The 142,003-nt window shown below is 41.3% G+C and overlaps 4 protein-coding genes across 8 annotated transcripts in view; 2 read left to right on the top strand and 2 right to left on the bottom strand.

Moving 5' to 3' along the window:
* The first annotated feature begins 33,460 nt into the window (after positions 1-33,460).
* Positions 33,461-68,329, top strand: OPTN (optineurin). Of its 3 annotated transcripts, none has more exons than XM_072147340.1 (14): positions 33,461-33,620; positions 39,055-39,212; positions 39,792-39,991; positions 41,804-41,971; positions 42,778-42,848; positions 44,824-44,958; positions 46,884-46,983; positions 49,723-49,838; positions 51,010-51,159; positions 51,494-51,566; positions 57,699-57,857; positions 61,184-61,317; positions 61,755-61,837; positions 67,552-68,329. In XM_072147340.1, exons 2-14 carry the CDS (start codon positions 39,062-39,064, stop codon positions 67,662-67,664), a joined length of 1,653 nt encoding a protein of 550 aa, XP_072003441.1. In that variant the 5' UTR covers positions 33,461-33,620; positions 39,055-39,061; the 3' UTR covers positions 67,665-68,329. The 3 variants fall into 3 exon arrangements, with proteins under 3 accessions (XP_072003441.1, XP_072003439.1, XP_072003440.1); XM_072147338.1 differs by lacking the exon at positions 33,461-33,620 and adding an exon at positions 33,666-33,841; XM_072147339.1 differs by lacking the exon at positions 33,461-33,620 and adding an exon at positions 33,832-33,853.
* Positions 68,330-71,849: 3,520 nt separating this feature from the next.
* THAP9 (THAP domain containing 9) lies at positions 71,850-90,438 on the bottom strand. Of its 2 annotated transcripts, none has more exons than XM_072147335.1 (10): positions 90,352-90,438; positions 86,903-86,994; positions 83,296-83,503; positions 81,685-81,837; positions 77,594-77,801; positions 75,641-75,794; positions 74,073-74,847; positions 73,733-73,905; positions 73,449-73,594; positions 71,850-73,004 (listed from the first exon to the last, which is right to left on the bottom strand). In XM_072147335.1, exons 2-10 carry the CDS (start codon positions 86,980-86,982, stop codon positions 72,247-72,249), a joined length of 2,655 nt encoding a protein of 884 aa, XP_072003436.1. In that variant the 5' UTR covers positions 86,983-86,994; positions 90,352-90,438; the 3' UTR covers positions 71,850-72,246. The 2 variants fall into 2 exon arrangements, with proteins under 2 accessions (XP_072003436.1, XP_072003435.1); XM_072147334.1 differs by lacking the exon at positions 90,352-90,438 and adding an exon at positions 89,962-90,092.
* Positions 90,123-118,061, top strand: MCM10 (minichromosome maintenance 10 replication initiation factor). 2 transcript variants are annotated; one of them, XM_072147336.1, is made up of 20 exons: positions 90,123-90,310; positions 95,694-95,737; positions 96,037-96,333; positions 98,766-98,882; positions 102,071-102,211; positions 102,882-103,038; positions 103,528-103,693; positions 103,821-103,988; positions 104,398-104,514; positions 105,603-105,799; positions 106,145-106,245; positions 106,322-106,435; positions 106,516-106,630; positions 107,318-107,540; positions 108,721-108,862; positions 110,018-110,136; positions 110,515-110,628; positions 113,588-113,733; positions 117,104-117,146; positions 117,513-118,061. In XM_072147336.1, exons 2-20 carry the CDS (start codon positions 95,731-95,733, stop codon positions 117,594-117,596), a joined length of 2,568 nt encoding a protein of 855 aa, XP_072003437.1. In that variant the 5' UTR covers positions 90,123-90,310; positions 95,694-95,730; the 3' UTR covers positions 117,597-118,061. The 2 variants fall into 2 exon arrangements, with proteins under 2 accessions (XP_072003437.1, XP_072003438.1); XM_072147337.1 differs by lacking the exon at positions 90,123-90,310 and adding an exon at positions 90,589-90,712.
* An 11,443-nt stretch (positions 118,062-129,504) lies between these two features.
* UCMA (upper zone of growth plate and cartilage matrix associated) overlaps positions 129,505-142,003 on the bottom strand; it is a 12,602-nt gene continuing 103 nt past the window's right edge. The window contains exons 1-5 of the mRNA XM_072147333.1: positions 141,941-142,003; positions 140,543-140,608; positions 140,260-140,352; positions 133,481-133,579; positions 129,505-129,920 (exon numbers count right to left, since the gene is read on the bottom strand). The exon at positions 141,941-142,003 is cut by the window's right edge and continues 103 nt beyond it. Coding sequence (XP_072003434.1) covers positions 129,823-129,920; positions 133,481-133,579; positions 140,260-140,352; positions 140,543-140,608; positions 141,941-141,998 — 414 coding nt within the window. The 5' untranslated portion in view covers positions 141,999-142,003 and the 3' untranslated portion in view covers positions 129,505-129,822. The remainder of the gene's footprint in view (positions 129,921-133,480; positions 133,580-140,259; positions 140,353-140,542; positions 140,609-141,940) is intronic.

Raw genomic sequence — 142,003 nt, 5'->3', positions numbered from 1 at the left:
CTATTCCTTCCACCACGCCTGGCCTGTATGTCAGCTACACAGGTCGCGCTAGTGACGTCACTGCGCGACCTGTGTAGCGTGGAGGAGTGTCGGCACTTATTATGTGCTGCGCTCCGATGCGCGGGCCCGGCTGCAGGCTGAATGGCAGAACCCAGGACCCCAGGAAGATTTACAGCGTGGAAAAGGCCAGAGGTGGGAGCAGCTTTCAAAGTAGCAGGGTAATGTCCTAAATAACCTCTGCTGCCCTATTGTTTATGTTATCTTTCTCTGTGAGACTTGAAGTGAATGTGGGGGAGGGGGCACTGCTGGGGCAGGTGAGGGACTCACTATTTACAATTAAAACTACATTAGATTATTATTAGGAGGGCTGGACACTAATTATTCAAATACTAATTATAGTGAGCACTTTATTGTTATTGTGGGATAGGATTAGGTTGTCACTAGATCTATTGTTATTAACTCCTTAACGCTGAGGCCCTGCATTATTTTTTTTTTTTTTTCCATTTTTCACTCCCCAACTTAAAAATCTATAACTTTTTTATTTTTCCATGTACAGAGCTGTGTGATGGCTTGATTTCTGCGTAACAAATTGCACTTCATAGTGACAGTATTTAATATTCCATGCTGTGTACTGGGGAGCGGTAAGAAATTCCAAATGCAGTGAAATTGGTGAAAAAAACACATTTGTCTCGCTACGATCACGGGGATACCAATATTTATTGTGGTTTGATACATTTTAAAAAATTACAACCTTCTGTATAAAAAGAAAATTCTCTGTTTCACCATATTTTGGCGCAAATATATTTTTCATACTTTGGTATGTGGAGATGTGTGAAATATTGTGGGATGAGCTGATGTTTTCTTTGGTACCATTTCTGATCACTTGTTATTACATTTTTTATGTTGCAAAATGGCAAAAAAGTGGCTTTCGAACAGTTGGGCGCTATTTTGCGTTACTGGGTTCAATGCCGAGAATAACCATTATCATATTTTGATAGATCAGACATTTTGAGATTCGGGGATGCCTAATATGTTTATGATTTTTACTGTTTTTTAATTTTTATATCAGTTCTAGAGGATTTGTGATTTCAATTTTTAGTTGTATTTTTTTTTTATAACATTTGTTTTACTATTTTTCACACCCCTGGTTTGTCTGATTGATCCTACAATACACTGCAATACTACAGTAAGGCAGCACATGAGCTGAATGTATTATAGTAAATTAAAAGGGGCAATGTAAGTATCATTATTAATTTAGTACACACATCCTAGGGCACAGTGTGGTCAGTTGTGGTGTGAGGGGTATATACTATATAATTTAGGAGCACGGTGTTATTCAGGTGACACTATAGTGTAAGTGACTGTAATGTCTTTAGGATCACAGAGGTGATGCAAGGAGCCGACCACAGCCGAGCATGAATTCTTCATCGACAAGTGTTGGCCTGGAGAATCTTTATGAATTTCTATACCTGATGCAGCAGATCATCACCTGTGAGTTGCTAAATGTCACTTTCTTCTTCACACAAGGTAGCAGCATAAGTCCTGTGGAAGGAAAGATGTTAGGCCTGCGGCAGCATTCCTGCATGTAATATGGTGACACGGGGTGCAGCAGCCATGTGGATAAATTACACAGGTAAAATGCACCCCATAGGTCCATATTTTACATTGGTCTGCTGCAGCCTGACCTCCTATGTTTTCTTGGAAAGGAGTGCTGCCATTCCCTCTATGTGAAGAGCTCAGGTGTAACATTGTTGTATTCTAATACACATGGCAGAACTTTGTAATGTACGGGGCTACAGGTTGCAGCAGTCCTTTGTGTAATGCCATATCTTACACACTACTCCTGCAGTGGGGGTGCAGATGCATTAGTTATGCATATTGTATTCCTATAGTAGTTATATTATTGTACATAGGGGCAGTATTATAGTAGTTATATTCTTGTACATAGGGGGGCAGTATAATAGTAGTTATATTCTTGTACATAGGGAGCAGTATTATAGTAGTTATATTCTTGTACATAGGGGGCAGTATAGTAGTTATATTGTTGTACATAGAGGGCAGTATTATAGTAGTTCTATTCTTGTACATAGAGGGCAGTATTATAGTAGTTCTATTCTTGTACATAGAGGGCAGTATTATAGTAGTTCTATTCTTGTACATAGGGGCAGTATTATAGTAGTTATATTCTTGTACATAGGGGGCAGTATTATAGTAGTTATAATCTTGTACATAGGGGGCAGTATTATAGTAGTTATATTCCTGTACATAGGGGGCAGTATTATAGTAGTTATATTCCTGTACATAGGGGGGCAGTATTATAGTAGTTATATTCTTGTACATAGAGGGCAGTATTATAGTAGTTATATTCTTGTACTGTACATAGGGAGCAGTATTATAGTAGTTATATTCCTGTACATAGGGGGGCAGTATTATAGTAGTTATATTCTTGTACATAGAGGGCAGTATTATAGTAGTTATATTCCTGTACATAGGGGGCAGTATTATAGTAGTTATATTCCTGTACATAGGGGCAGTATTATAGTAGTTATATTCCTGTACATAGGGGGCAGTATTATAGTAGTTATATTCTTGTACATAGGGGGGCAGTATTATATAAGTTATATTCCTGTACATAGGGGGTAGTATTACAGTAGTTATATTCCTGTTGGACCCCTTTCACATGAACGTTATGGGGATGTGTATCCGGCCATACAGACCAAATATCCGTCCTCATAGACGCCTTTGGCGTCCGGCAATGGTATGATGAACACAACGTATGTCACTGTACCGTACTGTCCACAGGAAAAAGTGCTTGCTCTCTTATTTTCCTGCAAGTACAGGGCGTAAACACATTCTAAGAAGCCTTAAACTGTGTCTGCGAGTTGCATTTTTGGATGCGTTTGTAAACGAATCCCAGAAATGCACATCTATGTCTAATAAAAATTAAAATGATTGTCTAAGTCGGGGGCCTCCACCAGATTTTGCGCCCAGGGGCCCCCACCAACCTTAATCTGGCCCTGCATCTATATGACATATAAACTACGTATAAAAGTGGCTGCTTCATTTTGAATTCCATGACTACTTCATTCTCACGCAGTGCTGGCACTGACTGGCAATTTTGTGGAACCCCCCTTCCACACTCACATTATTATACTATTATACTACGAAGCCTCTCACTAAATCAGCTAAATCAATTTCCTACACTATACTGAAGGGACACAGCCACGTCAAAACTGTTCTGTCTGCTGTTGGGAATCTTATCTGTGGGAATCTGGAATAGATATACTGATTTGGCTTTAGTCCCACATCATGTCATTAGGCTTCCTGAAAGTCATTCTTGATGGAAAGAGGGCCACCTTGAAAGGTAAAAATTTGCATACTACAAACAAATTTGGAATCCGTTCAGGGGATAACAAATTTGCATACTACACTACATCACATTCATAAGCTTAAGACTAAAACTAACAAAGGCTATCAGGATATTTGGGTTTTCCCAACGGTCTAGAGGTTTTTTTTTAAATCTAAAGGGGTTTTTTTCTGAATAAAAAGAAACACAACAAAACATGTAACATATAAACTAAAACATAATTAATCATATTACATAGTAATTTTTTAGGGTGTGTGGCGGCACTTTGAATAATTGTTGGTGCTGTCAGATTAGGGTTTCAGACCTCAGTTACAGTAACTAAAATTGTAATCCAAACACTCTTTTTAGATACAGAAATTTTTTTATTATTAAAATAAAGATAGCACAATTCATGAAAATAATTTTAGCCACAGGAGGGCCTTTGTCAAACACAAGCTGTATTGTGGAAGCAGGTTTCAGGTAGATAAGGAGCACCAGGTATGGACATTACTGTATCAGAAGCATATGTGCTGACATTTAAGACCTTAATGTCCACTGTATCAACTTTTTACAGAGGTCAGTAAGGGTACTTCTTCTGATGAAACCCCTTTCAGAAGTCCTGCTTGTTCTGGCGCCGATGTGTGTTATCAGCACAGCCCAGGCAGTGATACCTGGAATGGAAAAGGCATGATCCCATGTTTAACTCCTTAGACACTGTTGTAAAACATGGACTGTTGTGTCTAAGCAGGTTGAGAGGGAGCTGGCTAGCCATGGATGAGCAGCCTCACATTCCCGAGTCCATCCTAACTATCATGAAGAATCTACAGCTGCACACACATCTCTGTATTTGAAGCCTCATAGAGAATCACTGGGAGCGGGAGGGAGGGTTAGTGAAGGCAGCAGCACCTCAGAGCTGCCTGCAATGTGTCAAACTACAAGGGTTCTACCCAACACCTCACTAACACAGCTCTGCTGCAGCAATAGAGACACTGTACTGCCATCCAAAGGATTAATGTGAAAAATTATACAGCCGGTGTCTTAAGAGACCATGTCAGTATGAGATATACCATATCCGAGGCTGCTGCACTTTTACCATCCGCACTTCCGCCCAGATCTGCCTTCTGCTTATCCTCTGTTTTTAGAACCGTCCACTATGGTGTCCTTAATAACGGGCTGGATCCCACATCTAGGAATACTGAGACTCCCCCATGCCCCCTCTCCCGGCTATCCCCTGAACGGATTCCCTCTAAACCCCCCTAATGGCAGCCCTGTTTGCATCCGATCAGAATATAACATAATCTGCAAATCATATTCATGATTTTGCTGCTAAATCTTATAGAGCTCAAGCATCTCAGGTGCTGGGTAATGCTTAGGAAATGTACAGTATATTTTGTAAAAATCAATTTTTGATATGGTTATTCATGGGAGTAAAAAAGTGAATTAAATAGTTCCTTGAGTTTAATCTAATCCTAAAATTAAGCAAATCACTAAAATTGCAAATATTTTAGCAATTTTCTGTATTTTTGTAAAAACTTTAGACATACACCGCTTTGCGGCGGGCCAGGTGCCACTTAGACACCGGTCCCAGGTCGGCTAGTAACATCTCCCACGGTGGTCCAGAGGGTCCACAGACTCCCAGCCCTGACAAGAAACAAGTAGTTTTGGCATATAAAATTGCTGGGAGTTAATGCCCTGTGGTAATGAACACTGAATCTGGGTGGTAAAGGAGGCCTCAGTAGTGCAAACGAGGCCACCTCTGCCAGAGCAGTCATAACCAGACAAGGACGGACACCATATTTCTAAGGGAAAACATGGCTACATTTTTGGGAAATTATCTTCACAAAAATACATTTTTGTGATTTTGTAAATGAAGAAATGTATATATATAGAAGATGAATTTAATTAAATGTGAATGTTCAGATAGAAATACCACTTTAATACTGATGGAGCTGTATCTTTTTGCCTAAGCGATGTACAACAATGTGTCAAGTAAACAGAATTGTATAGAAAGAATTACAATCTCAGTTCCCATTGGCACACAGCTACACATTTAAATCTACATTATTTGATCACTGAAATCTCTAATGCCCTTGAGCATTGATTAGAGTTGGACAGTTCAACAAAGGTTCATTATTCAGCCTGACATCACAAATACTGCTTTTGTAATGAATGCCAAGTTGGTATGGCAATTTGGCTGCCAAGACAATGGGCGTAAAAGTCTTTAAACTTCTCACAAACAAATCTTCTTTAAACAAATCAATATAGCCCAGAAAGAAAATTGGAGCCTAGCATGTATCCTATTTTATGTTCTACTTTACATAAATGCTGAGTGAAACCCAAAACTACTAAAGAATCCTCTTTACTTTGCTAGGAGAAAAAGTGGCACAAAAAATTGGACAGTATGTGATTTGCATTAAAGCACATCTACCACCACATTTAGGGGTGGTAGACTTTCCCCAAATGTTTGCATGTTACCTTAGGGGTGACGAAGGACTGCTACTGGCATGCTCTGGGCCGTGTTGTATGCAGAAATATTTACTTATAAACTTTATGTAAATGAGCCGGAGGCGCTCCCTCGGCTACGCAAACGGCTCCTGGTTCCTTCGAAACCTAATATATGCATGCCTTATTTGTGTTACATGGAAGCCAGCTGTGCCACAAAAGGGCCCTGTGTGACAAAATAGAAGCGCAGAGACTTCTTAAATATCTGTGCAAGCCGTTTAAGCCTAGAAGAACATGCACAGTCTGACAAAACTGTGGCGCAAAGCCCTTAGTAAATGTGCCCCTATGTGCTTAATGTATGTTTTTTTGACTACATAGTTTTGCACTCCCCTGGGATTTATATAAAATGAAATATGATTGCATACAATCCCTTTAAGTGAATAATGTAATTTGTTTATGTTCTTGTTTATCTGAGGTTGTATCTTTCTAAATTTCAGACTGTCTAAGGCCTCATTCACACAGCCGTTATGGGGGCAGTGATCTGATCGCATGAGTTGCAGCCAGATCATGGCCCCCATAGACCTCTATGGCTCCCAATCACAATACGGTGAGCACACAATGCATTGTCACTCGTCTTCCTATGGAGCGAGGAGAGGGGAAGAGTGCTCACCCTCTCTCCCCCCTCCTTTTCCTGTGCTCGCCTGGGATCCAGTCCAGACGAGCACAAGGACGTCTGAATGACCCCTAAGGCGGTGAATCTTTTACCGTGCGAGTTTCCAAACTGAAAACCAAAACCCACTTATTTATGGTAAAGTGCCAAAACAGCAATTTAAGCATAGAAATTTTTGGTCCCTGCTCTGCCACAGTTTTGTATTGTATTCTGAGGTCACCAATATCAATAAAATAAGCAATGAAAATTTGAATTATCTTTGCAGGGTTCCCTCCAGGAGGGATTTAGGCAGAGCAGGAGTCCCAATAGGTCAGACGATAATCTAATCCTATCCTCACCTTTTCATTCCTATTGCAGTCCAATGCAGCCCAGGATGTGTTGCTTTAAAATGGTAGCAAGCATGTCCTGGGCTCAAGCCCGGCGCCAGCACCCGGCCAACCCGGGCAAGTGCCGGGGCCCCGGGGTACTGGAGGGGCCCACTCGGGCCCCCGGATCAATTTTACCAGTGTCGCTATAAGACACTGGTATAATTGATCACAATCCGGATCGATCACTTTTCTGCCTCTATGCTGCGCTGGTCGGGAGCACAGCATAGAGGCAGAATCTAAAACTCACCTGTCCCGGTTCCCACGATGTGGCACTCTGCAGGGTATGCGACGGCTCTGAAGCCGGCGCACATGATGACGTCATCGGATCACGTGTGCCGGCTTCAGAGCCGACGCGTACGGGAGGCCCAGGCCGAAGACAGCTGCAGGCGCTGCTCCGGGGGAACCAGGAAAGGTGAATTCTTTTTTTCTTTTCCCGGAGGGAGGTCAGTGTGTCCGCAGGGGGTGGGGGGAGATGGAGGGAGGGGGTCATCGTGTCCGCAGGGGGAGGGAGGAGGTCAGTGTGTATACAGGGGGAGGAGGGGGGTTAGTGTGTCAGCAGGGGGAGGGGGGGTGTTAGTGTGTCTGCAGGGAGAGGGGGTCAGTGTGTCCGCAGGGGAGGTTCAGTGTGTCCGCAGGGGAGGGGGGGAGGTCATTGTGTCAGCAGGGGGAGTTAAGTGTGTCCGCAGGGGAGGGGGGGTCAGTGTGTCTGCAGGGGGGGGGGGGTTCAGTGTGTCCGCAGGGGGAGGGGGGGTGGTCAGTGTGTCCGCAGGTGGAAGGGGGGTAGTCAGTGTGTCCGCAGGTGGAAGGGGGGTACTCAGTGTGTCCGCAGTTGGAAGGGGGGTACTCAGTGTGTCCGCAGGTGGAGGGGGGCAGTGTGGCCACTGGAGGGCAGCCCACGGAGGGCCCACTAAGGCTCTGTGTGTCCGCAGGGGAGGTTCAGTGTGTCCGCAGGGGAGGGGGGGAGGTTATTGTGTCAGCAGGGGGAGTTAAGTGTGTCCGCAGGGGAGGGGGGGTCAGTGTGTCCGCAGGGGTAGGAGGATGAGTGTGTCCGCAGGGGGAGGGGGGGTGGTCAGTGTCTCTGCAGGTGGAAGGGGTGTACTCAGTGTGTCCGCAGGTGGATCCACATCTCGAATCACAGGAGCACCCGTGCCTCACTTACCACTCCATGTTTCTGCTCCCGTCCCAGCTGCCCAGCTACACGTTCCTAGTCCCTAGGGCGCCAGCACTCGCAGATTTGAAGGGCCAGCGTGCCGCTGATTGGCGCTGGCCACTTCAAGAGTTTACAAAAAGGCCGGCTTCTCCCAGCATTCCCTGCTGGATCTTTGAGCTATATGCCATCAAGAAAGCTTCCCTACGTGATTGTTTCCTGTGTGTTGACCTCCTGTTGTGACCCCGGACCTGTTCTTGACTCTGCTCCTTTGCTGCCAGCCCTGAACTCTTGCTCTGTCCCTGACCTAAAACCGTTGTCGCCTGCACTGACCTACTGCCTGTCCTCGACCACGAGATTGCCTGCCGTTTGTGTACTTCGACCTTCTCTGCCACCGCGGACATGTCGAGCCTGTGGTGCGACCTGGTGGCACCACGCCACAACAAGATCAACACGCTTTACAGCAGGCTCTGGTGTAAACTGGGTGCCACTTGGATTCCGGTCCCAGGTGTCGGCTTGTGTCATCTTCCGCAGTGGTCCAGGGGGTTCACTACCCCAGATTCCTGACACGGATATTACTAAGCCTTTAATGGTGTTTAGCATTGTTTACATGCAAAACACTGGGTGTTTGCTACTGATCATATGCGTTTCAGTGGAAGTGCATAATAGATCTGGACAAGCTTTCTCCTGGAACGTAAAGGGGTTGTCCGGTAATATTTAAAAATTGTGTAAATGCATAATTTTTACTATAAGGGACATCTACCAGATTTACTGATGGTAGACTGTCCAAACTTACATTGTTCGTTGTTTAGCAAGAGGGTGGGCGCATTTCAATTTTTGCCAGCACACAGCTGATTGGCACTGGCACTTCCAGGCTTCCCATAAAGACCAGCGGCTCCCATCACTCCCCGGCAGGATCTTTGAGCTATTCTGCGATAAGAGAAAGCTTCCCTGCTTTTGTCCTTGTCATGTTCTGCCTCGATCTCCCATTGCTGACTCCGGACCCGGACTCTGACCTTTGCATCTCTGCCGCCTGCCCTGACAACCTGCCTGTACCTGACTACGAGCCTGTACTGTTACCTTAGCTATCACCGCAGGCTGGTTGCACCTGTGGATAGACCTGGTTGCATCCTGCCACAGCAAGTCCATCCCGCTTTGCAGTGGGCTCTGGTGAAGGTTCCAGTCCCAGGTGTCAGCTAGTACCATCTACCGGAGTGGTCCAGAGGGTCCACTGACCACAAACCCTGACAGTAAGATCCGGCCATGGACCGCGCCAAGGTGCCACTTCAGATACTGGTGATATTTCCACAGTTGTTGCCCAGCAGATTGATTCACATGGTGAGCTGCTTGGTCAAGTTACCACCACGCTGCAACAGCTGCTTGCCTCTGAGCACCAGCATCCGACTCCAGCGACTACTCCTGCGGCTGTTGCTGTGGACCCTCCAGTCACTCTGGTTTGTCTACCTGCAGCAGAACCAAGGATCAGACTAGACTCTCCAAGACGGACAGATGCGATCCAGTCACGGCTACCCATACTGCATTCCTGGCTGAATTCCAGTCCGTGTTCGAGGAACCCGCACAAGCCTCCTCAGCTGAAACTGCGCTGCTGAACTTACGCCATAGGTGAGTAAGCTGTCAAGTTCCGTATCCTGGCTTCCGAGCTCTCCTGGAGTGACGCGGCTCTGTCCACAGGTCAAAGACGGATTGGCCACTCATGACCTGCTGGCTACTCTGAGTGGTCTCATCACCCTGGCCACCCGGATAGACGTGCGGTTTATGGAGCATGCTGAAGAGTTGCGTCAAGAGCAACCACAGGCCCGGCTTCCATGTCTACCTCGCGTGCCTCCAGTTTCCCAAAAGCGGCTCTAGCCTCTGGACGCACAGTCTGCAGTGGAGTCTATACTAATCGAGCTCAACGTCAAGGAACGTTCCAGACGTTGTCAGGAGAACCTCTGCTTGTACTGTGCCAGTCCCAAGCACTTCATTGGGGCTTGTCCTGTCTGTCCCCCAAGGTACGGGAGACGCCAGCACCTAGGGCTCCTGGAAGAAGCATCCCTAGGTGTGAATACAATTTCTACAAATTCCACCTTCCTCTATGTCTCCTCCTCTATGTCTCCCTCCTGAAGCCTGTTATCCTGAACTGCTTCTCTCAACCTCTTCCTCCTGAGGCTGACTCTACTTGGAGGTGTTGGACATTAAGACCGTGAGGGGTAAAAGGTTTTTCCGTGTAAACTGACGGGTTCATATCCTGAGGAAAGATCCTGGGAACCTGAAGAGAATATCTTGGATTGAAGCCTCCTCCAGAGGTTTCTTGGGACCAAGAAGAGGGGGAGGGGTGCCCCTCTCTGTGGCCCTGCGCTCCCCGGCATGAACTCACCTCTCCATGCTACTGCTCCAGGCCCGGCTAGGCCATGCGCGCGTCCCCAATCCCTAGGGCCCGCGTGCACCAGCACTTGAAGATTTAAAGGGCCAGCGCTCTAAGTATACCTGCAAAATAAGTCCCCTAACATAAGGGAGATGTAGTGTTCTGTAACTTTGGCCTGAGAAAGTGACTCTGCTGAAGGTACCTGTATTACTCTAAAGAGGGTAACCCAAAGCGAGTTTGGATGTGCCTCTGCCCGCTGTTACACACAAAAAGAAGAAAGAAGAGGATCCGCGGGGAGTCAGAAGCTGAGTATTTAAGTTTATTTTATATGTTTTTTTATACACTCGTGTATATCCAGTTGAGGTTTTGCAGCAATTTTTTTTGTCCTGCAAAACTCAGCTTATACATGTGTATATACAGTATATAAATTAACTGCAGAGACTATTGGGGCGTGTACTAGCTCGTCCAGGCAAATAGTAGAACACACTAATTAATATATTTTTTTGTGACTCTTACATTCATAATGGCATCTCCATAGCAGTGGTCCACCTATCTCCTAGTTCAGTGATGGCAAACTTTTTAGACACCGAGTGCCCAAACTACAACCAAAACCCAGGGCCAGATTAAGGGTCTCAGTGGTATGGAGCACCTCATTTAGGATGGGGCCCCCCAGCTATGCAGCCGACGTGGGGCCCCCTACCACAACAATATAAGTAAAAAGATACCACATAGTTATACTGTTTCAAAGCTCTAGAGATATTAGAAACCAAAAAATACTATTATAAAATAATAATACCACAATACTGTTACCAATTAAAACTACCATAAGACCAGTATTCCAAACAATAGCGCTACAATTTATAAATGATTCCTCCAAAATGCAGCACACAGCATCACCACAACATGAAGAAAATACCAACATCCTGATAATGACCACAAGACTCTATACATAGAGCAGTATTACCAACAATTTACCACATAGAAACTCCATTTACTGATGATCTTTACCCCCATATTATTATTATACAAACACCAACCAGCACAGGACAATATCACTAATAGCACCTCTTACCAGGCCCAAATAATAACATTACATCAGGATTATTACCACTACATAATAACTGGATAATACCGCAATACTATGTAATAACCTACACACACAGACCAGTATATACCACCATATAGTGACCCTATAGTAGTATATACCAGTCCTGCATAGAGGCTGCAGTGTCATCCAATCACTTACAGGTGACGTCCCTCATGTTGTCTCTTCCCTTCTTTCTGATCTTCCATGAGGCTTCTTCCAGCCATGACTCATCTCTGCAGGTTTATAAAACAGACATGGTTGGCATCATCCCCTCACACCACAACTGGCCACACTGTGCCCCCACATATATCATATATACAGTATATAGTATACAGCCAGCCCCCATGTAGTATACAGCCAGCCCCCATGTAGTATACATCCAGCCAACTACCTGTATTATACAGCTAGCCAGCCCCCAGTAGTATACAGCCAGTCCCCATGTAGTATACATCCAGCCAACTACCTGTAGTATACAGCCAGCCCCCTGTAGTATACAGCCAGCCCCATGTAGTATCGCAGCCAGTCCCCATGTAGTATACATCCAGCCAACCCCCTGTAGTATAGAGCCAGCCCCCTGTAGTATACAACCAGCCCCATGTAGTATACAGCCTGCGCCATGTAGTATACAGCCAGCCCCATGTAGTATGCAGCCAGCAAGCCCCATATAGTATACAGCCAGTCCCCTGTATGCCAAGCACATTAAAAGAAAAACTTAATTCTCACCGTCCGGCGATACTCACTCACTCCCAATCCTTGGCGCGGCTCCTCTTTTTTCTTCTATTTGCTGTAACAGCCGTCAGAGTCGTGTCCATGCGATCTGCTGGCCGGTGCACACTATGATGCGGCGACACTGCCGCATCATAGTTTGCGCCAGCCGGCAGGTCGCATGGTCACGACTCTTATGGATAGAGAAGAAAGAAGAGGAGCCGCGCTGAGGATCAGGAGCTGCGCCAGGGATCTGGGCGCTGGAAGGTGAGTATTACGTTTATTTCTTTGAATTGACTTGTGTATAAGCCGAGGTGAGGTTTTTCAGCACATTTTTTTGTGCTGGAAAAACTCGGCTTATACACGAGTATATGCGGTATATATGTTGCCCCCCCAATTAATGACTTAATTTTTATTGCCCCCTTTAATTAATTAATTTACCTATTTATAGCCCTCTCTATGATACGGTGGTGCCCCATGAATTTTAGATGCTGGTCACCTCAAGTAATTATTTAAAATACATTTACTTAATGTATTGCCCCCATCAATGAATTATCTAATATAGTGCCCCCCCTCGCCTTGTGAACTATTTGTGATCCCTCTTGATAAATGCTTAACCACTCCACTAAGAATCTAATATACTAGAATGAATACTGGAATACTAATACTAAATTATTTGATATGTCCCCCCACAATGAATATTTGATATGCTGCCCCCCCCCAATGAATTATATGATATGCTGCCCCCCCCACACAATAAATTATATGATATGCTGCCCCCCCCACGATGAATTATATGATATGCTGCCCCCCCAAGATGAATTATATGATATGCTGCCCCCCAACACACAATGAATTATATGATATGCTGCCCCCCAACAATGAATTATATGATATGCTGCCCCCCCACAATGAATTATATGATATGCTGCCCCCCACAATGAATTATATGATATGCTGCCCCCCCCACACAATAAATTATATGATATGCTGCCCCCCCCACGATGAATTATATGATATGCTGCCCCCCCAAGATGAATTATATGATATGCTGCCCCCCAACACACAATGAATTATATGATATGCTGCCCCCCCACAATGAATTATATGATATGCTGCCCCCCCACAATGAATTATATGATATGCTGCCCCCCAACACACAATTAATTATATGATATGCTGCCCCCCCACAATGAATTATATGATATGCTGCCCCCCACAATGAATTATATGATATGCTGCCCCCCCCACACAATAAATTATATGATATGCTGCCCCCCCCCCACGATGAATTATATGATATGCTGCCCCCCTCCACAATGAATTATATGATATGCTGCCCCCCACACAATGAATTATATGCTATGCTGCCCCCCACACAATGAATTATATGCTATGCTGCCCCCCACACAATGAATTATATGATATGCTGCCCCCCACACAATGAATTATATGCTATGCTGCCCCCCACACAATGAATTATATGCTATGCTGCCCCCCACACAATGAATTATATGCTATGCTGCCCCCCACACAATGAATTATATGCTATGCTGCCCCCCCCACACAATGAATTATATGATATGCTGCCCCCCCACACAATGAATTATATGATATGCTGCCCCCCACACAATGAATTATATGATATGCTGCCCCCCACACAATGAATTATATGATATGCTGCCCCCCACACAATGAATTATATGATATGCTGCCCCCCACACAATGAATTATATGATATGCTGCCCCCCACACAATGAATTATATGATATGCTGCCCCCCACACAATGAATTATATGATATGCTGCCCCCCACACAATGAATTATATGATATGCTGCCCCCCACACAATGAATTATATGATATGCTGCCCCCCACACAATGAATTATATGCTATGCTGCCCCCCACACAATGAATTATATGATATACTGCCCCCCCACACAATGAATTATATGATATGCTGCCCCCCACACAATGAATTATATGATATGCTGCCCCCCCACACAATGAATTATATGATATGCTGCCCCCCACACAATGAATTATATGATATGCTGCCCCCCACACAATGAATTATATGATATGCTGCCCCCCCACACAGTGAATTATATGATATGCTGCCCCCCACACAATGAATTATATGCTATGCTGCCCCCCACACAATGAATTATATGATATGCTGCCCCCCCCACACAATGAATTATATGATATGCTGCCCCCCCACACAATGAATTATATGATATGCTGCCCCCCACACAATGAATTATATGATATGTTGCCCCCCCACACAATGAATTATATATTATATGATATGCTGCCCCCCACACAATGAATTATATGATATGCTGCCCCCCCACACAATGAATTATATGATATGCTGCCCCCCACACAATGAATTATATGCTATGCTGCCCCCCACACAATGAATTATATGATATGCTGCCCCCCCACACAATGAATTATATGATATGCTGTCCCCCACACAATGAATTATATGCTATGCTGCCCCCCACACAATGAATTATATGCTATGCTGCCCCCCACACAATGAATTATATGATATGCTGCCCCCCACACAATGAATTATATGCTATGCTGCCCCCCCCCACACAATGAATTATATGATATGCTGCCCCCCACACAATGAATTATATATTATATGATATGCTGCCCCCCCACACAATGAATTATATGCTATGCTGCCCCCCCCCCACACAATGAATTATATGATATGCTGCCCCCCACACAATGAATTATATATTATATGATATGCTGCCCCCCACACAATGAATTATATGATATGCTGCCCCCCCACACAATGAATTATATGCTATGCTGCCCCCCACACAATGAATTATATGATATGCTGCCCCCCCACACAATGAATTATATGATATGCTGTCCCCCAGACAATGAATTATATGCTATGCTGCCCCCCACACAATGAATTATATGCTATGCTGCCCCCCACACAATGAATTATATGATATGCTGCCCCCCCACACAATGAATTATATGATATGCTGCCCCCCCCCCACACAATGAATTATATGATATGCTGCCCCCCACACAATGAATTATATGATATGTTGCCCCCCCACACAATGAATTATATGATATGCTGCCCCCCCACAATGAATTATATGATATGCTGCCCCCCACACAATGAATTATATGCTATGCTGCCCCCCACACAATGAATTATATGCTATGCTGCCCCCCACACAATGAATTATATGATATGTTGCCCCCCCACACAATGAATTATATATTATATGATATGCTGCCCACCACAATAAATGATTTAATGTTCTTCCCGCCGACCACCAAACCCCAAATGAATGCTTTTATACAACAAGCCCCCACCATGTTTTTACTGCTGTTTGATTTAAAAAAAAAACAAAAACTTATACTCACCTCTGGCTCCGCAGCTTCTATCTTCTTGCCGCGTCCGGGCAGGAAGGGGTGCGCGGCCGCGTGATGACGTCATCACGCGGCCGCGCAGCCTAGTTCCTGGAGCGATGTGCGCCGGGGTTGTCTTCCGGCCTCATCGCTCCAGTAATAGTGCTCGAGCGGCCGGAAACGGCCGCATCGAGCACTATACAGGGATGGGCAGGAGCTTCCTGTCCGGACGGACGGAGGCCCCTGCCCGACTGCCGAATACAGGGTCGGGGCCCAGCAGGAGACTGAGCATTGGCGCTATTGGAGCGCCAGGCCGGGGGCCCCCAAACAACAGATCCGGATCCGGGGGCCCGGCGCTAGCGCTCCAATAGCGCCAATGATGATCCGGCTCTGCCAAAACCCACATATTTTTCGCAAAGTGCCGATGCAACAATTTAAGCAGTAACTTATTACTCCCTGCACTGTCACATGTTTAAATTGTAAAGGCACCTGAAGACACCAATACAGGAGAAAGAAGGAGTAGAAGTTTGGATTATCATTGTAGCTTCCTTCTGGTGTCCTGTGCTGCCCGGGACTGCAAGAGGCCTTGAGTCCTGTCTGGCGAACTCTGCGTTGGGGTGATGGTGCCGGTGCCCATAGAGAGGGCTCTGAGTGCCACCTCGGGCACCCGTGCCATAGGTTCACCACCACTGTCCTAGTTAATCAATGTGATTAGCTAATATATATAATGCGCCTATTTTTAGAACAAAAAGCCAATTTAACAAGCTTGTAAAATAAGATAATAGCTTTGTTAACCCCTTAATACGCAAGACGAAGGGTTTTGTCGCTCATTTCTCGCTCTCTACCTTCAAAAATCCATAACTTTTTTATTTATATGTGTACAGAGCTGTATGAGGGCTTATTTTGTGCGTAACAAATTTTACTTTCCTGTGATTTTATTTATAATTCCATGTCGTGTACTGGGAAGCAGGAAAAAAATTCCAAATTTGGAAAAATTTAAAAAAACCTGCATGTGTCATGTTCTTGTGGGCTCAGTTTTAACGACTTTCACTCTGCGCTCCAAATAACACCTCTACTTTATTACATTTTTAATACATTTTCAAAAAATTAAACAAATGTGTAAGAAAAAGAAAAAAAATGTGCTTCTGGCTTTTTCATACTTTGGTTTACGGAGCTGTGTGATGTGTCAATTTTTGCAAAATGAGCGGGGGTTTTCATTGCTACCATTTTTAGGACTGTGCAACATTTTGATCACTTTTTATTACATTTTTTATGTCATGTAAAAAGGTGTAAAAGTCTCGTTTCGGACATTTGGGCACCATTTCCCGCTATGAAGCAATAACCGTTTTTATATTTGGATAAAGCTGGCATTTTGAGATGTGGCGATACCTAATGTGTTTGTGATTTTTACTGTTTATTATGTTTTATATCAGTTCTGGGAAATAGGGGGTGATTTGAATTATTAATATTTTATTCATTTTTTTTCATTTTTTCCACTATTTTTAAGACCCTCTAGGGTACATTAATCCTAGATGGTCAGATTGTTCCTACCATATACTGCAATACTGCTGTATTGCAGTATATGGCGTTTTTGCATATGATTCATTACAATGAGCCACTGGCAAATTTACTTACCTGGTCCTGGTCCAGCGCGATTCACAAAGCTCGTGTGCCCAAGTTCCTGCATCCGTCGCTTCCCCGCCGAGGTCAGCCGAAGTTCACCTACTTCTTCCCGGTGCTTGTAAGTGCGTGTCTTGTGACACAATTCGAAATATTAAATCTTGCACATAGTCCGAATCCGTCGGGTTGTCTTGCGTTCAAGTTGGTGCCGATGCGGCAAAATCCGATCATGTGCGACACAATCCCCAGGGCGATGCGGCGTAAAACGGAAATCGTTGGGGAACCCGAAGAAAATGCGCTCCGTGGACCCTTAGTAAATGAGCCCCATTGTAACAAATCTTCTGACACCATGCAGCCTTGGGTCTGAAGAAGACCAGAGGCTGTACAGGCAGTCCCCGGGTTACATACAAGATAGGGACTGTAGGTTTGTTCTTAAGTTGAATTTGTATGTAAGTCGAAACTGTATATTTTATCATTGTAGTTCCCGACAATTTTTTTTTTTGCCCCAGTGACAATTGGAGTTTCAAATTTTTTTGCTGTAATAGGACCAAGAATTATCAATAAAGCTTCATTGCAGACAATTTTAAGCTGATTATTGCAATCTGGGACTATTTTAAAGCATCCAGAGAGCTTCGCCAGAGGTCACAGTGGGCAGAGGGGTTCGTCTGTAACTATGGGTTGTCTGTAAGTCGGGTGTCCTTAAGTAGGGGACCGCCTGTAATGGCAACTGATCGCCTCCCCCTTGATGTTTGGGGAGTGACAATCTGAAGAAACATGCGCCGTCACGGTTTAGGTGGCACCGGCGACTTTGCCGGCGGCAGAGAAGAGGTTAACACCCGCGATCGGTGCAAGCATCGACCGCGGGTGATAGCGATGGGTCTTTGCTGCAATATGCAGCAAATCCCATCTCTGTATGAAGAGGGCTCAGCTCGTGAGCCCTCTTCATACACACTTTATAGCTCTGCGGCGGATATTAGTGGCTTATTCTATGCAGTCCATAACATATCTGTAGGTCCCTGGGTATTCCAGATCTAGAGGGAACAAAAAAGACAGGAAAGGGGTGGGGACCATAAGATAGTGTCCAATCAGGCCAGGACTATAGCTAAAGCTTTTGAGGCAAGAAAAAGAGAAAGGGGTCCTGCTAGGAGTAAAGTTGGGCCGACTGGGCTAGCTACTTATGGATGTTAGGGATAATAGGAACCCCAAAGCCAGCATGTAGTCTATGGCAATATAGTTTGGATCTAAATACTCTGGAAAAGGAAAACTGACAAACTGTAGGGACACTGTTTTCAGCATATGACCAAGGACCAGGATGGGGAGAGTTCTAAATAGGTATAATACCGTGGGAAGAATCCTCTAGCATCAGTTGCAACATGCAAAGTAATAGTGGAAAGTTACTGGTTTACAGAGACTCATAGACAGCAGTGAGACGAATTTTGCTCAAACTTGAACAAAATTTAGCCAAGCGGCTGACCTTTTGCTATAAGGAAAAATATGAAAAATAATTAGGTTACTGTACACGTGAAAGTTGATTTTAAAATTACATCTCAATACGTTGCACATACCATTAGTCAGTAATCATGTAAATTAAGTCTTTATACATAAATATGAGTGTATACAGTAGATGTAAGGAACTTCCGGAGGTTCCAAAACTTTGTTTATTTTATTGTTGGTGCCAAAATACAGTTTATCTGACTTGCAAATTTCTTTTGTCTTCAGTCTGTAACCCGCTGTGGTACTGCACATATGACTGCTATTTAGCATAGTTTCCCACAGAGCATATATCGTCTTAAACTGGATTCCAGCTTACTTATGGTTCATTATTCCACAAATATTGCTGCTTAATAAGTCTACTTTGCATCTGGATAAACAAATCTGGGCAAATTAAATTTTCTCTGTGGGAAGAAATAAATATAGAAATATAAGAATTCTGGGAGAATAGCCGACTTATTGGTAAACAACTAACTATTCTTTTTTTTTAAATATTCTGACATAGCTATAATATATTAATAAATGGTCCCAAGACTCTTTCAATTATAAATATATAACATTTTTGTAATTAATTTATGGTTGTAGATTGTTTTTCTTCTATCTTCAGCCCATAATTGATATGCTTTACAGCAACTTTATGGCCATAAGCAACAAAAGGCATTATTCATATACAGACAGTCCCCGGGTTACGTACAAGATAGGGTCCGGAGGTTTGTTCTTAAGTAGAGATGAGCGAGCACTAAAATGCTCAGGTGCTCGTTATTCGAGACAAACTTTTCCCGATGCTCGAGTGCTTCGAATAACGAACCCCATTGAAGTCAATGGGGGACTCGAGCATTTTTCAAGGGGACCAAGGGTCTGCACAGGGAAGCTTGGCCAAACACCTGGAAACCTCAGAAAATGATGGAAACACCACGGATATGGACAGGAAACAGCAGGGGCAGCATGCATGGATGCCTCTGAGGCTGCTAAATCGCACCATTATGCCAAAATTATTGGCAACAGCATGGCGATGACAGAGTGACCGAATGAGGCTAGATAGCATCTAAAACATCCAATAATTGACCCTGACACTATAGAAGACGGCATGCAGAGGCAGCGGCAGCAGCGGCAGGCTAGAGAGTGGCATGGCAACATACCCCAAATGGACTCAGGCTTCAAACCAATTTAAAAAATTCCTTTTGGCGAGGATAACGTGTAGCACTGTATGTATCAGTATTTTTCCTAGTTAAGGCGGCAGAGAGAAACCAAAGGAGGTGAGCAAGAAGCGCTGAAATTATTTCCTATTTGAACAAAAGGTTGACGGTATATTTAACCCCTTAAGGACGGAGGGTTTTCCGGCTCATTTCTCGCTCTCCAACTTCAAAAATCCATAACTTTTTCATTTTTACGTGTACAGACCTGTGTGAGGGCTTATTTTGTGCGTAACAAATTTTACTTTCCCGTAATGTTATTTATTTTAACATGCCGTGTACTGCGAAGCTGAAAAAAAATTCCAAATGTGGAAAAATTTAAAAAAAACCGCACGTGCGTCACGTTCTTGTGGGCTCAGTTTTTACGACTTTCACTCTTCGCTCCAAATAACACGCCTACTTTATTCTTTGGTTCGGTGCGATCGCGGTGATACCAAATTTATATAGGTTTTATTGTGTTTTAATACATTTTCAAAAATTAAACGAATGTGTACAAAAAAGAAAAAAAATTTTTTGCCATCTTCTGACGCTAATAACTTTTTCATACTTTGGCGCACGGAAATGTGTGAGGGGTCATTTTTTGCGAAATGAGGCGACGTTTTCATTGCTACCATTTTGAGGTCTGTGCGACATTTTGATCATTTTTTATGTTATGTAAAAAGGTGTAAAAGTCGCATTTCGGACATTTGGGCGCCATTTCCCGCCTCAGAGGTCACCGCCGGCCGTAACCGTTTTTATATTTTGATAGATCGGGCATTTTGGGACGCGGCGATACCTAATATGTCTGTGATTTTTACTGTTTGTTATGTTTTATATCCGTTCTAGGGAAAGGGGGGTGATTTGAACTTTTAATATTTTATTAATTTTTTTTATTTTTTAAACTTTTTTTTTCTTTTTTTTTTCACTATTTTTTAGACCATCTAGGGTACAATAACCCTAGATGATCAGATCGCTCCTACCATATACTGCAATACTACAGTATTGCAATATATGGCGTTTTTGCAGGTCTTACATTACAATGAGCCACTGGCTCATTGTAACGAACCTGCATAAACCATGTAGCCTCGTGTCAAGAGAAGACCCGAGGCTACCATGGTAACCGATCGCCGCCCCCCGATGACGTTCGGGGGCGTGGCGATCGAAAAAAAGATGGCGGCGCCCACGCGCCGCCGTCTTTTAAACGCCGCCCGCGACTTTGCGGGCGGCGTTTAGAGGGTTAATAGCCGCGATCGGTGCAAGCACCGACCGCGGTTATTAGCGGTGGGGGTTTTGTGCAAAATGCAAAAACCCCCACCTCTGTATGAAGAGGACTCAGCCCGTGAGCCCTCTTCATACATCCCTTATACCTCTGCGCCGTAGAGCTACGGCGCAGAGCGTTAAGGGGTTAATCGATAACACAGCATGGTGGCGACATAGTGACCAAGTTCCATAACGTATCTGGTGAAACACCCGAAAAATGAGCCTGACAGCTCGCTTGATAAGGGGATGACATGTGGAGGCAGCCATGGAGACGACTTCCATGATTAAGAGCGACAGTATGGGGCATCCATATTGCGCTTCTATGATTGAAACTTCAGGTCTCCAGCATGGAGGCGACAGATGTGCCGAGTTCCATTATGTATCTGGTGAAACACCTGAAAATTCTGCCTGACACAGCTCGTTTGATAAGGGGATGATGTGCTGTATTTCCTCTCGCGCTCCAGCGTCTGGGGTATAGACAGTTGAAAGTTGCGCATGGAGACATTGGTGGACGCTGTGGAGGATCGTGGAGGCGAAATGGACAGGAAACAGCAGGGGCAGTATGCATGGATGCCTCTGAGGCTGTCTAATGTTGGGATGGAGCTGGCGGTCCGCTGCCCCTGTCTCTCGGCTCTTCCCCACCCAAAATGGGCCTGGGGGCCAGAAGCGTTTACTTTGAAAAAATTATAATTTTCAAAGCAGGCAAGGGCTACAAACAGCACTTCTAAGAACCTTTTGTATAAGATCAAGTGTAGTACTGTTCTTATAAGTAATTGGCTTGGTTATGGCGGGTGAGGGGAATGTAAACAGATGCGCAAGAAGCGCTGAAATAATATCGGTAAATGATAAAAGTTTGGCAGTATATTTTGTGGATAACACAGCAGGGTGGCGGCAAGGTTAACAAGTTTGATGTGGAAGCCATGAAAACAACCCAAAATTCTGCCTGACACAGCTCGTTTGCTAAGGGGACGATGCATAGAGGCAGCTATATGGACGACTTTGGGAAGCAGCTATGGAGATGATGTGTGGAGATAGCAATGGAGACAACTTGTGGAGGCAGCTATAAAGACGACATTTGGTGGCTGCTATGGAGACAATTAAATTTGGATAGTGCCTGTATGTGGCAGTCCAAAAAAGTTTTCAAACCAGAGGACCGGGAGGGTGGCCCTCCAGAAAAATTAAATACATAGAGTGCCTGTATGTGGCACTCCCAAAAATTGTTTAAAACAGAGGACCGGGTAGGTGTCCCTCCAGAAAAATTAAATACATAGAGTACAATAGCTAGAGACAGTTGGCCTTGGCAAAAAATAGCCAGTTTCCTCTGCTTTAGTGTACAAAGAGGAAGAGGAGGAAAATGAGGAGTAGTGTATACATTATTCAGGTTGAGCTTATTTCATCTGGTGGAGAATGGAAATCCTGAGAAATCCAGGCTTTATTCATCTTGATAAGCATCAGCCTGTCAGTCGACAGGTGTGTACGCTTATAGGTGATGATGCCACCAGCTGCACTGAAAACCTGCTCAGATAACACGCTAGCGGCAGGGCAGGCAAGAACCTCCAAGGCGTACAGCGCCAGTTCGTGCCACATGTCCAGTTTTGAAACCCAGTAGTTGTAGGGAGCTATGTGTTCATTTAGGATGATGGTATGGTCAGCTACGTACTCCCTCACCATCTTTCTGTAAAGATCAGCCCTACTCTGCCGAGACTGGGGACAGGTGACAGTGTCTTGCTGGGGTGACATAAGGCCTTGTAAAGCGTACCCCTGCCAGTGCTGGACAAGCTGGCTGCTCGCCTACTCTCCCTCGCTACTTGTCCCGCAGAAGTACGCCCTCTGCCGCTAGCGCTGTCAGAAGGGAAATACTGTTTCAGCTTGTGCACCAGGGCCTGCTGGTATTCATGCATTCTCACACTCCTTTCCTCTCCAGGGATGAGAGTGGAAAGATTTTGCTTGTACCGTGGGTCCAGGAGAGTGAATACCCAGTAATCGGTGCTGGAAAAAATTCTTTGAACGCGAGGGTCACAGGATAGGCAGCCTAGCATGAAATCTGCCATATGCGCCAGAGTCCCAACTCGCAAGAATTCACTCATCTCACTGGCCTGACTGTCCATGTCCTCCTCCTCCAACTCCTCTTCTTCTGCCCATACACGCTGAACAGTGAAGGACTGAGCAATGCTCCCCTCTCGCCAACATTCTCCTCCTCCGATATGCGCTGAGAAACAGACCTGAGGGTGCTTTGGCTATCAACAAGGGAATCTTCTTCCCCCGTCTCTTGTGACGGCCGTTGGCACACACATCCATGCCTGGCTTCAGGTTCAGCGGTGCCAGCCACAGATCAGTCTGTGCCGTGATGCCCTGTAATAGCTCTTGGGCGGTGTGCCTTTTATCGCCTAGGCTCAGCAGTTTGAGCACCGCCTGCTGTCGCTTAGCGACGGCACTGCTGCTGTGCCTAGAGCTACCGACTGATGGCGCCGTGCCCACGGATGGTAATTCGGAGGAGGTGGAGGAGGGGTGGGAGGAGAAGGAGGCATAGTAGGTCTGAGAGACCTGGACCAAGGTAGGCCCCGCAATCCTCGGCGTCGGCAGTATTTGACCAGCCCCAGGGTCAGACTCGGTCCCAGCCTCCACCTAGCTAACCCAATGTGCCGTCAGCGATTAATAGTGGCCCTGCCCGGCAGCACTCGTCCACGTGTCTGTGGTCAGGTGGCCCTTGTCAGAAACGGCGTTGGTCAGGGCACGGATCATGTTGTCTGACATGTGCTGGTGCAGGGCTGGGACGGCACATCTGGAAAAGTAGTGGCAGCTGGCGACCGGATACCGAGGGGCGGCCGCCGCCATGAGGTTGCGAAAGGCCTCGGTCTCTACCAGCCTATAGGGCAGCATCTCCAGGCTGAGTAATTTGGAGATGTGGACGTTGAGGGCTTGGGTGAGTTGCACTGTATTTCCTCTTGCGCTCCAGCGTCTGGGGTATAGAGAGCTGGACGCTGCGCATGGAGACATTGGTGGATGCTGTGGAGGATTGTGGAGATGAAGGTGTGGTTTTCGCACGGGGGGTGTTTGGGCCGGGGTCCTGGGCAGGGGGCTGACTAGCAGAGGCAGCAGATGACACAGGGGAAGGAGCAGTGGTGTGCCCAGCCGGAGGTGAACAGCCTTGGTTCCATTGAGTGGGGTGTTTAGCATTCATATGCCTGCGCATACTGGTGGTGGTTAAGCTGGTACTGGTGGAACCCCTGTTGATCCTGGTGTGGCACAGGTTGCACACCACAGTCCGTCGGTCATCCGGTGTTTCTTTAAAGAACCTTCAGACTTCCGAAAATCTAGCCCTCGCCATGGGAGCTTCACTATGTGAAACATTTGGCGCCGATACACCAGCTCTGGATCTGCCTATCTGTCTGGCCCCACCACTGCCTCTTCCAACCTGTTCTCGTCGAGGACACCCTAACGCTATCCCTGGAACAGCAGCAGCTCTCTCCCTAACGGCATCCAGACAGAGAATGATGCGAGCAGCGCGGGCAGGGGCTAGTCTATTCCAGGGTCACCTGATCAGGCCAGCCAACCACTGCTATCGACGTGTAAGTGTACCACGTCATGCTGGGTGGAGTGCAGAGTCTACTGGCTTGTGATTGGCTTCGTTTCTGGCCGCCAAAAAGTAAAACGGCGGGAGATACCATTTTCTCAAGCTGGACGAGTGTGTTCGCTCATCTCTATTCTTAAGTTGAATTTGTATGTAAGTCGAAACTGTATATTTTATAATTGTAGATTCAGACAAAAAAAAATAATTGGCCCCAGTGACAATGGAAGTTTAAACTTTTTTTGCTGTAATGGGACCAAGGATTATCAATAAAGCTGTATTACAGACACCTTACAGCTGATTATTGCAATCTGGGATTATAGTAAAGCATTTAGAGAGCTTCACCAGAGGTCAGAGGGGTCTGTCTGTAACTATGGGTTTGTCTGTAAGTCAGGTGTCCTTAACCCCTAGGCGCACCAGGACGTTATAGTACGTCCCCGGGGCTAGATGCTTAGCGCACGGGGACGTTCTATAACGTCCTGCTTCTGGCACCGGCTCACGAACGGAGCCGGTACCAGAAGCAGCGGCTGTCAGCTGTCTAGTACAGCTGACAGCCTGCGCTAACACCCGCGATCGGAGCCGGCTCCGATCGCGGGTGTTAACCCCTTACACGCCGCGGTCAAACATGACCGCGGCGTGTAAGGGTGTTTGCGCTGTGGATCGGATCCCTCGTGCCGCTTACCGGGGGATCCGATCCACTTCTGGGCAGCTCCGAGGACTGGCATGTGCCCCGGAGCTGCCCGGTCTCCATGGCAGCCAGACCCCTTCCGGGTCTGGCTGTAAACTGTCTGAGCATGCGCAAGCTTGCTCAGACAGTTTACACTGCTCTACAATAAAATAGTATTGTAGAGCAGTGTATTGAACTTAAACCAGTGATCAGAGCATCACTGGTTTAAGTTCAAGTATGTATAAGTGAAAATATGCAAAAACACTTAACACTACACATTATAATAAATAAAAAATAAATACATAAAAATATAAGCCCCTAAAATGTCACTTTCCCATAAAAAAACTTAATAAAGTATAAAAAACATAAAAACACAAAAAAACCCCGCATATTTGGTATTGCCGCGTCCGTAACAATCTGCATAATAAAACAGAATTGTTACTGGACCCGCACGGTAAACGCCGGAGGAAAAAAACGCAAAAAACATTCCGAAAAAAGATAATTTTTAATTAATACCCTATAAAAAATGCTCTAAAAAGTGATTTAAAAAATGTTATGTACTCCAAAATAAGCCCACTAAAAAGAACAACTGTTCTCGCAAAAAATAAGCCCCTAACAAGATTTATCTGCCAAAAAATAAAAAAGTTATGCATATAAAAAGATGGTGATGCTAAAATGAATAAGATTTTCTCCAAATTAGTTTTTATTCAGTACAATTGAATAAAATACACAAAACCCCCACATATTTGGTATCCCTGCGTCCGTAACAATCTGTATAATAAAACAGAATCGTTATTAGATCCGCAAAGTGAACCCCGTAAAAAACAACCTAAAAAAACTCTCTCTGATAAAGATGATTTTTTTGTTAATGCCCTTTAAAAATGCTCTAAAAAAGTGATTTTAAAAAGTTACGCAATCTAAAATAAGACCACTAAAAAGAGCTATCATTCTTGCAAAAAATAAGCCCTTAAACAGATTTGTGAGGTGAAAAATAAAAAAGTTATGCATATGAAAGACGGTGATGCTAAAATTAACAACAATTTTGCCAAATAAAAAAATATATATAAATGAAGTATTTTCATAAACGTGGCGACCCATAGAATAAAAATAATATACTATTTTCATGGTATGGTTAACGGCCAAAAAAAAAAAACACATAAAAATTTTCCTAAAAATTGATGATTTTCATTTCCTCCACCAACAAAGAGTTAATTAAATCTCACCAATTAGCTATAGATGCCCCAAAATTATGTATTAGAAAAGTGCATCTCATGTGGCAAAAGAAATAAGCCCCTATAGGTCCTCAATAAAAAAAAAGAAAAAAATTATAGCCTGTACAATGTGACATAGCAAATCGGATCTGCATGGTGCCTCCTTCCCTTCTCTGCCCGGCCGTGCGCCCATACAGCAGGTTACCACCACATATAGGGTATCGGTGTACTCGGGAGAAATTGCGTATCAAACTTTGTGGAGCCTTTTTTCATTTTATCCATTACAAATGTTTAATTTTCCACCCAAAATGAGTGTATTGTGAAAAAATATTACAATTTGCAGACTCCACCTCCATTTTGTTTTAAGGGGTGTAGTTTCCACAATGGGGTAATTTACGAGTCTCGCTATTATTTAGGCCTCTCAGTGTCAATTAGAAGTTGAGCAGGTCCATCTAAATACAGGTTTTGGCGATTTTACAAAAAATGTGAAAAATGGCACCCAAATTCTGAGCCTCATAACATTCTAGTAAAATATGTGGAATCTGAAAAAACCATGCCAACATAAAGCAGACATTTGGGAAATGTAAGTTATGAATTTATTTGGGTGCTATGACTTTCTGAATCAAAAGTAGAGAATTTAGAACGTTGAAAATAAAGAATTTTTCAAAATTTTTGCCAAATTTTGTTTTTTTTCATAACTAAACGCAAAAGATTTCATCCAAATTTTTAAACTAATTTGAAGTACAATGTGTCACGAGAAAACAATCTCAAAATCCCCTGGATATCTCACAGCGTTCCCACGCTATAACCACTTATAGTGACACAGGCCAGATTTGAAAAATGGGGCCGCGTCCTTTAGGCCAAAAGATGCTGTGTCCCGTAGGGGTTAAGTAGGGGACCGCCTGTATCTGTTTTTTTCTTAGTATGCTATTTTTTCTATGGGTTGCATAAAAAAACTAATGTGCATGATGATGAACCAGATGTTTTGCCTTCTAACAAAGGTTAAACCATTAGGTTTTCTTTTTGGCAGACGTAAAAGAAAAATCACAGAACAGACTTCTGATTCTGGTGCCGCCATGTTAGGAGATTTGGTAGTAAGCTCCCTCAAAAGAGTAACCTCAGACCTGCTAGTGCTACGTATTGCTCACAACAGCTAATTTGGGTATGAATACCCAGGGCCCCTCTGTTCTCTGGCTTCACAGGCTGTTACACTGTGCTGGAGTATATCTCACCTTCCCCTGCTTTTCACATAAATAACGTGTACCAAAATCTTATCAAACTATACAAAAAATTAAAAATTATGTTATGTTAATTAATCACTGTCTAATAAGAAAAATATGCTGGTCTGGCTCAATAAACACATTGGTCCATGTTATTGTGGTCTGTATAAATTTCTTTCCCACGTGTTATTACCAAGGCAAAAACAAGACTATTTTTTTCTACAAAGCAGTCTGTACAACAGTGCCATTGTGTCTACCGATTTTGAGTTTTCACAATAGGAGCTTAAAACAAAGCCCTGCTATCTATGAAATAATCAACCTTCTATTATTAAAATTTTGCATAAAGTGCAAGTATTATGTATATGAAGCCTTTATACATTATAAAGTAAAATTGTATGAAATGTATATAGCTGAGCACACAACTGTACTGAAGTGGTAAAACATAGGATATTTTATTCAACTGTGCTTTTCACAAACTAAAAATAATAAGAGAATCAAATAGACAATGTGGCACATGTATCATAGTTTTTCGTCTGCCACTTTTTCAAGTTTCCTGAAGTTGGCCTACTTAATCATTGCAATGTATCTTAAGTTTTTTCCCTTTGAGATACATGTGATGAGTTGCCTGTTTAGTCACACTTTTGAGACTTTTTGCTGTGTTCAACTTTTTAATCCCAAATAATAGTTAACCAAAAGTAAGTCTAGGTCTTGCATGCTCTGTTTTGTGACTTATTAGGCGCAAGAATGGGGTAATTTCAAGCCCAAACGTCTCACAAGTTGAACAAACATCTAGGCTACAAAGATAAATACGACAAACTGCACTAAATCCTTGAGGCTGCTTAATTCTGCACCTAAAAAATCACTAACTGTAAAAAGTTGCACAAAAAAAAGAAAGCAATGGAAGCAATAGGAGTGATACATGTCCCCCATTGGGGCACAATTACTAACGACTTTGCAAGTTCTTTTAGGTGTAAACGGCTTGCACAGGTATTTATAATGTGTTTTTGCACCACAAATGTGTCACACGTGACTGTTTTGTGTCACAGTTGCACTAGCCGCTATGCAACACAAATTAGGGGGCATTCAGGGGCTCAGTCGGCCCATGCGCCTGATTTAACATGCATTTAACTTTTTTTGTGCTGAAAAACTCAGCTAATACTCGGGTATATACAGTATATAAATTAACTGCAGAGACTATGAGGGCATGTACTAGCCTGGACAGGCACTGGGTGCTAAGGCTTGTAGACGCCCCAGTAGCCTCTGCAGTTAATTTACATATTACTAAAATAAAGTTTTTTAACAAGATAGGTTAGGTTCCAGGATTATTAAATTACAGATTAGGGCATAGTTACCAGCAGATCTACTTCCTCTCCTCTTTCATTCTGTATTTTATTTACAAATGTACGGTTCATAAGAGTAACCAGAAAAGCTAGGAGAGGACCTACTGCGAGAGCCAGGCTACACTGAGTAGAATACCGTATTTTCCGGACTATAAGGCGCACTTAAAAGCATTGGATTTCCGTGGAAATCCAAAGTGCGCCTTATAGTCCGGTGCGCCCTATGTATGGCGCTGGGCACAGGGCAGCGGACCATACTTACATAGGTCCCCGCTACCGGAGACCGGAGACAGCAGATCTCCAGCGGGACCTGGAGCGGGGACCTATGTAAGTATGATCCGCTGCCCTCCTCCACCTCCCCCTCACCTTCCCCGCTCACCTTTCCCGCGTTCCCCATCGCGTCTCGGCGTCGCGTCCCGTCGCTGCGTCCCGTCGCCGCGTCACGTCATGTCGGCTCTCCGCCACGCCCCCGGGCCCCGCGCCTTATAGTCCGATGCGCCTTATATATGTAATTATTACATATATAAGGCGCATCGGACTAATGCGCCTTATAGTCCGGTGCGCCCTATAGGGCAAAAAATACGGTAGTAAAGGCACTGCTGGACATAGGTAACCAAGATAAAAGACTAAGCAAGCTGCGTTTTTTCATCCTGTAGCCTCCGGGTGAGCGACGTATGTGCTCAGCAGAGGCAATGGATGGCTGTGGGGAGCGGATGCAGTGTATTGCTTCTCTCCCCACAGCCCCGTCAAGCACATGTTGCTCGGCAGGAGGGTGGACCCAGTGAGGTCACTGTCCATATTAGGACAGTGACAACAATGGGGGAACACCCCTTTCATTGGTAGCAGACAATTGCCGGCTGCTGCTTTTGTACACTCCTCTCCCCACATTTAAAGGGAAGGGATCTCCCCAAGTGATATATCCCACTGTATAGGCATTCAGTGGGATACGTCTGTGCCATACGTTGTAGAGATACAACGGAATCCTCCTGACGTGTCTTCAACCTATACACAAAAAAAAGGTATGAATCCAGCCTAAGTTTGTGTTATTTTTCTCCCTTTTTGTGCTGTCTTAAGACACGCGTGCAAACAGTTTCCTTTCCTCATCTTTCTTTCCCATCTTTTATTTGGCAAAGGTTGCACTTAGTTATGACAACCACCTTCAAGAAGCAGAGCACTAGTTCACCTCTGTGAGCACAGAGGTATTGACTTAGCTGACAAACCCAGAGAGCTGCTGGTTTGTGCTCTGATGGAGCAATATCATAGTATACAAGGCTGGAAAAAGATGCAAGTCCATCATGTCCAACCTGTAAGAATACCCCAATAGCCCTTTTACACTACAGGCCTCTCTTTAACATGTACATGTCTGCCTGTCAGGCAGCAGGGGTAGTGGACCCACTGGACCGTGGAATCTGACGTTAAGTCTAAGTGGTATTCGGTTTTCAACAGTGCCGTCGCAAAGCAGGTTGGACTTGTTGCGGTGTGGTACCTACAGGTCGTTCCACAGGCGCGACTTTGCTTGTGGGGGCCCCCAAGGCGCGGTACAGAGATGTTGAGCAGAATCGTAGTTAGGGACAGGCAGCAAAGGATCGGAGGCTGGGTCGTAGCAGAAGGTCTGGACCGGCAGCAAGAGATCGAAGTCAATAATGGAACCGAGGTCACAACAGGAAATTGCAATATCAGCACAGCGCATAGGAACAAATCCCGAGACAGGGCGATGTTAAAGATGCAGGATATGGAATACGATATACGGAACGCAGAGCGCCAACAGGCTAAGGAGCTGTAAAAATGTTAATACATGATTCAAACCAGCCAAACGCATGGTAAACAGCAGACTTGGAGACAAAAAACTTTTGAAATAATCCTGGAACACTTTTGACAAATTAATCAATGGGTGGTTCTTAAACCAGAACCAAATAGCAGCAGTATAAAATAATGTGACATACAGGAAGGCAGGGTTCACATGCTGGAGGCAGCTTTAGGGCTGTTTCACATTGCTCCGTGATCAGTCCATGATCACGGCCATGACGAAAGCAGTGTCACCAACTGATCACTGGGGATTGAACTCAATGGGGCTCATTTACTAAGGGTCCGTCGGACGCATTTCCTCCAGGTTTTCCGAATTTTTCTGATTTGCCCCAGGTTTTTGGCGCACACAATCAGATTTTGGTGCATCGGCACCGGCTTGCACGAGACAGAAATCGGGGGCGTGGCTGTCGGACAACCCGACGGATTCAGACAACGCTTAAGATTTAACATTTAGAATTGTGTCACAAGACACAAGCACCAGGAAGAAGACATTGAACTCCTACGGACCTTGGCAGGGAAGAAACGGATGCAGGAACTCGGGCGCACGATCTTAATGAATCGCGCCGGACTTTATACTCGGCGGACCGTCCGATCGCGATAGGATGCGACAGTAAATTTGCCCCATCGCACACTCAATGTGCATTATATTGACTATTTTATGCACAAAGTTCTTACTTCTCCCATATGCAGCAGAGCCAAAGACTTTTTTGGAATCGTAAAACTGTCTTTACAAGAGGAATGCTTAAAGGGAACCCGTCACCACTATTTTCACAAATACAGGTAGTGAAACACAGTAACTATCTGACACCCTGCTTGTAGCTAAAAGTAGTTTCCCTCAGTTCCACATAAAATCAGAGTTATAATCTTGCCTGGTATCTACGCAGCTTTGGAGCGAGTCCACGGGGGGGGGGGGGGGGGTCCTCAAAGGTCCTTGAGCTACTTAATATGAAAACTGTACCCCATATACATATCAGACCACATAAAACAATCACAGCAGCCTCCATGGACTTCTACTCCTCTCCATGCAGGCTGCTGTGATTTCATGTGATAAAATATGCTGTGATTTCATGACATATATGCTTTGTGTACAGTTCCTAATGCAACAAAAGCTATAGGACCGGTGATGATGTCACCGTGGTCACATGACATTATAGCAGCATACAGAGATAGGGATGGGGAGGAGCTGCTGGATTCAGCCTGAGGAGGCCACGCCCACCTGGACTCCATGTAGCCATGCTTAGTTACCAGATAAAACTATAAAGTTGAATATATGGGGATCTCAGGGGAAGATTTTTTAGCTACAAGCAGGGTGTCAGATAGTTACTAGAGGTCTATAGGAACCTGTCACTACCTGTATTTGTGAAAATAGTGGTGACGGGTTCCCTTTAAAGGGGCAATTTTACACTTTCAAAAAAGTTAATGCATCCTCATGTTACCCTCTTTATTTACCCCAATCCCCCCCATTTATTCTCACCTGTGTCTCTGTACTTCTCACACAGCCTGTCCCTTCATATCTCAATATTTCTCTTACTCCCATAACTTTTCAGTCTGTACCTTCATGGTCTCCTCTTTCTTACACAGCAAGCACCCCTATATCTTCTTCTTATACAGTCTGCACCTCTCATATCCACCCTTGTCATGGAACCCCCTCTATAGCTTCTCACACAGCCTGAACCCCCATGTCCCTCTGCTGTCAACACAGCATGAATCCGCAAGTCTTCTTCTCACATACCCTGCAACATTTTATCCACTTTTTACACATCTTCAATCTACATTACCCCCTTCTCAGTCTGTGCTCCATGCCCCCTCCATTTTACAGAGCTTTCTTCCCTAATCCCCCTTCTTCTTGCAAAAGCAGAACTCACACAGCATGCACCCTACTTCTATCTACCTCACACAGCCTGCTCCCTACTTCTATCTACCTCACATGGCACGCACCCTACTTCTCTCTACCTCACACAGCCTGCACCCTACTTTTTTCTACCTAACACAGACTGCACCATACTTCTCTCTACCTCACACGGCCTGCACCCTACTTCTCTTTACCTCACACGGCCTGCACACTATTTCTCTACCTCACACGGCCTGCACCCTACTTCTCTGTACCTCACACGGCCTGCACCCTACTTCTCTCTACCTCACACGGCCTGCACCCTACTTCTCTCTACCTCACACGGCCTGCACCCTACTTCTCTCTACCTCACACGGCCTGCACCCTACTTCTCTCTACCTCACACGGCCTGCACCCTACTTCTATCTACCTCACACGGCACGCACCATACTTCTCTCTACCGCACACGGCATCCACCCTACTTCTCTCTACCTCACACGGCCTGCACCCTACTTCTCTCTACCTCACACGGCCTGCACCCTACTTCTCTCTACCTCACACGGCCTGCACCCTACTTCTCTCTACCTCAGAGGGCATGCACACTATTTCTCTCTACCTCACACGGCCTGCACCCTACTTCTCTGTACCTCACACGGCCTGCACCATACTTCTCTCTACCTCACACTGCCTGCACCCTACTTCTCTCTATCTTCCTATAACACAATCTGCGCAGTTCCCTAATTGCAGTCGCAGCCGCCGCTGTGTAACAACATCGCACTTTGCTGTACACTCTGTGGCTCCTCCCACACAACAGTCTGGTCACATGATCATGAAGTCAGCGGAGGTCCTGTAGTGCAGCAGGAAATACAGCGCCAGGTGACAGTTCAGGGACGAGGAGGCTGCAGGTGAGAGCCGCGCACTGCCCCAGTGTAGCCACTAGTATTACACCTAATAACTGTCCTCACCCATAGCACATACCTACTACATATATACCACATAACCCTTCGTCATCCCTCTACCTGCCTACATGGGATCGGGTATTGATCTCAGTTATGTGCCCTCATCATACCGGTGTCGGCTTCCATAGCAGTGTGCCTGTAGCCCAGAGCGATGTAGAAGTACAAATGTAGGTTAAAATGTAGGTTTTCTTCTACAGCTTAATAATAGTAGAAATGAATGTGGACCAAGGAAGTTGTGGCTTCTTTTGTAACTTTTTCTATTTAAGACTATTTTGATTGTTGAAGGTATTGTGCGACATCACATGACAGCTGGCAAGGGGACACGTCATGGATGGTAGCATATATAGATGTCCTGCTATGCATGTCACATGTCATTATACACGTATACAAGTCATAGGAGTCACACATACAAAACATACATGTATGTAATCACACATCATACATGTATATTAGTCATAGGAGTCACATGTATATTAGTCATAGGAGTCACACATCATACTTATATAACAGTCATAGGAGTTTCACATAATGCATGTATTACAGTCATAGGAGTCACACATAATGCATGTATAACAGTCATAGGAGTCACACATAATGCATGTATAACAGTCATAGGAGTCACACATAATGCATGTATTACAGTCATAGGAGTCACACATAATGCATGTATAACAGTCATAGGAGTCACATGAGATGTTTATGAGTCATACAGAGCTGGGTGTGATAACACATCACATGGAAACTCCACTGTAATGTGCTTTATTTCCTTATTGGTGTAAAATACCTTCATCTATGATAAGGGTTTATGAGTTTACTGTTCCTGTTACTCTATGTAGTGTATGCAGGAGAAGCATTTATAGGTGAAATAATTATATAGGACTATTCAACAGAGCCATCATGGTTGCATCACTGCAGCCTGATCATTGTCCTGACAGCAAACTTTTCCCAAACTGTAAAGATTTTTTTTCTTTACAGAAAAAAATGAAGTCTAAATACAAAGCCTTCTATTTATATATATTTATATATAGATATTCTATTCTTCTATTAATATGGAAGACTATAAAGGTATCATGACAGACAGGCAGTGCAATGTGAACATAGCTTGACTGAATATTGGTATTCCCAATGAAATAACAATTGTGGAGCGTCTCTTTTATATAACTACGTCTTGTGTCTTTTCTTTGTTAGGCTTCCTAATAAATTGAGGTGTAACTTCTGTGACACCCCTAGTTGTCATTTATTTATAAATTTCCAGGAGGAATCACAGAGGAATGGTAAAGCGCAGAATGCAGCATGCTTCAGATATATATATATATATATATATATATATATATATATATATATATATATATAATATAGGGTCATTAAATAGATACTGTATGTCAGAAGAGCTGAGAGATCCTCTTTAGGACATATTCACACGATGCGTTGCGTCACCTTTTTTGATGCGTTTTTGACGCATTCCAAAGGCTTCAGCCTTGATCACAAGCTAAGGTTACCTCGGGGTGCATCCATAAATTTACATATGCAATGCAAACGCCTAGGGCTCGGCCCTTTCACATATGTATTCCCATGGAAAACGTATGTGATTGGTAACCAGCACCCTGGTTGAAGAGAGTCAGCTACCTCCCAATTCAACCACAGGTAAAAGCAGCAATGTGTAGGGCAGTTAATCAGATTTCCATATATATATATATAATCTTCAGTTTTCAACTTTATGCAAATTAGTACTTCGGCATTCCAAGAGAAGGGGCAGGTCTGATGGAGATCTAATTATTCTTGTCTATACACTTTCTTTCTGCTTGGGATGTCAATCATTGTGTAAAGGTACAGTCATTGGTAGTGGTGCTCCAAAAAGCTAATTTTTATAAAAATAAAACATTAATTTTATCTAAATTAGCAGATCACTTGGAAAAAGTAGCTGTGTTTGGAAAATTTCTAATGTACCCTGCACATTGCTAGTTTTATTTATAGGTTGATTTGGGAGCTGGCAGACCCCTTTTAACAGAATCCACAGACATTAATCCTCTGTCCACATTCAGGGGGACTTTGGCTCCTAATTCTTCCAAATGCTAGGATTGGTCAAACTACCTGCAATCTGACACTTATCTCTTATCCATTTTAACAGGGTTGGCTGTGACACACAATCAGTTTACTTTTGCCGTGCATTTATTTTGGTGAATTTTTTTTTTACCTATTGCATCCATTTTTCAAAACCTTTCCATAACTGAATTTGAACTTTGACTCTCATTGCCCCCTATGACAGTAGGGGTTAATCTCTAGTATGTCTGTGGTTATGTAATAGTTTGCTGTACGTGTCTATTACTTTTTAAATTTTGGTGGCCAGAAACTATATCTCAGTATGAGTATTGTAACTTGAGACCATAACTATTTGAAAAAGTTGTCAGTAAAGAGAGGCAACTGAAAAGCCAATCTGTGCACAATAATTAAAATGGTATTCCCAAGAAGACAAGTTTCTTAAATGTACTCAGGATAACAAAATAATACATTCTCTAATTCCCTGTTATTAACAAAAATTCAGCATTTTACAGATATAATTCCAACCTGTGTCAGGTATCAGGCAATACACCATTTCAGTAGCCCTTAGACACGACCATGTAACTTCTGACTTAGGATCGGGGAAGCCATCTTGAATTTCTGTGCGACTCTCTCTCTCTGCTCCCTGCAGTCTAGCCCCACCCCCCTGCAGTCCAGGACAGAGCTCACTCACTGATACACACTGATACACAGAATCTGAGTTCCTGCCGGCAGCAGTGTGAGGAAAACTACAAGCTACGGACTGATAAGTTATTATCTGGGGAGGCACAGCAGATCTAGTGTGTTGGGGAATAGCATAGATGTAGCAGTACCGACTGTGTCATTATGTGCAAAAGGAATCTCATGGATCTCATCATCTCTGATCTGTCTCCTCTCTCTTTCTATGTGTCAGATACTAGTACATATTCAGAAGGTAAATTAAAGTGTAGATAAACCTGTACACTGACCATCTAACCACATTTTCAGCTCACAGAACAAAATGAATCATAATGGGGCAGATTTATCAAGCAGTCTGAAAGTCAGAATATTTCCAGTTGCCCATGGCAACCAATCACAGCTCAGCTTTCATTTGACCAGTGCTCATGAATATTTTAAAGGGGAGCTGTGATTGGTTGCCATGGGCAATTGGAAATATTCTGACTTTCAGACACTTGATAAATCTGCCCTAATGTGTTTGCTTAGAGAGTCCCCACACACATACTGGAATTTTGCACTAACCACCACTGAGTGATAGGAGCTAAAACAGCTGTAACACTGAGTAAAATTGAGAATTAGGGCTGCAGTCCCACATTGCGTGTTGTTTGCGTTTGATGCATGTGTTTTCCAACAGCTGAAGAAGAGATTTGCCTAATTACATTGTTTTTAACAAAACACAAGCACTAATGCAATGTTAATGCATGTGTTAACAAAACATTAAAAATGTATATGTAAGCATCATGTTAACACTTGTGTTAACAAAGCATCAACACATGTGTTTTGTAAAAACATTGTTGACAACAATGTAATTAGGCAAATCTCCTTTTTAAAAACACATGCTTTAAACGCAAGGGTTAAAAATAATCTTTAATGTGTTAACATCACTGTTGAGAATTTTCTTTCAAGGGAAAACCCCTTTAATGTTACTTTACCGAGGCTTGTTGTTTTGTTTTTGTCCTAGGTTTTGCTGTGAACATTTCCTCAGTGAAATGTGGTTTCCCTTTAACCAGTCTCTAATATCTGTTGTCAAATTCTAAAAAGACTTCCGTGTTCTGCATGCTCAAAAAAGAGGGCCGAGTTTGCAATGTGACCCCTTTCAAATTTGAAGCCAGGATGCTGTTTCCATATTTAAGAGAGAGATTTTTTGTGAGCATGTGACACCAGACTGGTGACTATTCTTCTAAGTTTCATTATTCTAGAGATTTTAGAACTGAAACTTAACTTATTCCTGTCTCTGCACAGGTTCCATTTAAGCCAGAGGTTAGTGGTATGAAGCTTCGTAGCAAAAATTCACTGAAATATCCTTACAAAGAGTTATGACTTCATTAATTTTCAGCAATTCTAAGGCATCTGAGTAGATTTCATAACCTACTATATGTAGGATTCTGAAAGACTGTAATAACAGCATTAACCCCTTCCCGCCACGGCCCTTTTTCGATTTTGCGTTTTCATTTTTCACTCCCCACATTCAAATATCTGCAACTTTTTTATTTTTCCATGTACAGAGCTGTGTGATGGCTTATTTTCTGCGTAACAAATTACACTTCAAAATGGTGGTATTTAATATTCCATGCCGTGTACCGGGAAGCGGGAAAAAAATTCCAAATGCAGTAAAACTGGTAAAAAAAACGCATTTGTGCCGTATTCTTGTGGGCTTGGATTTTACGGATTTCACTGTGCACCCCAAATGACATGTCTACTTTATTCTTTGGGTTGGTACGATTACGGGGATACCAAATTTGTATAGGTATTATAATGTTTTCATACATTTAAAAAAATTAAAACCTCCTGTACAAATTTTTTTTGGGGGGATTTTGCCATCTTCTGGGGCTAATAACTTTTTCATACTTTGGTGTATGGAGCTGTGGGTGGTGTTGTTTTTTTGCGGATTTTGATGACGTTTACAATGTTATCATTTTTAGGACTATACGACCTTTTGATCACTTTTTATAGAGTTTTTAATTTTTTTTTAAGTGGCAAAAAGTGCCATTTTCGACTTTGGGCGCGATTTTCCGTTACGGGGTTAAACGCTGTGAAAAACCATTATCATATTTTGATAGGGTCCGCGAGCCCTCTCCATGTACCGGGACCCGACATGTGACGTACTATTAACCTCAACGTGTTTCCTTATCTTCAGATAGACGTTGTAGCACTAGAGGATTACCATAAGATCATATGTCACAGTGTTAGGCTGCATTCACACAAATGTGTGATTTACGGTAGTATATAAAGACATACTTACAGGTAGCATACGACTCTATTCAATGGGCAATATGGGCATCCATTTACATGGCCATATTGCCCACCATATCTTACCATACCGGAAGAGAGTTGTATAAAAATATAGAGCATTTCCTATTTTCTCATGTATTTCCGTTCCGCATGCCCCATAGAAATCTATGGAAACGTGCAAAATAGGGTTGTATACCATGTGCACCATATGTTGCCATATATACGTGCAGTATCCAGAATCAGTGGGAGGTGCATTCTGTCAGCCAGCCAATAGTCAGCCTTACATTATAACAAGGGATACATTGTACAAGTAGTATCATTTGTAAATAGAAGTGGGTTTTATGTTTATATAATAAATACATGGACTAAATATCATGTTTTCTGTTTTATTAAGGATTGTGATGGCCGAACAGTACTTTAACCAACCTGTAGGGATGGCGGTGGTGAATGGACATGTGGACCCTTCACAGAGTAGAAGCCTTTGTAATAAAAGTGACACTGATATGCTGGAGCAGATTAAGGAACTTCTTGTGGAAAACAATAAATTGAAGGGTAACTAAGAAATTGTCCACATGATTAGTAAAACTTGTTTATATATTTTCGGTATCAAATGTCCTTCTTTGTAAATCATTACATATTGTAAGACATGATATATATGTGTGTCTTGATTGAGGAAAAAGCAGCAACTCTCGAACTGTTTCATGTATTTCTGATGAATAAAGAGAACACCTGATTCACTGCATTACAACAGAGTGCTGCTGCTTTTTCCTCAATTGTATGTCCCAGAACCCATGCAACTGGGATCTTTCTGCTGTGGGACCTACCACAATGTAAGCAGCCCCAGATTGGGCAAATAGGTGCTATGTCATTTTTTTTTTTCTGGACGATATGTAAGTCTTAAACACATTTTTTTCACAATGAAAAATATTAATAATAACGAATGTTTTCACACATGTGCATTTTCTAGAGAGACCAAAACTCTTTCAAACCCCTTTTGGTAGTAATCGTATTAAGAATCTTAAACAATCTGTTTGTTACCTGACTGTCCTCTGATATCGTGTTTCAATTGGACAATACCTTTTAATTGTAATTTTTTAAAATAATTTTTATATACTTATTAATTGTATGTAGAAACTATGAAGCAGAAAAATCAAGAAATGAAGGAGCGCCTTGAAGAGCTTTTAAAGAGAGAAAAACTGCGGGAGGAACATGCACAGTCTGAACCTGGATACACAGAAGCAAATCAGCGCTTGTTGGAACTAAATAATGAAAATGAATTATTAAGGAAGGAGATACATCAGTTAAAAGAAAAAGAGAACCTGTCCACTGAGGTACCTGTCATTAAAATCTCTTGGCTCACCCTGTAACCTTGAAAAATAGTGCTTCATGTCAAGGCTTATAGGCAGGGCCGGATCATAGGAGGGGTCCTCCCGGGGCGAGAGCCCCAGGGCCCCCACCACTTTGCCCTTTAAGGGGCCCCCACCAAATGTGGGCGATTCGGATGATGCCTGCCTTTCGTCTATGGCAGAACGAGGTAACTATCTGCCATAGACGATAGCATGTAAACAAAAATGGCAGCGCCCGACGCAAGGCGCAGAGTGTGATGTCGTGCGTGTGACGTCACGGCGCCGCAACAGTCACGGAGCCACCTGTAGCAGGGCGCCGCCATCTTTGTTTACATCCGACACCGAGAAGGAAGATGGAGGGTGAGTACAATTGTATTATTTAATCTACGACTGTATGTAGTTATAAGGGGGTGAATATAGTTCTTATAGGGGAACTGTAAATAGTTATTATAGGGGAACTGTATATAGTTATTATAGGGGAACTGTGTATAGTTATTATAGGGGAACTGTGTATAGTTATTATAGGGGGGGTGTATATTTCTTATAGGGGGACTGTATATAGTTAGTATAGAGGGTGTATATAGTTATAGGGAATCTGTATATAGTTATTATAGGGGGCTGTATATAGTTACTATAGGGGGCTGTTTATAGTTAATGCTGTGGGACTGTATATAGGTAATCTTGGGGGCTCTATATAGTGATTACTGTGGGAGCTGTATATAGTGGTTGCCGGGGGAGCTTTATATAGTGATTACTGGCAGCTGTATACAGTGATTGCTGGGGGAGCTGTATGTAGCGGTTGCTGGGAGAGCTGCATATAGTGATTACTGAGGGAGCTGTATATAGTGGTTGCTGGGGGAGCTGTATATAGTGGTTGCTGGGGGAGCTGTATACAGTGAATGCTGGGGGAGCTGTATACAGTGAATGCTGGGGGAGCTGTATACAGTGAATGCTGGGGGAGCTGTATACAGTGAATGCTGGGGGAGCTGTATACAGTGAATGCTGGGGGAGCTGTATACAGTGAATGCTGGGGGAGCTGTATACAGTGAATGCTGGGGGAGCTGTATACAGTGAATGCTGGGGGAGCTGTATACAGTGAATGCTGGGGGAGCTGTATACAGTGAATGCTGGGGGAGCTGTATATAGTTATTGCTGGGGAATGGTATATAACGATTGCTGTTCCCTGTCTGGACTTCATTCAATGGGGGCCCCCACCATATTTTGTGCCCTTGGGCCCCCACCAACCTTAATCCGGCCCTGCTTATAGGTGCAAATGCTCAGTTACTTCTGGCTATATGTATTTCATTGTGCTATAGACAGCTCAGCTTGGTATTGGTGCTATGGCCATCAATTTTGTATTGTAGTATCCTGGTTAAAACATGGGTCTTCTTTTCTTTGAGCAATGCCCCCAAAAAATCCTTGTGTATGTGTTGCATTTCCCCAAATACACTTTTTGCACAAGAGGATTTGTTTTTCAGCAAATTTGGTGAAGTAATTTTTAATTTATAAATCCTTAAATTTGTGTTTGGTATTCTAAAAATTAGAATAATTCAATGTGTTAGGATACTAACAGACTATAAATACACCTCGAGGTCATTTGTGTTTTGCAAAGCTACCAAATGGACTTTATCAAGAAAATAAGGCATACAGACTACATTTGATTTGTAGTCCAGCATCATTATTTTCATAATTTACTGTTCTTTCTAGAGCATTATTATTTTAAGTCTGGTGCAGTGTATACATAATATTTTAATAGCCATAAACTGAACATTTCTTTTGTATTTTATTAATTTATAGACACCAACTTGCTCCTCTGTTGAGAATGAAGAAGAAATAAAACATTTGAAGACTCAAATTATACGTCTTCAGGCTGAGAAGGCTGATCTTCTTGGGATAATTTCAGAGCTACAAATAAAACTCAGCAGTTGCACATCAGAAGACTCATTTGTTGAAATCCGAATTGCAGTGAGTTGAACGCTGTATACAAGCTAATTTATATACAATACGGGTTGCCACAAACCAATGCAAAGTGTTACGTTTACTGTTTACACTCCAGTATAAACCAACCAGAATATAAGCTGAATATAAACTTGTTGACTCAAGCATAATCCTAGAGTGGGAAATGCAATGGTGGAAGTCCATGCCCCTCAGTATATAGCAAGCCAGTCCATGCCCCTCAATATATAGCTAGCCAGCCCCCTGCCCCCCAGTATATAGCTAGCCTGCCCCCAGTATATAGCCAGCCAGACAGCCCTCCTGCCCCCCAGTATATAGCTAGCCAGCCATCTGCCCCAGTATAGAGATAGCTACCCCTACCCCCCCCCCCCACTATATAGTCAGTCAGCCCCCAGGATATAGCCAGCTCCTGCCCCAGTATATAATAAGCCAGCCCCCAGTATATAGTCAGCCAGCCCCAAGTATGCCTATCACATAAAAAATGAAGTCAATATTCAGCTTTCCGACGCCCCCCAGCAGGTCCTCTTCTTGCCTCCAGCAGCAGCAGGTTAACAGCGGCTGATGTCATAGTGTGTGCGCGGCTAGCAGACTCGGAGTTGCTGCTGGCATAAGCAAGAAGAGGACCTGCCGGGACGTTGGAAAGGTGAGTATTGACTTTATTTGTTTTTTTGTGCTGAAAAACTTGTCCTAAATCCAACAGTCTTTTATAATCTGATGTATATTATTGAAGAGAAGCTAAGCAATCCTATGCTTGTTATGTGACCTCCTATGAGCAAAAATGATACCCCAATGAAAAATGTTTTTTGACTATATAGGGAAAGGATATTGCTGCAGAAGAGAATACACTAAGCGAAGCAGAAACTAAAAATGGTATAATTTCATACAGGTAAGACAAATCATATTATTTTGTTCATGTTTTTTTAAAATATTTTTAAATAAGCATTTAATTACTAAATTTTATATTGTATCTTTGTTTATTGATACACCTGAAGCAATAAAACATTTGTAATGGAACCCCTGTAAGGGCATATCACTATGTGGCATATCATATCTATGTTTTGTTATTATAACTAGATACGACTTGTGTTTATCCACCTTATTCCAGACCCACATTTAGATTTAGGTACATAAACCAAAGACATTTTCCATGTTTTTGTGTGCCTCCCCTCCCCCCATCTGTATCCGCTGTTCCTTTATTTTACCTTCGTTTTGTAGTAAAATTATTTTTAAGATTTTCAAATGAGCCAGAGGGGCTTAGGGGAGCGTCACCAGAATCTCTTTGGGCTATTAATTATTCACTTCACTTTTCAGGCTTCCGGCCTGCCTCCGCTCCTCGACCCAGCCTGAGAGTCGGTGACTTCAGCCGGCTCTTGGCAATTTGCTCACATGCACAGTAGGTCATCTATTTGTCTCTGCAGTGTGCATCCAGATGCTCCTTAGTGTGGCTCCTCATTGAGCAGACAACAGCGCATGCACGGGACTGAATTTTCGCAAACATAGCGGAGGAATGGTTCCAGAGAGAAGACAAAGAACAGAGGGGATAGTGGACACTATCGGAGTCTGCATGGCGACACAGGACGTCATTTAAGATGCCTGTCACCCACACAGCCAGGTTATCAGCGGATGGGTTTTCGGGTGGACCTTTTATGGATATATTATTACACCTGATGTGGTTTCGCTAGTCATCCAGCAGATGTGTCAAGTGTTCGATGCAGTCAGTTCGATGGCAGTAATACGTTCATCCAACTCTGCAGTCCCAGTTTCAACATTCAAAGTATGAGTAGCCACTTCCTCAATATCCTCTCTCCTTGTTATTCAAGGCTCTGAATAACAGAGTTAAGGTCATGTCTCATAGGAAGGGCCCTTAGGAGCTGGAATTCAGAATGCATGGGGTTAAACCCTGGTGGCTGTTGCTGTGGGTCAGAATAGACCCCTGGCAGTGGAGGAGTTGGGGATGTAGATCCCCCAGATGATAAGGCTATGTCCTGGTGTTGCGGGCCAGAGGAAATGCTGGGTGTTGGGGTTATGGTTTCCTTGGATGTTAAATGTGGGGGCGACTCCTGTAACTGTTGCAGCTGGGAATGTCCCAGCTGCTATCCTCGTCCGGCAGTTCCTGTGTCTTTGAAGAAGCGACATAGACATGTTAGTCCAGTTTTTTTAATGTAGTGTCAACTTTTATTTACCCTCCTTCACTTTCTGTTCATAACAAGTTATAATTGGATCAATGGTATAGGTCAGTGATGGCGAACCTTTTAGAGACCAGGTGCCCAAACTACAACCAAGACCCGTTAATTTATCACAAAGTGCCAACAAAGACATTTAGTTTGTGATTTATACTCCCTGCTCTGTCACTCCTTTCATTCATATCATCACCCTGAGGACACCAATTAAGCAGAAAATAGAAGAAATTTGGACGATCATTGTAACTTCCCTCCAGGATGCCATAAACAGGAAAAATTGTCAAGGCCGGAGCAGGAGATACAATGATAAATCCAGATCTGTTCACACTTTCCCACCCCTCCAGTAGTCCCAGGTAGCGCTGACACTTTAAAATAGCTCTGTGCACAGCAAGTCCTGGGCTGTCTGAGACTGCAGGAAGATACCTGGAGTCCTCTCTGGTGATTGCCTGGGTGCCCACAGAAAGGGCTCTGAGTGCCACCTCTGGCACCCGTGCCATAGGTTCGCCACCACTGGTATAGGTGCTGCCAGTTGCAGGTTTTATCTGTTAGTTTTATTTGAAGTTCTAAAACTTCACATTCATATATGATAACAATGCCATTACTACTTGTGTACCATTATTAGAATGTGACACCTATTCTTTTGCTAATAAAGAAATTAAGTGGTAAAATTTTATTTTTCAGAGCAGGGTGTTCTGATGATGAAAAACATGCCATGGAATCAGAAGAACTGGCAGTGAGCAAACTCCTTCACAGCTTGCGGGAAGAAACTGAAAAAGTAGAAGAATTGCAAAAGGAGTTAGCAAATGCAAATGAAAGGCAAGTGTAACGTGTAACAGGAAATTTGGAGTGCCATGCTTGACCTTCTGTCCAATAGATATTGAATGAAGTGGTAGCACTGTTGTTGAGTGACAAGATTCTCTACCTTTTGGCTAAGACCAAGAGCAGTATCTGCTTCTATCGTAGTTGAAAGGCTGTTGTATAGCATGAAAAAGTTACAATGCACTTGTATACAAAGTTCCAGAGTGCTAGATATACATTTTTTTAACCCCTTCCCAATGCACAGCGTAATAGTATGGCACATGTCGGGTGCGGGTACATGAAGAGGGCTCACAGGCTAAGCCCTCTCCATAGCCGGTAAGTCTTTGCTGCATATTGCAGCAAAGGCTTACCTGTAACACCCTCGATCGTGACAATAGTCATTCCCCGTGACGTCATCAGGGAGCGGCGATCGGTTGCCATTCTTCAGAAGACCCGTGGCGGTCTTATTTTAACCCATTCAGTAAAATGTGCTATTTGCTACTATAGTATGGTAGGATTGATCAGACAACCTAGGGTAAAGTACCCTAGGGGGTCTGAAAAATGGTGAAAGTAAAAATTAAAAAAAGTTATAATAAAAAACCCTAAAAATTCAAATCACCCCCCCCTTCCTTAGAACTGATATGAATATAAATAAACAGTAAAAATCATAAACACATTAGGTATAGACTTGTCCAAAAAGGCCCGATCTATCAAAATATAATAATGGTTTTTCACTGCGTTTAACCCTGTAAAAGAAAATAGCACCCAAAGTCGAAAATGTCACTTTTTTGCCATTTTGAAAAATATTAAAAATTCAATATCTATTGATCAGAAGGCCTTACAGTCCTAAAAATGGTAGCATTGAAAACACTATCAAAAGTTGCACAAAATAACATGACCCACAGCTCCATACACCGAAGTATGAAAAAGTTATTAGTGCCAGAATATGGCAAAATAATGAAGTAGACATGTCATTTGTGAAAGGCGCACAGTGAAAGCCGTAAAATCCAAACCCACAAGAATTTGGAATTTTTTTCCCGCTTCCCAGTACATGGCATGGAATGTTAAATACCATGAATATAAAGTGCAATTTGTTACGCAGAAAACAAGCCATCACACAGCTCTGTACATGGAAAAATAAAAAAGCTATAGATTTTTGAGGGTGGGGAATGAAAAATAAAAACACAAAAACTAAAAAGGGCCTCATCGTTAAGGGGTTAATACACTTATGCCCACACATTTAGAGCATATACACCCACGTACAATGCCATAAACAAAGGTGCAGCATATATGCACACATCTTACACTGCATACACATACAGTATATATACATCAAATATATGTTATATACTATAATATGCTGTACAATATGCAGCATAATATGTACTAGCAACAGTGCAAACTGGCCTAAATGCAGTTTGCCTGTGTGATTTGCAGGGTGCACCAAATTCAGGATTTCTAACGCCCATTCTTCATGAATCTGGCGCTCCCTGCATTGCCCCGATAGAGTGCACCAATTTTTTGGCACACCTTTTACATAGGGTGTGCAACACAATTCTGTCGGGCTTTGCATGTTAAATCTGGCGCACGGTCCAACTGAGAACTGGAACGCCCTCTAATTTGTGGTGCAGGCACTTCTTCAATACCTGTGCAAGCAGTAAATGAGCCCCAATATATAATAAGGTGCACATCCTCCACTCTTTAGTGTGTAAGGTCAGATAATGGGTCCCATAACAGCTGTGGGCCCCATAGAAACTGTACTGTGGGTACAAAAAGTTTTCAGACCCCTTTAAGTATTTCACTCTTTATAAACAGGGGCAAATACAAAAGTGCAAAAACAAATACAACTGGTGACAGATACCAGTACCTCTTTTGTGTGTTTGATGTTTACAAAGAACTAAATGGACACCTACTGTATATTAATTGGACATATTTTTATATAGATTATCACAGCTGGAAAGGAAATCACTCGAATTATCAGACAAAGAAACAGAGACTGAGCCAGTTGAGGATCAGGGTCATAAGAAAGAGTTTGCAGAGCGGGTGAGTAGATTTTCTAGTCACATGATCTCCCTTTTAGAACTTAGACTAGTGCAGCAATACAGCCAATTATATCAAGGTTCAAATTTGCAGTCTTAATGACAAAATTTTTAAAAATCATTTTTGGTGGTTGTGAGCTTCTTGTAATTTGGATTAATGTATTTTACAAAAGGTTCAATGTAATTCCTGTCTATTGTAAACTTGCTGGTATTTGTAAATTATCTACGGTATGTTCTTATCCTAAAAAATATATAAATATATATAAACTGTAAATATTACAGAAAAACCCCAAGAAAACACTACCTTTTTGAGAATAGCACTTCGTTATCATGAAATGATTTCTTGTGAAAGATTCACTTCCACCATAGATGTCATGCATACAGTCTATAATCTTTGAGAGGACCACCCACTTAGAAGACCAATTTAGTTTGGTCACTTTAGAGTGGTTTCAAACTCCTAAATAGCTTCTTAATCATCATAGTATCATAGTATATAAGGCTGGAAAAAGACGCAAGTCCATCAAGTCCAACCTTTAAGACTTAAATAAATGTTTTAAAGGCATCTAGGCCTCTCTTGAACATGTACATAGAGTCCGCCATAACAACCTCCTGCGGCAGAGAGTTCCATAGTCTCACTGCTCGTACAGTAAAGAACCTTTGTCTATGTTGATGGTAAAATCGCCTCTCCTGTAGGCGTAGAGGATGCCCCCTTGTCCTGGTCACAGACCTAGGTATAAAAAGATCTTTGGAGAGATCCTTGTACTGTCCGTTCAGGTATTTGTACATTGTAATGAGGTCTCCCCTCAGTCGTCTTTTTTCTAAACTGAATAATCCCAAATTTTGTAATCTGTCATTGTATTCTAGTCCCTGCATTCCCCTAATAATCCTGGTTGCTCTCCTCTGCACCCGTTCCAGCTCTACTATATCCTTTTTATACACTGGTGCCCAAAACTGTACAGAATATTCCATGTGTGGTCTGACCAGGGATTTGTATAAGGACAAAACTATGTCTTTATCATGAGAATCTATTCCTCTCTTGATACATCCCATAATTTTATTTGCTTTAGCAGCAGCTGCCTGGCTCTGGTCACTAAAATTAAGTTTACCATCCACCAATACCCCCAAGTCCTTTTCAGCTGCAGTTTTACTAAGTAATTGACCGTTTAGAACATAATTATAATTTTTGTTTCCATGGCCCAAGTGCATAACTTTACATATATCTACATTAAACCTCATCAACCATTTCTCTGCCCACTCCTCAAGCTTCCACAAATCCCTCTGTAATGCTAAACTATCGACCTCTGTATTTATTACTTTACACAGCTTAGTATCAACTGCAAATATTGAAACTTGACTGTGTAAACCCACTATAAGGTCATTAATAAAAATATTAAAAAGAAGTGGCCCCAATACTGACCCCTGTGGCACTCCACTGGTAACATCAACCCAATCTGAGAATGTGCCATTAATGAACACCCTCTGTTTTCTACCACTAAGCCAATTACTTACCCAAATACACAGATTTTCTCCTATTCCCAGCAGTCTCATTTTATATACCAACCTTTTATGTGGCACGGTGTCAAATGCCTTTGAAAAGTCCAGATATACAACATCCACAGCGTCCCCCAGATCCAGTCTTGAACTTACCTCCTCGTAGAAACCAATCAGATTAGTCTGACAGGACCGATCTCTCATAAACCCATGCTGACGCTGGGTTATAAGGTTATGCACAGTGAGATACTTCAGGATAGCATCTCTAACAAACCTCTCAAATATTTTCCCCACCACAGCAGTTCTTACAGAAGGTGCTACAAAAACCAATCTAGTACACAAACTACTAATTCTAAAATAGAAAAATGTATTTGTTCAATCATGCCATAAATACCAGTATACATTTAACAGAATTACAAAGATGAAACCTTTCAACACCAAGGTACTACTTTACATCCCCTAGCAGAATTAGTAAATATGAGCCCACTTTAATAAATCATTAATAACTATGTTGTACCGGTAGAATTAATACTGGATAGGTTACTGAGTGTATACAGTCCAAGGTATGGAGACCTTAAAGGGATGTTCCCGTTCCAGCAAATAAATGTTATTGTTTGTAAAATTAAAAGTTATACTACTTTCCAATATACTTTCTTTATCTATTTTTTTCTAGATTTTTTCTAGTTTTCTAGATCTCTGCCTGCTGTCATCAAACAGGAAGTTTCATTATTTACTTCCTGTGGATAAAAATCTGTTCATGGTCATTTGATGTCATACAGGTGCACGGCTTGTTATATCACAAAAAAGTTCTGATTACTCTCTAATTATAATGAGCTCTGCATCTGTGTACAATCACTTAATGATGGATAGATTTCATTTCAAAAAAGTAAACAATTAAGCTTCCTGTAGATTGACAGCAAGCAGAGATATTGAAAAGTGTGAGGAATTGATACAGAAAGTAAAATTGCATAACTTTTTGTTATACAAACAATAACATTTATTTGAAGGAAATTGAACAACCGCAGCCATCTTGTTTTTGAACGTTCCTCACTGTATTTATCACAAGAATACATAAGGCGCAAAAATGACCTTCTAAATGTCTCAATTATACACCAAAGAAAAAAAAACTATGATACATGTCCCCCAATGAGTTGCTACATTTTGTAATTTATTATACCAAATTGTAACCCAACTGTAAGTCAAGTTGTTGGTTTTGCATTTGCGATTATTGGAAACAAGTCTGTTTTCACAGCTTACTTTGGAAGTGGATAACCTAAAACAGAAGATTGAGGCACTTAACAAAGAACTGTATGAAACGGGCGAAAAGTTAAATGAAGCCCAACTCATAAAAAACAATCTACAGGACAGGTAATAAGTTGTTTGCACTATACTAATGCACTATACTAATGGTAGTGAAAATGCCTTTGTATAATATCTCTCTTAATCTATATTATCTATAATTTAAAGGATCCCAAATTGCGCTACAAGAAAAAAAAATTCGCATTTTGTAAACGGATCTGTCATCTCCTCCCCCTATCAGCTTTTATTTTATGCATATCAGCCTTTTTGCATCAGTGGTGAGAATCAGAATCCTTTCAGATCCACTGCTCACTGCAGGAGGAAGTGCAGACTGCTTTACTTATAGCGAAACTATAAAGTTATGATCTTATCAAATTTATTATATGTGATTCTCTCTTTAAAAACAAACAGAACGACAGCAAACAACTTTGATCTGCTCATCCTTTTCTTTGCAAACTTATGGCATTTTCTGTTCTGAAAGTGTTTGACAAAAATCTTTCTCAGCAAAGGGGAAATGGGCGGAGACTAATGTCTGTTTCCTACATTTAGTTTCCTACAAGTAACTCCACTGAACACTGCACAGTGCACATACAGGATGTATAAAGTGATCAGTGTAGCAGCTTACATCGCATGCAACGAGCAGGGATCAAGTCATAAGTGGAAGAAATCACAAGTAAATTAGTTACATGAAGTCTATAGCCTGTACTGAGTGAGCACCAAGACTGCCCGAGGACAAGGCGGGGAGGGGAGCAATATAAGGTGCAGAGAGAGACAGAGAAAGTTCAGTAGAATTGCAGACTGGGATGGAGGGACTGATAGGGAACAGGGGAGATCTCGTACCTCACTATTCTGTACAGAAGAAATCTTTATCGTCAGTTCTGAACACATCCAGCTCTGCTACATACACAGAGAGAGCTCTGTCATATGACCTCCTCCCCTGTACAGACTCACAGGGCTTATTAGCTTATTAGGACATGGATAGGGTGCAGTTATTGCAACTCTAAGGCAATCTGAGGGCTGTAGCAAAGAAACTGCTGCATATAGCTAACAAAGATAATAGGCAAAATTATTTTACATCACAAGAACTATTAATTTGTGGGAAAAAGACTTTAACAGTTACTCTTTAATGAAGTATATTACACAATTTACTATTAACACCTGCTGTATTAATTTCTAAAATAAAAAGGCATTTGGCTCCAAGGTTTAATTACTCTTTCATCTCTTTTGTTCTATGTTTTAGATGCTCATCTCTCGATAAAAAACTAGTGGAAAATCAGGTTGATCTGGAAGAGAGACAAGAACTTTTGTATTCTGTGCAGAAGTTAGAGCTTCAAGTGGAAAGCCTGCTGTCGGAGATGAAGATGGAGAGGAGCAAAGCAGAGGAACAGCAGTAAGTGGTCACAGACTAAAATCTAAGGATGCAAAGTGAGAGTCATCTACAATTGTCTGTATTCCTTATATTCTCTGTGCTATTGGAAGAGAAAGTACAGGCCAGTATCTTTAGATTCAACTTGTCATTTTATTTATTTACATTTATGTCAATTTTGTGTGCCCGATCAGCGACTCCACTCAGTATGTACAAAGGATGGCTGACAATCACAGATTGCCCACTTCTTAGGCCAGAATAAGTTGTTTTAATGAATGTAATACATACATAATAAAACGATAAGTGAGAATTTGCTGTTTTGCTTTATTGCTTTATCTTTCCTGTCATTCCTTCATAGGCAGTTAATGTTTATCCTGGAGGAAACTGTGAACAAGCAGAAGATTGACTATGAGTCATTAAAACAGGCTGATGTGCGTATGAGTAGTATTATTTTGTACCTTTTTTTTGGCGGGGGCGTTGTATTACAGTGAAGGCAGCTGCATAACCTCTGCGCAGCCACTACACAATGGTTGGCGTTGTCTGCACATTCCATTGTGTAGTTGTGGCACTGAAGGCTCCTTAGGGGTTTCAGACCCCAAAGATCTGATATTTATAACCTAAGTTTTTTTCATTGCACACACAACACAATTACAGGGTAATGTTCACATTCTAATCAAGCACAATTGATTGCAATAGTGGCACAACACAAAAATAAGGAATACAGAAAAAATCCAATCAGGAATGGATTTTATAGGGGTCCCGCACCACTCTGCACTTAAAGGGGCCCCCACCAAATGTTGGCGATTCTGGCTGTCACATAGCGGTCTATAGCACAACGAGGGAACAATCGGGCAGATTTATCAAGTTGTCTAAATGTAAGAATGTTCTTAGTTGCCCATGGCAACCAGTGGAAGCTCAGCTTTCATTTTACAAGTGCTTATGAATATGTTAAAGGAGAGCTGTATTTGGTTGCCATGGAAAACTAAGAACATTCTTACTTTTAGACAGCTTGATATATCTGCCCCAATAAGTTCTGCCATAGACTGTCGGCGCCCAAACAAGTGTATGCTGACACTTGAGGAGGGAATGGGGGATGGTGACTACAATTTTATTATTTTACCTAGGGCTGTATATAGTTGTTATAGGGGGGCTGTATATAGTTGTTATAGGGGGGCTGTATATAGTTGTTATAGGGGGGCTGTATATAGTTGTTATAGGGGGGCTGTATATAGTTGTTATAGGGGGGCTGTATATAGTTAATATAGGGGGGCTGTATATAATTATTACAGGGTGCTGTTTATAGTTATTATAGGGGGCTGTTTATAGTTATTATAGGCAGGCTTTAGATAGTTATTATAGGCGGGCTTTACATAGTTATAGTTATAAATAAGGAGGCTGTATGTATTTAATATAAGGGGGCTATACATAGCTATTATTGGAGGCTGGATATAGTAATTAAAGGTAGGCTGCATATATTTATTATAGGGGGCTGGATATAGTTATTTGGGCGTGCTGGATATATTTATTACTAGCAACATTTACTCTAATGAAAAAAACTGTGGGTAGGGCACCTGTCAGTTTTCGCCCAGGAGCCTCCACCACCCTTAATCCAGGCCTTATTGCAATACACAAATTCAGTTCACTAGACACAGTGCACTGAAACCTACCAACAGGTTTTTGGTATACTGTAAGAAACCAAATTAGTAGGCTGACATGATAGAATAACTTACGAATCACAGCTGTCTTAAAGGGAATCTATCACATTATTTACCTCTACAAAGCACCACCTACCATCAAATTTCCTCTTTATTAAACATTAAAGCAGATCCCAGCAGCATGGTTAGAACTTTGTTTTAAGATCTCTGCTCCTGTACAAAAGTATAAATGGCAATAAAATATATTGATAATAGAATATGATATCTCGTGATTGCACGCGGGCAGAGAGATAGGGTCAAGACAATGCAATACAATGAGTGGTATGAGGAGTAAAAGATCGGGTTTTAGAACATTACACCAAACTGACACCAGGGTATCAATAAGAACTATCATATATGGGAAGATATCAAACATCATTGCCATTTAAGCTGAACAAATTTATAGCAACAGCCATCACAACAACTTCAAAAGGGGTTGCCGGGGTGTGAACTCAGCAAAGGAATCTACTTAATACTCAATAATCTGGGCAGGATTCAGCAGGGGAAGGTTAGACTGAAGGAAAGCATAATGAGCTGAGTAATGGGGAGAGGAGTAGGGGGGGGGGGTTGCCCCCATGTGAGGAGATGTTTCTCACTGGTGTGATTCATACTGAAGGTGAGTTCCTCAATTCTTTGTAGAAAAAGGATCTCTGTAAACCAGTCTGACATTATGGGTACCTGTGTGGTTATCCACAGCCTGGTGATTTGGGATCTGGCTGCTATAAATAGGTAGGACAGGATGTGGGGAAGGTCCAGGGCTAAATCCAGAGTGGTTGGAGTATAGGGCACTCCCACCAGATGTGTAGCATAGTCCCAGGGGCCTGTCTACATCTCCAGCATTTTGCCAGATATGAAGCATATATTTTATGGAACCAGTCGGGGACCACCCGGACATAATTTTAGTTTTGCAGGAAAGTGAGAGTTTATGGCAAAATTCATAAGCTTTCAACCATTCCTCAAGAGAATAATTTGTCCCTATTTCAGATTCCCAGGCTCTCACAAAAGGGGGTTCTGTTGCCCACTTGTCTAGTAAAGGGTTATAAATGACTGAAATAGCATGGGGGACTGAGGCAGAAGAGCAGCACCATATTTCAAAAGTAGTAAGTGGTCTATGTAGGTTAAATGCAGTTTTGGTGGTGTTCAATAGCGTATAGTCCCATTTGGTCCTAGGAGGACACTATATGCCAGATGTCATGTCATTATAAGAAATGAGGCAATCCTGACTTAACAAGCATTTAGAAGTCAGAGATTCAGTTTACCTACAAGGCCTGAGGAAGTCAGTCGCACATCCCAGTGGGAAGTCAGGGTTATACATAATTTGGGTCATAGATCTGTTTCAAATAGTTTTATGCTAGGTTTTCCAGCACTGTAGAGGCTATAAAAGGGAGTCTGGGCATTTGATGCTCCAATGTAGTGTATGTCTGTAGCCAAGGTAGGTTAGTCGGGGTGAGAGTTGTTCTTCTAGGCGCATTTAAGCTTCCCTCGTCTATTGTGGAACTAATCAAGAACATGTGCCAGGACTCACTCCACTTAAAGGAAAGCTACCACCACGGATTTGCCTATTAAGGTAGATCTGGTGGTAGCTGCATCTAATGTATGTAAGGATAGCCCTTTTTAGGGCTAATCCTTTACTCCACTATATCTTTTATTATCTTAATCGGGGAATATGCAAATTTTCTAAAGAGGCTACTGGGCCATGGAGTAGCCGGAGCCGAGGCGCAGCTGCTCTATGCCCCAGTAGCCTCTTTGATCCTCCTACCAGATAGCTTCAGCGCACAGCTCCTCGTAGCTGTGCACACTTGTCCGTGAAACCGTAGCTCTGTGCACGCGCAGAATGCAGGCCGTCGGCTGCACAATCTCTGCTCCGAAACCTGAGCTACTGTGCATGTGCAGAACTCTGGTGCACTCGTCCACAAAACCAGAGTTCTGCGCTGAAGCTATCTGGTAGGAGGATCAAATAGGCTACTGGGGTGTGGAGTAGCCGTGCTGTGTAGCCTCAGCTCCGGCTATTCAACGCCCCTGTAGCCTTTTTAGAAAATTTGCATATTCCCAGATTAAAGATAATAAAAGATATAGTTGAGTAAAGGATTATCCCTAAAAAGGGCTTTCCTTACATACATTAGATGCACCTACCAGCGGATCTACCTTAATAGGTAGCTCCGTGGTGGTAGGTTTCTTTTAACCTCACTATGTACACTATAATATCCAACTGCTGATGTCTCTTGTAGAACTAGAGCCCTTACATTAGTGGGTGTATGATTGATACATTTGTTTACAAACTCAAAAAATGGGAAAGTGAGAGAGGGTACAGGAGGAATGACCTGGAAAGTGCAAGATGGAAAGAGTAGTACCCCTACCCCTCCCTGCTTCTTCTCAGGTCTGGAGCAGTGAGAAAATTGTAAGCAACCATAAGACAAAGCAACGAGAGAGGCACAGTCATCATGCTGGATCCATGTTTCATTGATGACCAGCATGGTCAAAGGACTTAAAAAGAGGTCATGAACAGATTCTAGTTCACTGCACACAGAGCGGTAATTTCATAGAACACATTTAAAAGGAGTTTTGGGTGGAGGAGAAACAGAAGAGGGGAATACACTTGATTAGATTAGCAGGGTATCTATGTGAAGTGTTAAAATTAGCTGAAGGTTGGCCTGGCTTAAGAGAGACATTCCCTGCAGAAAGCATTAAGATAAACAAGAGATTGTTTCAGAGATTTATAAGAAGTTTTTTCTTGCTTCACCACAGAACACTGTGATAAGACAGTATGGTTACATAACGTATATAGTGTGTGAGTGGTGTACAATTGGAATAGATGGACGGTAAACAAGTAAAATGACCATAGCAAACATTAATGAGAAAACAGAAAATACAAACATAATTGTTCGTTTTTCTCTGCCATCTTACCTGTCTCCTGTCCTGTCTAACAGCAATGTGTAACTGCAGCATACTTGTCAGAATAGTATACCGTATATACTCGAGTATAAGCCGACCCGAGTATAAGCCGAGACCCCTAATTTTACCACCAAAAACTGGGAAAACCTATTGACTCGAGTATAAGCCGAGGGTGTAGTAAACAGCCAGCTAGCCCCCTGTAGTATACAACCAGCCAGCCCCTGTAGTATACAGCCTGTCCCAAGTAGTATACAATCAGCCTGCCTCCATGAAGTATACAGCCTGCCCCCAAGAAGTATACAGCCTGCCCCCAAGAAGTATACAGCCTGCCCCCAAGAAGTATACAGCCTGCCCCCAAGAAGTATACAGCCTGCCCCCAAGAAGTATACAGCCTGCCCCAAGAAGTATACAGCATGCCCCAAGAAGTATACAGCCTGCCCTCATGTATTATACAGCCTGCCCCAAAAAGTATACAGCCTGCCCCAAAAAGTATACAGCCTGCCCTCAGTATGCCTAGCGAATAATAAAAAAATAAACTTAATACTCACCCTCCGACGATACTCTCCTTTGATGCTTAGTGGCGGCTCCCGGTCCTCGGCGGCGGCGGCTCCCGGTCCTCGGTGGCAGCTCCCGATCCTCTGCGGCGGCTTCTCTCTTCACTTGCCGGCAGTCGCGTCCATGCGACCTGCCGACGGGCGCACAGTGCGATGCGGCGGTGTCGCCGCTGATGACGTCATCAGCGGCGACACCGCTACATCATATTGTGCACCCGCCGGCAGATCGCATAGACGCGAAGTGAAGAGAGAAGCTGCCACCGAGGACCAGGAGCCGCCGCCGAGGACCGGGATCCCGCGCCGAGGTCCCGAGAACCGGAGGGTGAGTATTAATTTTTTTTTTTATTATTCCCAAAATATTCCCTAGTTTATAATACCAAACAGCCTTATGTGGGACCTCCAGCAGCTCTAGGACCTTGCCAGGTTATGCCCAGTGGTGGTGGCAGCCCTGCTTCAAAGTGTAAGTGCAGCATATTCTAATATTAAGAATATTATATCAATCAATTGTGCTATGTTTGTGCTGGTTTGTGCTGCTCAAAATTTGGTTTGTTCTGCTTTTGTTTTGAATATATTAACGAAAATTTAAAAGGTCAGCCAGCCCCCCTACATTAACCTTATCAAACAAAACTGATGTCAAACGTTTGTTCTGGTTTGTGTAGTAAACATTTTTGTTTGTGCTACTATCATTTCTAATATTTTTCATATTTTTTTCCAGAGGTCAGCAGAGTTTATTCCTTCTATAGTAGAATGTGTTTGCTAGTTCCCCCTGGTGATCAAACCAGAGAAGTGTCACCCAGGTTTATTTTTTTACCAGTTGATCGTTAACGCCTTAACTTATTTAAACACCTTAACATATCTTAAAAATGAAAACAAAACAAAAATTTTTGCTGCACAAACCAGCACAAAGGTTTCAAACCAGTTTTGTTTGATTCAGTTAAAGGGGGGAGGGGGCTGGCTGACCTTTTGACCTTTACAATTTTGTTAATGTCGTCAAAACAAAAGCATCACAAACAAAAATTTGAGCAGCACAAACATAACAAAATTGATTGTCACCAGTTTTGTTTGATTTGGGTAATGTGGTGGGGCTGGTTGGCCTCTGATGACCTCTGAAAATTTGTAATATCATAAAAACTATAGCAGCACAAATGAAAATTTCTGCTGCACAAACCAGCACAAACATTTGACACCAGTTTTGTTAGATTTCAACAAGGTGGGGGGGCCAACTTTACTCAGGTTTAACAGAATATTATTCTATGGAAACACTTTATTTGGGTTCCAGGAAAAGAACTAAGACGGTGCTTATATTTTAAAGGGAATGTCTCTCATAAGAGAAACTGTTTTCATATTGTGATAGTTGCCATGAACAATAAAAAGAATATCGTTTTGTATTTTTTCTTTTTAATTTTTACTATTTTGTCTGCAGTCTGAAAAGGTGCCCAAAGTGCAGTTACATGAGATGCAACAAAAACTGGAAGCCTGTGAGAAAGCATTAGCTAAAAAGCAGGTAGAAATTGATGGAATGAAAGAGACGGCTGTTAAAAACCAGGCAGATTCCGAGACAATTGATGTTCTTCGCGCACAGGTGAGGCCAGTACACTGTATTCTGTTTATAATAGTGATGGAATAGTATTTCTATACACAGTTTAGGCATTGTTTTCAAGAAAAGATTTTTAGGTTTAATTTTATACATAATGTTGAATTACAAAGGTTCATAGCATGAATTTTTTTTTCAGTGGCCTGACTGTTTCTCCTAGTAAATAAATGAACATGCATGCTTGGCTTTATATGAACATGCTTGGAAAAGCTAAGATTTCTTGGCTAAATAACATAAAATTTAAATTCTACCCATGGTGCCTAAGCAGGCGTTAATCTCAAATAGGCATTATTGCACACTCCATGAACAAATAGTTTACTCCCCCCCCATTACTTTACCCTTTTTGAAGAATACACAACAAGGGGTACCCCTTATTTGAAGGGGAAATGGACACAAACAAAGTTAGGAGTGTTGATATAAAATTTGGATCTTTATTAATACAAAAACATAAAAATACCAATAGAAATGGCCCTGGTGTGTATACATACAATATAATATACAGTATAAAACACAGTGGTTTGGCACAGATGAAAAGCGGATATGCCTAGGCAGAGGAGAGAAATTATGCTCAAGCAAGTAAATGTGGAGCTGGACACAGAGGCGTAATAGGTGTGTAGTATCTCCATAGAATGGGTATCTATGAGAGATGCGCAACAACTCCTGTAAGAGGAGAGTATTGGAGTTTGTGGCTGTCTATGGATATGTGCCAGCTCTTACCAGTGAGGGGTAGTGCAGAGCTCCGCTGCCAGGTTTCAACCGCGTCCCCTTTTTGAAGAATGCATATTCTACCTACAATCTAGCATTATTTATGCTGGATAAATGATTAGAGCTCCCAATAAACATGCACACTATCATAGTATTTGTGCATTCATACAGTCTATTTATTGTGCTTCAGCGATTCTAGGTACCTGATAACTTTCCTTTTAATAAGTCTGTGTAAAGAGGCCTCTGAGGTCCTATAAAACTTGCCTATGTAGGCTAACAACAAGCTTTGTCAAAGTTATCTATCAGTTTTACTTACAGCCTATAATATAAGCTACCTCTCAACACCAAAGGTATTTGGTCTTTAAAAAAACAATATGTATGTAGAATACACAGTATTTAAAGAGTATTCAATCTGTAAACATTTATCACCTATGTCTATAGGCAGTGTGGAGGATTTCCATTTCCATTAGAACTCTATAGGAGTTAAGAATAGAGAGGGTTCCTGAATGCTCTTTATTTATTCTTTGTTTTTAGTATTAATCTAATACAGGTAGTATTTTATTATTGTAACCCCAGTCAAAACTTTTTTGGTCTCTGTGACAATTGGATTTTAAAACTTTTGGGTTGTCATATGAACCAGGATTAACAATAAATCTTAATTGCAGACACCTTTGATAACTATTACGGCAGATCCTTGTAGCCTGGGACTAAAGTACAGTAAATTACAATTGAACCAAAGGGCCGTTTGTAACTAGGGGTCGCCTGTAAGTTGTGTGTTCTTTAAGGGAACCTGTCAGCAGAAATTGACGTAATAAGCCACTACCAGTATGTCATCAAGCAGCTGAACGCTTTCTAGATCATGCCTATTTCATTGTCCAGTGTGGTGGCATCCTCTAGAAAATCAACTTTGAAGTGACATGTACATGTACTTACCCGGCCGACGGAGTTCACCCGAAGTGCATTGTCCGACAGCAATGCACTGTGCCACGATTCACAAAAATTGCGCGCCCGATTTCCTGCATCTGTCGCTTCCCCGCTCAGATCTGCCGGAGTTCACCATCTTCTTCCCGGTGTTTGTAAGTGCATTGGTTGCAACACAATTTGAATGTTAACCGGTTAAGGACAGGGCCCGTTCCTGTTTTTTCATGTCCATTTTTCACTCCCCACCTTCAAAAATCTATAACTTTTTTATTTTTACACGTAAAGAGCTGTGTGACAGCTTGTTTTCTGCGTAACAAATTGCACTTCATAGTGATGGTATTAAATATTCCATGCCATGTTCTCGGAAGCGGGAAAAAAATTCCAAATGCAGCGAAAATGGTGAAAAAACGCATTTGCGCCATTTTCTTGTGGGCTTGGATATTACGTCTTTCACTGAGCACCCCAAATGACATGTCTACTTTATTCTTTGGGACGGTACGATTAAGGGGTTACCAAATTTGTATAGGTTTTATAATGTTTTCATACATTTAAAAAAATAAAAATTATTTTTTTGATTTTGCCAACTTCTGGCGCTTATAACTTTTTTATACTTTGGTGTACAGAGCTGTGGGTGTTGTCATTTTTTGCGAAATTTGATAATATTTTCAATGATATCATTTTTAGGACTGTACAACCTTTTGATCACTTTTTATAGATTTTTTTATATTTTTCAAAATGGCAAAAAAGTGCCATTTTCGACTTTGGGCGCTATTTCGCGTTACGGGGTTAAACGCATTGAAAAACTGTTATCATATTTTGATAGATCGGGCATTTTCGGACGCGCCGATACCTAATGTGTTTATGATTTTTACTGTTTATTTATATTTATGTCAGTTCTAGGGAAAGGGGGGTGATTTGAAATTTTTGGTTTTTTTATTATAATTTTTTTTTTAAACTTTTTTTTTTATTTTTACTATTTTTCAGACTCCCTAGGGTACTTTAACCCTAGGTTGTCTGATCGATCCTATCATATACTGCCATACTACAGTAAGGCAGTATATGGGGATTTTCCTCCTCATTCATTACAATGTGCTATCAGCACATTGTAATGAAGGGGTTAAAACGAAATAGCCGCGAGTCTTCGGAAGACCCGAGGCTACCATGGAGACGGATCGCCGCTCCCTGATGTCATCACAGGGAGCGGCGATCCCAAGTAAGATGGCGGCGCCCATGCGCAGCTATCTTTTTGAGGCTGCCGGCAGCCATCGCTGTGATAGCACCCGCAATATGCAGCAAAGACTTACCGGCTATGGAGAGGGCTCAGCCCGTGAGCCCTCTCCATGCAGCGCGACCCGACCGCCACCGTGAATACACGGCGGGCGGACGCGAACCGGTTAAATTCCGCGCTCAGTCCGAATCAGTCGGATCATCCAAAGGCCCGCCCCCCCCCCCCCAATTTGTGTCGCATGAAAGCTGGTGCCAAAATCTGATCGCGTGCGACACAATCCTCTTCTAAATAGCTGTCACAGCTGTGAAAATTTCCATAATCCGACAAAAGTGCGTTCCGCTGACCCTTAGTAAATAAGCCCTTATGTTTTCATGTTTTGCTTTTTCATATTTTTAGATGCTCTGTCGGAGCACTTTCTTATTGTTCTTATGTTCATAAAAAATTTTGTTATTATGCTCAGATTGAAATATACTGTGCTGATTTTCATGCTGAGAGAGAGGCCAGACAAAATATTCACCAAGAGAAGGAGCAGATAGCCGCACGATTGGCGTATATACTTCAAGAGAATGAAAAGCTGAAGGAGGAACGCGGAAGGTACTGAATGTGTTACTTGTGAATATAAATAATCCTTTTTATTGATTTGGGTTTTTCTCCTTCCTTTTTTGTACTTGCTTAGGCTACATTGATACATGTGGTGGAGGTTACGTAGAAGCCTTTGTCACATATGCCACCTCCCATCTGACAGTAAGGGTCTGAAAATATTGTCACTGATTACTCAGAAAGTGGGGGTTAAAGGAAAGCTACCTATGCTGGAATTAGTGGTATGGCACTAGTTGGATAGTTGTTGTTGGAGGCTCAGCTTATATCTTATGTACTTATTCATTTCCATTTAATGTTTCATTAAATGTCTGAGAATGGAGCTCCCTACTGATCTGTAAATCTCTTGGTGTAAAAATGTGTTGATTGATATGAACATGTTCTGAAAAAGGAAAGGTTACAAAGATTGGAATAAGTCATGTTTTTCCTTTTAGGGAATCCATAGAACAGTTTCAAAGGCGGCATAGTTCCATACGATCAGCAGATGGGAGTGAAAATTCTACCCTTGCATCCAGAGGTAAACTGTCAAATTTCACTGCTCTATTACGTTTAGTTACATGATTTTACGTAAACTTTTATTTTAGATTCACCATTAACAGTGCAGCACGGTGGCTTAGTGGTTAGCATTACAGCCTTGCAGCACTTGGGACCTGGGTTCAAGTCGCAGGGTCAACATCTGCAAAGAGTTTGTACGTTCTCTCCGTGTTTGTGTGTTTTTCCTCCCATTTCCTCACACACTGAAAAATATACTGATAGGATGATTAAATTCTAAGCCCCATTGGGGACAGGGACCGATTTGACAAGCTCCGTGCAGCGCTGCATAATCTGTGTGAGCTATATAAATAAAGGAATTATAATTATTATTAACATGCAATATTTATGATTGCATTCTACAGGTTGTATGGTAGTTCTTAAAAATACAAATGTAGAAACTAAGGTAGAAAAAATTATTTATTAAACCCGAAAAATAATACTTCTTTTTAACAAAATATATAGAATTCAGAGCCTGAAGCCCCTCAGACTTATTCGCATAATTTTAAAGCCTTTTTTTTTTCTAAAAACCAGGGCATAAGAAGCTAAAAGAAGAGCAGATCCTGCCAGAGGGGGCTCACACCAGTATTTGCTTGGTTTACCATCCTTAATCCTGGTGGTAGATGTTCTTTAACCCCTTAACAACGTGTGACATTTGACTGCTGAGGATGTTTGGAGAGAGTGTTTGCTGCATATTGCACCCACTAGTGACAACCGAAATTGGTACTAGCACCGATTGCGGTTGTTAACCCTCCGATTGCCTTTGACAAAGCTGCATTAAAAAGCAGCATTAAAAAGCCAGTTGGGTGTGGGCGTGCCATATTGGCTTAGATTGTCATCGGGGAGCGATCTATAACCATAACAGCCTTGGGTCATACAAAGTGCAATTTACATATTGTAATAGATGATGTGAAAAACCACCATATACTGCTTTGCTTTAGTATAGCAGTATACGGTAGGATCAATCAGAAAACCTAGGGTTAATGTACCATAGGGGTCTGAAAAAATAGTAAAAAAAATTAATTAAAATGCATAAAAATTCAAAATCCCCCTAGAACTGATAGAAATATAAATAAACAGTAAAAATCATAAACATGTTAGGTATCGCCACGTCCTAAAATGTTCGCTCTATCAAAATATAATAACAGTTATACCCCGTATAAAATATCGCCCAAATTCAAAAAGGCTGTACAGTCCTCAAAATGGTAGCATTGAAAACGTCATCAGAAGTGGAAAAAAGTGACACCACACACAGCTCCGTAAACCAAAGTATGAAAAAGTTATTAGCCTGTGAAGATGGCAAAAAGAACATTTTTTTTGTACAGGTTTTAATTTTTGTAAATGTATGAAAATATTATAAATTACATAAATGTAGTATCCCCTTGATCATACCGACCCAAAGAATAAAGAAGACATGTCATTTGGGGTGCACAGTGATAGCTGTAAAAACTAAGCCCACAAGAAAATTGTTTTTATCAAATTTTTTATCCGCTTTCCAGTACACGGCACAGAATATTAAATACTGTCACTGTTTTGTTTCACAGAAAACAAGCCCTCACACAGATATTTACATAGAAAAATAAAAAATGTTAAGGATTTTGAAAAATGAAAACGAAAAAGGGCCAGGTCATAAAGGGGCTAAAGGGAACATGTAACAGAATCTTTATATAAAGTTTGTTAAAACACACACGCAAAAAGAAGAATTTTTTTTTTTATTAAAAAATGGTTTGATTTGTAAAGCGCTACGGAATTTGATGGTGCTATATAAATAAAGATTATTATTATTATTTTGTACTAAAAATAGAAATAAACAAAAGCATGTTTGGTATTGCCAACCCCAAAAATAAAATGTCACAAAACCCACCCAAAGTAATAATACTATATAATAATAATAAAAGTACTTATATAGCGCCATCATGTTCCGTAGTGCTTTACAAATCACGGAGGACATATACAAATAAAATGTTTCCAACCGCTTGGTGAAGGGGTGACACAATTAAATAATTTAATAAATAAAGATGCTGCTGCCTGAACCAGTCATTAGCCACCGCCATCTTATTTGTCTAAGGTCACTGGGACTGCAGAGAAGTTTTTGAGCTTGGTATATCTGGTGTTTTTGCTAGATAACAGACCGGGGGTGGACACAGTGTGGGTTAGTAAAGAGAGTTAAAGTTTCATGCTGTTAGGGAGTGTGATAGACCTGCCTAAACAGATGGGTTTTAGGAGGATGTTTGAAGCTTTGGAGGTTGGGTATTAGGGAAGGGCATTCCAGACAATTGGTGCAGCTCTGTGGAAGAGAGTGATTATTTTAAAATGTATATGGAAGGGGACAGGCAGACTGGGGCCAACCGTGCAGTGTTTGGTCTGAAAGACAAGGCCGCATTAAGAATGGAATGGATAGGAGAGAGTTCGGTGAGTGGAAGACCGATTAATAGGGAGTTACACTAGTCTAGATGAGAGTGAATTGGAGTGACAATTATCATTTGAGGTTTAAATTGTAAGAAATGGGAAAATTTATTTTAAAATGCATGTGGCAAGTGTGAGCAAGTGATTGAATTAATACTGCTTAGTAGACGTCCGGGTTCAGCACAGCCCAAAAACGGCACTCTCCTACTATCCCTAGTAAATTCCAAAATATCCAAAAGCAGTACAAAGTAGTATAAATTAAAAAATCCATCTCATCAGAGCCATAAACATACTGCTCTATTGGTAGATTTACCAAATACCGTATTTTTCGGACTATAAGACGCTTCTTACTATAGGACGCACCCCAGATTTAGGCTTCCAAAAAAAGGAAAAATATATTTTACACCAATTAAAATATCCCTGTTGGTCGTACTAAAGCACAGCACACACAAACATACATTTACACACTCAGCTCTGCATCATCCATCCACATACACACTCAGCCCACCTATACACACACACACAGCTCACCTATACACACACACACACAGCCCACCTATACACACACTCTGCTCACCTATACACACACACACACTCTGCTCACCTATACACACACACACACACACACACAGAACCACACACACTCTGCTCACCTATACACACACACACACACACATATTTCCCCCATTCCCCTTCTTCTTACCCTGTCCCAGGGCAGCATGGCAGCACATGATTCGGACATCACCACAGGTCCTTTAGGACATCAGAGGCTCCTCTCTGGGAGATCGGCTGCAGCTCTGTATCAGAGCATCAGAGTATCACCCGAGCTCCCTTACAGCGGTCAGGAAGGTCTGGCAGTGCTGGATCCTCCTGACCTTCGGTCTATAAGACGCAGGGACTTTTTAGCAAGATTTTTTCTTGCTAAAAAGTGCGTCTTATAGTCCAGAAAATACCGTAATAAAAAAATTATGATCCTGAGGAGGTTGCAACACAAAATCATTTTTTTTCTTAAAAAGGAATAAATAAGGTTTAATTGTTTATGCCTGGTTATTCAAGGGATTCAGTCATCAGTTTTGACCTATGCAAACCATAAAACCAGTCACCATTTGGGTACTTGGTTTGAAGGTGGTAGACACATTTAAATATCTTGGCATATTTATCTCCCTCAATACCTAGGACTCAATAGGTTATTTAAGCTAAAAATCTAATGTTGGGGCTCCTTACAGCTCTCTTGTAGAGTTACCTTAATGTTTGTGCATCCTGCAACACATGGAAGCCGTAGTTCCGCAACACTTTTCTAAACAATTAAGTATCTTAATGATGTATTTCATTTGGGGAAACTCTAGAGCTAAGCTCAAGCTTACGACTCTTCAGCCCCCTAAACATTTGGCGGGGGCGGCTCTTCCAGATTTTCATATGTATTACTTGGCTGGCCAACTTAAATATATTTATGTTATGGTTACTCCCTGACCTGTTGCCTAAATTCTGAGCATCATCTGGCTCATAATTTAGGTGTTGAAGATCTCAGGCCAATCCTTGAAAATCATCATCTTTTTCAGGGTTGCCTACTCCATATTCATAAACTAGTAACTTCAGTATGGCACCAAGCTAAACAAGTGTCTAAGTTTACAGAGTTGATCGCTGAGACTATTTTATGGAATAATGAAGGTCAGCCATGTTTTACAGCCTACCAGATCTGTGGTCATGGGAAGAACTTGGGATCAGGGATCTATCTAACCTCTTTGAGAACTCCATACTGAGGTCCTTTGAACAATTGAAGTCCTCTTACGATATTCCCCAAACTCAATTTTAATAGATGTTTACAGTTTAGACACACCTTGGAGACACAGTTTCCAGACCCTCTCCTTCTTACCTCAAGTTACCCCCTTAATTAGAGTCCTTATGGTCTTATATCCACATTGTACTCTCATATGATTACTGACAAAGTAGCTAACACCCATTCTCCCTCTGCTTTGGAGAAATGGAAGGTTTTAATCCCTAGCTTTACTGAGGAATGTTATAGTGAGGTCCTGAAATCATCATTGTATGTATAGCCATCTGCTGATTTTGTTGTTTTATGCGCAATTACAATAAAAAAGAGTTTTTAAAATCATGCAGACCGTGCTAGGTATAGGCCCTGGAGATCTATATAACCACACCTTAGTGTGTGTAGTAAGTAGCCTGAGGACTGTGAAAAGTGAACGCTTAATCCACATTTTCCACTCCTGCAAGTGCTCTGGGCCCAGTTTTCAACGCTTAAAAAAAAGAACTGTTCCACAACCCAACCCCTATTTAGTGAGTGACTGCTGTATCTGAATATCCAACCAAAATGCTGATATAGCTCCTACTCATAGCAGAGTGGAGGGGCTATGGAGTAGCACATGGGAGAGAGCAGAGAGCTCTTCATACTGAAAGACTTGATCAGAGCCCTTCCAAGAGCTACAGAGCTGCTTCAGTTTTTATTGTGATGTCACTGCTAACAACACAAAGATGTGATATAACTCCAGGTAGGCTATCTAAGGCTGGTGCCACGCGCACTGCTTTGTCTGCGTTTGAAAACGCAAACGCAGACAAAGCCTTGCCTACCGGGGCGGGCCTACCGGGGAAATGCCTGCGATCGGGAACGAGCCGCCAGTGTTTTGCGTTAATTTAATGCAAAACACCGGCGGCTTGTTCCCGATTGCAGGTGTTTCCATACACAGACAAAACGGTGCGTGTGGCACCAGCCTAAGTCCTCATTCACACAGCCTTGTTCTCGCCTGAACCGGATTCCGGGCCAGGAGGAGGTGGGAGGGGTGAGCGCTTGTCACCCCTCTTGCCCGACACAATCACATTGCGGTGATGCACTTTGTGCTCACTGTGCCATGACCGGGAACCATTTAAATCTATGGGGGCCGTGATCTGGTAGCAAATCATGCGAATGTGAATGTGGCCTAACCCTGTCTGCAGTCTGCAGCATTGAGTGGTCAAAGCTGCAGAAATATTCCCTTTATGGTGAAAAATAGTCTCTTTCAAAGGGTTAAACAAATTAAATACAAGATATTGTTAATCTTTTTTTCTTCAATCTGCTCTGTTCTAGGACATTTCCTGAACATTGAAAAGGCAAAGTATGTATTTTCTACTGCACGTGGTCTACAGTAGACTACAACAAATAAAGGGTCTTTTTATATGACACATAAGGGGTAACATGTCCCAAAATGCTTTGCCCGGAAAACCCAAACTGTTCTCAATGTTTGATGACATTTTTAGAAATAACTTGATATAATATATATGTGTTTATGTTTTTCCTTTCAGGAACAGAAAATTTGGAGCAACCCAGCCTTACAGTACACACTTGTCCCAAGTGTCAGCTAATGGTCCCCGACATGGATACCCTCCAGATTCATGTGATGGACTGCATCACATAAAAGTGATGATTTGTATCTTTAAGATATATTCATACATTTTACATTTTTTGTCTTGAGATTACTTAAATGTACTTAAACTGTGCACTAGATGGGAGGTATTGCAAGGGCACTATATACTTCTTTTTGTAATGGGAGTTTGGATACTATATTGTGTATAGTACCTAAAATATTGAATAGCCATAATCCATTTATATAGGTGAAACTTATACTGGAACAACTGTCTATATATAATCTACCAATCAGCCAGGTCATAATGCAACATAAAATCTAATAAAATGTTTTGTTTTAGTTTTTGATATTGGGATATAAATTGATATACTGTAATAAAAGCTTAAAAGGGTTACCGGTGTATATATATATTTTTAATAGTGGCATAATTTGGCACTGGCACTTTACTCTCTCCTCATTTCTAGCATGACCCCCCCCCCCTCCTCTAAGACTGAAGCAGAGGAGAACAATTAGTTCTTTTGGTATTTTTTTTTACCCCCACCTGTACCAATAATGAAAAGAACTATTAAAACTGTCCCTTAAGGAACATATATTTGTTTTGTGGACTAGTTTCAATTATTTTCTAAAATTCCTTTATTTTCTGACCCTGTGGAAATGGAGAATAATTGTGGAGATCTAAAATTGTGACAATTAAATAGCATCTTACAATCTAATAATGTGTACTTCAGCTGGTAAATGTGTTTTTGTGCATCAATTAAAAAAAATGCATGCATCTGACTCGATAATGGAGTACCAGTCTACAAAAGCGGGTAACAAAGACATATAGAATAATGAACAAAGACACGTGCATGCTAGATTATGCATTCAAAAATTCCAATTGCATTAGCAAACATTAACCCCTTCCCGACATGTGACGTAATAGTACGTCACATGTCGGGTCCCGGTACATGGAGAGGGCTCGCGGGGCGAGACCTCTCCATAGCCGGTAAGTCTTTGCTGCATATTGCTTTAGTAAGCAGCTCCTAGTGCCGATAAATTGGGTGACAGGTCCTCTTTAAGGCTCAGCCCCATTTTTTGTATTCTGACTTGAGTCGCTTTATATGGTTGTAACTTTTAAACACTGTTACCTATTTGAGCGATTATGAGATTGTTCTTTCATCACATGTTGTACTTCACTTTAGTGGTAAATGTTGGCTGATAAGTTTTGCGTTTATTTACAAAGAAAAAAATGATAAAAATTTTTTAAAAAAATTTCCATCTACGAAATCATTGCGTTTTCAAGCAGATAGTTTTAACACCTAAATACCGTAAGTTGCTGAATAACATTTACCATATGTCATTGTTACATTTTCATAGTTTTGGAAATGTCTGGATAATTTATTTTCATGTCACGCGGCTTACAAATCAAATATCAGTTTTCTGTATTTTCAGAGTTTACTATTTTGCAGATCAATACTGTTTTGAATGAAATTATAACATAGTAACACAGGGCAGATTTGAAAAATGAGGCCGTATCCTAGTCTCGAAAATAGGCTGGTCCATATGAGACCATTTTCGTGCCAAGTTTGCCCAGGCAAATACCCGTACCATACATGTGGCCATAGACGAGCCCCTGGTACAATTTAAAGGGAGACTTTAATTCTGCCATTACCTTCCCAATAAGAGGTCAGTGTATGGCGTCAAGATGTATACGCTGTGCAAAAGTACATCAGGTATACCTACAATTTCAGGGTATATGAAAGGAACATCGGGGTGTGGTACAGCAGAAGATTGTAGAGTAGAGCAGCACTGTGTTGGAATCGATTCCGGTGTGGGTGCAAGCCTCTGCTAACCCGATTCTAAGGTAAGCAAGGATAATCCAAAAAACAGAAAGCAAGGCAGCACTCCTTGAAAATCAAGGTGTTTATTCACCCATTGTGGCAAGTGTGACGTTTCAGCTCAATGGAGCTATTTTCATGTCTGAAATGCTGCACCTGCCACAATGGTGAATAAAAATAAAAATAGCTACATCGAGGAGCTGAAATGTCGCACCTGCCACAATGGCTGAATTAACACCTTGATTTTCCAGGAGTGCTGCCTTGATTTTTGTTTTTTTGGGCTGTGGTACCGAATGTCTGTGCTCCAGTAGTCCCTGATTGATTGATTGTAGGGTTGGGCACAAAAGGAAGTGGGGTTTTGGGCAATATGCTGTGCGTCATATTGATTTTCTGGCCTACAATTAAATTCAACAGCTCCTCATAAAAAAAATACTTTAAAAAGTCCACAACTCTGAGCCCTACTGTGTCAAATTTAATTTGAGGTTGGCCCAAATAAATTGGGACCTGAGGAGTATAATTATCTGGGGCTACCCATTTGGGGTCAGTCAGACACTTCTCTCCTAGAAGTCCCAGGCAGTTCTCCCACAGAAGTCCCAGGCATTTCTCCAGCATAAACCCTATGGCGCCTTCTTGGGGGGTTTTGCAGGTCACTGGAAGATGAGGAAGAGGAAAGGTAGAAGGAGACATCATCCCTACTGGCTGACTCTGTGTCAGAGGCCGGCATGTTGTATGCCTAGAATACGGTGTACATCTTCTGAGACATTACACACAAAAAGAATGTGTGCACCAGAAAAATTGGATAATGTGCACCCAACTACACGGTCAAATCGCACAGCCGGCACATAGAAAAATTGGATAATGCGCACCGAACTATACGGACAAGTCGCAGTGCTGGCACACAGAAATGAGGTAAGTGCACCACACCACACCACAGGCACACCTATGGACCCTCTGGAAAAAATATTACCAGGAACAAAAAAAAAAAAAACCTATGTGCACCTAACTAGCGCTAAAGATGCTGTGCAGTACTATTCACACAGAGTGCTCAAAAGTGCGCCTAGTGCAGAACAGCGCTAACACAGCGCACTGAAAAGTGTGTTTGGGTTCAAAAGGGACAGACAGGAAATGAGAAAAACGGAGGACAAGTGTGATCACGCAAGGGAATATACAGGAGGCAGTAGGGGACAGATAGGGATCAGACAGTGTAATAGTAATTTTGGTGTAACAGTAACGCTCAGCTACTCTCTCCAGTGATACCAAACCAAAATGGTGCCACTGGAGAGTGGATGAAGGAGCTAAAGCCAAGTTTTTTGCCCTGAAACGCTGCAATTGCCCATTCAGACTTGACTGGCCACTCGCAGCATTCGGCAGGCGGGACCTATCAGATTGGCTGGGTGACGTCGGCAGGATAATGTGCCCCCTTCCCCCGAATTCCATCCCGATATTATGTCATGTGCAGACAGTTTACAGTCAGACCCGGAAGGGATCTGACTGCCCAGGACCTCGTGACTGCCCAGAAGAGGATTGGATTCCCCGAAAGGGGGCATGGGGGGATCTCGATCCATAGGGGTAGACCCTTACATGTAACATACAGATGAAACCTGCCGCTTCTGGTGCTGGCTACGTTCGTGCATCCCGCTGCGAAAAGTTAATTGAGCAACTGTTAGTCGTTGACTTGGTCTCAAAATTTCAACAGCATGAGGAGTACTATTTAAATACAAATTCTATTTGAACCCATTGAATTACTGGGCCATTCATGGAATAAACACCTGTTGTAAATTTTGCTGGGGAGCTCCTTATTAAAGAACAGTAAGTATTGAACAGTTAGACATTGGTCGTGTGCACGTATCAATTTTAAAGGGGTTGTACGCTTGAAGACATTGCCAAGCACCTTTTAGATAATCAAAAGTCACTCCCACTCACTGATTCAATGTTATTAGTGATTCTAGGGAGTTTTAGAGATAATGTAATATAAGATAAGGTCACTAGGTGTTTATAATCACCTATTTGCTGTCTCCAGCACTTGTCACGTATGCGTGGTAGGCTCTCTGCGATCCGCAGCCACTTGCAGTATTCATCTCCCTGTTTACGCACACATGTGCACATATCCTTGTATGTAGTGTCCGCCTCCTCTATGATACAAGCCTACAGCAAAGGCAGCCACTAGCTCTTGTGCTGTGCATTCTGTGCACCAGCACACTCTGATTGGTGTGAGGGAAGCATCATAGGAGGACTTGTAGTCCCAATGCACAGTGCTGCGGCCATCTTGCTTTCTCAGGTCCTGCTTGCAGAAATAGAGGTAATTTTTTTGTAAAAATAACAATTGCCATGACATTTAAGTGGAAGTTATTGTATTTTTAGCAATAGAGGTTGTATTAATCACACCCATTAGTTTATTTTGGAGGTTCAGGGGCCGTACAACCCCTTTAAGCCATGCTTTTTGATGGCTTTTATTGCAGATAAACCTCCCCGTCCACACTGGACCTTCGCCAATCAGATTGTTATCAGATATAAACTGCAATGTTTGTAGTATGCATGGTACTTGAGTAATTGGTGAAAACAAGAAGAAATCATATCTAAAAAAAGCAAATGATACATGCACACATTATCAATCAGTTTTCTCGGTTATGTAAAATAAACCAATCCATAGTACGTTTATTTTCTATTTACACATTTTAACATGTAGTGCCAACACCTGCAGTTAAAGTCGCTCTTATAAAAGGTCCATTGGGTGTCATGAAACTTTTCTAGGCATGTTCTATGAGTTAGGAATGTATTAGACAAATAAAAAATATGACTTAGACGGTAACTTTATTCTATGTTACTGGATGTTCTGTAGACAACAAATCTGAATGGATAAAAAGCTCCATTGGTCTTGATAAAGTCTGCTTCAGAAGTCGTCTCTGATGATATTCCTGCTGTATGCTATTAATATAGGGCTCCCTTAGTGCATAGTATACAGATACTATCAAACGCAAAAGCTGAAAGTGATGATTGTCTATGCCCAATCCAGTCTGCAATATGTGATCCTTCAGATCAAAAATATCTGTTGGTCCCAGTATGGTCAGTATGTGGTGCTCCAGCATCAGAGCAGAAATTCTGTGTTTCCATCTGCCATATTTCAACATATAATGCAATTCCTTTTCTGCTATTTGTACAGTCCGGTGTGTTCCATTTGATGGTACAAAATGAGCGATACCTCCATCCACTTGTAATAAGTGATAGGCACTAGTAAAATCCTGTGGGGGGTTGCTGCTCACCAGAGCCCATCTACACTTATTACAGGAGAGCTGTTTAAAAGTTTCTCTTACAACCCATCCTGAAATATACATCTGAGAATTATGAAGTGACACATCCAACACCGAAGACTGGTAGACATGATGGGAAAGTTTAATACAAGTATCTAGGAATGGATAATGATGGTGCAGTAGAGAACCAGTCATACTTTGTCTTACGCTTGTATGTATAAAGCTGATGTCATTGTCTAGATTTAAATCACCAACTCCACATTGTAACAATAGTTCTTCTATAGTATTATGTACATCAAGAGCCGTAGGCTTGACAGCTGAACCACCTGGAATAAGAAGGGAGAAAAGAATAAGAAATGCTAACAGTAAAGTGTAGGGCATTACACAGAACAGTGTTTACAATGTGCTAGAAAACCTCGGATTTAACCTTAGCAGGAGTTGCTTACTATTATTGGTAAGAAGACAAATTTATAATACACTTTATACTAAAATAATACCCGTTTAGTATCTGTGCACATGACCTTATGATAAGGCCATTTACCTTGGTTTCCGTAAAACTGAGATTTGTGTTTATAAGGTTCATTTTAACAACCAAGTGTATTTGTCATTTTCTGTCCTGGAATTGTGAGGTATGTAAAAATAAAACTATGACGTAAAAGAAAAATTTAAGAAGATTTAGATGAGGCACACCAGGCCATACCTAGTATCTTTGTGATCATAATTCAGGATGTGATACATTGCAATCACTTATTTAGGCTTTCTGTTTTTACCTTTCTTTCCAACACTGTTAAATAACTCTTTAAGGTGACAAGTCCCAAATCTGTAAGTAGTGATGCGGTCATGATCCATCAGTAAGCGTGGGAACAATTCCCCAAGTGAAGCAATGTTTACTAGAAGACCAACAATACACCAGGCCCTAAAATTAGAATTGTTTAGAACCATTTTAAAGGCAAGTGTAGAAATGTATTATCTCCAGTAAATAAATAAATCAAACATAATACATTTGATCAAATGTAAAAGGAAAAGCTTTTTAAATGTTAACTTTGTTTTTTACCTTGAGGATTGGAAAAGGAAGTCATTGTCAAATGTTGTAAGTGTCAATAAGTAGTCACGCGTCTCCTGTAGAACTTGTAATTTTTGTTCCAAGTTATTCTTATTTATGTGTCCTTTGTCTCCTTGTAGTTGTACACTACCGCTATTGCAGATATCAAAAAGTCTACCAATAGTCTACAAATAAAAACACAAAATGGCACAAATATTGGTAATCCTGAAGTATTATTAACACTGTATTAAAGCTTACGATAAGAAGGCTTGAGAGTAGATAAGCAGGTTCCTAAGACGGAAATGTTACAAAATATATATGTATATATAACTAATTAATTATTGACACATACCTGAATAAAGTTGATCATAGGCTGAAAACCATGAAAAGCCTCGTAATTTAATTCCTGGATTAATCGCAGTGCATTTGCAATACTATCACTTAACCTATTACACAGCAGTCTCATCTTCACTAGCATCGTATCCTCCACAAGAGGAATTATTCTAGGCAGATTCATCAAGTCAGTCATATACTGCCAGGAAATTACTCCTTCAGGACTGAGAATAGAACCAAGTTCTTCTATCGTGTTGGTGATTATCTGCAGTTCATTGCTCACATCAAACACAACATAGTGCCTGTAGTCTCTGTTGGGCAATGAGAAGTATGCCTGAAGTTCCCATGGATCTGTAAAAGCACAACCAAGCATAGTGCACATTTCTTCATTACGGAGATCTCTATCCATAGATATAGCAACCACCTCAAAACTGTTCTCAGATAGTTCATGCAAAACATGAACAAGAAGTTGCTTTTGTGCTTGTGAAGTTAATGACTTAACAAAAAAATATGCAATGGGGATGCTCCAATGGCCAACTGCTCCAACTATCATGAAAATTAGGACTTCATTAGCCACATCCTGACTTCCACTTCCAGCTCCTACTTTGCCCAAATTCACAAAACCCACAAGTTCATTTCTTTGTGAGTTATAGGAAACATTCTGCTCAATTGAAAATGTACCCAAAGCAAGAGACACTTGGGTATATAACTGTGGGTGAGTTTGCTTCTTCTGTATCAATGTTTTCAGGACTACAGAACTAATTCCTGGGCCGCCCTGATCTGACTTCAGCCACCTGAAATGATATACATATACAATGTGTTAATAATCAGACAGGGATCTAACAGCATAACAATGTTACCTAACAGAAATAATATTCCAAGAAGAGGTACAATTTGGCAGCTGGCTTTTTAAAATAATAAAAGAAGAGTAGGAAGTGCTACATTGGGTAGTACAGTATGAACTAGTTAGCTTTTCTATTATATACAGAATAAGGCTGAATTCACACAGCCGTTCAGGGTACGTATATAAGGCGATGTATATGCATCGCATATACGTCCCTCATAGGCTGGCAATGTGCGCCGGATGAAAGCAGCACTCACCTCCTCCTCCTCCTCTCCCCGCTGCTGCCATGTGTACGGTGGGCAACGGCAGTGTGAATGTGCCCTAATGCTGGGGTTGTGGTGACTTTTTGAAAACGTTTTAGGCGTGTAACAAAACAAATCAACTGGAACTTCAGCAACGCCTTTGGTCCATCAGGACGCGAGTGTCCTGCTGCTCTGTTCAATTCATCACTGTCATCAAAGCAATTTCTGTCACTCCCATACAACAGGATGCATTCTGTTCCTGCCACTCCACACATTAGTAATCGGCGGGGTCCCAGCAGTTGGACCTTCCGCTTGTTATCCCTCGTCCTGTGAGTGGAGTAGATGGGAATATCCCTTTAATGGACAGGGCATAGTACAATGTTTGAAGTCAATCTTAAAATCTTTTTTATTTCCCCCAGCATCTATCACAAAGTGGATTAGTAGAGAACTAATTCCATGGCACTAGTATGAGCACTGCTCCATTTTGTTCCTTGTACTTACTCTCGAAGTCTTCTTGGTCCTGGTAATGGCAGCTTGGTTTCCTTCCTCAAGTATTTGTATGCCAGAGGGTCATTCAGTTGTAAAATCAGGGAAAACATGCGCTGCTGAGCCGAATACTCCAATTCGGGCTTTTTGAAGAGTTCCAATGGAATGTCTAGAAAACCAAAATAAAAATTAAAACTTGTGTAAGTTGCTTAGCAATATAATGGATTGCACATTGTGGCTTAGGTGTAACCGTCATTCTGGGCAAAAAAAAAACAACATACACAATTCTGCTCAAGGATTCCCTGGGAATCATTCCTCAAAGTATTTTCCCTCTCGGTCCTCATTTAGTATCTTTTTTGGCCCATAGCAACCAGGGTTTCCAGCTTTCAAAAAACCTACAATCAGCAAGATGGAGGGGCGGAGCCTGCCTCCTGTCACCACATCACAAGCACATGCTGCTGACCAATGAGACCAGAGTTATCTATCAATGCATATCCTATCTATCTATCTATCTCTGTATCTATCAATCTGTCTATGTCTGTATCTATCTGTCTCTGTACCTACCTAAGTAAAACTTCAGCACAGCACAGAAGGGCACAGCTTGGAGTCTCTTCTCTCCTGCCATTTCCTGTGGAGTGCGAGGTGATGGGGGGAGGGGGGCTGCAGTTTCTGTCTGTGTGGATTATTTGTTTATACAGTATACAAGTGTAGGGAAAGCTGAGGGAAAGATAAGTGTAGGTGCTTGGTTATTACATTACTGCAGATAAGAGGTAATCAGCTGTAAGCATGGAGGGGGATGGGGGTGTGTCTACTGTTCCATAGTCTATCTTCCTTTATGAAGACGGAATGTCCATAGTAACAGACATATGTGAGATTGCTGACATCTAGGGGAAGTCTGCAGAATACAAGAGGAAGGAGCAAGATTCGGGTAACTAATCCAATTGCAAAAGGGCTTAAAATTACCTGCCCTACAACATATCAAAAGTTTTTTGAAATGATGGTTACACTTTAAACAGGATCTGCATATCTAACATGGTCTTTCCAGACATTGTACACTACAGCAGACAAGAGAATAATGCTCACTTCGAAAGGAAATGAGGGTGCACGATATGCAATAGGTGGCCTTGAATTGGAAACAAATAGGCTCAGTTCTCTTATTCCCCGTTCCCTCAGGAATTTCTGTTCAGCCAGTCACTGTGTGACTCAGCCAATGTCTCCCTCAGTTTCCTCATTCCCCCTTAATTCAGGAATTTTCTTTCAGCCAGTCACTGTCACTCAGCTCCCTCATTCCATTGAAGAAGATGTTGGAGGGGTCAGTTCCCCCACTCCCCCCTCCCTCAGGAATTTCTCTTCAACCAGTCACTGTGTGCGAGCCAACATCATTCTAAGATCTTCATTGAGTCACTGTGTGACTCAACCAACATCTCACCCGGCTCCATTAGTCCGTTGGAGAACATATTGGAGACGTCAGTTCCCTCACTCCCCCCTCCCTCAGGAATTCCACTTCTACCAATCACTGTGTGACTCTGCCAACTTCTCTCTCGGCTCCCTCATTCCTTAGAAAAGATGTTGGAGACTTCACTTTCTTCATTCCACCCTCCCTCAGGAATTTCTCTTCAGCCAGTCACTGTGTGTGAGACAACCTCATTCTGTCCCTCAAGACGTTAGAAAACATGCCCCTTGTGACTTGGTGAGTCTGTTGGCAAGGTGCCAGCTCCTTTTTAAAAATTGGGTAAATAAAGACATGAGCAATGGATATTTATAATAAAAACTGAATGGGTAACAGTAATAAGACTTGTGTGGGAACCTGTCGTTAGGTTTAATCGTGAAAACCTGATGTCAGGTTCAGTCTTATTTTCTAATATATATTATCTTCACAAAAAGGCATTAGCTGGTTAAAATTCTTCCAAAATGTAAATAATAACACTTTATTAATAAAGACTATTTTTTTTAATACACGTCTGTTACCTTCATAAGGTTGAAGGATGTCTAGAAGCTGGGAGCTCAGCAGGTTTCTCTTGATAAGTTCTTGATAAATACTAAGGCAAGTCTGTCGCAAACGCTTCTCTCTGTCTTTTGCATTTCTAAGCTCCTTTTCTTTTTGTGCTCTTGAATCTTCTGAAGCTTTTAGCTTCTTTTTCAGGGTATCAATATCTGGAATGAAATATGGATGATCCTGGAAAACAGCAGAAATGTTTAACTATAAAAAAAAAACCCATGTAAAAGACCAATTTTATGTATCTCGACATACCAAAAGACTCAGGAGCCCAGGGCAGTGGTTAAAAATAATAATACCCTCTCTTAATACAGATTCTATTTCTTCATAACTTGTGATGGAACGGAGTTCTGGGCTAGAAAACTTTATTTTACCACTGCCCTGGCCTCCCATGGATTTTCTAGTTAGCCCACAAACCACCTTTAATAGTCATCTATACAGCACAGATAAACCCACACAGGACTATTCTTCGCTCTCCCTCTATCAGGCCACGTACTGCAGTCTCTTCCTGTATCATTTCCGTAGTAATGTCTTCAATGCTTCAGCTCGCAGCCCAATACAAGGACATGTGACCAAAGCTCAATTATTCAGTATAAGCTGCTGATCTAAGGTCACATGACCTTCTGCAGTGGTCAGGTGTGAGCTCTGCAGACAGTGCCATCGACAATTGAGGAGGGTCTGGGGCGGTCTGCAGCATTAGCCATAGTCTCGCCGGAGGCTCTTGGGCGTCAGACCCTTAATGTGTTATCCAAACATTGAAAAACCATAGAACTGAGTTCTTTAGTTTTTGAAATAAACTACACTACCACTCAAAAGTTTTGACAATTTTGTGCTTTCCATGAAAACAAATACTTTTGTTTTTCAAATAAGTTGCAAAATGCATAGAAAATATAGCCCAGACATCGACAAGGATTAAAATATTGTTTTTTTCATTTGAAACAATAATTTTCTCCTTCAAACTTTGCTTTCATCAATGAATGCTCCATTTGCTGCCATTACAGCAATGAAGACCTTTGGCATTCTAGCAGTTAATTTCCTGAGGTAATCTGGGGGAATTTCACCCCATGTTTCCAGGAGCCCCACCCACAAGTTGGATTGGCTTGGTAGGTAGTTTTTGCGTACCATACGGTCAAACTGCTCCTACAACAGCTCAATGGGTTTGAGACCTAGTGACTGGGCTGGCCACTCCATTACATATAGAATACCAGCTGCCTGCCTCTTCCATAAATAGTTCTTCCTTATTTTGGAGGTGAGCTTTCGGATTGTCCTGTTGTAGGATGAAATTGGCACCAATCAAGCGTTGTCCACAAGAGATGACATGGCATTGCAAAATGGAGTGATACTGATAGCTTTCTTATTTGAAATACCTTTGACTTTGTACAAATCTCCCAATTTACCATAGCAGCATAGCAACCCCAGACCATCAAATCACCTCCACCATGCTTGACAAATGGTGTCAGGCATCTTCCTGCATATTTTCAGTTGTTCTGCGTCTCACAAATGTTCTTCTGCGTGATCCAAAAACTTCAAATTTAGATATGCCTGTCCATAACACTTTTTTACAATCTTCTGTCCAATGTCTGTGTTCTTTTGCCCATATTAATTTTTCTTTTGTTATCCAGTCTCAGATATGGCTTTTTTTCTTTGCCACTCTGCCCTGAAGACCAGCATCCTGGAGTCGCCTCTTCACTGTAGAGGTTGACACTGGCATTTTGGCGGGTACTATTTAATGAAGCTGCCAGTTGAGGACCAGTGAGGTGTCGGTTTCTCAAACTAGAAACTCTAATGTACTTGTCTTGTTGCTTAGTTGTGCAGTGGGGCCTCCCACTTCTCTCGCTACTCTGGTTTGTGCTGTCGTCTATAGGGAGTACTACACACAGTTGTAGGAAACCTTCAGTTTCTTGGCAATTTGTCGCATGGACAAACAAATGTGATGCTCCAAACCAGCTCAAAAGAAGGTCAGTTTTATAGCTTCTCTAATCAGCGAAACAGTTTTTAGCTGTTTTCTAAACATCCATTAACCTTCTAACAAAGTTAGCAAACACAATTTACCATTAAACCACTGGAGTGGTGGTTGTTGGAAATGGGCCTATATACACCTATGTAGCAATTGCATTAAAAAAAACAGAGGTTTGCGGCTAGAATAGTCATTTACCACATTAACAGTGTATGGAGTGTATTTATGATTCATTTAATGTTGGCTTCTTTGAAAGAAAATGTGCTTTTCTTTTAAAAATAAGGAAATTTCTAAGTGAACCCAAACTTTTGAGCGGTAGTTTATATTAAACTTCACCTGGCCTCTGCCAGCTCTCACATGTGTGTCCCTGGGGCGTATTGGCAAATGAGCTGAATTCCCTCCCACACCTCATCTCGCTGAAGCCGATTTGCATCAAGCAAATCTTGTACTTGAGTGGTCAGCTGCTACTAAGCAGAAATAGTGGAGATGGCAGTTTCACTGCGAGATGAGGCAGTGGAGAGCAGGCAAGGAAGGGAGGCTAAGACATACATGTGAAAGCTGGAAGCCATGTAAAGTTTAATATAGTGTATTTAAAAAACCATAGAAGCCAGAGCTTTTTAAAAACATGCATGCTGTGTCATTGGGAAGCTGCCCACTGTTAAAAAGGCCCTCTGGTGACAGGTTCCCTTTAAGCAGAGAAAACATGGGCTGAAATTATTTTCTTGTATAAATGGACATCTATTAACCCCTTACTGATCAAGCCCTACGTTTTTGCATTTTCATTTTTCACTCCCCAGCTTCAAAAATCCATAACATTTTAATTTTTCCATGTAAAGTATGAGGGCTTGTTTTCTGTGTAACAAAGTGCACTTCATAGTGACCGTAATGAATATTCCAATTGCAGGGAAATTGCCAAAAAAAAAAAAAAACACTTGCAATATTTTTTTGTGGTCTTGGATGTTATGCCTTTCACTGTGCGCCCAACTCATTTAAGTTTTATAATGTTTTCATACATTTACAAAAATTAAAACCTTCTGTACAAAAAAACAAATCTTCATTTTGCCATTTCTGGCGCTAATAACTTTTTAAAACTTTAATGTATGGAGCTGTGGGTTGTGTCATTTTTTGCAACTTTTGAGGAGGTTTTCAATGCTACCATTTTAATGACTGTACGACATTTTGATTACTTTTTATTTAATTTTAAAAAAATTTCAAAATGGCAAAAAGGGGCATTTTCGACTTCGGGTGCTAATCTCCGTATGGGGTTAAACGCCAGGTATAGCCGTTATAATAAGTCGATAAATTGGACATTTTGGGACGCCTTGATAACCAACATGTTTATGATTTTTATTGTTCACCCTAGGTTGTCTCATTGATCTTACCATATACTGCCATACTACAGTATGGCAGTACTGTATATGGGGATTTTTCACATCATCTATTACAATGTGCAAATCTGTGTATAACAAGACAGCCTCAGGCGTTTGTGTTACCCAAGGCTGTCATTGCAACAGATTGCCGCTCCCGATGACATCACGGGGAGTGACGATCTTAGCCAACATGGCGGCGCCCAAGCACTGCCGAGTGTTACCATTGGGTATTTGCTGCAATATGCAAGAAATGCTCACCGGCTAAGGAGAGGGCTCAGCACTGACGTAGTTATTTAATGCGCCCTCCGGTTGCTAGAGATTATATCATTAATCACCATACTTTAGTATTAAATAACAGGTAACAAACCAAATAATAAATTTTCACTAACTATTGTTGACAGTGACATACATCGAGGGCATGTGCTAATTTTCTAAGAATAAAGAAAATATCAAGGCTTCCACGAGGCATAGCTAACACTTAAAGGAGTTTTCTGATTTTGGTTATTAAAGGGGTTGTCCAAGAGTTTGAGTTTCTTTTACATACGGCTGGGGAAGGGGGGGCTTAGAAATTTAAAAAAATGAAGTTTTTACTCACCTCTCTCCCATTAAGTTGATGTAGTGCAAACTAACGCTCTGCCACGTTTGAACATATTTTTTGCATAAATTCCTTTCCATATTCTTTTTAGTAATAAGAAATTCCTATTCTTTTTTGGGGAGCCAATTTATATGAACATACCTGTAATTGTACATGGCAGTGTATAATATCATCAGTGTTAGAATATATATTAACCACTTCTGGTTCTCCATTTTCTGCTTCATGTATCAGAGGATCATCATTGGAAGGTGGTGAAGATGTTTCTAAAACTGTGCTTTCAGACTCTTCAGATTTCTGATAAAAACAATAGTCATACTAAAAATGGACATACGTTAAATAGAAAAGACTTTTCACCACCTCAATCAGTAAAAACTCTTAGCATCTTTTGATAGGTGCCATTCTACTGTCTTTGGTGTAGATGGAATTTTTCGTCTACCCTTCACTGTTCCATTGCAATCCTTATTATTTTTGGTGCTCCACTGTAAGATGGGTGGCGCTAGACTGTCTACTCCAGTCCATTTTATAAATTCACAGTCTTTCACAGCAAAACAGACTTTAAAAATTCACCTTGTAAAAATTGTAGGATTTCATCTCCTGCTATGCTACATTTCAGGATTGTAGGGTCACTTTTTATAATTTATAGAAACATAACAGGGCTCAGGAGTGAAAGTCACAATTGCATATGAGGCCTCGGATTGTTTTCTAAAAAGTTATCCGCAGTAGAAAGTGCACAGTGAAAATTGCAATTTCAAAAAGACTCCATATCAATACCCAAGATCTTTAGCCCAGATGGTGTACACCTAGACACTCAAAAATGGTTAAAAGGTGTTAAATACACGTTAAATAGTTTGTCCTGTTGAACAGTTTGGAGCCTGCATCTCTCGACATAAGTTGTGCATTAATTTCTGGAGAGTAGTTAAATATAACATTTGGGGGTCAAACTGCTCAACACAACTTTTTATAAATTCCTATAAAAGGTGTGGGGTCATTTTCTTGAGATTCCACTATATTGGCACATAAAAAAAACAAATGCTCTAAATCTGTAAATACCTTCCACACCTTGCTGTGTCCCCAGAGAACAATTTGTGTTCTCTGGGTTTTTCTAGGTACATTACATATATGGGGGTATGGGGGCATAAACACACAGAAACAGACTGAAGGGAATAAGAGCTTATGGAGCACAGATCTGGAAGTTTTGATTGACATTCAATACATTTCTGGGACTTCTGCGCTGGTAAAGTGGAATTCCAGGAATGTGATCCCATTTTGGGAACAACACACCCTCAACTAAGGGTTATGGTGACCCACAAATATTGAATTCATTTATTTCTCAAAAATGAGGATAAAAAAGAATATATAAGCTGCCTTTTCCCTTGTAAAACACTAAACCTGTTGCTGTATACAATGATATGTTCCATTTATCACTATGATCACTATGATATAGTAAAACCTGTTTGTTTTGCTTTTATTGAAAGAATGAAGACTTAATTGGAGAAAATTGTGTTGCTTTGCCATATTTTTGGTGTGATTTGTTTTTCAGAAAGAGGTGCACTTTTCAATGGGGGATATATATATATTTTGATAATAATAATTTTCATAATAATTCTTGTTAGGTAACATGATGAAGAATCAATTTGTAAGTGGATAAGATGAAGAATCTACTTTTTGCCTATTTTTACAATTTTTTTCCCTCTTACTATTGACTTAAACGAGCAATCTACTGATTAAAAAAAGCAAGAGAGACACATTTACCTGTGTGTCTTCTGGAAAATTGAAAATGCTGGGAATTACATCATCTCGTAAACGCTTTGTCTGTCCAGTAGTGTCAAAGCAGCTCTGCTGAAAGTGGAGGCTGCATAGTCGCTGGTATCTTGAAGGTGTCCATAACTCACCCGTGCTTGTTGCTCTTTTCATAGCACGACACCATTTGTCCAACAATGCAGGATTTGATCTTGGAAACCTTTAACAGATGACATAAAAAATCCGGATAAGTGCACACTTACGTTCAGCTGCTGCCGCTGTGCCCTTCCACTGTTTACAGTGTGACAAAATATTGTTAAAGGAAATCTACCACCAGGATTGTAAATAAAGCACACTTACATACTGGTGTGTTCCCCCTCTTGTAGGAACTGCTCTTCTTTTAGCTTCTTATGTCCTGTTTTTTTTAATTTTTTTAAGGCTTTTAAAATTATGCAAACGAGCCCGAGAGGCTCCAGGCTCCATGGGTAACAGTGCAACTGAAATCCTGATACAAGTGTGGATTAGCCTTAAAAGTTGTAAGAAAGAATATAAATACCCAAAAGGTTGGTTAACCCCTTAACGCTCTGCGCCGTAGCTCTACGGCAGAGAGGTATAAGGGATGTATGAAGAGGGTTCATGGGCTGAATCCTCTTCATACAGAGGTGGGGGTTGTTGCATATTGCAGCAAACCCCCACCACTAATAACCGCGGTCGGTGCTTGCACCGATCGCGGCTATTAACCCTTTCAACGCCGCCGGCAAAGTCGCGGGCGCCGCCATCTTTATTACGATCGCCGCGCCCCCGAACGTCATCGGGGGGGTGGGGATCGGTTGCCAAGGTAGCCTCGGGTCTTCGTTTGACCCGAGGCTATCTGGCATCTGCAGATTCGTTACAATGAGCCAGTAGCTCATTGTAATGAATGTGCTGCAAAAATGCCATATATTGCAATACTGTAGTATTGCAGTACATGGTAGGAGCGATCTGACTATCTAGGGTTAATGTACCCTAGATGGTCTAAAAAATAGTGAAAAAAAAAGGAAAAAAAAAGTTTTAAAAATAAAAAAAATTAATAAAATATTAAAAATTCAAATCACCCCCCTTTCCCTAGAACTGATATAAAACATAATAAACAGTAAAAAAATCACAAACATATTAGGTATCACCGCGTCCCAAAATGCCCGATCTATCAAAATATAAAAACGGTTACGGGCGGCGGTGACCTCCGAGGCGGGAAATGGCGCCCAAATGTCCGAAATGCGACTTTTACACCTTTTTACATAACATAAAAAATGAAATAAAAAATGATAAAAATGTCGCACAGACCTCAAAATGGTAGCAATGAAAACGTCGCCTCATTTTGCAAAAAATGACCCCTCACACATCTCCGTGCGCCAAAGTATGAAAAAGTTATTAGCGTCAGAAGATGGCAAAATTTTTTTTTTCTTTTTTGTACACATTCGTTTAATTTTTGAAAATGTATTAAAACACAATAAAACCTATATAAATTTGGTATCACCGCGATCGTACCGGACCAAAGAATAAAGTAGGCGTTTATTTGGAGCGAAGAGTGAAAGTCGTAAAAACTGAGCCTACAAGAATGTGACCTTTTTTTCAATTTTTTTTTCAGCACACGGCATGTTAAAATAAATAACATTACGGGAAAGTAAAATTTGTTATGCACAAAATAAGCCCTCACACAGGTCTGTACACGTAAAAATGAAAAAGTTATGGATTTTTGAAGTTGGAGAGCGAGAAATGAGCCGAAAAACCCTGCGTCCTTAAGGGGTTAACAAGACTACCAGGTCTTAGCTTCCCACCGAACAGGTCACAGCTGGTGTTTTGTGCTGAGTAATGGAAGGCAACTCCCAGAATCGGGATGATGTTACCACCATATGACCAGTCACAAGTCTGTAGAGAGCAAATAGCAAGTATGATGGCTGACATAATGGGAAGTACTGGAAATTGTAGTTCTATCCTCTTACAGACCTCCTTACAGACCTATCCTTTTAAAGGCCATAAATATATAGTTACACTGCTATACATCCCCTAATAAACCAGAGCATGGTCCAGTGAGTCCCGGCAGGCTCCATTCCTGAACCTCAGTCCGACCCAGTCAGCGAGCAGCAAAGTTCCTGACACTTTGCATTATACTCCACTTTCAATATAGTCTACTAATTTCTTTAAATACCAGCCTGGGCATGCTAGGACATCCTAGGCCACTACTCCTTTTGTGACACTATTAAGTATCAGTATTGTATCCTTAATTTTGGTGCTGTGAAAACAGTATACTACATAATGTAAAGCAGTTGTTTTAAGTTTTACATTTGTGAAGTATTGCTGTATAATTTATGAAAATGCTTTTATTTTTTTATGCTTGCTAGATGCTGAAACTAAGAGGACGCTTAACTGTGGATGAAGATTGATAACAGTGTGATAACAGACTGCTGTGCAGTCCAGCTTCCTGGACTGATTTACGATACTACCCACTCCAGGGAAAGAGACGTCTTTTGTTTCTGTGATGCCCATGTTATAATTTACTAATCAATGAACTATTGACATTACTTCTCATTTTTAACTAACCAAGCCCAGGTCCAGCCCCACTTAAGGTTTCTATATAATCTTTTTTGACGTGAATAAAGCATCTTGTATAGCATCAGGTGTGCACAGAGATTGAGATATTAATACTTTGTCTTGGTGTGATTTCTTTGAGCTAATTTTATTAGTCATTAGAGAACCTGAGGTTGTGTGAATAGGGGCAGAACTTGACACATTTACACCCTATTCACAGTATAGAGCAGGGGTTGGCAGTTCATTTTCACAAGGGCCCCATGAGAAATTAGAAAGGTTTTAGATGGCCGGACTAATATACTTAACTCAGCTCTACCCAATACCTATATACTTTATTCAGTATATAACCTATCCTTACATATAAAAAAAAACAGTAAATAAAACATTACAATGATTCAATGAAAATACGTTACATCATTATTTAATGATGGGAAGAGGAGCTCAAACTTTTCAAAATCTCATGCAGGCCAATTAGAGACAGTTAGAGAGCCAGATGTGGCCCGCAGACTGCACAATGCCGAGATCTGGCACAAATGATACATTTATTAATGGGCTGCTCACAATCCACAAAAAAGGATCCCTGCTCAATACCATCGGGACTCCAGAGTTTAAGATGACATTTAAGCTGTTCTGGAAAACAATGGTGCAGATGGACAGGTCTCAAAGCATGGAGTGGGTTGGGGAATTTGCAGCCTTGGACCCTCAGCAATTATTCATTTATCCCCTCTTGTGTGGACAGAGGATAATTTTAAAACTTGGGCTCTGGATATTCACCTAAACTGGTGATTATACAATCATTCACTGCATTTCCTATTGGCTCAAGTGGTCATCAGATTTCACTTTTTGCTTACAGAGATGCAATTTCTGATTAGTTTTAAAAATGGGAAGGAAGAATGAAAGAATGTGGAATGGAGAAAAGGCTGGAAATTCTTTTTAAAAATCATAGCGATTCAGGACCTAAACATACTTACTATTGGAATGGGATCAATTTCTTATTTGCTACAGGACCCTATTACCAAGTCCTTGCACAAAAAAGAAAAAAAAATGTTACCTGTGAAATGTTATTCCTTTTTCTCTGGCCTCCAGAGTATACCTTGATTTGCATCCTGAGGCAGCACATGACACGGGCATCTTCGTGGAGCTCTAAACAGGCAACAGTAAAAACCACAGCAATTAGCAGAAGCCAGCAAAAAAACTCAAGTGTCACGCTGTGTAAAATGCGACATTGTTTTTCAGCCTGAAAGCTGGGAATATAGCATATTACTGTATATACTCGAGCATAAACCGACCTGTGTATAAGCCAAGACCCCTAATTTTACCACCAAAAACTGGGAAAACCTATTGACCCTAGTGTAAGCCTAGGGTGGGAAATGCATTGGTCCCCCCAGTATATAACTAGCCCGCCCCGTGCACTATATAGCCCGCCCACCCCATGCACTATACAGCCAGCTGAGCACATTAATAAAAAAAACACAAAATAAAAACCTTACATACTCACCAGTCCCGATGCAGCTCCCCGATGTTCAAGTCCCTGCGGCTCCTCTTCTTTCTTCTCTTTGTAACAGCCGGCAGAGACGCGTGATCAGCCGTCCGGTGCGACTCTGCCAGCTAATTACAGCACAGAGAAGAAAGAAGAGGAGCCGAGCCGCGGTGATCAAATTTTTAAATTGAATCGCGTATAAGCAGAGGTAAGGATTTTCAGCACATTTTTTGTACTGAAAAACTTGGCTTACACAAAAGTGTATACGGTATATAAATGAGTGAGAGACTTGTATTTTTCCTGACTGTGCTAAAAGTGGTTACGTGAATGGCCAAAAAGAATTAAGCACTGATGATCCAGCACAACCAGTTGTGTCTCATCGGCCTAGTTATGTGTCTTTTGCACTTTTTTGTTCATGTAAGGTATGTAAACTCCTTTTCAAATATAGAGAATCATGGATTTAATGTTAAACGAAATCTACCATCAAAATGAAGTGTAGTAGCACTTACTCATAGATGCAGGCACTGTGACTGTGGTAATCTTCTTATATGCGTTATCCATGGCCTCCTTCCTTCTAAAATCAAATTATGCTAATGAGACTGAAACAATACCCTAGCCCAGTGATGGCTAACCTATGGCACTGGTGCCAGAGGTGGCACTCAGAGCCCTTTCTGTGGGCACTCAGAGAGGACTCCCGGTATCTTCCTGCAGTCCCAGACAGCCCAGGACTTGCTGTGCACAGAGTTATTTTAAAGTGACAGCTCTACCTGGGACTATTCTCTGCTTTATTGGTGTCCTCAGTGCTGGTATCAATGAAAACTGTGACAGAGAAGAGAGTATACATCATAAATTAAATTTCTGTGTTGGCACTTTGCGATAAATAAGCGGATCTTTGTTGTAGTTTGGGCACTCTGTCTCTAAAAGGTTCGCCATCACTGCCCTAGCCCCTCTGTGATCTGACTTTACAGGCTATTACACACTCACTTTTCCCCTACTCCCTCAGCACTGAGATAAAAGAAGGAAATCCCTTACTGCAGAAGTGCTGTAGAGTCAAGGGGAGGGCGAGACAGTGTAACAGCCTAATCGCAGAGTGGTCAGGGTAGCCCCTCAAGCTGATTAGCATCATTTTAACAGTTGATTTTAGAAGTAAGGAGGCTATGGACAGGGATGTATGTCATGGCCCTATGAAAATGGTGTGCCCACTTCTCCACAAGTCTAATTGTATTTATTGGTTTGACATTTATGCCTGTATGCAGTACCAGAACCAAGCTTCTTGCAAAAGGAGGAGGTCCCTTCTATTGGCTATCAGTTCTACAGTTTCAGGATCTTTGAGGGAATCATTAAAGGTTTTTAAAGTGCTTTTACATACATGTGTGTTGAGCTGGCACACATCTATGAGAATTGTTCAAATGCAAGACACTTGGTGCTTTTTACCGATTGCATGCATTTCCATAGAAACAGATATGCAATGGGGCCGAGGCACACCCTTAGGTGTGGTATGTGTGACCGCAACCTAAATCAAGTGGTGTGTCACGTCAAAAAACATCTATAATTTTGTGACATTTGTAGCTCTAATAACGAAAAGTTTTCTTCCCCCAGTATAGGCATATTGGAAGCAGGGGGAGATTTTGGAACATAATGGCCAGAGTGTAAAGGGTACATATGCCTGTGATGGCAATAATAATATTAATTCTTTATTTATACAGCACACACAGATTACACAGCGCGACACAGAACTTGCCAAATCAGTTCCTTTCCCCAACGGGGCTCACAATCTGATCAATCTACCAGTATGTTTTGGAGTGTGGGAGGAAACTGCAGGACCCGGAGAACATACAAACTCTTTGAAGATGTTGACCTGGATGGCACTTGACAGGCAGTTCCAGTGTTCCCATACATTTCGTGCAGGTGGAAGCTCTGACTTCACTGACTAACTAACGGAGGTATGATGGCCGCCATTTGCGCCATGCTCCGATTCTGGATGCTGTCAGGTAGTGAAGCTGAAGGTGGGAAACTCTCCTGCTGAAACAGCAGCTGTCTCACCTCAGTTAGTGCATGGCACTGCACCCCCCACCTCCGCATGCACCTTGCTGCATGTCAGCAAAAGCATCTTGGCATGTTTCCTGGGCGTGGGTGGCATGAGGTAGAACCGCACAATATCAGGCAGGTGGTTATATAAATATACATATACCGATACATATATTTTCTAGAGCTTTGGTACAGTGTATAATGTTTCCAGAACTTGTTACATTGTCATCTAAAGAAAATAACCTTCACGTTCATATTATAGACTGTAAGTTCTTCTGCTCCACCCCTACTGTTTCATATCACTATGCTATCACTTTGTCCCCATGATGTGTAAAATGGTGCGCTAAATATTTAGCATTAAACTTCTTACATGCCATCAGCTGTGTGTGCCCAGAGCAGTACATATATGTGCATATGGTGCTCTATGATGCCCGCTGTACATTATTCAGTCAGTGCGAGTATTAGTCACACATATAAGGGAAGCAGCTAATCTATGTGCTAAGAATTCCGGCAACCTTCACAATAAAATTGCATAACAGGAACCGCATTCTACAACGTATTCAGTACCTGTCAGCTATATAACGAAAGCAAACTTCACACACCTTATAAAAGAAGCTCCCTCGTTTACCAACCAAAAGATGGCCGCCGCACAACACATACAAGGAGGGCAACTGCCCACAAATATCGTCCTCTAAGCTTTTCCTTCCAGTATTAAATATGGCGCCCGTGACGTCTACAGCCTCAACCAGTGGGAAGTGACGGAATGAGAGCGCGCTTGGGGCCTTGGGACGCATGCGTGTAGTCAGAACTGGCGCGAAACGCAATGACGTTTACAGAGGAGGGTGGGGTTTTGGTTGAACACTTGGCGCGTCTTCTCTGTAGTCTGTACGGTTCGTGAGTGTCCTTCACCGTATACGTAGCGACAGCGGAGCCAGGGTCTCCCCTGTACAGGTACAGTGTATACAGCCATGTGCTGCGTGTATGATTATTACCTCCCACTATCAATCCCTAGACATGTATGACCGTGATCCATAGAAGGGCTGGACACTTCCCCGATGGCTCCTCACTGTCTCCGCGCTTCGTCCTTGTGTTGTTACCAATAAGCTTTCTGTTCCTTGGGGTCTTCGCTCTATATATAATCAGGCCTAGCCCATATGCTGCTGCCTGGGACACCCTGGCCCTCACCATGTTACTAATGCATAAACTCATACTGAGGCCTAATATGGCCCATAAATACAGAACCAGAACCGATGTCAGCGCCTCCACATGAGGGGCACACAGTTCGTGGACCCAGAAATACTCTCTATGATGTTATTTGTGATTCCAGCCTCCATTGAACCACTTCCCATCATGGTAGGCAGCTTTAGGGTGATGCCACAAGTGGCGTTTTTGAACCGCTTTAACCCTTTCAGGACCTTGCCCTTTTTTGTTTTTTCATTTTCATTTTTTACTCCCCATGATCAAAAATCCATAACTTTTTTATTTTTCCATGTCCAGAGCTGTGTGACGGCTTATTTTCTGCGTAACAAATTGCACTTCATAGAGATGGTATTCAATATTCCCTGCCGTGTACTAGGAAGCGGGAAAAAAAATCCAAATGCAGTGAAATTGGTAAAAAAACGCATTTGTGCCACCTTCTTGTGGGCTTGGATCTTACGGATTTCACTGTGTGCCCCAAATGACATGTCTACTTTATTCTGCGGGTCGGTACGATTACGGGGATACCAAATTTATATAGGTTTTATAATGTTTTCATACATTTAAAAAAATTAAAACCTCCTGTACAAAAATTTTTTTGGGGATTTTGCCATCTTCTGGCGCTAATAACTTTTTTATACTTTGGTGTACTGAGCTGTGGGAGGTGTCGTTTTTTGCGGATTTTGATGACGTTTACAATGTTATCAATTTTAGGACTGTACGACCTTGTGATCACTTTTTATAGAATTTTTTAATTTTTTTAAATGACAAAAAAAGTGCCATTTTCGAATTTGGGCGCGATTTTCCGTTACGGGATTAAACGCAGTGAAAAACCGTTATCATATTTTGATAGATCGGGCATTTTCGGACGCGGCGATACCTAATGTGTTTATGATTTTGACTGTTTATTTATATTTATATCAGTTCTAGGGAAAGGGGGGTGATTTGAGTTTTTAGGGTTTTTTATTATCATTTTTTTTTTTTTAACTTTTTTTTATTTTTACTTTTAGTACTTTTCAGACTCCCTAGGGTACTTTAACCCTAGGGGGTCTGCACGATCCTATCATATACTGCCATACTACAGTATGGCAGTATATGGGGATTTTACTCCTCATACATTACAATGTGCTGATAGCACATTGTAATGCATGGGTTAACCAAAAGTAGCCTCGGGTCTTCGCGAGACCCGAGGTTACCATAGCGACGGATCGCCGCTCCCCGATGACGTCACGGGGAGCGGCGATCCTCGAAAAGATGGCGGCGCCCACGCGCCGCCATGCTTTTGAAGCCGCCGGCAGCATTGCCGGCGGCGATCGAGGTGAAAACACCCGCGATCGGTGCTAGCACCGATCGCGGGTGTTACCGGTAAGCCTTTGCTGCAATATGCAGCAAAGACTTACCGGCTATGGAGAGGGCTCAGCGCGTGAGCCCTCTCCATGCACCCGCGGCCGACCCGTGACGTGCTATTACGTCACGGGTCGTGAAAGGGTTAAATGTATTTTCAGTCTGTTTAAAAAAAACCACATGCGTTTTGAATGTTTACCATTCGTTTGACAGCTTTGAATCGGGTTATCTTAATTTCTAGAAGTGTAGGCAGCTGTAAAACGGATTCAAACCAACCAAACACATGGTAAACATTCAAAAACGCATGTGTTTTTAACCCCTACGGGACGCAGCATCTTTTGGCCTAAAGGACGCAGCCCCATTTTTCAAATCTGGCCTGTGTCACTATAAGTGGTTATAGCGTGGGAACGCTGTGAGATATCCAGGGGATTTTGAGATTGTTTTCTCGTGACACATTGTACTTCAAATTAGTTTAAAAATTTGGATGAAATCTTTTGCGTTTAGTTATGAAAAAAAACAAAATTTGGCAAAAATTTTGAAAAATTCTTTATTTTCAACGTTCTAAATTCTCTACTTTTGATTCAGAAAGTCATAGCTCCCAAATAAATTCATAACTTACATTTCCCAAATGTCTGCTTTATGTTGGCATGGTTTTTTAAGATTCCACATATTTTACTAGAATGTTATGAGGCTCAGAATTTGGGTGCCATTTTTCACATTTTTTGTAAAATCGCCAAAACCTGTATTTAGATGGACCTGCTCAACTTCTAATTGACACTGAGAGGCCTAAATAATAGCGAGACTCGTAAATTACCCCATTGTGGAAACTACACCCCTCAACATATGAAAAACCACTTTTAAGAAGTTTGTTAACCCTTTACGTGTTTTATAGGGGTTAAAACAAAATGGAGGTGGAGTCTGCAAATTGTAATATTTTTTCACAATACACTCATTTTGGGTGGAAAATTTTACATTTCTAATGGATAAAATGAAAAAAGGCTCCACAAAGTTTGATACGCAATTTCTCCCGAGTACACCGATACCCTACATGTGGTGGTAACCTGCTGTATGGGCGCACGGCCGGGCATAGAAGGGAAGGAGGCGCCATTCAAATCAGATTTGCTATGTCACATTGTACAGGCTATAATTTTTTTCTTTTTTTTATTGTGCACCTATAGGGGCTTATTTCTTTTGCCACATGAGATGCACTTTTCTAATACATAATTTTGGGGCATCTATAGCTAATTGGTGAGATTTAATTAACTCTTTGTTGGTGGAGGAAATGAAAATCATCAATTTTTAGGAAAATTTTTATGTGTTTTTTTTTTTGGCCGTTAACCATACCATGAAAATAGTATATTATTTTTATTCTTTGGGTCGCCACGTTTATGAAAATACTTCATTTATATATATTTTTTTATTTTTTCCCATTTTTACTGTATAAAAAGTAATTTGGCAAAATTGTTGTTAATTTTAGCATCACCGTCTTTCATATGCATAACTTTTTTATTTTTCACCTCAAAAATCTGTTTAAGGGCTTATTTTTTGCAAGAATGATAGCTCTTTTTAGTGGTCTTATTTTAGATTGCGTAACTTTTTAAAATCACTTTTTTAGAGCATTTTTAAAGGGCATTAATAAAAAATCATCTTTAGCAGAGAGAGTTTTTTTAGGTTGTTTTTTACGGGGTTCACTTTGCGGATCTAATAACGATTCTGTTTTATTATACAGATTGTTACGGACGCAGGGATACCAAATATGTGGGGGTTTTGTGTATTTTATTCAATTGTACTGAATAAAAACTAATTTGGAGAAAATCTTATTCATTTTAGCATCACCATCTTTTTATATGCATAACTTTTTTATTTTTTGGCAGATAAATCTTGTTAGGGGCTTATTTTTTGCGAGAACAGTTGTTCTTTTTAGTGGGCTTATTTTGGAGTGCATAACATTTTTTAAATCACTTTTTAGAGCATTTTTTATAGGGTATTAATTAAAAATTATCTTTTTTCGGAATGTTTTTTGCGTTTTTTTCCTCCGGCGTTTACCGTGCGGGTCCAGTAACGATTCTGTTTTATTATGCAGATTGTTACGGACGCGGCAATACCAAATATGCGGGGTTTTTTTGTGTTTTTATGTTTTTTATACTTTATTAAGTTTTTTTTATGGGAAAGTGACATTTTAGGGGCTTATATTTTTATGTATTAATTTTTTATTTATTATAATGTGTAGTGTTAACTGTTTTTGCATATTTTTACTTATACATACTTGAACTTAAACCAGTGATGCTCTGATCACTGGTTTAAGTTCAATACACTGCTCTACAATACTATTTTATTGTAGAGCAGTGTAAACTGTCTGAGCAAGCTTGCGCATGCTCAGACAGTTTACAGCCAGACCCGGAAGGGGTCTGGCTGCCATGGAGACCGGGCAGCTCCGGGGCACATGCCAGTCCTCGGAGCTGCCCGGAAGAGGATCGGATCCCCCGGTAAGCGGCACGGGGGATCCGATCCACAGCGCTAACACCGTTACACGCCGCGGTCATGTTTGACCGCGGCGTGTAAGGGGTTAACACCCGCGATCGGAGCCGGCTCCGATCGCGGGTGTTAGCGCAGGCTGTCAGCTGTACTAGACAGCTGACAGCCGCTGCTTCTGGTACCGGCTCCGTTCGTGAGCCGGTGCCAGAAGCAGGACGTTATAGAACGTCCCCGTGCGCTAAGTATCTAGCCCCGGGGACGTACTATAACGTCCAGGTGCGCCTAGGGGTTAAACTGGCTAAAAACGCATGCTTTAAAAAGGTACAAAAACATTACGTCACACTTACGGCGCTGTCCCACGTTGCGTTTGCAGACGCAGACCAAACCACGCCCACTGGGGCGGTCCGATCGCATCGGCGATTTCCATAGAAACGCCGATGCGATCGGACCGCCCCGGTGGGCGCGGTTTGGTCTGCGTTTGCAAACGCAACGTGTGACAGCGCCCTTAGGGTGCGTCCACGCCTGTAGTTTTTCAGATGCAGTTTTTGAAGCCAAAAGCAGGTGTGGATGATAATGGGTTAGGACAAATAATTGTAAGGTGCTACGTCTCCTCCAACTTTTACACCGTTCCAGGTTTGTTCTTCAAAAACTGCATCCGAAAAACTGAACGTGTGGACGCACCCTTACTAGTTCTTTCATCCTCTGTAAAGTGATGGAAGGTGCAGTATGTCAGGAATAAAGTTAATAAGTGTGTCAGTTTAAAAGTATTACCTCATAAATGGTAAACTTTGACTGTATTGGAATACTTGAAAACTGTGCAAAATCTAAAACTGCGCCCCCACAGTCAGCACTTATTACCCAAAGACTGACTGCTTCATCAAGGCACTGTCTGTGGTAATCGTGTATATTTCTCTAACTTTCTTTTAATACAAAACTACTTTTAAAATTATTCTGATCCTAAAGTCCCCTGGGGGCTGTTAACAGAGCCCCTCTATGCTGAAGCACATGCTGTTACACTGCTTCCGCAATCCTCCTCCCTTTGCTCCTGTACAGTGTAATAGCCTGTGTAGCTACAGCATGTAGGAGGTCTGGTAATTCCCGGCACACACACTTCTGGCTCATTAGCATATTTTTTTTGTAGTAAGGAGGCTATGGAAAACAAATATAAGATAAGTCAGTGCATTTATCTATTAGTAAGTCTCCCTGGTTTATTATTCTGCATTTTAATGGTAGATTTCCTTTTAACATGTACCGCACAGCCTAAACCATTGCTAAACTATCTCAATTTTAATGTTTCCTATTACTTTCCTTTTTACAGAAATACGTGGTGTTTCACTTTATCTCTGCCACTCAGTATGGAAGGTAAATTGACGGATCAATTAAAGTAGATTCATCCATATGATATTCTTTATAGTATAAGATTTTAACAATGAATTGAATATATGGTCAACACTTTGAGTATGTCTGTATTTAGCAGATGGACACTTTTCTACATCACTAGTTTTCAGATTCTGAATTGTACTGAGTTTTCTCTCACTGCATGAAGACATTTGAAACATTTTGAGGGAAAAATACTATATAATTTGTAGTTTTTACTGTTTTTAGTAAATCTTGATGAGCCCCTCCTAAGCTGCCAGTAAAGTAGTTGTTTGTTTCTCCAGATGATGCTGACTTGGAGCTTCTGACCTCCCTGCTAGAAGAAAATGAAGGTGCTGAGAACGGTGTAGCGGATCCCGACTCCTCAAGTGAGCCTGATGCTTACTCTGAACTTTTTGATGGTGATGAAGCGGGGTCTTATCATGAAAGTGACAGTGCAGCTGAAGGGCAAGATGTTGAAGATGTGCAAGAAGACTTTACAACGTTGTTTGGAGATATTGATGACCTGGAAGAAAATCCACCTGGCACTCAGCCGCAGTTGCTGTCCTCTAACCAGGAAAAATCCAAAAAACAGCTAGAAGGTAATATGTATTACACATCTATGCACAACATGTCTTGAATATTGTTTATTACTCGATCACAGATCCGACAAGCCACAGATAAGGTTCGGAATAAGGACCGGGCCCTTTCCTGTTTTTTCATGTCCATTTTTTACTCCCCACCTTCAAAAAATCTATAACTTTATTTTTACACGTAAAGAGCTGTGTGATGGCTTGTTTTCTGCTTAACAAATTGCACTTCATAGTGATGGTATTTAAATATTCCATGCCATGTACTCGGAAGCGGGAAAAAAATTCCAAATGCGGTGAAAATGGTGAAAAACCGCATTTGCGCCATTTTCTTGTGGGCTTGGATATTACGTCTTTCACTGAGCGCCCCAAATGACATGTCTACTTTATTCTTTGGGTCAGTATGATTAACGGGATACCAAATTTGTATAGGTTTTATAATGTTTTCATACATTTACAAAAATTTAAACCTGTACAAAAATTATTTTTTTGATTTTGCCAACTTCTGGCACTAATTACTTTTTTATACTTTGGTGTATGGAGCTGTGGGTGGTGTAATTTTTTGCGAAATTTGATATTTTCAATGATATCATTTTTAGGACTGTACGACCTTTTGATCACTTTTTATAGATTTTTTATATTTTTCAAAATGGCAAAAAAGTGCCATTTTCGACTTTGGGCGCTATTTTCCGTTACGGGGTTAAACACATTGAAAAACCGTTATCATATTTTGATCGGGCATTTTCGGATGCGTCGATACCTAATGTGTTTATGATTTTTACAGTTTATTTATATTTATGTCAGTTCTAGGGAAAGGGGGTGATTTGAAATTTTAGGGGGTTTTTTAAAACTTTTTTTTATTTTTACTATTTTTCATACTCCCTAGGGTACTTTAACCCTAGGTTGCCTGATCGATCCTATCATATACTGCCATACTACAGTATGGCAGTAAATGGGGATTTTCCTCCTCATTCATTACAATGTGCTGACAGCACATTGTAATGAAGGGGTTAAAACGAAATAGCCTCGGGTCTTCGGAAGACCCGAGGCTACCATGGAGACGAATCGCCACTCCCCGGCGATCCCAGGTAAGATGGCGGCGCCCATGCGCCACTATCTTTTTGAGGCTGCCGGCAGCCATCGCTGTGATAACACCCGCGATCGGTGCTAGCACCGATCGCGGGTGTTACCGGTAAGCTTTTGCTGCAATATGCAGCACGACCCGACCGCCGCCGTGAATACACGGCGGGCGGTCGCGAACTGGTTAAAGCGGTATTCTGTAAATATGAACATCTTATACAAAAACCTGTAATGCTATAAATAAGTTAGTATAACAAAACTCAATGTAATTTAAAAAAAAAATCGGCTTAAATTATTTGATTTTTGAGTCAAAATTTATAGTCTTTCTAAAGAAGGTAGTTCTCTCCAAGATGGCTGCAATCTACAACTAAAGCTTATTCTCTGCACCCAGTGAGGATCTAAAGTGCTGAAAACCTCCAACTCGGCTTATACACGAGTATTAAAAAAAACATACTTTCTCACGTCCCAATTCTCTGTGTCTTCTCTTCACTGCAAGCAGAGCGCTCTGTAACCAGTAAGGAAGAGGAGCCGCATGGAGCATCAGAAGACCCTGGGGGTCTGCTGCCGGGCATTTCATTCTTTTTGTTTGCAAGGTGCCTTACATTACTTGGGGAAACATGGCCAATGCATTTCCCACCCTAGACTTACACTCAAGTCAATATGTTTTCCCAGTTATTTGTGGTAAAATTAGGAGCCTCAGCTTATATTTGAGTATATACAGTAACAACTAATTACATATTAACTTATATTTCAATGACCCATTTGAGTATGAATTATGCTTATTCCTGAAATACCGCTTTAATGTATGATATAGTTGGAGGGCTATGCTTGGTCACTTAAAGTATCACTAATTATTGCAATGTGGGATCCGACGGAGAAAACTCAGACCCCAGTTCTTGTGATCTGCAGGGCTCTCGTCACTGAGGCACCCACCGATTAGGAAGATGGGACCTTACTTGTTTTGTGGGAAAACCACTTTAACATCGATCACAGGATATCCATATTAGGAATATGACAAACTTTTGCAGCACAAATGTATACTTTTAACCTGACACTACTAGGATCATGTCATTTTCGATGCTAGCCATGCTTGTACTGAGTTACTATGCTGTTCCCAACACATCTGCAGAGGAGTTACAAGGACTGAGGTGGAGCCACCATCATAACCAAGAGTTCATCTCTCTAGCTCCTGTTAGCTGCTTGTTTATATTCAGAGGTAGTGGTCTGCATAGTAAGATCGGGCTCCTGGATATATAAATTTGGAGCTACAAAGTGAAATGGAAGCATAGAGAACAATGGGGAAGGAGGACTTTAAAGTGTGTATAGATGTACTGTGTCACTTAAACGCTTTAATTACTTGCTAGATGAACTGAGAAAAATGCAGAAACAAATGAAGAAGCTACAGGAAAAGCTTCAGCACACTGCAATCGCCCAGTCTCCAGGCTCTGTACCACAACGGAAATCTCCCAACAACATAACAGGTTAGATGTATTACTTGAATATACTTTTTTTTTTTTTTTCCGACAGCTGTAAATTTCCTATGCTACTGTTTCCTTAAAGGACCTATACCATCAGGTTTCATTTTCAAAGTATATGGCACCATTTTAGTTCTGTAGTTAAAGGGGTATTCCCATTTCGGCAAATTTGTTATTGTTTGTATGATAAAAAAATTATACAATTTTCCAATATACTTTCTGTATCGATTTCTCATGGTTTTCTAGATCTGTTTGCTGTACTTCTATAGGAAGCTTCTAGGTTTATTTCCATTGGACAGAAATCTGACCATGGTTACACAGATGCATGACTCATTATCTCACAGAGTAATCAGAGCTGTGTGATATAACGAGCTGTGCACCTGTGTTACCATGGTCAGATTTCTGTCCACCTGAAACAAACAAACAGATCTAGAAAACTGTGCGGAATTGATTCAGAAAGTATATTGGAAAATTGTATAACTTTTAATTATTCAAACAATAACATTTGCTGAAATGGGAATACCCCTTTAAACTGCGAATTTTTGTCAGACTTTGTAAAAACAAGGAAATTAACTGGAGGCTGTCCTACCTACATCCCCAACGCTCGTCTTGGTTCCGCCATACGATTATGTATACACACCCCCACTCTTTGTATTTTAGCCTGGTCCCATCAGCTGTCTGCATTTTAGCTTGGTCCTGCCTGCCGATCCAGTGTGGAATGCATGCATATATAATTTGGCGGAGCCTCAGTGATGTAGGCCACAGCACCTTCATTACATTTCCATGTTTTTACAAAGTATTTTTTTTTTACATATATAGAGTATACAGCAGGCACCTGGGTCGGTGCTAGCAAAAGTTGTGGCAGTTAATGTGGTTTGTCTTTGGGAAGCTCCCATGGCTTCCAGTTAACACTCTTTATCACAGAGTCGGTGCAACTTCCCAGTACACACCTTGGAATATTAAATACTTTCACTAGGAAGAACAATCTGTTACCCGTAATATAAGCCCTCATACAGCTCTGTGCAATAAAACATTTAAAAAAAAAAAAAAAGTTATGGGGAGTGAAAAATGGAAACAAAAAATAAAAATGGCTTGGTCCTTATGGGGTTAAAGGAAATCTGTCTGGTTCGAGCTTTCCAAAATAGCTCAAGTGGTAGATTCCTGCTGAGACCATGAGGATCTAATGCGCTTTCCGTTTTGCTAAAATAAGACAAATGAGAGAAGTACTTCTGGGGGTGTCGACCTTAAAGCTCTGGCAGAAGTAGCAACTAAGCACCCACCATATCACTAAATGAATGCCCACCCCTCCAGGCTGTATTCTCCCTTCCTACATTGCAGCACAAGCTGATGACATAGCAGGCAGATACCAAAGACTGGACTCTGATACGCAATTCTTTGCAAAGGAATCCTTCTACGCAGTGCGCCCACACAGAGCATCCCTGAAGCCAGCTAAGCAAGGAGCTACTGCTTCGGAATTGTCATAGCGGAAAGCGAGAAGGCAGGGGATGGCATATATTGAGTGCTCCTGAGGGTGTGTAATTCCTACGGCCTCCAAAGCCCTTCGAAGCTCGAGTGCCCCTCGGTCACTTGCATGTTTTAAGTCCTAACTTACCAAAAAGGAGGTTGTTGTTAAAAACATGAAAAATATCCATAATCAGTGTCTCAAGCTCATAATTGCTTTTAGTCATAGCCAGCCATAAACGGACCCCTTTGTAGTGTAAATGTGAATTGCCCTTTAGGGCTGAGACAGGATCAGGCAGTAAGGGATGCTCCTCTGGTGCCTGACAACACTGGGAGGACCCTGTTTTTCAAAGACTGTGGGAAAGCCTGTTTGTATAGGGAGTGTGAGCAGTAACTCCTCTTCCTGGCACATCTCCTAAGCAAGGGGAATCAAAGGACGAAACCATTTTTGTGCTTTTCTCCCACCTCAACACAAGAAAATATTTGTCCCATAACTTGGACATCACTCATGATTGTGTCCTCATGTACAGAAGAGGTTTGAAAGGTTGGGTGTGCCTATCTCCCCAATTTCAAGAACCTAGCTGGGTCGAAACAAGGTCACATCATTGAACACCCCTGATTTAAGTCTAGCCACCTCAAGTTTGGTATGCTGTGGGAGGTAGTGAGAAACCCAATGATTGGAAGCAACAGCACGGTTATGACATCTTCCAATCAAAAGTTATAGGTATTCTGTGGGTGATTTCAATTAAAACCTCTCTTGGTGACATCACAGTCGGGGGGGGGGGGCAAAAACCCACTGGATTTATTAGTCTCGTCTTTCCTGTGTTCACCAGCAAAATAATTAGAACTATTCCATGGGTTTGGGGGTTTTTTATCCCATTTTATTTTCCTTTTAACCCATTTTTTGACCGTAATAAGGCTTTTTCTAGTCTTCGAGAATCTGTTTCTGAAGGGATTTACATTTACAAGGTTTTTTAGTGAACAGGTGCCTACGGCCTTCTTAGTTTTAAGTAATTTGTTGGTGGTGGCAGTGTGTTGTCAGGGTGGTGAGAGCTGTTGGGAGTAGATTTAGCGTAAAGACACTATCTTACATAGGTGGGCCGGGCTTTGTGATGTAATTTACAGAACTCCCTACTGTAAGTTTTCCCTGTTGTTGAACTCAAGGGGGGGGGGCGCTCATCACAGAGGGCATACTATAACAAGACCGATCTTGGATCATGTGAGCCTTAGGAATCTACCATTAGAGTTGCCTTGGTAAGTATAATCCAGGTAGATTTCCTTTTAAGCACCAAGGGGACATGAACATTTTTAACTTTCATATGCCACACACTTTTCTTCAACTATTATTGCAGTCTATGAGGAAGTTACAGTAACTCTGGCATAGATGCAGTTACATTGTATTAAAGGATTGGCATGCTTGGGAATCTCCAGAAGGCATCTGGCTGCCAGTGCATAGGAAAGGCTTTCCTTTTCTCGTTGTGGATGCATTCAATTCTGAGCAGGTGGTATGTTTAAAGGGGTGGCATTTCCTGTGCTTTGTATGACAGATGTCATGTAAAGTTTTTACTATATCCCTTGTGGCATTGCAGGGCGTGCCCACTATTAGATTTCTCTGCACATCATAACTAAAACCTGGTGCTTTAGTGGTCGAATAGCTGATCAGTTTATTTTTTGGAATTCCTCCAGTGGACAGTCTATTAATTGTTTTCATTTTATGTATATGAAATCTGTAGGAAAATCACAATGCAGTCCTTTAAAGGAGAGGAACCCCCCGATATTGTGTGAATCCAGTGTCTTTGCAGCTCAGCTGGAAGGGTCGCAGACATCAAGTGGAAAACTCCAGGAAGCTCCCAAGAGAAAATTGCACATGTCGGGTAAAGACTAAAATTACATTTTATTGTATATTTAAAGGAGATTCCATGGGACCATCAGGCTTTTGCAGAAATTAAGAGTTTTGAAAAATATGCCAATTGTGCTTGGGGGCTACTGTGCACATTTCAGTGCACAGTTTACCTTCTTGGTGCATATGCCTATAATTATGGGCAACTCTTGTAGGGGTTTATCCTCCTACTCCCCCCTTGAGATCTAGTGATGTATGGCGGCGCTCAGAAATTCCTGCACATGGGCAGTCTATATCCTCATCGCACAGCCAGCTGCTTCTCAGGCAGACGGTGCAAGAAGGGGCTTTAGTGATGTAAACTGTAGCTACTGAACCTATTTTTTTTATTTTTAAATCTCTAATGCAAATAGTGCCAATTTCTGGGATAATAAAGCTAAGATCCTAGATCAACAGGCAGCACCCAGTATTAATACCAGTGAGGATCCATAGTAATTATCTCAAAAAACTCAAATTAACTTTCCCAAATCATTTATCTACATTACCTTTTACATTTTGTAGCCAGCTGCTTATCCAGTAACCAAAATTCTTATTGCAGTCTCAAATGTAGAGCAGTAGTATGTTATCTGCTGACATGCTGCCAGTGTAAGCTTATGCTTAGTGAAGCTACCTGTTGGGTCTAACTGGATTTTGTCATCCTTTTTCAGAAAATAAAAGTCCACCTCTAAAACAAACATCCAGTTTTTCATCCCAAGCAGCAACATCTTCTAAACCAAGTCCTGCCCCCTCATCACTGGCGGGTTCAAATGCATCTCCTCTCAGCCAACAGGTTTCTGTTGAGAAGTTCTCTGGTCTGCGGCTAAGGTAACAGTTTGGATACCAAAAAGTTTTATGGTAATTGGAGCCATTTTAGCCAATGCTGCAGACATATACACCACTGAATTAAAAAATAATTAAAAAAAAAAATGTAAGTGTGAACGAAGTTCCACTATAAATGTAAAAGTATACTGTATAGGTTGTTTTATGCAAAAAAAAGACTTGTTTTGGGCATGAAGAATTTAATTTGGGCTTCATTCACACAGCCGCAATGGGTTCTGTGATCTGGTAGCACGATTTGCGACCAGTTCACGGCCCCCATACATTTTAATGTCTCCGTCACAGCGCGGCAAGCAGGCGGTGCATCACCCCACCATAACTCTGTCTGCAGCCACCCTTCTCCCCATGGAAGGAGGAGGGGTAACCAGCGCTCACTCCTTTCACCACCTTCCCCCGGCCCTGTGCTCGTCGTGTGAATGAGCCCTAAACTGCACTTATTGGTTTTAAGTTTGTTTTTTTTTTCTCTTTAATTTCAAGAAAACCTAGAGTGTCATCTTCTGAAATGGAAAGAAAAATGGGTGGGAGGAAATTGATCCGACTGTTTCAACTAAAAAACAAAATTGCTACAGAAAAGCTAGAGGATCTAGATTGGGTGACCTTTGGTGTGATTGTAAGGAAAATGACTCCACAAAGTTCTAATAATGTAAGTGTGGTTTTGTGTAGTTCTCTTTCTGTTACATAATTTTTAGGATTAAATAATAGGCAATAATGTCATGGTACATCTTTTGTACCTTTTTCATACCAGCTGTATAATCTTGTGTTCTCTCTAGGGTAAAACTTTCAGTATTTGGAGACTGAATGACCTAAAGAATCTGGATACTTGTGTATCTTTATTTTTGTTTGGTGATGTACACAAAGAACACTGGAAAACTGATCAAGGGACTGTAATCGGTATCCTAAATGCTAACCCGATGAAGCCAAAAGAGGGATCTGATGACGTGAGTTAAAATGTCTGCAACTTTTTCCCAGCAATCTCTTTCCAGTAAATGTTTTTTGAGAAAGTTACTCAAGAACTAGATTTTAAGTCTAAAACATCTTAAATGGTGCTGTTGCAGGTGTGTTCTGAACTTTCTAAATAACTATTCATATTGGGCTATATATTACCGTAATAGTGGAAAAGCTATGCTTCCTCCAATGACCTCATGTTTATTGCTGCAATCATGGCAAAGGCAGATGTCGGCTGTGTTGAGCTCTCATTATAGCCCATTCTGCGCTATATTTTACTCTAGCAATGTTATGTGCAAAGGGGGTTAAAGGAAAACAATCAGCTGTTTGCATACTTTTTACAGATCAGTATTGCATATCCACTTGTCCAATTTTTGGTAAAGTTCTTGTTTCATTAAATAGGTGTGTCTATCTGTTGACAATCCACAAAAGATTTTACTGATGGGCGAAGCTATCGATTTGGGAACATGCAAAGCACGGAAGAAAAATGGAGATCCGTGTACACAAATTGTTAACTTGGTTAGTAAACTGTTTACACTCGTACATGGGTGATGTGGAAGAATTCATAATGTATCTTTTTTAAGCTCGCCACTAAGCCTTTATTTGTAGTTTTTGCAATGTTTTATATAATTTTGTAAAAATATTCATAATCTGCTCTTTCACACAGTTAGTACTGGGAATACCCAGTTTATACTGAGAATTGCCCATCGCATAATCTCCAAAAATGTCGCTTGTTTGAGAACAAGTGTGTTTTGTTTTTTATTTTAGAACAGTTAATGACAACTGAACCCTGGTTGAAGTCCTTAATAAGTAACATATTAATACTAACCATTGACTATAATGCTATTGTTCTTCACAACTGTGATCTTCTGAGTTGCATCCCCAGTGCTCCCTCTGCTTCCAGGTATTGTACAGAACAAGGTTATTTCATTCCAGGATAGGAGCACTGGGGCAGCCTCCCCAAACGACTTTTCTTTAAAGGATACCTGTCAACAAACTACACTCCCCTAACCTACAAACAGCACCTTCTTCTGTAATATGTACATCCCCTGGAGGCTTTATTGACAATCCCACTTCCTGCAGTTGGGCAACCGGCTATCTGGTGATTTAGGAGGGGGGGCTGGGCCAGATGCATGGAGTAGACAGAGCAGACTGACAAGAGGTGGGGGTACCTGTCTGACTGCATCCTACATTAGAATAAAATATGATTTTTCATTCATGTGGCAACCTATAAATATGCTAAAAACACCTTCAAGGGATGTACACATTACTGAAGACGGTACTGTTTGTAGGTTTGCTGATGAGTTTGCTTTAATCTCTGCCTTCAATCTGTTCTCTATTGCCCTTCTTCTGCTGTAAAATCTAACCAGAGGCCTGCTGCTGTTACTTAGAGTAGATGGGAGGGGCTGTGTTCAGTGAAGATATGACACAGATGCGTACCCAGAGCATCAAGTCCAGCAACAATCCTGGGATATAGATGCATTTTTAACACCCTAATGATGTTGAGTATGTCAGACACTGGAGACACAGTTGACAAGTTTAGTATTTTAAATACTGGAACAAAGAAATCAATACTAATACAATTTTTTTGGGCTTGTATTAAATAGAACGATTGTGAATATTGTCAGTATCATGTGCAAACCCAGTACAAGAAGGTGAGTGCCAAACGTGCAGATCTTCAGTCAAGCTACTCTGGCCATGTTCCTAAGAAGATGGCAAGGGGGGGAAGCGGCTTGAAAGAGAAGTTATGCCAGGATGGTTTTCACTATGGAGGAGTGTCATCTATGGCATATGCAGCTTCAATGTAAGTACTGCGTTTCTTAGCTTAATATTCTTAGCTTGGTTGCAAAGAATCCAATTATAACATTTGTGATATCGTTTTCAGTAGCAGTTTGATCATTTGTCATACATGTTGTTCACAAGTTTAAATATTGTATTGTTTACATAAATGTTTTTTGTATCAATGCCACAGACCCTTTCAAAAAACTATAATTTTACCTAAAATGAGGGCTAGGTTTCTGTGGGGAAAATTTCTAGTAGCACAACTAAATTTTCTGTGAAAAAAATACCAATATGGTTTAATTGATTTAAAATTATTTTGTGTGTGTATTCCTTCCATTTTTCTTCATCTGAAATTTTTGTTATACAGAGCAGCAGCTTCTGCCCCAAAGAAAACTGTACAGACAACCCTTTCCAAGATGGTAGTGAAAGGAGCAGATGCTATTGCACTAGAGGCCAGAAAGAAAATGGGTATTTGAGTATTTTTATAGTACAGTATTTTCATTATGTGACCTCCCAGAACTAACACACTCTTCCCCCTCTACAGCTGCTGCTAGAAAAGGCACTACAGAGTGCTCAGAGGAGTTTAAAGATCTGTTATCTGTGCCAACTCCAGGAGCTCTTAACCTAAAGAAACATTTATCCGGTGCCAGTGCGCAAGGTAAGTAATAAACTAATTTTTGTAAGTTAAATAAAGTGTTTCTTTCCTTGTGATCTGCCAAATCGCATGTTTTCTTGCAGCTTCTGCAAAGACCGGATCTTCTATTCAGTCTATATCCGCATCAGAGCTTTTGAAACAGCAGCGACAACAGATCTTAGACGTACGAAAAAAGAGGACAGAGGAAAGCCAAAGAAGGTAGTTTTTCACAAGACTGTTACATTTATCATGTTTCTTTTGCCCAAACTCTTGTTGACTTGTTTTTTTGCTGGTTAAATTGTAGTTTAATAGTTCAATTTGAAGTTTAATTTTGGAGTTCAACAATTTTTTATTTTGTGGTTGTGCGAAATATATCGATAGCTACACTAGAAGCAAAAAAAAAAAAAAGAATTCTCCAGAGATATCTCAAAAGGAAAAACAAGCAATTTTTGATACAGCATTCTCTTTCGGCTGCATTAACACACACGTATGGGACGACGTATATACGGCTGACAGAATACGGCGCTGGGCCCTATGTTACTCTATGGAGAGGGCCGGGGGTGAGCGGCGCTCTCCCCTTCCTCCTCCTCTCCCCAGCGCCGATGTATGCCTGCTGTACTACAGTACGGTGGGCTTACATCGTGTGAATGTAGGCTTAAATGAATTCTGTAGTTATTCCGACAGACAGCGTTTTATTGCACTAGAAATGCATTATTAATCCTGACTGCAAAAAGGTGCAAAATAACATGTTTCTTAACCTACAATTGGCATTATACTCCAAAGGATAGTCTTCAGTACAGCAGACGTGCTGTTGTTGCAAATGGTGTAGGTAGTATTGAACAGGCTTATGTCTGAGGAAGAGGTAATAACTGTCCTTAAGGTAAATGTTTTTATTACTTTTTCCAGATTTCTTGAGAGTACTAGTAAATCGGAAGGATCTAGCACAAGTACTTGTGTGGGACAAGCCAGCTTTCAATCTCCAAAGCAAGCTTCTGAATTTCCAGGAGTCCAGAAATTTTCAACTCCCAAGTTGGCTCGTGGTTTTACTGAAGGAGAAGATGTTTTATTTTTTGATTCTTCCTCCCCTCCTCCTGTTAGCAGGTTAAGTCCTTCTTCTGAAGCTAAAAAGGTAAAGAGAACCGCTCCAAAATGAAACAAGTAGCCTACCCCACCTTTCTACAAACTGTGTACATGTGGAATAACACTATGCATTTTGTGACTTGTAATCCATTATTTTTAGCAATTTTTCTGCCCAAAAGCTTTTTCTCCGTACATTACAGCTCTGTTGCAGCTGGTGGTTTGAGTCCAAGCTGTTTACTCCCTTTAAACACTTCTCTATATTGAGCTTCTTTGTAATTGGATACCCCCAATAACTTCCTGACCGTCTCGCAAGATGGAATTCAGCAGACTTATAACTAGAGTTATTTTATGAAATGTAAAAATAGGAATCATTTAAAGAGGACTGCTAGCGTTATCAGAATCTTCCAATAATTCTAGTAGACACTGCCGTGCTGTACGCTAGAAATGCCGAAAGGGGCATAGGCCGGCAGTGACTGACGAGTGTTATGAGGCAGTCACCATCCCTAGCCCAGCCCCCACCCCCACCCCATTTCGCTTCAAGTGCGGTCCGGCGTTTCTAGTGTACATTTTGCCAGTGTCTGCTAGTGTTATCGGAGGTTTATGATAATGCTAGCAGTGTAATACTGCTGTGTTGTAACACTAGTAGCTGCTTACTTTAGTAAGCAGCTCCTAGTGCTGTTTTTACAGGTCTTTAAAGATACTTACACCTGTGTATTACAAATGTGGTTTTGTTTCATGGCAACACTATAGAACGGTTCCCTTATTTTGGGGGGGGGGGGGGGGATTTTTATAGTACAAGTTTTATATATTTTTTTATATTCGGGAAGTCTCATCAAACAGTTTCAATTTTTCTTTACATTTTCCGTTTTCTGGTCCTGTGATAAAATATATACACTAAATATTCACTTCATTTTGCATTTTGGGTAAGTACAATCATGGAGATACCATGTAAAATATATATATTTTTATACATATTAGTTCTTTCTCAGTATGCTATGCTTGATTTCCAAGTACAGCTAACTGCTCATTTTAGTCACTTTTTTTTTTAATAGAATATTAAAACGAGAGTGGAAAATAAAAACTCCAAAATTAAAATGGCCTGATCCTTAAGCAGCTAATTATTGGGACACTGAGTGCATACTCAACCATTTCAAGGACGAGGCCACAAAATGTGAAATGAATTAGAAATATTCCCATTCCCATGTAAGTAAATCTTTTTTGTTTAATAGCTTGCTGCTATACGGAAACTTCAAGCTAAAGGACAGATTCTCACAAAAGCAGATCCTAACAGTATCAAGAGGAAACGCTGCAGCTCCACAGATATTGATCAAGTGGTTCAGAGAGTAGCAACAGAGATGTCATCTCCTGAAGGTACTGCTCTAGAGGTTGCTCTAAATATGAGATGCTATGGGGGACATGTAGCACACTTGCTTTTCTTGCTTTTTTTTTTTTTTTGGTCTAACTTTAGACTTTTAGACTTTTTAGGTGCAGAATGAAGCGACCGACCAAAGTTAGCTGCCTCAAGGATTTAATGCAGTATGCTGTATTTATCTTTGTACCCAAATGTTTGTTCAACTTGTGACACTTTGGTCTGAAATTGTCCCGTTCTTGCACCAAATAAGTCCCAGACATACTTTTGTGAGCTACTATTTGGGACTAAAAAGTGGCAAACCTCAAAAAGGCGCAAAAGTGACACTAAACGGGTGACTCCTCACATATCACAAAGGAAAAAAACTTAAGATACATAGCAATGATTAAAGGGAACCTTGACACAATATTTCCCATCTGTACATAGAACTTCATTTTGTCTGTGGCTGACAGTCCCCAAGTACAAGGAGGCAGGGCAGTGAATTCAAGAGACACAGAGCTGTCAGTCAGAATAACGGGGCGAGCTTCACTGGCAGCCTTGGCGAAAGAGTCTGATACCAGACATGAATCTGAAATGCTATGGGATAGACGTCTGTAATTAAAGTACAGTGCCCCACTGGCAGCTAATTTTAGGTGATGTGGGGAGGACTTGTCACCAGATTTTGACCTCCCTAACAATTCCTGCTGATAGTGTCACAAGTCCTCCCTTAAAGAGGACCTGTCACCCAGAAATTCAGCACTAGGAGCTGCTTACATGAGGGGGCGGTGACTGCTGCATGACGCGCGACAGTCCTTGCCGAGCTATGGAGCAAGCGTGGCGGTCCGAGGTGCTGCCTCTTCCCCGTAATGTACTCCGCAGCAGTGTTTCATATCGTTATTGGAGGTTTCCGATAATGCTATCATTGTAAAACTGCTGCATTTGTTTTAACACTAGTAGCTGTTTAATTTCTGGGTGACAGGTCCTCTTCAAGTAGGCCAACTTCAGGAAAAATTGGCAGCCGAAAAACTATGATGTATGTGATGTGTTGCTGCGCTGTAGCCCACAATTTCCAAATGTGTGGACGTTGCTGTGGAATAAATGACAGCTGGAATAGCTTTTGCCATGCATGAAGTAGGCTTTTTAAACAAATCCCTCTTTGGTAAATCTTGTTTCCGTAGCTGCAGATGAGAGTGAACCAGCAGTGAAACGACATAAAGATAAACTTGCTTATATGCAGTCTGAAGAGTTCCAGAAGATTCTGAAAGCCAAGTCTAAGCACACTGGTGTCCTCCAGGAGGTATGGATTGGTATTGCAGTAGATTACCAAATGCAACAACTGGTTATTATGTATGGAGATTACTATAGTGAATAATGGACTTCAGAATTTTTACTTTTATATTAATTTTAATACTTATTATTGGATAGATTTCTGAAAAAAGGTATTGTGCTTAAGATTTTTTGGAATAAGAGGGACAAAGTTTGTGTTTTTTTTTTTTTTTTTTTTTTGTCTTGATCACTAATTTTGTCTGCTGTTGCTTATATAAACATACTCTGCAGGTTATAAATAGATTTGTTTGCAGTTCAGCCTGGAAAACGCGTTTAGCCCTCAATAACATGACTGCATTTCCTATTCAAAAATTCTTTAAACAATCTTTTTGCCAATATGTTTGTTTAGGCTGAAGCAGAAATTCAAGAAAGATATTTTGAGCCCCTTGTGAAAAAGGAACAGATGGAAGAGAAGATGAAAAATATAAGGGAGCAAAAATGTCGTGTGGTGACTTGTAAGACTGTAAGTATGTTCATCTGGTGTTCACATTGTGGTTTAAAATCTGTTGTGCAAAAGTCTGCCTGGCTATAATTCTGAACTCCATTTCAGTAGCACCTTATTTATCATGTATTATCTGGATTGATGCTAAATTATATTTTTTGTTAATTAGATCCTTTTTATTCTTGTCATATAACACTTGACCTACCTAATAGCCGCCACATTGAACAGTACAGAAGTGGCACATAAAGGTCAAGATATAAGCAATATTTGTTTGCTACCTGTGAAATTTGAAAACTGAAAAATGTGCCCCCTTCAATCCTACACACTTCATTTTAAAGGGGTATTTTTATACTTGGGGTAAAAAAATAACATTCTCTAATTCACTGTTAACAAAAATACAGAATTTCACAGATATAAGTCCAACCTGTCTCTATCAGCCAATATACAATTTTGGTTACCCCTAGACACGACACTGTAACTTCTGACTTGGGGTCGTGGCCGCCATCTTGGATTCCTGTGTGACTTGGTGCTGCTGAGATTCTGTCTCTCTGCTCTGTGCCTGTAGTCACGTCCCCCTGCAGCCCAGCACGGAGTTCAGACACACACTGATCGCTTTCTGCCAGCATACAACACATGGTAAGGAAAGAGAAGCTGCAAACTACAAAGTCCAGGCAGATAAGTGATCCAGGGGAGGCAGGCACATATCTGTGAAAACAGAGATGTAGCAGGCTGGCAGTGTAAAAGTCTGTCAGTCTCTGTGTAATGGGCATCTCATGCATCTCTCAACTGTGTCAGTACAATGTCAGAAGCCAGATGAAAGTGTATATACACCTGTACCCTGATAATGTAACCCCACTGACACTGACCCCACAGAACTAGATGGATCATAATGTGTCCGCTTAGAGTCCCCGCCCACACCCTGGGATTTTCTCCTGACCAGCCTAGGGAGTGATAGGAGCTAAAACCGCAATAACACTGAGTGACATTGTGAAATAAGGGGTTAAAATGATCTTTAACATCACTAGGGGATTGAGAATTTTTGTTCGTGGAAAACCCCACTTAAGGTATACTGTATACTTCATATTCAGAGATGGGGTAGTGGCCAGATTTAGTTAGATTCCTACTTCTCTTCTTGACCATTTTAACCCCAAGTTTAAGAATCATTGAGCTGGTTAATCCATAGTTGGCAAGTCTTAGTTTTTTGGCGGGAGTTTTGGTCCAAAATAATACCTGGTACCATTCAATCGCCCACCTCACCTGTGCATTATAAGCATGTCATAGCTCCAGGTCGTGAGTAATACCAGGCATTTGGTAGTAGTAATGGAGTTGAGCAAAGGACTTGCAATCGCTCCCTCAAAGAGCTGAGTGATGGTGCCAATGCTTTTAAATAAAACAGGTCATCAGAAATTGAGCCAATGTAGAGTAACACCTTGAAGAGGTTTTTTTTTTTTAATATATAGCCCAGTATGGTTGAATCATTCTTAGTCCGCCTTGAAGTGAAATGTATATTGGTTGTAAAAAAAAAAAAAAAAATCAAAGGTGGAGAGTTTAGCGCTAAAGTCAAGCTCACACCTCAGAAAGGCCTTGCAGGGACATAAGTCTCCTAGCACATGTCATTCGCAGCACAGGGGACGCTCTGAGAAGAGCTTGACTTCAGTTATTAACTCTTCCCCTTCATGATTTTATACAACCAATTTACTTCTCACGTCAATGTTGATTTTGTACATGATGCTGCCATAGCGGGCCATGGAGGAAACGTGATCTGGAAGATGTCATCTTACTTGACAACTTGCGAGTAGTAGATTACTCCAACAGGTGTGTACCAAATTCAACTTGTCACCTTTTGTCCTTAATAAAAGTGTTGGTTTTAACTGAAACTTCCTCCTTAACCCTTTCACTGCCAGGTATTTCTGGAAATTTTGTTGCGTTATTGTCCATAAGGATTTTTACAATTTTGTAACTCAAAATTACATGAATAACAATTATATTAAACCCAAAAAAAACATATTTTCTGAAAGCAGATATTTGCCCTATTTTATAGGGAAAAAAATACATAAAATTTGACTTTGGCAAAAAATTTTCTCCAAACAGAAAAAAATTAATGAACGTGTAGTAGTTTTTTGTTACATATAACATTATGGACATGTTTTAGGTCGCAGTGTTAATATGTAGCCACATTAAGTGAAGAGGATTAAATGTTCATTGTTTCACTCAAATTTCTTAAAAAAAAATTCACGAATATATGTCAATAAGGGCAAGTGTGTTCTTAGATGTTTTTGATAGGAGAGGGTTGAAAACATGAACAGTTGATATTATCCCTTATCAAAATTTAGTAACATATAAAGTCCATATTTACATTATCTGTGAGGTGCAAGCAGCTCCTGTGTGCAGCATTCTCCAAATTCTCCCTGTAGCTGCCGGCTAAGAATGTTATAGACCTCCGAAGTGCGGACATTGCATACGTCCTTGGCTATACATGTGCCACTCTGTGAGGATGTATGTGATATTTCCTAGGCAGGGAAAGGGTCTAAAGTCCTCCGGGGATTATACTAATTTCTCCACCAGCCCTTATAGTGAGATTTACTTATCACATCACAGCTCACTTCTGCAGCTGCATCACTCCAAGATGGCTGCCCCCATTCTGCTAAAAGATTATATCTCCCACAATCCCCATGGTCAGCACAGCTTCTTCATACAGAGGAATGTGCAGCCACATTCCCACAGCAGGGAACAAGGAGCTGACTTTTGATGCCAGAAGTCTTTGGAACTTGACCTGGTAAATCTCACCGAGAAAGTTGCAGACAATTCTCAATTATCAAAGTAGGAAATACACGTAAATGCATGACTTAAAACCCCCCCCCCCTTTTTTTTTTTTTTTTTGCTTTATATACTCATAATCTAGAATGTCATACTTTTGTTTTGAATAATGGTCATATGAATGGATGGCTGACCTTTTGTGGGGTTTTTTCCCTCCTAACAGTGCAAGTACACACATTACAAGCTGCTGGACAAGTGTACTAGTGAGAACCATGACTTCCATTGGCATGATGCTGTGAAACGGTTTTTCAAGTGCCCATGTGGCAACAGGACTATTGCACTAGATCGACTTCCTAAGAAACCTTGCAGGTATATTATGAGATTAACGTTTGAGAGAGGATTGAGTAGTTTTTTTTGTGTGAGTGTTTTTTTTGCCTTTTATGTGTTTTCAAAAGCATATAAGTACTTTTTGTCCTTGGGGTACATTTACACAGCCGTATGCCGGGCGGGCATGCGGCAGCGCACTGGAGAGGCGGTGATGACCCCTCCAAAGAGAACAGCGGCACACGGCCGCACAGACTGGGAAAGATAGAGAATGCACTTTTCCCAGTGTACAGCGCGAAATGGTGCCACACGTGCACCGTCTCATATACACACACACACACACCCCCAGACAGCCTAGTGAATGTACCCTAAATCAGATATGGATAGGTAGGCATAACCAGCAAAAGTCAAAAGCACCACAACAAATCAGACCAGTTATTGCATCCTCTTGAACCCAATAATGGATAATGTGGTACTTGTATTCCATAACGCCGTTAAAGGACATCTACCATCAGTTTGAATAGATTTCCAGCATTGTATAGTGCATTAAAAAACCACATTTGCTAAGAAAAACTTTTAAAAATATGTAAATGATTCCAAGGCGTTCAAGCTGACGTTGCTTGAGCGCCTCTTGATTTTAATTTATACTTGCCCAACATAAATCAACTGAATTTTATTAAAAATAATCAAAAGGTCACACTGTTACCAAAATGGCAGCAATGAAAATGGCATCACATCGCTGCACAGAAAAAGCCCTCCTCCAGTAAAAAATTTGGGGGGAAATGGATTTTTAAAGACGAGTAGTGGAAAATGGAAACGCAGATTGGTCGCCATGACAGCCTCGGGTCTTCCAAAGTAAAAATTATAAACACAGTAGGATGTCCAAAAATGCCCGATCTATCAAAATGTTTTCTCACTGCGTTTAACCCTGTTATGGAAAATGGCACCGAAAGTTGAAAATGGCACTTTTTTGCCATTTTGTAAAATATTTAAAAAATCAGTGATCAAAAGGCTGTACAGTCCTAAAATGGTAGCATTGATAACGTCATCAAAATTCGTACAAAATGATACCACGCACAGCTCCGTACAGCGACGTATGAAAGTTATTAGCGCCTGAAGATAGCAAAATGTAAAAAAAAAAATTCGTACTGGAGGCTTTAATTCTCGTAAATGTGTGAAAACATTATAAAACCTATACAAAATTGTTATCCCTGTGACCGTACAGACCCAAAGAATAAAGTAGACATGTCATTCAGGTCTCATGCACACGACCGTATGGTCTTTTTTGTTCTGTATTCTGGCTGTAAATACGGGACGTATTGCACCATATCCATATAACATACGGTGGGCTGGTAAATGATGGATGGCTGACTATTGGCTGGCTGACAGAATGCACCTCCCACTGGTTCGGAATGTTGCACATATATACGGCAGCGTTCGGCGTCCAGCCGTAGGCAGCATGTATTACTCCCATATTTTATACGTTCCCATTGACTTCAATTGGGCATACGGAACGGAAATACTGTGGAAAATGGAAACATGCTCTATATTTTTATGTCTCGCTTACGCTACGGCCATGTACATGCATGGCTGTATTGCCCATTAAAATGCATGGGGCAATATACACGACCGTTTTTATGTAGTCGTGTGCATGGGGCATTGTGTGTGGGAAAGGTTTCTGGAACTGTTCAAAAGTTTTAGCCTTGTCCGACATAGCCAGTTTGTACGTCAAGATTTATTTTGTAATCGGATATGTTCAGAAGGGGTTCAATGTAAGTTTCTATATATTAATCACTAATTTGTGTGTTTTTTTTTTTTTTTTTTTATTTTATGTCCTCTGTGGTCCCTTACAAAATTCTGCCTTCTCCCTAGAGCAGTGGTGGCGAACCTATGGCACGGGTGCCAGAGGCGGCACTCAGAGCCTTTTCTTTGGGCACCTGGGCCATCGCCCCAGCACACCAGATAGGACTCGAAGAATCTTCCTGCAGTTCCAAGCAACTTAGAAAATGCTGCTTTCAGTCATATTTTGATACTTACTTCGCTACTTGGGTATGTAGGAAGAGGGAGAATGAATAGACAGGGCCGAATTATCTTTGGAGGACCTCCTGCTGGCCCCTACAGGTCTACAGAGCTACACTGGAAAGAAGCTAAAATTATGCAAATTTTCCATCTTTCTACTGTGTTGCTGTCCTCAGGAGGCCAATATGATTGTTGAAGAACAGAGAGCAGTAAGTTACTGCTTTAATTTTTTCGTTGGCACCTTGCGATAAATAAGCAGGGTTTTGGGTGTCTTTTTGGGCACTCAGCCGCTAAAAGGTTCGCCATCACTGCCCTAGAGCTTCTGGCTGCCAAAGAACCGGTCCTGATCCTGTGATCCTGTGCATGGCAGGAGGTTAAACTGAAAAGACTGGACCTGCACCAGCTGACATCTAAAGTCAGTGTGAGGTCTGAGAGGTTAAAGGGGTATCCATTCTTTATGGTTTTCTGGATCTCTGCTTTCTGACATTCTATAGAAAGCTTCTATGTTTAATGTCAGTGGACAAATCTGACAATGGTTGCACATGTGCACGGCTCTGATTACTCTGATACTAACAAGCCAAGCACCTGTGTGACCATGGTTAGATTTCTGTCCACTGACATTAAACATAGAAGCTTTCTCTAGAATGACAGCAAGCAGAGATCTAGAAATCTAAAGAATTGCTACTGAAAGTATATTGGAAAATTGTATTTTTCATCATACAAACAACCTTAATTTGCCGAACTGGGTGTATTTTAAACTCTTGTTTTCTTTAGTCCCCATAATAGCCATTTGCAGTATAACATCCACTCAGGTTCTCTGTTGTCATGTGCTACTGGGAAATATGCAAATAAGTTTACCAGGATAGGATAAGGAAAACATTGCCTCTTTGGCTACCTTGTACGGCAGCTCCTTTAACACAAAGCATGACTTTCAAGAAGCCTAATGACAGGATGTGGGATTAAAACCAAACCAGTATATCTGTTACAAAAGTATCAGATTCCCAAACTGTAGACAGTGGTTTTTTTTTTTTTTTTTTTTTTTCTTCAGTGTTTTCAGACTACTGAGGAAATGCAAAAAGTAAAGCTTGATAAGAGGGGCTGCTTTACCATGTAGTGAAGAGGCATGGTTTTCCTCATCCCATCCTGGAAAATGTATTTGCATAGTTTCCAGATTCTGCATGTCATAATACTGACACAATGGAGAGCCGAATCAATGTATTGCTATCAATGTAATCTTGGTCCATAAAGAATAAATTTTCTATGTATGGCGGTTGTGACCAGATATTAATCGCATTGTCTGATATGAGGATCCAACATTTGTGACTCCTCTGGTGTCCAGCGCTCTCCAGAAACATGAAAGGATTACTGTGAATATATATTTTTTTTCCTTTTACAGTACATGTGGACTTTTCAAATGGGAGCGTGATGGCATGCTGAAGGTACGGTTAGAAGCGCTTTTCAGTTTTTGGATTGTGTTCCTTTTGTTCCCTGTGATGCTTGCTTCTGTCCCACAGTTGGATTCAAATCCTTTAAGTACAATGTACGGCTGGCATAGAAGGAATTATGTATTTGTGGGAAGGAGGGGCAGAACTTTACTCTTATGTATTCATATGAATAGGGAGTGCAGAGGCAATGTAGTGTCTTCAACTCTTGCAGGTAGATGGGAAATAAGTTTCAGGCTGGAAGAGAATGTGAACCGGTGGCAGATGTAACCGTGTAGTTTGACCAGAGTGGTGGCAATTGATGGGATGATATGGAGATTTGTTAATATTTGTCCATATTAATTCCCTTTTGTTTCTGAACAGGAAAAAAATGGACCAAAAATTGCTGGTGAAACATTGCTGCCGAGAGGAGAGGAGCATGGAAAATTCCTGAACAGCCTTAAATAAAGGAGCTCACAACATTATACATTCAGTAAACCAGTCCAGAACACTAGTAATGTCTTATTACTGTTCAAGACCAGCTCCTCGTTTTCCTTTTGTCACAGGCAGTATTTTGATATGATCCCCTGGATTATTGTATAGAACTTTGTACCTCATTTATGAAACTTGAACAATGATGGTGACCATTGTATTTTTTTTAAATGTTTTATATTGGTTTCCCCAGAATGGGCATTTCTGCGAAGTGACCCAAGGACCATGCAGGATCTGGTCAGATCCATACTGATCATACGAGGCAGGATGTAATTAAACCCAGGTAAACCCCATGAGCACCTTCTTTTAGTGCACTCAAACCTGTCTGTAAATATTTATATGTTAGAGTCCCACTGATTTATGTATTTTATACAGTTTCTATGTGTGTGGAGAGCAATTTGAACATGTATTTATGTTTGTGTAATAAATCCTTTTAAATAATGTGGTCAGTGCATTTCTCCAGGGTTCTAGTGAGATTCTACATAGAAAAGTAGCAGCTGTGTTCACTTATGTACTGTATGTTGTGTGATTTCTTTAACCCCTTAAGATCGCAGCCATTTTGTAGCTTAAGGCTCAGCCCGTTTTTGTTTTTTTTTTTGGATTCTGACATGCGTCGCTCTATATGGTTATAACTTTTGAACACTGTTACTTATCCAAATGATTATGAGATTGTTTTTTCCCCCATATGTTGTACTTCATTATAGTGGTAAAGTTTGGCTGATAAGTTTTGCGTTTGTTTACAAAAAAGAAAAAAAAAATTTCCATATTTCAAATCATTGCGTTTTTAGGCAGATTTACCACCTAAAATAAATTGCTGAATAACATTTCCCATATGTCTACTATAAATTTTTCATAATTTTTGAAATATCGCTTTTTCAGATTTTCAGAATTGACTATTTTGGGAATAAATACAGTTTTGAATTAAATGTTACATATTTAGCCTCAAAATTCCCTATATAATCAACCCATTTTCAAATCTGCACCCCTCATGCCATCAGAAACAGCTTTTAGGAAGATTGTTAACCCCTTGATCTTAATAGTAATTGAATCAAAATGGAGGTGAAATTTTAGAATGGTCAATTTGTGCCGGTTATAAGTTCATTTAGCCTTAAAATTTACACATTTCCAAAAGATAATATTATAATTTCTCCCGAGTACAGAGACCCCAACATGTGGCCGTTACTTTTTTTATGGGGGCACGGCGCAGAAGTGAAGGAGGGACCTGCAGCTGCCAGGATTTTAGTTCTCACTGGTCCCTTTTGTAGGCTATGAAATTTTAGCTTTTGCGTTATTGGGGCCATGTGACAGCATTTTTTTTGCAGGATGAGATGCTTTTTCCAGTGTGACCATTTTGGGGTTGGTATCCCCTATTGTTAAAAATTTAGGAACTTTTTTTTTAGGGCAAGAGCAGAAATCAATTCTGTTCTGGATTTTTTACTTTTTTGGTGTTCACCGTTAAGCCTAATAATCATGTTATCTATGGGTCGAGACGATTACGGGGATACCATATTTTTTTCTTACGTTGTATTGCCGTCTGGCATAACATTTTTACTTTTTTTGCTACGGAGCTGGTTGATGGCTTGTTTATAAGGGTACACAAAAGGAGAGCAGGCACCGCCACAATGTAAGCAAATAATGTATCCACGCATCCCAATAATTGATGCAACAATCAGAACAAGAAAAAAGTTGGATGCGTACAGGAAATCACATTACCAAAAAATCCATTTATTGATACAAACAGTAATAATAACAACACAACAAATATAAAAACACTTAAAGCATACACCCAGTGGGTGTATAAAGCTTCCAAGGGTAGTAGTCCCTTACACTCCACATCTACAATCAGTAATTTGCACAGATAGACAATTATTTATAGGTAAATTACCATAGTCGGTCCTAGAAAAACCTCTAGATGGCGGCAATACCGTAAAGTGCTCTGTGCAAAACAAAGTGTGGAGTAAAACCTGGTAAACCCTCAAGCTGCTCATACAATACCCAATTGTAGAAGAGACATGTGGTGTCTAGTACTGGGATGAAAGCCAGGGAGGCAGGTCAGTTGGATGGGGAGTGGAGCAAGCCCCCCGCGTATCGTCACCGTGTTGGTGACTCCCTCAGGGGTAAGTGGTCACTAGATACAGGTGTCTTGTATAAATACCAGAAATTGGTCCTCCGCCCTGGGGAAGAAGGGCTGTGATAGGCCAAACACTTGCCTGCCATGCCAGTAGGTGGATCATGTATTCGGCAGGTGTGCAGCTGTACTGAGCATGACAGGAAGTAGGTCGCCACATGACAGGAAGTAGGTCGCCACATGACTGATCATGTGACCGGAAGTGGATGTAAACAAACTCATTGCGATGAATATGCAGTAGTACGGCGTATAGTCAAAGGTCAGTCGTCACATGATTAATCATGTGATCAAATATAAACATAAACGTTAAGACTTGTTGCGGTGAACGCCAATGTGTCCACTAAGGGGATACATGAGACCGGCATCCCATACTTGAACAGTACGGCCGGAAGGTGAGTATATTCTAATAGCTCATTATAAAAAAAAGTTGACAATGCAGAATATAGCTTTGTCTCAAGTGCATATATGATTTGGAAGAAGCCGGTACATGCCTCATCAAATCGAGAGATGACATTATAGTGCTAAATAAATAATATTAAGTAGAATACGTCCCTGTGAGTAAGTAAAGTGCCATATGAAGTGATCAGGCCTACAGAATTCAAAGTTCAAAGCCGTGAATTTAAATAGAGAACATAGCCCTCCCAAAACAAAAGATAAAAATAAAGAAATATATATATTCTACATATTTGTGCCTGTGGTACACATGCTGAGGCACAACCGCCTGGAGTATCCAGTCGCGCGCCGAACGAGCAAATCACATAGTTAAACGGTGAGTTACTAGAGTATAACGATAAGGTGTGGACGGCTAAAGCATATCCAAACAAGCGCTGAACGAGCAGGTCATATACACAATTAAAAATACGGCGATAAGGTATCAAAGTACGATGATAAGGTATGTATCAAGTATGTGGAGCGCATAGTGAAACAGCGTAATTACAAGTTCGAATATCTAAAAATAACAATATGTTTAACAGTCGACGGAAAATAAAGACCACTTATCTAGTAATGAAGTTTAGTGTACTGGACGTATATGGCGAAAAAAGGTATGGTTACAGCTGCCTGAGTCAGAAATGATCACAAAAAAAAAAGGGGTATATCATGGGGGTGGAAGTGGCGGCTTCGCAACAGTGTGCGGGGGGACCAAAAACCGACAACAATTAAGCGTAGTCATGACAGTAATTTACTAACAATTAGATTAAACAAAAATAAGGCACTGAGAAAAGAAGGGCTGGCATCAGTAACCAATGCAATGGAGATGGTGCACCCCTGTGTAGGGATGGGAGGGGAAACGGTGAGGCCCGAGGCCTAGCTGATTTGATGTGAATCAAAGTTGAATATAGTAAAGCATCATAGCAAGGAGCCAGAGTCCATATATTTTGGTGGTTCAGAATAAGAGAGAGGGGGATGGTGTATACAGTGATCCTTTATAAATTCTTCATCCAGACTCGTTTGTTGTGAAGTAAGAGGGATAGCGATCTTGGAGGTCCAACGGAAGTAGATCAAACTGATGATTTCCGAGATCCTATGTGATATGTGGAGACATGCGGTGTGCCCACCTAAAACACTTAAAGGTAAAGATGAGTAGTCTAATCAAAGAAGAGGGAGAGGGGAATGGGGAAGAAAAACGGAGGGGTGTGGGTATATGCTTAATAAATCTACATGAGTAATGCCAATGATAATATATTTAGGGGAGACAGTGGGGGAATGTGGTGCTATTGTGTCTGGTGTGGGGAGTGTGCCTGGAAATTGGTGGAAAGTGGTGGTATGGGGTGTCAGCGGCACCCTGGGAGGTGGTAGGGGGATCAAAATTAATGCAAAATGAAACCCTGTAAGGATCCCGGTAGGAAATGTGCAAATTGTGTGGTCAATGGAAACTAAAAAACAAGAACTACGTGAAGGGGTGAATAGGGGCAGTGAACATACCACAAATGCAATAGAATTACTTACCACAGGAGTGTGTAGTAGAATCCTTGAGGAGAGTATACGGATGTGAGGTAGTCCATAAGGGTGGAGATTTGTAGATTTGTAAAGCGGTACGGTAAAAACTAGAACAATATGTTTAGGATTAGACTACATAGAACCACACATCACGGGGGGGGGGGGGGGGGTGTCGGCACAGGAACAATATATTTAAAGTGGTTTGGAAAACCCAGTAAATAGTAGGTCTTCTTTCAGACCATTCGGCACCTGACTGCCCAAAGAGAAAATCCAACGGCTTTCACTGCGTAAAAGTACCGGAGTGACATTGCCCCCTCGAAAATTGGGGCGTACCCAATCCAAGCCCACCACCCGAATGCCTCCTGTTTTACCCCAATGGTGCCTTCGAAAGTGGTCCGCGGACAGTGGTTTATCTTGCAGGAAATGGGTTGTGGCGTTCGTTATTGTGGACAGGTGTTGTTGTATCCTTTTGCGTAGTTCTTGTGAAGTTTGCCCCACGTAAACCTTATTGCACAGATTAGGGCATATATCACATTTCGAGTCCTGCAGTTGATGTAATTTTTTAAAGCAAAGGTTTCCTGGTTCACGGGGTTGGTGAAGCTTTTCTTGGGTTGCATCAAGGGGCAGATGGAGCAGGAGGAACCCTTCAATCTCTCTCCACTGCCTATATGGCGTATTGGACGTTCAAAATGGCTACGAGTTAATACATCTTTTAAATTTCTCACCCTTCGGGCTGTGAGTGGTGGATTTTTAGGTATAAAGGGTCTCAGACGCTCATCACTGTAAGATGTTCCAATTGGTAGATAGAAGTGTACGGACAGCTGTCCATTGAGTACAGTAAGTGGTCACCAGTCTGGGGTACTCCAAGATCTGTTTGGGTCTGGGGGACAGAAGATCCTTCCGATTCGAGCTACGTACTCTTAGGTAAGCCTTTGACAAGATTTTTTTAGGGTACCCCCTGTTTCTGAATCTTCGTGTGAGGTCCTGAGCATGATCTTTAAAATCCCTTTCCAAGGTGCAATTGCGTTTTAATCTAAGGAATTGTCCAACCGGGATGCCTCGACGAATATGCCCCGGATGGAAGCTCTGGAAGCTGTTAGTAGCCGTTTTCTTCCGGAACAGGGACGTCACCAACTCGATGTTCTGTAAAGAGATATTGAGATCCAAAAATTCAACAGAGGTGGTGGAGGAGTGGGAGGTGAGTGTGATGTTCCATGGGTTATTATTAAGTTCTTGAATGAACTCCTGACATAACCTGGAGGGGCCTGACCAAAATAAAAGGATGTCATCAATATAACGGTACCATCCCTCACATGTTGGCAAAAGAGTGGATGGGGGTAGACATGCACCCTCTCCCACAACCCTAAAAAAAGGTTGGCGTAAGAGGGCGCACATCTAGCCCCCATTGCCGTCCCAGATACAGGCAGTCCCCTACTTAAGGACAGCCGACTTACAGACAACCCATAGTTACAGACGGACCCCTCTGCCCACTGTGACCTCTGGTGAAGCTCTCTGGATGCTTTACTATAGTCCCAGACTGCAATGATCAGCTGTAAGGTATCTGTAATGCAGCTTTATTGATAATTCTTGGTCCAATTACACCAAAAATTTTGAAACTCCAATTGTCACTGGGGCAAAAGAAAAAAAATTGTCTAGAACTTCCATTATAAAATATACAGTTTCGACTTACATACAAATTCAACTTAAGAACAAACCTCCAGACCCTATCTTGTATGTAACCCGGGGACTGCCTGTACTTGCCTGAAATATGTACGGTCGAAAGTGAAATAATTATGTTGTAGTGTGAAGTCCAACAAATTTAAAAGGAAGGAGTCGTGTCTACGATCACCAGAGGATACTTCTTTCAGGAAGTATTCGACGGCCGAGATGCCCAAATGGTGGGCAATGTTTGTGTACAGGGCCTCCACGTCCAGGGTTACCATCAGAATATCTGTATCAAAAGATAGTTGTTCTAATTTAGTCACCAAGTCTATGGAGTCCCTCACAAAAGAGGGTAATGACAAAACAATTGGTTGGGGGTAAAAGTCTACATAGATGCATGGTTTATCTGACAGACTCCCGATACCTGCCACAATGGGTCTACCCGGTGGACAAGAGGGGGACTTATGGACTTTGGGGAGCATATAGAAGGTGGGCACAATTGGGTGTTTGGTGGTGAGGTAATTATGCTCCTTCGTAGATATTATCCCATACTGTAGTGCAGAGGCCAACAATCGGTCAATTTTGGTCTTAAAGATTACCGTAGGATTTGTTGGTACAGGGGTGTAGTATTTTTTTATTCGACAATTGGCGTTTAGCCTCAGTCACATACAGTTCGGTAGGCCATAATACCACATTGCCCCCTTTGTCCGCTTCATAATTACGAACCGGTCATTGTTCTTCAGTCTCGTGACGGCGTTGTTTTCATCCCTATTAAGATTGTAAGGACCGATGTTCTTAATCCGTAACGTTCTGATGTCCCGCACCATGCTGTCAAAGAAAAGTTGAATAGCAGGCACCAGCGAAAATTTAGGGGTATTTTGTGAGGGGAGGTGACCGGGAAACTTAAGTCTGCCCAATGTGGATGATGATTCGTTCTCGAGGAGGAGATCCATGAGGTCTTGAAAAACTCTTTGGTCTTCGGCGTTGGGGTTGTCCACCAGACTGGGTTGTTGGAACATGCATTTGAATGACAATTGTCTGCAATATAAATACACATCTTTGAGTAATTCAAATTTGTCCAGATGGTGAATGGGAGAAAAGGTAAGACCCTTACTCAGTACTGATCATTCGGCTTGATCCAATTGATAATCAGATAGGTTGATGATTTGGAATTCCCCCCCTCCTCCGGGTGGGGTTGATGTTGTTTGACCCAAGGTCTCTAGTTTTTGTTCTTGTGGGAGGGGGACCACTCCCTGTGCCTGGGTGCCCTCTTTCTGTTGTGTTTGGCACGTTCTGTGTCTCCCCCCCGACCCCCCCCCCCCCCCGTATGACCTGCCTTCTGCCTCGCTTGTTTCTGATGATAAAAAATCATCACTGCTGGTGTTTGGTTGTGTTGGAATGTGTCTGGGTTTGGAGGAAGGGATACGTCTGCCATTGCCCCTGTGTGTCCATTTGTATGCTCTTAATTTATCAAAGTCCGATTTGTCCCTCGACATTTTTTCTTTTTTGCTTTGGATCACTTCCTTCTCCAGTTTATCAATAATGTCTTTAAGTTTATTTTGGAAAGGTACAACCTGGGTGGTCTGATCAAAGCCAGACAGCTTTGTTTCCAAAGTCGAGATCTGTGATTTGATTTGAGAGATACGTTCACGGTCATGTGTCAATAATAGATGTATCAGGCACACGGCAGGAGCCCCTTCTGCCAGGAGGTACGAAAACCTGCTCGTTCGGCGCTTGTTTGGATATGCTTTAGCCGTCCATACCTTATCGTTATACTCTAGTAACTCACCGTTTAACTATGTGATTTGCTCGTTCGGCGCACGACTGGATACTCCAGGCGGTTGTGCCTCAGCATGTGTACCACAGGCACAAATATGTAGAATATATATATTTCTTTATTTTTATCTTTTGATTTGGGAGGGCTATGTTCTCTATTTAAATTCACGGCTTTGAACTTTGAATTCTGTAGGCCTGATCACTTCATATGGCACTTTACTTACTCACAGGGACGTATTCTACTTAATATTATTTATTTAGCACTATAATGTCATCTCTCGATTTGATGAGGCATGTACCGGCTTCTTCCAAATCATATATGCACTTGAGACAAAGCTATATTCTGCATTGTCAACTTTTTTTTATAATGAGCTATTAGAATATACTCACCTTCCGGCCGTACTGTTCGAGTATGGGATGCCGGTCTCATGTATCCCCTTAGTGGACACATTGGCGTTCACCGCAACAAGTCTTAACGTTTATGTTTATATTTGATCACATGATTAATCATGTGACGACTGACCTTTGACTATACGCCGTACTACTGCATATTCATCGCAATGAGTTTGTTTACATCCACTTCCGGTCACATGATCAGTCATGTGGTGACCTACTTCCTGTCATGTGGCGACCTACTTCCTGTCATGTGGCGACCTACTTCCTGTCATGTGGCGACCTATTTCCTGTCATGCGCAGTACAGCTGCACACCTGCCGAATACAAGATCCACCTACTGGCATGACAGGCAAGTGTTTGGCCTATCACAGCCCTTCTTCCCCAGGGCGGAGGACCAATTTCTGGTATTTATACAAGACACCTGTATCTAGTGACCACTTACCCCTGAGGAAGTCACCAACACGGTGACGATACGCGTGGGGCTTGCTCCTCTCCCCATCCAACTGACCTGCCTCCCTGGCTTTCATCCCAGTACTAGACACCACATGTCTCTTCTACAATTGGGTATTGTATGAGCAGGTTGAGGGTTTACCAGGTTTTACTCCACACTTTATTGTTTTGCACAGAGCACTTTACTGTATTGCCGCCATCTAGAGGTTTTTCTAGGACCGACTATGGTAATTTACCTATAAATAATTGTCTATCTGTGCAAATTACTGATTGTGGATGTGGAGTGTAAGGGACTACTACCCTTGGAAGCTTTATACACCCACTGGGTGTATGCTTTAAGTGTTTTTATATTTGTTGTCTTGTTATTATTACTGTTTGTATCAATAAATGGATTTTTTGGTAATGTGATTTCCTGTACGCATCCAACTTTTTTCTTGTTCTGATTGTTGCAAGTTTTTATAAGGGTTTATAAGTTTTTTTTATTTTTAACAGCGTTTATTGTGCGGGTTCAATAATTACCGTTATTCTACGGGTTGTTATGGACGCGTTGATACTATATATGTGTGGTTTGTGTTATAACGCCAAAAAAAGTCTAAATCTTATGTCTCTATGTTTTGGGCATTTTGGGGGGGCACTCGTGGGGGAAAGCCCCCCCCCCCCATAGGCATGTTAGATGCTGCGGCAATTAATGGGTTAAGCACCGATCGTGGGTGTTACACTGGGGTGCAAACTCTGTCACAGCCGGAACCCCGTGTTTTCTGATGCCAGTTCAGTTCAGTTCTTGAGTTGAACCGGCATTGACTCTGCGTCCAAGTCACTGCACTCAGCGTCCAATATTAACTCCCTCTTCAGGTTCTTTTAAAAGGCCCACTTTTGGGGGAGAAGTGAAATCCCAAATTGTTCTGGGACTTTTTTTTTTGTAATCGTTTGCTGTAGAAGCAGGGGAACCATAATCCAGCTGAAGCCACACCACAAGGGTCCTGAGCAGCATTTGGCAGCCCCTTATAACTCTGCCCTTGCTGTACCCAGCATACACCTGCAAACTGGGTATCAGAGAGAAGAGCTTGGAGGGTCCACTCCCTATGCAGCAGCTGTGCACTGCACTTACAGCCAGATGGGCCCATTAGACAGCACCCTTCATTGCAGTACCCTATGGGAATGTACAGGATGGCAGCCCTGAAGAGGAGACTGTGCTGCCAGTAGAGCGACCAAGAGCCAACACGCTGTGCTACCTTACTAACCATAATGTTAGATCAGAGTCGGCTCACCTGAGAAAATCTCCAACTTTACTTGCCACATCGATAAGCAAAAGATCACCTGCCTCAGGCAGTATATCCAAAGAAAATGTTTCAGCTCTCAATCGGTGTGCTAAACATTCCCAATTTACTTCTTCACCAAAAAGCTGATACTGCGGTTTACAATAAGAGGAAAGATTAAAAATTGCAAAATATTTATAGCCTATGCGTTTTGATAAGATTACGGTATCTTACGGCCTGGCATGTAATGACGCCTGCCAGTCTTAAAAGAAACCACCTCTTAGGTCATGTGAGTAAATCCCAAAAGGTATTAAAGGGGTTGGCCGTGTTTTGAAAAAAAACTATATGTGGCCGGGAGCGGGCTGCCTAAAACAATAAAGATGTACTTAACTTCCGGTGCCCTCTGGTATCCAGCTTCCGGCCGGACCCGACAACCTTCCGGCTCCCATACACAATGCTGTGTATAGGGACAGATAGGCTTACACGGCCGGCCGGAAGCTGAGTCCAGGGCCCAGAGCGACAGCAGCGCTGGATACCGGAGGGCACCGGAAGGTACGTACATCTTTATTGTTTTAGGCAGCCCGCTCCCGGCCACCTATAGTTTTTTTTTTTTTTTCAAAACTCTGACAACCCCTTTAACTCCATAAGTGTTGCATATTCAGGTCAATACACACATAGAACAGTAAGAAATATATTACTGAATCATAAAACCAATAAATATTGATATTATCCAAAAAATTTTTACACTATTAAATGGCAAGATATGAGAAGAATGTGCATGAGAATAAAAATATGACGCTGTGCAAATTATCAATGAAAACATGAAATCTTGTTTTCTATTTAAACTGCGGGGTACAAGTTTTTGTATTTGAATATCCTTGTTTAGGTTTCAATACCTTTTCAATTGCACAAAAGGTAAGAGCTTCAGTTGTTGGAATGTACATCTGAAATGTTTTGAAACTGTAGAAATAGTTGTCTAATTCTATTTTTGGTATTGGTTGTGCATCCTACATATAGGACTCTACAGCTATTGCATGCAACTAAGTAAATAAGTAGAATTCACGTTTTATTTTGCATTGTTCCTCACTGCTGAAGGAAGAAAGACTTGCTAGAGAGAGCATATATGCAACATTTGAAGGCCCAGTTCACATCTGTTAGGTCTTAAGTTATTTGCATCCATTATTTAGCCAAACTTAGATGTAGTTGAACACATTGTGGAAGATTTATCACTGCTTCTACATTTAGTTTAAAATTGCAAATGCGCCATGTGGAGGGGTGGGAATGTTCTTTTGCAAAAATAGCAATAGATCGCCACTCCCTGATGATGTCACTTTTGCAGCTTTGCCAGCAGTGATCAAAGGGTTATCGCAGCAAACGATCACTGGCTATGGAGAGGCAAAGCTGCAATCGCCGGCAGCCGGCGCCTGTTATGGGGTTGAAGTCGACCACAAAAGCAGCTCTAAGAGTTTTTAAAATTTCAAATTATAGAAAAAGTATAAAGACTTTGGCGAGGAGAAGATTATACTAAAAAGATGAGCCAAGGGAGACCTATGAGGCAAAACTAGAGTCGGTCAAGGAAAACCAGCCAGTGGGATAATGGATTTTAATTGCAAAGCCTTTTTAACATTGAATTTTTGTGAGTAGAATAAAAAATTATTTATACATTTTGATTGGCACGAAGTACACTATATATTCTTGCTGTCATCTGTCTATAGTTTCAAGTGAGTTGGCGCTGGTAACACAGTGAAGGGAGAGAAATGGTGTAGAGTAAGAGGAACTCTTGCAGACCTTGCCTGTTGGCGGAGTGAACAACTTCACAGGGTACGTTGGAACGCCGCAATTGTCAGCCATTGTGTCCCAGCACTCGAGTACTACAGCACAGAAGAAAAGTAGCTTTGAATGCTGTATGACACCTGAACTAAAACTGACAGTAGATGGGTGAGAGGCTTAAGAACTGAGTAGAATACGCATTGTACAGATCTTACATGCATATGGAGACGTTGATGCAGTTTAGTATCCAGTGATATATTTGCACTGTTATGGTAAAGATTTTCCTATTTTTAAGTTTTTATTATAAGGTCCCTGCAGTGTGATAGCTCACCTCGGGAACGTCTGGCTGGTGAGGTAAAAGACAGGAGGCTTCACTTTACCTATCAATAATTATTGAGATGCAAAACTTTTAATAGACATATATTGGTAAGTGACCTAATATCCTGTCCCCCCCCCCCCCCCAACTTGGAAACACTCTGTCAGTAAATGACAATGATGAGATAGTAGCATATTATTTCCACCATTTATTTGGGTTGAACAATCTCTTTACATTTATAAATTGCTTCTAAACTCCGACCCACACACATTAAGCCTTCCCCCACTATGTTTCATTGTAATATGTGATAAAACTTTGTATAGCATTTTCTTGCAAGAGAGCTTTGTAGGAGAAATAAATTTTACAAAAAGACAAAGTGTAAGCAAAAACATTTGGTAAATCTACCATTACATCCTTTAGTCTTTGGCTACTAGTACTGCTGAGCTAAAGCAGAACTTTATTAATGAGCAATTGATTGCAAATTGTCCTATATACATTAATTCTATACATTTTAAATGTTTTGACGTTGGTAAAGGTAGGAAGGAGACAGTCCATCATAATGCCACTGACGCCACTGTTCAACTTGCTCACGTGTACGTTCTTCTTGTTCTGTAGACAAAGGGGAAAAGATTGGTGAGCTTATGTTAGCTGTTTTATCACTTTTGCTCTAGAATCATGGTACTTCATGCACCAGTTTTGATAGATCTCGTGCAATCAGGGGAGATTAACAGAATTCGGTGGTTTTGCCCTCTTAATAATGCTGAGGCATCCAGGGTACCAGAACTGTAATTGCACCAGCGAAGTGCTATCAAATGACTCTACTTAGGCTCCTGCGGTTTTCTGGTGCACCTTATAGCAAATATATCCGGCCAAGCCATCCATGGACCACCCTAATCCAGATCCCACTTCCACGACTCTTCTCAAAAGTCACAAGTGATTTGAAAAAACATGCTAGAGGTCACTATTTAGCATGACCATGGTCTGTGCCAAAATTGCTACTTTTTTTCTTCACTAGAAAACTAGCTTGAAAGGCTAGATAAAAAGAATAAATTATAAGAGTGGCAGCTGTAAACTACAAACCAAAGTTTAAGGAAATGGATTTTTATTTATTTTTTATAATATTAGTTTATAGCTTGTAACATTCAGTTTTACCATCATAACTGATCTTTTCCAATTCCTTTTACTCGAGTGCCTCCTGTTCGTATCCTAATTTCCTTCTTACAAGTTTACCTCTAGATTGGAACTGGTTCAGAATTTTGTAATATAAATATTAAATCACGAGAAACTAGAAACAAATACGGTAGTCTCTTTCTGAAATATTGGTATAAGGGGATCTCCACAAACGTCATGTATTTGATTATTACTGTCTAGCCGCATTACATATTAAATCACAGTTTCTAGTGGCTTGTTTATATACACATCTACTGATATTTTAATGGAAACTACAACTTTTAGGAAAATATAACACATGCCAAGTGGAAAAAAAAACACATTTCTGTTGAAAAAACTAGTTTAAACAAAACATTACAGTTCCTCTCAGTCCAGTTTTGAGACGCTTCTTTGCTGTTTCAGAATGAAACCATCGGCCCTTTATATGGGGCATTGAATAAGAGATGTCTTGTGTTCCTAATGTATCGCAAAACATGTCATGTAAGGTTCAGCATTAAAATACATTGCATGTGGCAAAATCAAGCTAATATTACAAATATTTTTTGTAATATATAAAAGAAATTATATTCTTTTTCAATTTTGTTCCGTAAATAATAATCATAAGACTCATAGCCTTTATCAAAACAAAAGCCCAATCATACTGTAAATGTGAGAGAAAGATTATAAGAATTGGATTCTTCAATTATTGTTTACTATTTGCACATATACAGCCAGTGACAGGTTCCTATAGAGCAGTGGTTCTCAACCTGTGGGTCGTGACCCCAGTAGGGGTGGAGCGACCAAAACACAGGGGTCGCCTAAAGCCTTTGGAGCCACAATTTTATTGTGTTTTTACTGAAAATCGCATGGTTTGGGGTCACCGCAACATGAGTAACTGTATTGCGGGGTCACAGCATTACAAAGGTTGAGAACCACTGCTATAGAGCCCTAATAACTGACTGACACCCTTCTTCTTAAGCTAAAAATGATTTTATCTTGTATTACCTGGCATCAGAGGGGGGACCCTCCCATCTAATACTCCCCATCCCCTTATGCCTCCTTACTGGTCACCGTTTATGTCATGTGACCAGAGTGACAGCATTTCAGGTACTTTAGCCTCTTAATAAAAGCAAACTGTACCCCATGCATGTATCTAACCAAATGAAGTCACAACAGACTCAATGGACTTCTACTCCTCCTCATCCTCCGTGGAGGCTGCTGTGATTTCAAGTAGTCACATACATGCTGTACAGTTTGCTATTGTTAGAAGGCTAATGGACCTGTGATGATGTCACTGGTCACATGTCATGAATGTAACACAAGACACCGTGAAAAAAATTGATACAATATTTCCCATCTGTACATAGAGCTTTATATGCCAGCAGTTGAATATTAGCAGACAGTCCCTAAGTACAAGGAGGCAGAGCAGTGATTTGAAGAGACGCGGATTTGTCAGTCAAAATAATGGGGCGTGGTTCACTGCCAGCCTGAGAGAGAGGATAGTCACAAAGATCAGACACAAATCACAAAAGCTAATTTGCATATCAGAAAAACGTCTGTAATTAAAGGGAACCCGTCACCACATTTTTCACAAATACAGTTAGAGGCAGGTTCCTATAGAGTCCTAGTAATTATCTGACACCTTTCAACATGTTACTCCAAATTTATTTTTCTATACATGTTTATTGTCCTTAAGAGACAAAACATCCCACAGAGAAATAAAATGTAGTCCTTTTTCCTTAATAATAATTGGTATATATAAGGAAATTGGAATAATCCACCTTGTTTAAGTTTTTATTTTATATTGTGAACAATATTTTTGTGAACAAGACTTTCTCCTGCAGCACAGCTGGAATACCTTCTCCCCCAATCTCTACTACTGGACCAGCCCCACCAGGTTATGGGTGGGGTCACATGGTGCTTTTTTTTAAACAAATTTGCAAAACACATGTATATCAGCTAAATCAATATTCTCCGATAATGCCATCTGATGCCATCAACATCATCAGAGCATAACGATTTTGCTGATGGGGTCAACACGGCCATAAAGGGACAGAATCTAGGTACTGCCCTAGTAAGGGCGAGAGTTTGGGGTACTGAAGTGTCAGTTTAGCGAGCAAGGTGAACTAGCTACTCCCTCACAATCAAAGGATTCCTATTGCTCCTGTCCATTTGGCGATGACACAAGACTGTCCTCTTCTATAACTGGCAATCTTAATGGGGTATTCTTGTCTAGGCATTCACATTCAGTTTCATTAATCTTCCATATATAAACATTTCTTCAATTGGATGTTATTAAAAAAAATGTTCCTGTGTGAAGATAATTTCCCATAAATGTAGTCATATGGTCCCTTAGAAACAAGACTGTCCCTGGATACGGCCACCTCTGCCGAAGGGATTGCACAAAGAAACAAAAGGTTTCTGAAATATTAAAAGTCCAAGCAGTTGCTGCAGGTCCCACAGCCGTCCTGTAGTAATGATTGCTGCACCCAGCGGGTCAGGCAGAACTCTATAGCGCATATCTGGCCACCGCTGTCAAAATGTGAGGTGGTCATTTCTAAGGGACAACATGTCTACATTTATGAGAAATTAACTTCACACAGGAACACTTTTTTAAATAACATCCAATTGAAGAAATGTTTACATATGGCAAATTAATGGGATGGGAATACCCGTTTAAGAACATGTTCAGGCTTTTATCACTTTATTTCATTGATTTATGTTGCCATTGTATTGTGTTAGGTTAGGTTTTAGCCTACTACAGTGCTCTGTCGATGGTTTGGTAGTAACTGACCCCCTGGCAATTAAGGGTGGCAAACGAGTCTTTGTGGCTGTAACTTGTTTCTATTAGCCAAACATATGTGAACTGTGGGAGAGGGTTCTTAAGGCATCCTCAATTACTATTGCATACTATTTTCTTATCTAGGTGGGCTGTTCCTAGGGTGACGGGTTTCCCAGTTATGTTGCCTTCATACCTTTATTTTTGAAGTAGACTTTTGGACTAAATATGAAAAACTCACCATCCTGCTCTTCTTCAACAAAGTTCTCATACTCATTCCTTTGCTCCTCGTAGTACTCTCTCCTGCGTTCGTCTGCTGCCAGTCTTTGGCGGTTCTCAGCTGGCACACAAGGAAAATAAAGAAAGATTGTAAAAGGTTGTAAAGTTAAACTGATTTGAATATTTTCTCTTTGGAAATATCAAAAATAAGAATTTTTTTTAAAAACAACTTTATGTCATATTATGTAGTGGTTAACAACATAATAGATCAGTGCCGAGGTTACCACTCTAAAAGTGTAAATTACTTTCTATGGTGCCAAATTTTTTTTGATTTTTGGTGAACAACCAAGCCAACAAATGGGTGACTGAAAAGTAAGCCTGAAGTAGGGCTGCATTTACACATGGTGTTTACAGCTGAGAGGAGATTTAACATTTGTGCTTGCAAAACACAATGTTAACGCATGTGTTAACATCACGTTAACACTTTTGTAAATGAAATATTAACATGCGGAAACATTGTGTTAATTGTTGCATTTGGTCAATTCAAATGTTAACCGCAATGTAATTAGGCAAGTTTACTGTCCTCAACTGTTGTGTTTCACAGCAACTCGAATTTTCTATAGTTAGCACACATTGCGATTTACTTCTATGGGCTCATGCACATAGGTGTGGATTCCATTGCCAGTTGTGTGAGCTGTCTGCCCATGGAGTCTTTTTCAATTGTGATTGATGTGTGAGTTGCGCTCTCCTGCCAATGACACAATATACACTACAATATGACACTTAAATAATCTGCTGCAGTTAAAAGAGATTTTTTTAATGAGATTTTAAATGTAATTGTGAGTTATTTTACAAACTCTTTAGTTTTCTTTGCCTCCCCCTGGGGTGGATGAGGCCTACCATAGGACATAGTGCTAACATGCCAGCCACTCCAGTCCCAGCCTACAAGCTGCCCTCCACCAACATCTTCATACATGTTCATGTCACTCTCCAGGGGGGTGGGAGGTGTTGCAAATGTAGCCTTAGGCCAGCAGCACATGTGGTGTTTTGAACCTGTTTTTGGTCCGTATTTAAGCAGTCCGTTAAACGCACTCGTTTTGGAAAACGCATGCGTTTTTGACCCATTTTACTTAAGATAATTGGTAAACCGGTCAAAAACGCATGTGTTTTTTAACAGACTGCTTAAAAACAGCCCAAAAACGTGTTTAAAACACCATGTGTCCCGCCGGCCTAAAGAAAACTTTAAAGGCAATGTATACTTTTTGTATAGAAGAAATATGCAATATGAACAGTGAGAATTCTGACTGACAGTCTTAGGCTACATGCACACTGCCGTTGCCCGCCGTACCGTAGCATAGTGGGCACACGGCAGCACGCGGGGAGAGGAGGAGCACTGCTCACCCCCGTCCCTCTCCACAGGAACATATGGCGCATGGCGCCGTGACACTGGAAAAGATAGGACATGTCCTATCTTTTCCCGGGCTACGGAGTGGTACGGTCCCGCACGTGTATGGGGGAGCCCATAGAAGTGTATGGGGGACGTATATCGGTGTGAATGTAGCCTTACAGATATCACTCCAGAAAACAACAACCTGCAGTGGGGCAGAGAGGAAAAGCCTCTATAGAAAAAAAAGGAAATTTGAGCAAAAATCTTTTATGGAAATTATTTTATATCATAAATAGATGCAATGCAAAATGCCTCAGAACATTTACATAGCCTTTAAATGGGTTTTCCAGTTATGTTATAAAGTAGTGCCAGCAGTTTAATGTGAAGTACATTACTGAGATACAGTATACATTGGGTACAGAAAATATTCAGACCCCTTTAAATTTTTCAATCTTTGTTTCATTGCAGCCAATTGGTAAACTCAAAAAAGTTTTTTTTTTTTTGCTAATTAATGTACACTCTGCACCCCATCTTGACAGAAAAAAATCAGAAATGTAGAAACTTTTGCTAATTTATTAAACAAGAAAAACTGAAATATCACTTGTTCATAAACACTCAGACCCTTTGCTGTGACACGTATTTATGCACACATGCTGTCCTCTTTTTTTCTGGTCCTCCTTGAGATGGTTCTAATCCTTCATTGGAGTCCAGCTGTGTTTAATTAAACTCATTGAACGTGATTAGAAACGGCACACACGCCTGTCAATATAAGACCTCACAGCTCACCTCATAGCTCACAGTGCATGTCAGAGCACATGAGAATGATGAAGTATAAGCAGATGCCCAGAGACAGAATTATAGCAAGGCACAGATCTGGCCAAGGTTACAGAACAGTTTCTGTAGCATTTAAGGTTCCTAAGAGCACAGTGGCCTCCATAATCCTTAAATGGAAGAAGTTTGGGATGAACACAAGTGTTCCTCGACCTGGCTGTCCAGCCAAACTAAGCAATTGTGAGAGAAGAGCCTTGGTGATAGAGGTAAAAAAGAACACCAAGATCACTGAGGCAGAGTAGAGTACGCAGACGGAAGCCTATCCTCAGTGCAAGATATATGAAAGCCCTAATATGGTTTGCAAAAAACACATGAGGGCTCCCAGACTATGAGAAATATCATTCTATGGACTGATGAGACAAAGACTGAACTTTTTGCCGTAAGCGGTATGTGTGGAGAAAACCAGGCACTGCTCATCACCTGCCAAATACAATCCCAACAGTTAAACGTGGTGGCAGCATCATGCTATGGGGTATTTCAGCTGCAGGGATAGGACAAATGCTTGCAATCGAAGGAAATATGAATTTAAAAAATAGAGAGATATCCTGGATGAAAACCTTTTCCAGAGTACTCTGGACCTCAGACTGAGCCAAAGGTTCCCCTTCCAACAAGACAATGACCCTATGTACACAACCAAAATAACAGAGCAGTGGCTTCAGAACAACTCTGTGGCCCAGCCAGAGTTCTGACCTAAACACAATTTAGCATCTTTGGAAAGACTTGGCTTCCACCAATTTTCCCCAACCAGCCTGAGGGAACTCTCATGGCTGTACTAGCTCAAAAGCTGCTTCTACTCATAAATAAAGGTTCTGAATACTTAGGACAATGTGATATTTCAGTTTTTTTTATTTAATAAACAAGCAAAAATATCTACATTTCTGTTTTTTTTCCCTGTCAAGATGGGGGGCAGAGTGTACATTAAAGAGCAAAAAAATGAACTATTTTGATCTTTTTCAATTGTATTTTGGTGGTATTACATGAACATTAAGGCCCTATTCAGACATCAGTGGTTTTAGAAAGCTCTCACAAGAACTTAATATCTTGGTTGAATGAAACATGAAAAGGCATTCCTCTTCACCATAATTATATGGACTCTATAGTCCTCTGGCATGTTCACTGGATGTTTGTGGCACATCTTACTGCTTCAGTTTACCAACCATGTCAATGCTACCAAGACTGAGATGTAATTTATTGAGCTAATAGTCTGCCTACTATAATATATGTATGGTCATGCAAACATTTCTCTAGTCACCGTAAGTTTCTTCAAGAAATTATTAAAGCTGCAAATTTAGTATTTTGGCCTCTAAGGCAACAATAATATTTAATTAATTCCGCCGAATTAGTTTTTTTGTGGGAGAAGGTTTCAATGATATAAGCATTTTACATTGATAGTAATATACACTCACCGGCCACTTTATTAGGTACACCTGTCCAACTGCTCGTTAACACTTAATTTCTAATCAGCCAATCACATGGCGGCAACTCAGTGCATTTAGGCATGTAGACATGGTCAAGACAATCTCCTGCAGTTCAAACCGAGCATCAGTAAAGGTGATTTGAGTGCCTTTGAACGTGGCATGGTTGTTGGTGCCAGAAGGGCTGGTCTGAGTATTTCAGAAACTGCTGATCTACTGGGTTTTTCACGCACAACCATCTCTAGGGTTTACAGAAAATGGTCCGAAAAAGAAAAAACATCCAGTGAGCGGCAGTTCTGTGGGCGGAAATGCCTTGTTGATGCCAGAGGTCAGAGGAGAATGGGCAGACTGGTTCGAGCTGATAGAAAGGCAACAGTGACTGAAATCACCACCCGTTACAACCAAGGTAGGCAGAAGAGCATCTCTGAACGCACAGTACGTCGAACTTTGAGGCAGATGGGCTACAGCAGCAGAAGACCACACCGGGTGCCACTCCTTTCAGCTAAGAACAGGAAACTGAGGCTACAATTTGCACAAGCTCATTGAAATTGGACAGTAGAAGATTGGAAAAATGTTGCCTGGTCTGATGAGTCTCGATTTCTGCTGCGACATTCGGATGGTAGGGTCAGAATTTGGCGTCAACAACATGAAAGCATGGATCCATCCTGCCTTGTATCAACGGTTCAGGCTGGTGGTGGTGGTGTCATGGTGTGGGGAATATTTTCTTGCCACTCTTTGGGCCCCTTGGTACCAATTTGAGCATTATTGCAACGCCACAGCCTACCTGAGTATTCTTGCTGACCATGTCCATCCCTTTATGACCACAATGTACCCAACATCTGATGGCTACTTTCAGCAGGATAATGCGCCATGTCATAAAGCTGGAATCATCTCAGACTGGTTTCTTGAACATGACAATGAGGTCACTGTACTCAAATGGCCTCCACAGTCACCAGATCTCAATCCAATAGAGCATCTTTGGGATGTGGTGGAACGGGAGATTCGCATCATGGATGTGCAGCCGACAAATCTGCTACAACTGTGTGATGCCATCATGTCAATATGGACCAAAATCTCTGAGGAATGCTTCCAGCACCTTGTTGAATCTATGCCACAAAGAATTGAGGCAGTTCTGAAGGCAAAAGGGGGTCCAACCCGTTACTAGCATGGTGTACCTAATAGAGTGTATGCTCCTGCTGCTTTTGTCTGTGGCAACGGGGCTCACCCTAAGGGTATGTTCATACAGTAGATTTTCTGTGTTGTAACAGAAAATAATATATGTCATAAAATTGCATTTCTGTGTTTTTCCCCGTTTTATTTGCATATTGTAAATATTTTTAATTTTTTGTGACTGCGCCAGAGTGTTAAGACGTTTGCTGTGTGTTTGTTCCTAATGTATCTTTTCAAGATAGAGGTTTTCTTTTTTTTGCGCAACCTTCACCCCTATTTGTGAGACTTTTTACATGCAAATCGAAGTACAACTGACCCATACTTACTTCTATATATATCGCCTAAAAAGTCACAAAAATCATGTGCAAACTCACATCACCTAAAAAATACACACATTTTCTAATGTATCTAAGACTGAGATACATAAAAACACACAAGTATCCCAACAGCTGAAAAGAGGCAGCAGATGATATGTCACCCATTGACTTGCTTTCATGCCACCCTATTACTTACAAATATTGTTGATTGATATGACAAAGCAACTCTCTAGAAAAGGTCAAAGTGTAATCTATTTACTTCAGAAGCATAAAAACCTCACGTTAAAAAAGCATAACACTTAAGTGTTGTAACATTTCACACAAAGGCTCCTGTAGTAAGATAGGTACAGGACAGCCAGCAGCTCATAGGAGACGTGTCCTGAAATGTGAGCTCTAGGTAAGAATAGTAGAAGCCTCAGTATTTTCTCCGTGCTGCCCTGCACCTCCTGGTGCTGCCCAGCACATACCAGACTCGCTGCTGCTCTGTCTATACACACATACAGCATAAGTAAAAAGAGTCCTTCATTGTACAGAGAAAAACAGCCCTGGAGGTGGAATACCTGACAGTCAAAGGAAAAAGGCTTATGTATGGAAGACCATTTATGACATGTCTAGATAAACTATTAGCAGACATCAATATTTTCTAAGTAATTGCTAACAAAATACCTGAAGGTTTATGTGCGCTAATCCTGCGGTTATTGTGGTGGTTCTAGCAATTACTTAAAGGAAACCTACCGTGAGGAATCTACCATCAGAAGTAGATTCCTCCTGCCTGCCTCTGCCCTAATCTATAATTTAATAATATTGGAACCTAACCAAATTTGTTCAAAAACTTTATTTTAGTCATTTGTAAATTAACTGTAGGGGCTACTGGGGCATTTAATAGCCTCCCAGTGCCCAATCAGGTAATAACTCATCCTTCAGGACCTGTGATTACATCATTGCAGGTCCTGCTGCCTAGGGGGAAACAGTATTTATTTTTGATGCTATTTCTTCCTGGGTTGCGCAGAATGATTCTGTGTGCTACAGGGGTACATATGCTGACTGTGTGGGGATACTGGCTGTGTGAGAATGGGGTCTGTGGTTGTAGGCTGTGTGAGGGGACCTGGGGGTTCTGGCTGTGTGGGAAGGAGGCAAAGACCTAGGGCCACATTACTACATCAGATAAATATAGAGGATCCCTCAATTCTGCTCCTGATGTCCATATGAAGGATCCTTAGTCTCTACTCCTGTCATCCATACAGAGAATTGTGGCCCTTAACTCTTGCCACTCATATGTAGGATCCCTGCGCTTGGCTCCTGTGAGCTGTTTGTGGGCCTGTGGTTGGGGCAATTATGACAATGGAGCCTGAGGAGCTTAGTAGTTCCTTTAACCAAATAGCGAATTTAGAAAAATGGCCATTAACCTATCACTTACAAAGAACATCAGAGAGGTCCACATTAAGGCGAATATGTCTTATTTTGTTTATATATGTACCTAATTATCTGTAAAGTGCTGTCGAACAATATGGTGCTTCAAATACAGATTTATTATTGTCCTGGCCCTGGGTCCAGTAACAAGCATCTTGACATTCCCTCCAGCTATGTATGCCGTTATGGTTACAGCAGGAGTACTGGACAATTTCAAGGAAACCGGGAAGTAGAAAAGTAAACATTTTATCCACAAAGCAAATACCCTCACCGTTTATTTCATCCTGGGATTTAGTTGATCTCTTGCCACGTTTCTTGAAGAAGTTTGAAGCCTCAGATTCCTGCATGAAAATCTTCTTCAAACCTGTGAAAAGATCACTTTTAATGGATTGCAAAGTTTGCACTCAATTCTACAATATTTGAATAGTATATAATATAGTTTATATTTTTATTTTAGATTAATATCTAACAATCCGAACAAGATGCCTGTAGATTTCTAAATGTAGGCGTATGACAACTTTTAGTACAGCTTACAGTCTGTGTACAATACTTACTTTCTTTCCTATCCGCTGCCCCGTCATCACTGTTTCTTACTGCAGCGCCTTCACTAGCCTGGAAAACTAGTAAGCAAGGAATTAGAAAGATCAAATGTACATCTGCACTTCCATATAGAACGGTAAGATTATAAGACTATATTAGAAATGAAGTATGAACTCAAAGCTCCAGAAACATAGTCACAATATTCATGTATAATAATATAATATATAATGCAAAGTATAATCTACAAATGTAGCTGTGCTGTTTGCAATTCAGCACTCAACTTATGCACCAGTAAAAACATTATCTTATAAGTAAATGTATCATGTTTACTGATATAGCTGCAATAATGCGTTATCATACACTGTGTTCCAATTAGGACCTAAAAAATTCATTCATTACATAGTGATTCTTCATTGCTAAACATGGCACATAACACACTGTTAAAACTAAAACGTACTTTTATAAAGACAATGCAAAGGGACACGTCATATGATTGATCACTCACTGTACCTGTCATACCTCTTATACTCAGAATAACTATGCAATGTATGGGATGGACCCCCCCATAATCAGATACATCATACAGAGCTCCCATAGACATAATCAAGATATCACACAATGTATCTTCTGTCAGACCCCACATAGGCAGATACATCACACAGCATATAAGATAGACCCCCCCCCAATCAAATAAATCCCTTATAGGCTCATAGAAGATAGACCCCTCAAGGGCAGATACATCACACAGCATGTCAGATAGACCCATTATAGGCAGATACATTAAACAATGTTACAGCTCATAGAAGATATATCACAAAATGTATCAGACAGACCCCTCATAGGCAGATACATCACACAGCATATAGGATAGACCCCCCCCCCCCAAAAAAAAAAAAATCAAATAAAGCCCTTATAGGCAGATACATTAAACAATGTTACAGCTCACAGAAGATAGACCCCTCATAGGCAGATACATCACACAGCATATCAGATAGACCCCCCCCCCCTCAAAATCAGATAGACCCCTTATAGACAGATACATTAAACAATGTTACAGCTCATAGAAGATATATCACACAATGTATCAGACAGACCCCTCATAGGCAGATACATTACACAGCATATCAGATAGACCCCTTTATAGGCAGATACATTATTACAATGTTACAGAAAAACGCTCATAGTAGAGCTCATAGATGATATATCGCACAGTGTATCAGATAGACCCCTCATATGCAGATACATCACACAATGTATCAGTTATTCTTCCATCCAGAAAATCTTCACTTATTGTGCCAAATATTCTACACACACAATATATTATATTGTATGGTAAAATAAAACAAATTATTAGACTATAATATTAAAAGACTCCTAATATTTATTCTAGTCATTAGATTTAGAAGATTTACCTGCAAGAAGCACCAATGTTGTTGAAACTGCCAGAAATAAAACTTGCTTCCAGGTCATCTTTG

This window comes from Engystomops pustulosus, chromosome 4 (genome assembly GCF_040894005.1).
Source record: "Engystomops pustulosus chromosome 4, aEngPut4.maternal, whole genome shotgun sequence".
NCBI lineage: Eukaryota > Metazoa > Chordata > Amphibia > Anura > Leptodactylidae > Engystomops > Engystomops pustulosus.
Note: the sequence above shows the minus strand (reverse complement) of the source record. Positions and strands in the feature narration are given on the sequence as shown.

Coding starts and splice junctions, on each gene's coding strand:
- OPTN (XM_072147338.1), top strand. CDS start 33,768: ATGTGCCCTCATCATACCGGTGTCGGCTTCCATAGCAGTGTGCCTGTA. Junction 39,992..41,803: donor AAGAGAACCTGTCCACTGAG/GTACCTGTCATT, acceptor ATTAATTTATAG/ACACCAACTTGCTCCTCTGT. Junction 44,959..46,883: donor TTAGCAAATGCAAATGAAAG/GCAAGTGTAACG, acceptor ATTTTTATATAG/ATTATCACAGCTGGAAAGGA.
- THAP9 (XM_072147335.1), bottom strand. CDS start 86,982: ATGCCCGTGTCATGTGCTGCCTCAGGATGCAAATCAAGGTATACTCTG. Junction 77,802..81,684: donor ACTGCCATGTACAATTACAG/GTATGTTCATAT, acceptor GCTGTTTTCCAG/GATCATCCATATTTCATTCC. Junction 75,795..77,593: donor CATCCTTCAACCTTATGAAG/GTAACAGACGTG, acceptor TTGGTTTTCTAG/ACATTCCATTGGAACTCTTC.
- MCM10 (XM_072147336.1), top strand. Junction 98,883..102,070: donor ATCTCCCAACAACATAACAG/GTTAGATGTATT, acceptor TGAAATCTGTAG/GAAAATCACAATGCAGTCCT. Junction 102,212..102,881: donor GAGAAAATTGCACATGTCGG/GTAAAGACTAAA, acceptor ATCCTTTTTCAG/AAAATAAAAGTCCACCTCTA.